Genomic DNA, 107,497 nt, shown 5'->3' on the forward strand with positions numbered 1-107,497 from the left:
TGGTTTGTATTCCAGACAGTAAAATGAAACACGAGGTGAAAGGGAGGGAGGAAAAGGGGAGGAAGTACTGGCTGATTGTTTGTTATGTAGATTTGTTGGAAACACTCAAAAACACTTCCACTTATTTCTCAGTGGTTAGAACCTAATAGCTTTGCCCCACTTGGATGTAAGGGAGGTTGAGAATGACAGCCTTTATTCCAGGCATCTCTGTGACAAGATACATACTGGCATTTCTGTGACTAATGGAATGAGGAGGGATGTGACAGAGTTATGATAGGCAGTGGCAGTCTCTGCTACAAGAGCCTACTATGTGCCAGGCACTGGTGAAAGGACCGCACATCAAAACAAAAATCTCTGCCAGAGCAGGGCTGATTGTCCAGGAGTGCAGATCTTTAAAAAAAGTGAGTAAATGAAGCAAAAGGGGATAAGTTGGGGTGGAAGAAATGCAGGATGTCATCAGAGCCTCTTTCTGTGCAAAATTCCACTACATAGAGACATTGAGGAGGGCATGCAGATGACGAAGGGGGATGATGGTGGCAGGAGTCTATACCAGTTCCTGCAGAGGCTCATGCTAAACAGAGGCTGAAAACCAAGCAGTGTGAGTAGAGCTTTGATACTGGGTAACACTGGGTACATGCAGGCAGTACATCAAGCACAGCCATGGAAGCCACATCTTAAATGCACATTTTATCTTTAAGGCAAAAGGAGCTCATTGAGCATTTTGATAACGGCTGTGATAGGATGACTTGTGCACTGCAGAATGACCTTTCCAACTATAGAGAGAGGGGTTATGCAGAAGAAAACAAACCCATGGAGAAACAGACAGCATAATTGGGAATGTCACCTATTTCTGGGGTTGACAACCAGGAAAGATGACTAATACCGATAATCCAGAGGGATGTCCAGCAATGGATGATGGGTACTGGTCCTTAGATTAGTAATATTTTCTGGTTTTGTTATTTCCCAGGATTTCCTGGATTGTCCTGGGCCCTTTAGATTTCACTATTAACTTTAGGATGCCACTTGTCACAAAAGACCAGACAGGGTTGCTGTGCATGAAATTATACTAAAGCTACAGATCATTTTATTTTTTTAAATTTTTTATTGGAGTTCAATTTTCCAACATATAGCATAACACCCAGTGTTCATCCCACCAAGTGCCCCCCTCAGTGCCCATCACCCAGTCCCCCCAACCCCCCGCCCACTTCCCTGTCCACTACCCCTTATTCATTTCCCAGAGTTAGGTGTCTCTCATGTTTACTACAGATCATTTTAGGAGGGATTATCATCTCTTCAATCTTTCAATCCATACAAGTCTGAAACCTAAATGTGTAATATTTTGCCATGTATTTAAATGTTCACTGATTTCCCTAAATAATATCATGCCATCCTTTATGTACAGAATGTGCCCGTATTTTGTTAGATTTGCATAAGATATATCTTCTAGTTATACCATCCCCAGGTAGGTCCTTAGATACATTACTTTCATTTTGTAAGTGGTATCATTCTTTAAATAATTTTATCACCATTGTTTGTTGCAGGTATTATAAAAATAAAGTTAACTTTTGTATATCAAATGTGTACTCGGTGATCTTGCAAAGTTCACATCTTAATTTTAATAGTTTTGGAGTATTTTAGATTATTTCTAGATTTAAAAATTTTGTGAATTTTTTTATAAAATCAATTTTCTTTTTTTCCTGTCTTACTACCTGGCTAGAACCTCCAGGATATTAGTGAGTAGCAAGTATCCTTTTCTTAGTACCAGTATTATGGGGAATATTTTTAATATCATACTGCTGAGAAAGAAAATTGCTATAATTTTTGTAGATATTCATTGTCTCCGTTATAAAATTCCTATGTGGGCAGCCCTCGTGGCGCAGCCGTTTAGCGCCGCCTGCAGCCCAGGGCGTGATCCTGGAGACCCTGGATCGAGTCCCACGGCGGGCTCTCTGCATGGAGCCTGCTTCTCCCTCTGCCTGTGTCTCTGCCTCTCTCTCTCTCTCTCTCTCTCTCTCTCTCTGTGTGTGTGTGTGTGTGTGTCTGTGTGTGTCTATGAATAAATAAATGAAATCTTTAAAAAAAATAAATTAAAAATAAATTTAAAAATAAAATTCCTTTGTATTCTTGTTCTGCTAAGCTTGTTTCCATTTACAAATGAGGAAGAATATATCTAGTGAGACCAGTTCAGAGGCTCCCATGTTATTCTAGATGATAGTTGATAATGGCTCAGGGAAAGTGGAGATCTTTCACATATTTTAGGCACAGAAGTCATACTTTCTTTTATTGTTTAGAAATGATGGCTAAAATTAAGGAAGCAGCCCAAATGTCCATCAACTGAGAATGGATTAAAAAAAAAAAAGATGTGGCGTATATACACAGTGGAATATTATTCAACCATCAGAAAGAATGAAATCTTGTCATTTGTAATGACATGGATGGAGCTAAAGTGTATTGTGCTAAGTGAAATATGTCAATCAGAGAAAGACTTTTCCAATTCTGAGTTAGGAATGAGAGCTCAAGCTTTAGAACATGGACAATCATGTGGGGAAACCTCCATCCCCTCTACTTTCACTGATCCATGACTCTGAAGACCAATTTTCTGCTTTGTCCCTCAGACTCAGGTGTCAACCCACTGGAAACTGGTTTCTCTCTCCCCACCCATACACACATCCACTGAAGCTGTTTTAGTGATAAACATTAATGGCTTCCTGGAACTCTCGTTGGATGCTTCTCACCCCATGTCTCACCTTTGTTCCTCTGTCGGTTGTATAACCACTTCCTTCTTGAAACAGTCACTTCACTGGCCTCCTCTGCTCATTTTCTGACTGTCCCTGAACCATCACATCTGCAGGCTTTCCATCATCAGAGTTTGTGGGTGCATGGTAGATCTGCCTTTCTCCAGACACAAATCTGGGTGGATCTCATTTAACTCCATGGTTCCTTTCTCTTTTTTTAAGATTTTATTTTTTAAAATTTATTCATGAGAAACACAGAGAGAGAAGCAGAGACATGGGCAGCAGGAGAAGCAGGCTCCCCACAAGCAGCCTGATGCAGGACTCAATGCCGGGACCCCGGGATCACAACTTGAGCCAAAGGCTGACACTCAACTACTGAGCCACCCAGGTGCCCCTAACACCATGGTTTCAATTTCTCTAAGATGCCCAAATCAAACCTGTCTCTCTGAACTCTAGTTTCATTTTGGAACTTTGGGTTATTTTACCAGGTTCTTCCAACCGACCTGGACTCATCATCTTCCTACCACCAAAGTTGTTCTTCTAATTTGGAAAAATCCCAACTCTGTTCACAGTTGCTTTGCTCTCTTTTCTATATCTATACTTGCGCTCTGATCACTACTGCAGGGAAGAAGTGCCACACAAATTAGCAGGTAATGATACATGTATAATTTGTGTGTTTCTGGGTAGATATCTATATTTTTATTATTTTCCCTAACAACTATCTTTTTGTCAATTCGCCTTTTGGAACTCTGATCAAGTAAAGATCTTATGTACAAATATTTTTAGGTGCATCTGGGTGGCTCAGTCAGTTAAGTGTCTGACTCTTTTTTGCCTTAAATTCAAGTTAGTTGGGGAGACTGAGTGGTTCAGTTGGTTGAGCCTTTGGCTTAGGTCATGCTCCTGGAGTCCCGGAATCGAGCCCCATGTCAGGCTTCCCACTCAGTGCGGGGTCTGTTTCTCTTTCTGCCCCTCCCTCTGTTCCTTCTCTCTCACTCATTCTCTCTCAAATAAATAAAATCTTTCTTAAAAATTCAAGTTAGTTAATATATAGTGTACTATTGATTTCAGGAGTAGAATTTAGTGATTCATCACTTACATATAACCCCCAGTGCTCATCCCAACAAGTACCTTCCTTAATGCCCATCACTATATCAGCTCAGGTCTTGATCTCACGGTGGTGAGTTCAATTCCTGTGTTGAGTTCCATGCTGGGCATGGAAGCTACATACATACACATACATAAATATTTTTAAAAGATTTTCTTATAAATTTTAAGAATGTATAATATATATGTTATATATTATATGTATAATTTCCTCAGTTACACTCATGTCACAGTGTTTTTCTGAAATACGGTATCAACTGCAACTCACACTTTATGTGTATTTTTGGTAAATGCTTTGACTTCAATATTCCTATATTCCATGTAAAAGGCTTCACAAACCCCAACACAAATGTCCTCTATCTTTCTGCCAAATGTCTTTGTCTTTAGATTAATTTCCTAGGGACACTTTTGGCTCAGGTTGTGATCCCAAGGTCCTGGTATTGAGTCCCACACCCAGCTCCTCACAGGGAGCCTGCTTCTCCCTCTGCCTATGTCTCTGCCTCTCTCAGTGTCTCTCATGAATAAAAAATAATAAAATATTTTTTTAAAAAGAGTAGCTATTTCCTTACATACATGCATATATCATATGGCCACGTTGTAATAGTTGTTTAACTTTCAATCAACTTAATGTAGCTGTTATGTACATCATGGTTAGTGTGAAGTACCAAGATGGTCACCCGCCTGCAAATCAGACACCCACTGGGACATCTCTTTGTGCATATGCATGTCTGAAACCCTCAAATACAGCATGTTCAGGAAGCCTCTCAACTTCTGCACACCTCTCCTCTGGGGCCAGATGATCCTGTACTGTGGCGGGATTGCCTATGTCAGCTCAGCTGCCATAACAAAATACCATAGACTGGATGGCTTAAGCAACAGAAATTTATTTTCTTGTAATCCTAAGACTCGAAAGTCCAAGCAGAGGTGCCAACCAATTCAGCTACTCAGTAAGGACTTCTTCCTGCCATGGAGATGGCCTTTCCTCAGTGCAGGTGCAGGTTCCAATAAGATCACCAACCCTATCAGGTTAGGAGCCCTCCACTATGGCCTTATGATCCCCTAAAGCCCTAGAACCAAATACAGTCCCAGTGAGGATTAGGGCTTCAATCTATGCATCTAGGGGAAATGGGGCACAATTCAGCCAGCAGTAGTGACTGCCCTCAGCATTATATGTTTAGCAGCATCCTTGGCCTCTATCCACTAAATGCCAGGCACACCCCCTTAACCATGACTCTGGATATGCCAAATGTCCCTTTAGAAACAAAATCCCCTCCATCCCTGGTTAAGAACCTCAGGCCTAGGATATAAACAGGGTAGTGGGCGGGACCTGTATGAGCTCTGGCCTGGAGACAGCTGGTGACCACGTGAGCCCCCACCCCAGGCAGAAGGAACAAGAGGAACAGCAGAAGGGGGAATGCCTGGGCAAAGAGCGGTTGCCCAATGTGGCTAGAGCAAGTGAGCTCTGGGAAGGTTGGTCATCAGGGCCAAATAGACATGAAACCTAATGCCAGTGCTCTAAAAAATAAAGATGTCTTACTCTAGGCTGAGTCTGGAGAATTGCCCTGGCATTGTAACCCTGCCTCTACTCCAGATTGAGTGACGGTTAGGTGGCTCTTATTTTCTGGCAGAAAGTCAACTGAGCCAGCATTTTCGACCTTAACACTACTGACGTTTGGGGTCAGATAACTCTGTGGTTGCAGCAGGGAGCACTCTCCTGTACATTGAAAGATGTTTAACAGCATCTTGGCCTCTACTCGCCAGATGCCAGGAGATCCCCTCCATCCAGTGTTGATAACCAAAAATGTCTCTGGACACTGAGGCGGTGGGAGAAGAATCACCCCAAGTTAAGAACCACCGGGTCTAGAGAGAGATCCAGGAGGCTAGCCTGGGCATCAGAGCAGGACCTCGGCAAGGGACAGAGATGTAGCATGGGATGTTGGGCAATGGATCTGCTGCAGAGAGCCCAGCCCAGCCCTGCCTCTGCACATTCCACTCACCCATCACCCATCATCATCGGCTCCCAGGTCCTGAGCTCTGTCTAGGGTCCTCTGCCTCTGCAGGAAGAAGGGTATTTCCCTAGTCTATCTGGAGTCCTCCCTGAGGTATGCATTGTGCCTATGCTCTGGACACTGCAGGTTTTTCTCTATCCGAACGTGAGGACTCCCCACTTGGTCTATCATGGAATGTTCCACTTCTGGTTCCCCCCTGGGTCTATGATGGAATGTTTCACTTCTGGCTTCCCCCCAGGACTATGATGGAATGTTCCACTTCTGGTTTCCCCCCAGGTCTTTCATGGAATATTCCGCTTCTGCCCCCCCCCACCCCCCCCACCCCCACCTATGATGGAATGTTCCATTTCTGGCTTCTGGCCTATAAGTCTGTCACGGATTGACCCAGACACGTGGCAGTCACAGACCACCTGTCTGCAATCATGGAATTGGGAAGAGCTGAAGGAGGTCTGGCAAGTGTATCTGAGAAATAGGATTAAATCCTGACTCTTCCTGGATTCAGCTCTCCAGGCCAACGTCTGTACTGAGAATTTTTATAGGAAAAGTGAGTTTATAACCTCACATCTGTCTTCTCCAGCCACCGTATGCTAACCAAGAAGAGGGTCAAGTAAGCATGCAGTTGGGTGTAGGACTGACCCTCCAGCATGAGGATCCTGGGCCAGGACACAGGGCTAGAAGAGAAGCCCAGGAGAGATCACTTCCACACCTGCAGGTTTTCTCTCCCATCCTGGGCATAGGATGGCCCGGCATCTTTTCTCTGGAAGTTCCACAGGATGGGAGAGTAGGAGGTGTGATGGTCAGCCCCCAGCCCCCATGCACCTGCAGAGCTAAGCTAGTAAGGGGCTGATGTTGGGGGTCTCATGGACACATAGGGTGGGGAGTGGGGCCCACCTGACACCACGAGGCTGAGGTCTCCAACACCTGCCCTCTGGAAGATAGAGAGTGGGAAATGTAGACTCCGTGTCCTGGGCATTTATTTACACAGCATACACAGCATGGTGCAGTGTCCTGAAGACACAGATGAGGCAGGAAGCCTATCTTTAACAGCTTTGGGGGTTTTCAACCTCAGAATGATGGAATAATTTTATTATTATTGAAGTCTAGTTAACAACGTTTTATTAGTTTCAGGTGTACAACATAGCAGTTCTATACACAATGCTTGCCGTAAGTGTAATCACCATGTTATTACGATATTATTGATTATATTCCCTAAGCTATACATTTTATCCCCATGACTTTCTTATAACTGGAAGTTTGTACCTCTTAACCCCCTTTATCTATTTTGATTACACCCCCCCCCCATCTCACCTCTGGCAACCACCAGTTTGTTTTCTGTATTTATGAGTCTGTTTCTGTTCTTTCATTTTTTGTGGGACTGTGGTGTGTGCTTGTACAATGGTCAGAAGCACCCTGGGTCCCTGCCCACTAGAAGCTAGTAACACAACCAGTTGGCAGCCAAAAAAAATCTCAAATTGTCAAATACAGAGGGATGGAAATCAGATTAGTGGGTATGGGGTTTCCTTTTGCAGTGATGAAACATTCTGAAACTAGATCCTAGGGACACTTGCACAGCATTCAGTATCCTAAGCACTGCTAAACTGTTAACTTTAAGATGACAACAATGGTAAATTTTATGTTATGTGTGTTTTTATCACATTGAAAAAGTCTCTAGACATTGCCAAGTATGCCCTGGTTGAGGACACTTATTCTGTAGTAATGAATGCAGAGACTGTAGAGTTTTTCAATTTTAGTGCTATTGAAATTTTGAGCCAGACCATTCTTTGCTGTGGGGGCCACCCTGTGCATTGTAGGATGTTTAGCAGCATCTCTGGGCTCTGCCCATTAGATGTCAGGAGCACCCCCTAGTTGTGACAAAGAAATATCTTCCAGCATTACCCAATGTCCCAAGGGTGGCAAGTCTCTCCTGCTGAGAACCACTAAGACTCTATACTGTTTTGCCCTCAAACCCGTAAGACCTTTTAATTTCTGCACAAGGAGAGTGAAACTTTACAATCTGATGAACACTGGTTTCAAGTCCATTTGCTTATTAGATGCTATGTCCTATCAAACCATTGAACCGGTTCACTGTGTTCCCTTATTTATAAATAGGTAAAATAATAGGACCTTTAGGGGCTGGGGGTACTGCTGCAAAGTTTCAACAAACATGTATTTTAAATACCCAATAATCAACATAGATTCTGACCCAGACGTTCTCAATCACAACCCATCACTATATTTGTATCTTAAAAAAAAAAAAAAAGCTTTGTATTCACGTGGAGACCTCAGCCTCACCTCCAATACCTTGATCACTTCCCCTAAACCATACTCCATTCCTCCACCACGCATCTCCCTGAAATCCTCGCCTGTCCACACCCTGGTAAACCCAGTCATCTGAAAGCCTAGTAAGCTGATATCCACTGAGTGGAACACCAAATACTACAGCAGCTATGAGGGCTTGAGCACATTTATCCTGATAAGATGGCAACACCAAATGGTGGAAGAAACCTGGTCCTTCCTGGTAACACCCAGTGGCTAAGTTAAGCCACAGGGCTTCCATCCTTGAGGTAAGAAGAACTCTATGTTAATTTGTGGCCTTTTTCTTTTTCTTTTTTTTTCCTCCTTCCACAATTTATTTATTTTTTTATAGGAGGCGCGGCAAGATGGTGGAGGAGTAGGGTCCCCAAGTCACCTGTCCCCACCAAATTACCTAGATAACCTTGAAATCATCCTGAAAATCTACGAATTCGGCCTGAGATTTAAAGAGAGAACAGCTGGAATACTACAGTGAGAAGAGTTCACGCTTCTATCAAGGTAGGAAGACGGGGAAAAAAGAAATAAAGAAACAAAAGGCCTCCAAGGGGGAGGGGCCCCGCAAGGAGCCGGGATAAGGCGGGGGCGAGTGTCCCCAGGACAGGAGAGTCCCGTCCCGGAGAAGCTTCACCAATCTTCCCGGGCAGAAAGGCTCTCGCTGGGAGTTAGAGCAGGACCTCAGGAGGGCGGGGATGCCCTCAAGCTCCCTGGGACACTGACAGACACCTGCGCCCCGGGGAGAGTGTGCCACACCCCGCGGCCGAGCTCCCTAAAGGGCTGCAGCGCGTGCAGGCTGGACCCGGGAGCAGCTCGGAGGGGATCAGGCGGAGGCTCGGCAGAGGGGGCTGCCTGGCCGGGAGTGCGAATCCAACAGCGCAGGCCCGGGAGCCCAGGGCGCCGGGGACACAGCCCAGGATCCGGCCTCCCCCCGGGACAGGCAGAGGCCAGGAGGGCCCAGGACAGCAAGGATGCTCCTGCCCCAAGCTGAGCAGATCAGCGGCCCCACCCCCAGAGCATCCAGGCCTCAGCAAGATGAGAGCTCCATAGCTACTGCGGGAGCTGAATCCAGGGCTCCAGAGCTGGCCACTGCCACTGTGGTTGTTCCTCCTGGGGCCTCACAGGGTAAACAACCCCCACTGAGCTTCATAGTGGCCTCACCGGATAAACAGCTTAAATATCTTTCACTGAGCCCTGCACCAGGCAGGGGACTGAGCAGCTCCCCCAAGTGCTAACACCTGAAAATCAGCACAAAAGACCCCTCCCCCAGAAGACCAGCTAGAGGGACAGGGGAAAAACAAATTATTGACCAAGCAGCACTGGAAAGTTCCAGGGGAAGTCAAGGGACTTACAGTATACAGAATCAGAGGATACTCCCCCTTGGTTTTTTTTTTCTTTTGTTTTTCTTTTTCGTTTCTCTTTTTCTTCTTTTTTCTATTTTCTCTTTTTTATTCCTTTTTTCTTTTTTCTTTTTTTCTTTTTCTTTTCTTCTTTCTTTTCTCTCTTTTTCCCCTTTTCCCAATACAACTTGTTTTTGGCCACTCTGCACTGAGCAAAATGACTAGAAGGAAAACCTCACCTCAAAAGAAAGAATCAGAAACAGTCCTCTCTCCCACAGAGTTACAAAATTTGGATTACAATTGAATGTCAGAAAGCCAATTCAGAAGCACTATTATAAAGCTACTGGTGGCTCTATAAAAAGCATAAAGGACTCAAGAGACTTCATGACTGCAGAATTTAGATCCAATCAGGCAGAAATTAAAAATCAATTGAATGAGGTACCAATCCAAACTAGAAGTCCTAACGACGAGGGTTAACGAGGTGGAAGAACGAGTGAGTAACATAGAAGACAGTTGATGGCAAAGAGGGAAACTGAAGAAAAAAGAGACAAACAATTAAAAGATCATGAGGATAGATTAAGGGAAATAAGTGACAGCCTGAGGAAGAAAAACCTACGTTTAATTGGGGTTCCCGAGGGCGCCAAAAGGGACAGAGGTCCAGAATATGTATTTAAACAAATCATAGCTGAAAACTTTCTTAATCTAGGAAGGGAAACAGGCATTCAGATCCAGGAAATAGAGATATGCCCCCCTAATATCAATAAAAACCGTTCAACATATCGACATTTAATAGTGAAGCTTGCCAATTCCAAAGATAAAAGGAAGATCCTTAAAGCAGCAAGAGACAAGAAATCCCTGACTTTTATGGGGAGGAGTATTAGGTTAACAGCAGACCTCTCCACGGAGACCTGGCAGGCCAGAAAGGCCTTTATCCATTCTCTTTGGATGGACACCGAGGCTCCTTCCACAGTTTGGCTATTGAAAAAGGCCACACTGGGTGTTATGCTATATGTTGGTAAATTGAACTCCCAATAAAAAGAAATTTAAAAAAAGAAGTCAAACTCTCCCTCTTTGCCAATGACATGATACTCTACATAGAAAACCCAAAAGACTCCACCCCAAGATTGCTAGAACTCATACAGCAATTTGGCAGTGTGGCAGGATACAAAATCAATGCCCAGAAGTCAGTGGCATTTCTATACACTAACAATGAGACTGAAGAAAGAGAAATTAAGGAGTCAATCCCATTTACAATTGCACCTAAAAGCATAAGATACTTAGGAATAAACCTAACCAAAGAGGTAAAGGATCTATACCCTAAAAACTATAGAACACTTCTGAAAGAAATTGAGGAAGACACAAAGAGATGGAAAAATATTCCATGCTCATGGATTGGCAGAATTAATATTGTGAAAATGTCAATGTTACCCAGGGCAATTCACACGTTTAATGCAATCCCTATCAAAATACCATGGACTTTCTACAGAGAGTTAGAACAAATCATTTTCAGATTTGTGTGGAATCAGAAAACACCCCAAATAGCCAGGGGAATTTTAAAAAAGAAAACCATAGCTGGGGGCATCACAATGCCAGATTTCAGGTTGTACTACAAAGCTGTGGTCATCAAGACAGTGTGGTACTGGCACAAAAAAAGACACATAGGGATCCCTGGGTGGCGCAGTGGTTTGGCGCTTGCCTTTGGCCCAGGGCGCGATCCTGGAGACCCGGGATCGAATCCCGCATCGGGCTCCCGGTGCATGGAGCCTGCTTCTCCCTCTGCCTGTGTCTCTGCCTCTCTCTCTCTCTGTGTGTGACTATCATACATAAATGAAAATTAAAAAAAAAAAAAACCATTTAGCATCTTTAAAAAAAAAAAAAAAAAGACACATAGATCAATGAACAGAATAGAGAATCCAGAAGTGGACCCTCAACTTTATGGTCAACTAATATTCGACAAAGGAGGAAAGACTATCCACTGGAAGAAAGACAGTATCTTCAATAAATGGTGCTGGGAAAATTGGACATCCACATGCAGAAGAATGAAACTAGACCACTCTCTTTCACCATACAGAAAGATAAACTCAAAATGGATGAGAGATCTAAATGTGAGACAAGAATCCATCAAAATATTAAAGGAGAACACAGGCAACACCCTTTTTGAACTTGGCCACAGTAACTTCTTGCAAGATACATCCACAAAGGCAAAAGAAACAAAAGCAAAAATGAACTATTGGGACTTCATCAAGATAAGAAGCTTTTCACAGCAAAAGAAACAGTCAACAAAATTAAAAGACAACCTACAGAATGGGAGAAGATATTTGCAAATGACCCATCGAAAGATGAATGGATAAAGAAGATGTGGTTTATGTATACAATGGAATATTACTCAGCCATTAGAAATGACAAATACCCACCATTTGCTTTGACATGGTTGGAACTGGAGGGTATTATGCTGAGTGAAATGAGTCAATCGGAGAAGGACAAACATTATATGTTCTCATTCATTTGGGGAATATAAATAATAGTGAAAGGGAATAGATGGGAAGGGAGAAGAAATGGGTAGGAAATGTCAGAAAGAGAGACAGAACATAAAGACTCCTAACTCTGGGAAACGAACTAGGGGTGGTGGAAGGGGAGGAGGGCGGGGGGTGGGGGTGACTGGGTGATGGGCACTGAGGGGGGCACTTGACGGGATGAGCACTGGGTGTTATTCTGTATGTTGGCAAATTGAACACCAATAAAAATAAATTTATTATTAAAAAAAGAAAAAAAAGAACTGAGGGTATTATGCTGAGTGAAGTAAGTCAATCAGAGAAGGAAAAACATTATATGGTTTTATTCATATGGGGAATGTAAAAAATAGTGAAAGGGATTATAGGAGAAAGGAGAGAAAATGAGAGAAATATCAGAGAAGGTGACAGAACATGAGAGACTCCTAACTCTGGGAAATGAACAAGGGGTAGTGGAAGGGGGGTGGGTAGGGGGATAGGGTGACTGGGTGATAGGCAATGAGGAGGGCATTGATGGGATGAACACTGGGTGTTATACTGTATGTTGGCAAATCAAACTCCAATAAAAAATATACAAAATAACTTTGTGGCCTTTTTTTTATATGTATATTTTAATTGGAGTTCGAATTGCCAACATATAGTATAATGTGCATTGCTCATCCCGTCAATGCCCCCTCAGATCCTGCTACCCTGTCACCTTTAACTTCCATGTTGACTAGTTCTCTTTTAACTAACTAATGTGATGCTTAATCCACAAAATAGCACAGAGAAAAGTGCACGAGAGATTAAGAGATAAGAAAGATGAAATGAGACTTTACAGAACATGGAAGAAGGACAGTACAGAAAGAAATAAAGGCTGCATATTTCCCCAAAATTATGAATACCTAGCAACATAAAAGAAATAAAAAATAGGAGAGTCAAGGGAAGGAAATGCATACCAGAAAACATCAGTGCACAGAGAGGAGATCGTCTCTACCCCACAGCTAGAGTGAAAGGAACGATCACCCATAAAGTGGTGATTAGACCCAGAGCAGACATCCCAGTGGCTACAGAGGACAGAGTGTGCAATGTATCTCCCAAACACCTGTCAGCTTTCAATTGTAATGCAGGCAATTATTCTTCAAGAGTAAGGTTTTTAAAAGACCTTTTCATCTCCCTTTAAAAAAATTGCATTTGGGGAACACCTGGGTGGCTCAGCAGTTGAGCATATGCCTTTGGCTCAGGGAGTGATCCCAGAGTCCCGGGATTGAGTCCCACATCAGGCTCCCTGCATGGAGCCTGCTTCTCCCTCTGCTTGTGTGTGTGTGTGTGTGTGTGTGTGTGTGTGTGTGTGTGTGTGTCCCATGAATAAATAAATAAAATCTTTTTTTAAAAAAAGTTTAAAAATAATTATGATGTGGCCAGATTTGTCCTTCATAAGTAACAGAACAGATTAGAACAGGGGTTGGCAAACTATGGCCCATGAGCCAAAGCTGGCCTATTGCCTATTTTTATAAATAAAGTTTTATTGGAACACAGCCATACCCATTCATTTGTGTATTGTCTATGGCTCTTTGTGCACTACAACAGCAAAGCAGAATTGTCGTAACAGTGACCATACAGCTTACAGACCTAAAATATTAGCTATCTGGCTCTTTACAGAAAAAGTTAACTACCTTCTGGAATAGAATATCCTAAAACTAGTTAAGGAGGCCACAGACCACACTGATTATGTAGACTCATCAGACAACTTTTAAATTTAGCCAAGTAATACCTGAGCTAGGGCAAAAAAAAAAAAAAGAAAGAAAGAAAGAAAACCAACACAACCATCTATGAACTTAGTAGTATTTTTTCCTAGACTAAGTATGCTAAGTATAAAGTTAACCCTTAAGTTAGGTCTTAGGTACATTAATAAGCACAGTTTCAAACAAAGTTCTTTGCTTTTATTATAGCTTGTGTCCTTGTGAAATAACAGACATTTTGACATAAAGTACGTATGTGACTTGTGCAGAATTTACCATAAACCAGAGAGAAAGCCAGCACTAAATGCTACATTTTGACCCAATAATTAACATATGACCCTCTGGTCTTCATTCATGGTGTGTCTAAGAGAAATAAGATCACCCCTTCAAGACACATAGTCACTAAAGATGGTCTCAGGGTGTTCAAGACAGGAAGTCACAACATGGAGACCTGCTTGCTCTGGTATCACTGTATTCAATGGTCAGATCTGGATTGTGGATCTTTCAGCAGCTTCTGGATTTCCACACTAGACTTGTCTATCTCCAACCTAAGTATCTTTAGGGGGCCATTATTGTTTTAAAGCCTCAAAGAGCACCATTATTCCACTCTTCCCTCAAGATATTCTGTCCCAGGTCCAGAGTTTCTAGCCACTGAATGCTGTTGAGAACAGGTGCAAGACCCTGAAAATAGGAGGGAGTGATGGAATAGTCAGAGCCTGTAGGGAAAGAGCACAGAAAACCCATCAGTTCTTCCTTAGAACCTACTGTGTTGCCAGGCACACCCTTGGCTTGCTGGGGACCTAGGGGTGTTAAAACGTGAAAACAAAATTATTTTCTTCAGGAGCTTATTTATGTGATATCAGATTCCATCTGAACATGGAAGATAGTGGACAATGATACTAGAACAAGATTAATAGATTAGGGTAAATTGGCCAGAGAAGGATTAGGTAGCCTTACGGTAGTCAGTGAATTCCTCATTGGGAAGGTGACAAGAGAAAAAAGTAAAAGGAGAGTGAGGCATTATGATAAGTGGGGAATGTAAGCCAGTGTAGCTGAAATGCCTAGCTGGGGGTAGGTCTTGTAGACTCCTGGAAAAAACTTCAGATTTTATCTGCAGTGGCATGGGCAGCTTCTGAGTCTTTTGAAATGAAAGTGTCATGGCCTAGCTTGCATCCTGAAACAAATCTGGAAATCAAGGATCAACTCTGAGACTACACAATATTCCAGGTGAGAGTTGGCGGCCCAAATGAGAACATTAACAGCAGGGGCGTAGATGGTCAGTCATCCGCTAAGTGTCTGGAAGGAAGTGCCTCAAAGTCATGTGAATTTGAGGTATGAAATGAAGGCAGGTAGAAGAGGACAGCAGCTTCGGAGTTGGTGAAGAGACATACTGTTTCCTCCTAGATCTACAGTGAGTTCATTATACTCAGTAATGCACCTTATGTTAGCATTGCCTCCACCCCTCGCCTCCTTGTCCCAGAGCTTTTCCTATGCAAAAAGATGCCTTTGCGGGTGGAAGACAGGAGCACAGGATCATTTAGGGTAGATATGTCTCATGCTAGTTTTTATAGAGTCCAGTATGCTGACCCATGCCCCCTCAGCCATAGGCCGTTGAGCACTGCACCACCTGCATGTCTATACATCATGTCATTAACCATCCTTCTGCTGTAATAGGCACTATACACTATAATAAGCACTGCAGACACAGGAAATGCATCTTATCGCCCTCAGAAATAAAACTTACAATGGGCAAATGAATTAATGAATTGTGGTATATCCCTACAATGGGATATTGTTCCACCATATAAAGGAATGAAGTATTTATACCTGCTACATCAATCTTGAAAATATTATACTCACTGAAAGAAGCCCAACACAAAAGCCACTTATTGTATATAGGACTCTGTTTATAGAAAATATACAGAATTGGTATGGATAGCAAGAAAGATATAGAATGGAGACAAAAAGCAGAGGGGTCTGGATTCCCCACTTGGGGTGATCAAACAGATTGTAAGTATTCCAAAGCCACCAAGTTGTATACTTTCAAATAGTAAGGAAAAGGAATAAAGGGAAAAGGAGAAAAAAGTAAGTCCATAAATACATTGAGTGCACCATTGTGAGGAGGAGTTCTACAGAAGAATCATGCATTCTGTGAGGGGAAAATGGAACATTAGAAATCACAGCTAATAAATATCAGATGGGATCTGAACCCCATTTTGATGTTAGAGCCCCTATTCAATATGTCTGCTATGATGGTGAGTCCTTGTTCCCCAATTGAAAAAGATAAACCCAATTCAACAATTAAAAAAGAAATAAAGAACTGTTTATATATTAAAAAAAAAAAGATAAACCCCTAACTGTGGACACTGTGGATTTGTTTGTTCAGCATCTTCCTCAACCTCTAATAAAAAGGAGCTCAAATTTAAGTGAATGTGCAGATCACCTAAGTATCTCTAAAGATTTGATGCCATGTTCTACTTCTCCTAAATTTAATCAATTTGGGGTGGGGAGGGGATCAAGAATTTTAAGAGTTCTCCAGGAATGGCCAAGACATAAAACAGAAACACCATGCATTTTGATGTTCTTTCTCATTTCTACAAGGCTAGGAAAGCATGTACATGACCCAGATTCAGTTTGCATTAGGGTTTTAGTTGTAAAGCATGTTGCATCAATAAGATGCATTTGATGGAGGCTTGTAAAGGAGAAGTGATGCACAGCCCACCATCCCATTGATGGAGCCACTGCATTTCAAAGGGGCAATATTCGCCCACAGTCCCCTGGGCACCAAGCTGGGGAAGTCCCTGTGTGCCCTGCTCACTAGATCCCAGTAGAAGCAGTGTTCTCCTGAAGTCTACTCTGCTGGAGGCCATCCCCATCTGTATCCCACTCCTCCAGGCCCTCAGAATAACCCTGAATACAAGTAACTGGGTTTTTACAAGTTCTGTAGGGATTTGCCTCATAAATTGGAGCAGGAAAGATACTACAATCTACAACCTAAAATATGTAAAGTATCTCAGATAAAATATCTCCAAAACACCTTTAAAATGAGCAAAAGTACCTACCCTAGACCTCTTAGGTTACAATTTGGCTTCTTCAAGGCCTTGCAGAGAAACCATGATCTGGTGCCTATAGGATTGAGACCCAGATCCAAGTTTGTTATGCTGGAATCTTCTTTTTTTTTTTTTTTTTAAATTTTTTATTTATTTGTGATAGTCACAGAGAGAGAGAGAGAGAGAGAGGCAGAGACACAGGCGGAGGGAGAAGCAGGCTCCATGCACCGGGAGCCTGACGTGGGATTCGATCCCGGGTCTCCAGGATCGCGCCCTGGGCCAAAGGCAGGCGCCAAACCGCTGCGCCACCCAGGGATCCCTGGAATCTTCTTTTAGAAGCTTTGAGATGTGTCTGTAGACACATCTGGTTATGTTGCAGTGTGATAATCTGCAAAGACAATCCCGTTCATCTGTGGCTTACACCCTGTAAGATGGTTACTTCCAACAACACACACCTTCTACTGTGAGCTGTATATGTTCAGATAGACCTGTATGTGAAAACATACAAGTATATTATTGATTATTACATTATTTCCACCCTGCCTAGGTGGCAGAGCATTAAACCAGCCTTCATCTGCCACCTTTTATTATGGAGAAGCAAACACACATCTCTGAAGACACAGGTTTTCTTTTTTTTAAGATTTTATTTATTTATTCATGAGAGACAGAGAGAGAGAGAGAGAGAGAGAGAGAGGCAGAGACACAGGCAGAGGGAGAAACAGGCTCCATGCAGGAAGCCCGATGTGGGACTTGATCCCAGGATCCCAGGATCACGCCCTGGGCCGAAGGCATGCGCCAAACTGCTGAGCCACCCAGGCATCCCCAGACACAGGTTTTCTAAGAACAGCAGCATATACTATAGGTCAAGAACGTTTTTTCTATATATTTTTTATTTATTTATTTATTAGAGACAGACGACAGAGAGAGAGAGAGAGAGAGAGAGAGAGAGAGAGAGAGAGAGAGAGAAAGGCAGAGACACAGGCAGAGGGAGAAGCAGGCTCCATGCACGAAGCCCGACGTGGGACTCGATCCCGGGTCTCCAGGATCAGGCCCTGGGCTGAAGGCGGCGCTAAACTGCTAAGCCACGGGGGCTGCCCTATATATATATATATTTTTTTAATTGAAGTTCAATAAAGACTCCTAACTCTGGGAAATGAACTAGGGGTGGTGGCAGGGGAGGAGGGCGGGGAGTGGGGGAGAATGGGTGACAGGCCCTGAGGGGGACACTTGACGGGATGAGCACTGGGTGTTTTTCAGTATGTTGGTAAATTGAACACCAATAAAAATTAATTTATTAAAAAAAATTGAAGTTCAATTTGCCAACATATAGTGTAACACACAGTGCTCATCCCATGAGGCACCCTCCTCAGTGCCCGTCACCCAGTCACCCCAGAACTTACACTCTCAGGTCAGACAGACCCAAGACTGAATCTGAAGCCCCTTTTATGTTTTGCATGGTTAGGTCCCTGGTATTCTACTGTCCCTGTAGAGAAAGGTGTTTTATGTTTTATTTCATGTCTTGTGTTTAATCATCCAAGCAGAATTGTGGTGCACCAAAAGCTCAACATTCCTGATATCTTATTGACTGGGCTTCTTATTTAAACTCTTCACACTCTCCTACAAGCTTAGGCTTCTAGGAGTCCTCCAGCTAGGAGGCCAGACCACAGAGAAGCATGGTCACGTGGAACATTAAGGCAGGTGGGTCTGCAGGGGACCCTCCCAGCCCTGTGCCCCATGCATGATACAATTGCAGTAGAGGCTGTGGATCTTGAAGCACACTGCTAAGAGTGATGCAGAATAACTAGACTACAAGACACCTTGATCATAGTATGTGAGTTCCTAAGTCATTGGTGAACCTGAAGAGTTTGGGAAGGGGGGAAAACAAATTATAAAATATACAATGGAATATTACTCAACCATTAGAAACGACAAATATCCACCATTTGCTTCAACGTGGATGAAACTGGAGGGTATTATGCTGAGTGAAATAAGTCATTCAGAGAAGGACAACATTATATGGTCTCATTCATTTGGGGAATATAAAAAATAGTGAAAGGGAATAAAGGGGAAAGGAGAAAAAATGAGTGGGAAATATCAGAAAGGGAGACAGAACATGAGAGACTCCTAACTCTGGGAAATGAACTAGGAGTGGTGGAAGGTGAGGTGGGAGGGGGGTGGGGGAGACTGGGTGATGGGCACTGAGGTGGGCACTTGATGGGATGAGCACTGGGTGTTATTCTATATGTTGGCAAATTGAACACCAATAAAAAATAAGTTTATTAAAAAAAAGATTTGTGTGGAATCAGAAAAGACCCCGAATAGCCAGGGGAATATTAAAAAAGAAAACCATAGCTGGGGGCATCACAATGCCAGATTTCAGATTGTACTACAAAGCTGTAGTCATCAAGACAGTGTGGTACTGGCACAAAAACAGACACAGATCAATGGAACAGAATAGAAAATCTAGAAATGGACCCTCAACTTTATGGTCAACTAATATTCGACAAAGGAGGAAAGACTATCCACTGGAAAAAAGACAGTCTCTTCAATAAATGGTGCTGGGAAAATTGGACATCCACATGCAGAAGAATGAAACTAGACCATTCTCTTTCACCATACACAAAGATAAACTCAGAATGGATGAAAGATCTTAACGTGAGACAAGATTCCATCAAAATCCTAGAGGAGAACACAGGCAACACCCTTTTTGAACTCGGCCACAGTAACTTCTTGCAAGATACATCCATGAAGGCAGAAGAAACAAAAGCAAAAATGAACTATTGGGACTTCATCAAGATAGGGAGCTTTTGCACAGCAAAAGAAACAGTCCACAAAACTAAAAGACAACCTACAGAATGGGAGAAGATATTTGCAAATGACATATCAGATAAAGGACTAGTATCCAAGATCTGTAAAGATCTTATTAAACTCAACACCAAAGAAACAAACAATCCAATCATGAAATGGGCAAAAGACATGAACAGAAGTTTCACAGAGGAAGACAGACATGGCCAACAAGCACGTGAGAAAATGCTCCGCATCACTGGCCATCAAGGGAACACAAATCAAAACCACAATGAGAAACCACCACACCAGTGAGAATGAGAAAATTAACAAGGCAGGAAACAACAAATATTGGAGAGGATGTAGAGGAAGGGGAACCCTCGTGCACTGTTAATGGGAATGTGAACTGGTGCAGCCACTCTGGAAAACTGTGTAGATGTTCCTCAAAGAGTTAAAAATAGATATGCCCTTCGACCCAGCAATTGCACTGCTGGGGATTTACCCCAAAGATACAGATGCAGTGAAACGCCGGGACACCTGCACCCCGATGTCTATAGCAGCAATGTCCACAATAGCCAAACTGTGGAAGGAGCCTCGGTGTCCATTGAAAGATGAATGGATAAAGAAGACGTGGTCTATGTATACAATGGAATATTCCTCAGCCATTAGAAACGACAAATACCCACCATTTGCTTCTACGTGAATGGAACTGGAGGGTATTATGCTGAGTGAAGTAAGTCAATCGGAGAAGGACAAACATTATATGTTCTCATTCATTTGGGGAATATAAATAATAGTGAAAGGGAAAAGAAGGGAAGGGAGAAGAAATGTGTGGGAAATATCAGAAAGGGAGACAGAACATAAAGACTCCTAACTCTGGGAAACGAACTAGGGGTGGTGGAAGGGGAGGAGGGCGGGGGGTGGGGGTGAGTGGGTGACGGGCACTGAGGGGGGCACTTGATGGGATGAGCACTGGGTGTTATTCTGTATGTTGGTAAATTGAACACCAATAAAAAATTTATTTATTTAAAAAAAAAGGAAATATCAGAAAGGGAGACAGAACATGAGAGACTCCTCACTCTGGGAAATGAACAAGGGTGGTAGAATGGGAGGTGGGCAGGGGGTGGGGTGACTGGGTGACTGGCACTGAGGGGGGAAGTTGATGGGATGAGCACTGGGTGTTATGCTATATGTTGGCAAATTGAACTCCAATAAAAAAATAAAAATAAAATAAAGTAAAATAAAATGAGACCCAAAATAAATAAATAAAATAAAATGAGACCCACATTGAAATTACCTGGTCCCTATTTCAGGGGTCCTAATTGAATTGGTCTGGGATGAGCTTTAGGAAACAGGGAGCTATGCACTCTCCCCAGGAAGTTCTAATGAGAGCAGTCTCTGTCCTAGACCATCTGGATCAGGGTTTCCAACTTCCAAACCATCAACATTTGGAGATGGATGATTCTTTGTCAAGCGGACCATCCCGCGTTACTACAGGATATATACCAGCAGCCTCATCCTCCTCTCTGTTGATGTCAATAGCATCCTCATGTTTTGACAACTGGAAATGTCTCCAAAAATTGTCAGATGTTCCCTAGGGGGTGAAATCACTCCTGGTTGAGAATCACTAATGTAACTATAATTAGCCACCTCCTGCCTTCATACCACATATATTAAAATCCATGAAAGACTCCTAACTCTGGGAAACGAACTAGGGGTGGTGGAAGGGGAGGTGGGCGGGGGGTGGGGGTGACTGGGTGACGGGCACTGAGGTGGGCACTTGATGGGATGAGCACTGGGTTGTTATCCTATATGTTGACAAATTGAACACCAATAAAAAATAAATTTATTATTAAAAAAATACCACCAACATTTTTCACAGAGCTGAACTGAAACAAACAAAAAATCCATGCACAGTCTATGTTAACTAAAATTCATCATAACACTCAAGTTCACTCATTCTGTGGTTGATGGTATTGATTTATGTTGACATTTAAATGTGTATTATTTTAACTTATTTTGGGGTTTTTTGTATATTTTTATTGGATTTTTATCTTCGATTTGCCAACATATAACACCCAGTGCTCAAGGGTTCCCCTTTCTCCACATCCTCTCCAACATTTGTTGTTTCCTGTCTTGTTAATGTTCACCATTCTCACTGGCGTGAGGTGGTATCTCATTGTGGGTTTGATTTGTGTTTCCCTGATGGCCAGTGATGCGGAGCATTTTCTCAGGTGCTTGTTGGCCATGTCTATGTCTTCCTCTGTGAGATTTCTGTTCATGTCTTTTGCCCATTTCATGATTGGATTGTTTGTTTATTTGATGTTGAGTTTAATAAGTTCTTTATAGATCTGGATACTAGCCCTTTATCTGATAGGTCATTTGCAAATATCTTCTCCCATTCTGTAGGTTGTCTTTTAATTTATTTTAACTCGTTTTGTATTAATTCTTATGTGTGTTAATTTTGAAGGAGGTATAATTAACATTTCAGTTTACTGATGTTAAAAACTAATATGCAGTTAGTTACAGGACTGTAACTGGCTGATCCAGGATTCACATCAAGATAGTATGGCATGATCGTCAATGCCTTGAACTACTAACTAAGCACAATAACTAGCTAGCTAACTAACCAAATGCATAAAGTGTATGGCTGTTTATTCACACACATACACACTTTAAGATTCAGAAAATCACTCATACAGGGAATATAAAAAATAGTGAAAGGGATTAAAGGGGAAAGGAGAGAAAATGAGTGGGAAAAATTAGAGTGGGTGACGGAACATGAGAGACTCCTAACTCTGAGAAATGAACAAGGGGTGGTGGAAGGGGAGGTGGGCAGGGAGATGAGGTGACTGGGTGTTGGGCACTGAGGGGGGCACTTGGCAGATGAGCACTGGGTGTTATACTATATGTTGGCAAATCAAACTCCAATAAAAAATATACATATAAAAGAATAAAAATAGCAATAAAATAAAATAAAATTTTATTAGTTCTACGAAAAAAATTCAGAAAATCAGCTAGAAAGACAAATAATCGCATATTTATCCCTGAAATATGCACCATGAGCTAGCCATTACATTTTTTTTCACTTAATCATCCTATAATTGGATAAAGTACATGTGCTCTTAACATTCTTATTTATGAATGAAGAAATTGAGACAGAAATGTAAAGTAACGTCCCCACGTCGATGGGGAGCAGGGAAGAAGTATGGATTTGAGCAGACTTCTGTTAGAATAAGTGAGTTGTTTGGGGGACGATGGTGCCTACAGAGCTGGTTGAGCATGTAAAAGTGGAACTATGTGTCCAGAACTGACCACTGATGAACTGATAAAAAAATCACTGATAAAAAATTATTCAAAAATAATTCAACAGAATGCCCAGTGTCATTGGGACCAGTCTAAGCCAGGCCATGAGTCTCTCCTGGACAAGGCAAGACTGTCATCCTGGGAGAAAGAAAGAAAGAAAACCCACCCTTTAAATTGCCTGCTTCTGAGTAGGCTCTCCAAACCCTGTCACTCGTCACAACATGGATGGAGCTTGGGGATATTTCTCCGAAATGAAGCAAGTCAGACAGACAAAGACAAACTTTATATGTGGAATCTAAAATAGCTGAACTTATAGAAACTAAGAGTAGAATGGTAGTGACCAGGGGCCAAGGGTAGGGGAAATGGGGAGATGTTGGCCAAAGGGTACAAATTTCCAGTCATAAGATGCATAAGTCCTGAGGATCTAATGTACGGCATGGTGATGATAGCTAACAGTATGGTGTTATGAGGGCAGTGCCTGGGTGGCTCAATGGGTTGAACTCCAACTCTTTTTTTTTTTTTAATTAATTTTTATTGGTGTTCAATTTACCAACACACAGAAAAACACCCAGTGCTCATCCCATCAAGTGTCCACCTCAGTGCCCGTCACCCATTCCCCCCCACCCCCCGCCCTCCTCCCCTTCCACCACCCCTAGTTCGTTTCCCAGAGTTAGGAGTCTTTATGTTCTGTCTCCCTTCCTGATATTTCCCAACATTTCTTTTCCCTTCCTTTATATTCCCTTTCACTATTATTCATATTCCCCAAATGAATGAGAACATACACTGTTTGTCCTTCTCCGATTGACTTATTTCACTCAGCATAATACCCTCCAGTTCCATCCACGTTGAAGCAAATGGTGGGTATTTGTCGTTTCTAATTGCTGAGTAATATTCCATTGTATACATAAACCACATCTTCTTTATCCATTCATCTTTCGATGGACACCGAGGCTCCTTCCACAGTTTGGCTATTGTGGACATTGCTGATAGAAACATCGGGGTGCAGGTGTCCCGACGTTTCATTGCATCTGAATCTTTGGGGTAAATCCCCAACAGTGCAATTGCTGGGTCGTAGGGCAGGTCTATTTTTAACTCTTTGAGGAACCTCCACACAGTTTTCCAGAGTGGCTGTACCAGTTCACATTCCCACCAACAGTGTAAGAGGGTTCCCTTTTCTCCGCATCCTCTCCAACATTTGTTGTTTCCTGCCTTGTTAATTTTCCCCATTCTCACTGGTGTGAGGTGGTATCTCATTGTGGTTTTGATTTGTATTTCCCTGATGGCAAGTGATGCAGAGCATTTTCTCATGTGTGTGTTGGCCATGTCCATGTCTTCCTCTGTGAGATTTCTGTTCATGTCTTTTGCCCATTTCATGATTGGATTGTTTGTTTCTTTGGTGTTGAGTTTAATAAGTTCTTTATAGATTTTGGAAACTAGCCCTTTATCTGATATGTCATTTGCAAATATCTTCTCCCATTCTGTAGGTTGTCTTTTAGTTTTGTTGACTGTATCCTTTGCTGTGCAAAAGCTTCTTATCTTGATGAAGTCCCAATAGTTCATTTTTGCTTTTGTTTCTTTTGCCTTTGTGGATGTATCTTGCAAGAAGTTACTGTGGCCGAGTTCAAAAAGGGTGTTGCCTGTGTTCTCTTCTATGATTTTGATGGACTCTTGTCTCACATTTAGATCTCTCATCTATTTTGAGTTTATCTTTGTGTATGGTGAAAGAGAGTGGTCCAGTTTCATTCTTCTGCATGTGGATGTCCAATTTTCCCAACACCATTTATTGAAGAGACTGTCTTTCTTCCAGTGGATAGTCTTTCCTCCTTTATCGAATATTAGATGACCATAAAGTTCAGGGTCCACTTCTGGATTCTCTATTCTGTTCCATTGATCTATGTGTCTTTTTTATTTTTTTTAATTTTTATTTATTTATGAGAGAGAGAGAGAGAGAGAGAGGCAGAGACACAGGCAGAGGGATAAGCAGGCTCCATGTACCGGGAGCCTGATGTGGGATTCGATCCTGGGTCTCCAGGATTGCGCACTGGGCCAAAGGCGGGTGCCAAACCGCTGCGCCACCCAGGGATCCCTATGTGTCTGTTTTTGTGCCAGTACCACACTGTCTTGATGACCACAGCTTTGTAGTACAACCTGAAATCTGGCATTGTGATGCCCCCAGCTATGGTTTTCTTTTTTAAAATTCCCCTGGCTATCCGGGGTCTTTTCTGATTCCACACAAATCTTAAAATAATTTGTTCTAACTCTCTGAAGAAAGTCCATGGTATTTTGATAGGGATTGCATTAAACGTGTGAATTGCCCTGGGTAACATTGACATTTTCACAATATTAATTCTGCCAATCCATGAGCATGGAATATTTTTCCATCTCTTTGTGTCTTCCTCAATTTCTTTCAGAAGTGTTCTATAGTTTTTAGGGTATAGATCTTTTACCTCTTTGGTTAGGTTTATTTCTAGGTATCTTATGCTTTTGGGTGCAGTTGTAAATGGGATTGACTCCTTAATTTCTCTTTCTTCAGTCTCATTGTTAGTGTATAGAAATGCCATTGATTTCTGGGCATTGATTTTGTATCCTGCCACGCTACCAAATTGCTGTATGAGTTCTAGCAATCTTGGGGTGGAGGCTTTTGGGTTTTCTATGTAGAGTATCATGTCATCGGCGAAGAGGGAGAGTTTGACTTCTTTGCCAATTTGAATGCCTTTAATGTCTTTTTGTTGTCTGATTGCTGAGGCAGAACTCCAACTCTTGATTTCAGGTTGTGTCTGGATCCTGGGATCATGAATTCAATCCCCATGTTGGGCTCCCCACTGGGCATGGACCCTACTTAAAAAAAGACACACACACAATATGCTATCATGTAACTGAAAGTCGCTAAGGAAATAGATATTAAATGTTTGCACCTGTGGCGCCTGGATGACTCAGTTGGTTGAGCATCCAATTCTTGTTTTTAACTCAGATCATGATCTCAGGGTTGTGAGATCAAGTCTTACATCAGGTTCTGAATTCTCACTCTCTCTCTAAAATAAATACATAAATCTTCAAAAACAAAATGAAAATGTACTCACCAAACACACACACACACATAAAGGTAATTATGTGATGTAATGGAGGTGTTAGCTAATGCTTTGCTGGTAATCATATTTTAGTATATAAATGTATCGGGTCAATGTAAATACAGAGAACAAATTGATGGTTGCCAGAGGGGATGGGATGGGAAATGGCCAAAATGGGTGAAGGGGAGCAGAAGGTGCAGGCTTCCAGTTATGGATGGATAAGTTACAGGAATAAAAGCACAGAATAAGGAATACAGTCAATGATACTGTAATAGCCATGTGATGGGACAGATGGCAGCCATACTTGTTGTGAGCACAGCATAACCTATAGTATGGGATCACCATGTTGTACACCTGAAGCTAAAGTAACATTGTGTGCCAACTACACTCAAATAAAAAAAATTAATGAACATTTTAAAAAATAAGTGTATCAGGTCAACAGATTAAAATGTAATATGTCTGGGCAGCCTGGGTGGCTCAGCGGCTTAGCACTGCCTTCAGCCCAGGGCCTGATCCTGGAGACCTAGGATTGAGTCCCACGTCAGGCTCCCTGCATGGAGCCTGCTTCTCCCTCTGCCTGTGTCTCTGCCTCTCTCTGTGTGTCTCTCATGAATAAATAAAATCTTAAATAAATAAATAAATAAATAAAATGTAATATGTCAATATAATATGTGTATCGGGCCAACAGGTTGCACACCTTAAACTTACACAATGTAATGTCAATTACATCCCAATTAATCAATCAACAAAAAATAGATTAAAAGGAATGAGATACTGGCACACACTACAACATGGGTAAACTTTGAAAATTTTCCGCCAAGGGAAAGGAGCCAGGTGCAAGATATCTCCTATCATGCAATTCATTTGTAAGGAACTTCCAAGAAGCTCAAACCTACAGAGACACAAGGTGAATTTCCTGGGGCTGAAGATAGAAAATGGGACAAACTTAGGTGGGTTGGGGAGGGGTCAAATAGATAACAGGGAGTAAGAGTGCACTTATCATGATGGGCACTGAGTAATGTGTAGAATTGTTGAGTCACTATATTGTACAATTGAAACTAATATAATACCGCATGTTAATTATACTGGGATTAAATTAAATGAATTAATTAATTAATTAATTAATTAATTAAATTTTTATAAATAAATAAATTTTTGATGGGATAAACCATGAAGAGGAATTTGAGATCTTATTAGAACTTTGAGGTACAGTGAATAGAAAAACTACATGGACATCTCACACACACACACACGCATCCACACAAGCTCATCCTCTCCTTGCTTATGACACCAGCCTCCACTCAGTAACTCAAGTAAAATCTGGGGATCATCTATCTTTACTTTCCTCTCTTATGAGCTCTAGAACCAACAACTCATTAAACCTGTGAGGTTTGGATGATATCAGTGGAAGCTATCACTATTTTTCTTATTTTCTTATTGAAGTATAATTCACACACAGTGTTATATTAGTTTCAGGTGTACAATATAGTAACTCAACAATTTTGTACATTTCTCAGTGCTCATCATGGTAAGTGTACTCTTATCCCCTTCACCTATTTCACCCATCCCCGCCCCCCGCCCCGGCAACCACAAGATTGCTCTCTGTATTAAAGAGTTTGTGGGGTTTTTGCTTGCTTTTTTTTTCTTTATTTGTTCATTTGTTTTGTTTCTTAAATTCTACATATGAGTGAAATCATATGGTATTTGTCTTTCTCTGTCTGACTCATTTCACTTAGCATAATACATTCTAGCTCCATCCAGGTCATTGCAAATGACAAGATCTCATTCTTTTTTGAGACTGGGTGATGTTTTCACTGGATAAATATACTACATCTTTTGTACCCATCTGTCTTAGTTGACACTTGGGCTGTTTCCATAACTTGGCTTTTGTAAATAATGCCACAGTAAACATAGAATTGAATATATCTTTTTGAATTAGTGTTCTTGTATTCTTTGGGTAAATATCCAGCAGTGGAATTACAGGATCACATGGTAATTCTATTTTTAATTATTTGAGGAAACTCCATACTGTTTTCCAGAGTGGCTGCACCATTTGCATTCCCACCAATAGTGCAAGAGCGTTCCCCTTTCTCCGCTTCCTCACCAACATCTATTGTTTCCTGTGCTTTTTAATCTTAGCCATTCTCACAGGTGTGAGGTGGTATCTCATTGTGGTTTTGATTTGCATTTCCCTGATGATTAGTGCTTATGAGCATCTCTTCATGTGTCTGTTGGCCATCTGGATATCTTCTTTGGGAAAATGTCTATTCACTCCTTCTGCACATTTTTTAAAATTAGGGTTGTGTTTTGAGTTTAGGTTGTGTAAGTTCTTTAAATCTTTTGGATACTAACTCTTTACCAAACAAATCATTACCAAATATCTTCTCTTATTCACTAGGTTGCCTTTTTGTTTTTTTGACTGTTTCCTTCACTGTGCAGAAGATTTTATCTTGATGAAGTCCCAATAGTTTATTTTTGCTTTTACTTCCCCTGCCTTAAGAGACATATCTGGAAAGATGTTGCTATGGCTGATGTCAGAAAAATTACTGCCTGTTTTCTTCTAGGAGTTTTATGGTTTCATGTCTCACATTTAGGTATTTAATCCATTTTGAGTTCATTTTTGTGTATAGTGGTCCAGTTTCTTTCTCTTGCATGTTGCTGTCCATTTTTCCCAACACCATTTGTTGAAGAGACTGTCTTTTTCTCATTGAATATTCTTTCCTGCTTTGTCAAAGATTAGTTGATCATAAAAGCATGGGTTTACCTTTGGGCTCTCTATTTGTTCCCCTGATCTAGGTATCTATTTCTGTGTCAGTACCAAACTGTTTTGATTCTTATAGCTTTGTAGTATATCTTGAAATCTAGGATACAATATCTCCATTTTTGTTCTTTTTCAAGATTGCTTTGGCTATTTGGGGTCTTTTGTGGTTCCATACAAATTTTAGGATTATTTTTCTTAGTTCTATGAAAAACGTTGTTGGTATTTTTTTAAGATTTTATTTCTTTATTTGAGAGACAGACAAAAAGCATGAGAGAGAGAGTTCAAGCAGGGGGAGGTGGGCAAAGGGAGAGGAAGAAGCAGAATCCCTGCTGAACAGGGAGCCTGACATGGGGCTTGATCCCAGAACCCTGAGATTATGACTGAGTCACCTAGGCACCTCTGTTGTTGGTATTTTGATAGGGATTTCATTGAATCTATAGATTGCTTTGGGTAGTGTGGACATTTTAATAATAATTCTTCCAATTTGTGAGCATGGACTATCTTTCCATTCATTTGTGTCATGGAATCTATCATTTACAGCTCATTTAAAATGAGTATTAGGTAACAGTGTGAAACTTCAGAGTGATTTGGAGGGCTGGTGAATGAGCCACAAGCCTTATTCCCTAAATTCTCCATGCGTCAAGTCAGATATGGGCACTATTGTTTCTACCACAGACCACAACATGCCTCAGCTTCCACTCTTCCACTACTGTGATATCAACAACAGGAGCCTTGTCTCACTGCAATTACTCATGTATAGCAATGCCAGCATCCCCACCCTGCAGCCACAAGGAGCATGGGTGCTCTATGCTCTATGTCACAGCTGGCTTATCCATCCATGTCCAGAGCAATGGATCTCATGGGACAGAGGCTGGGGGAGGACCACCTAGCATTTACTGTTCCTGTGGGGTAAGAAGTCACCACCATGCCCCAGGAAGAAAGCTAAAGTGAGACTTGCCTGAACATGACATGGGTGTCAGATGCTGGTAAGTGTAAACAGAGATGTTGAAGATCACCATGAAGGTGCATGTGTCTTCCATGTATCAATTGCTTTGCTCCTGCATTATCTCCATCTCCGTGACCCCTACCCTTCCTTCTTAAAAAAAAAAAAAAAAGAGAGAGAGAGAGAGAGACTTGACCAGGGTTCCTGGGTAGCTCAGATGGTTAAACGTCTGACTCTTGGTTTCAGTTCAAGTCATGATCTCAGAATCCTGGGATCCAGCCCTGTGTCAGGCTCTGTACTCAGTGGGGAGTCTTGAGATTCTCCCTCTCTCTGACCTTCCCCCTGCTCTCTCTTGCTCTCAAATAAATAAATAAATCTTTTAAAAAAGAGTGAGAGGGAGACTTGACTAAATTTCCATTTAACTCTTAAGTCAAGGCTTACTAGCCATTTAATGTCATATCGGTGATTTACCTGACAGGTTGTCAAAGGAAGAGCATAATTCAGCTAGGAAAGGAATGAACATCAGTGGATGTATAAAAGGCCTCTGTATCCTCTACCTGAGAGGAGATCACATGTATATGAAGTTGTATGAAGAGTACTAGCATCATGTCAAGTGAAAACATGATCTTCCTATTTCCATATTTGGAAAGGAGGTATGGTTTAAAAGTGTGTGTTTAGAAACCAAGGTGACGAGGAGCAGACTGGTGGCTTTGCACTATGTCAATTTAGCTAAGCATGAACTATGTTTCCTAGAATTTTCTTCCCTCTGTGGTTCTGGGTCAGGGATGACAACAGAAATTGGCACAAGATGTAGAAGGTGGAAGCAAAGCCACAGGTATGCTGGCCCTCAGGTGTTGCATGCGGGAAGTATGGTGTCTGTTGTGTTGTAGCCCACACACATTTTACAGGACCTGCTGCCCTCCCCCCCCCCCCCAATGAGTGTGAGCCCACTGCCATACCCACTGGCATCTGTACCAGCACTCTGGAAGGTGTGTAGTGAAGAACATCATGCATTATTGAGGTTGGAGATGGTGATAGACAGACTGACGCTGATTTCTATTGAAGGTTATATAGCATGCCCTTGATCTGCCCCACACCACATCCAGCTTTTCCTCTCAACACCCAGTCTGGCTGGCCTTCAGTGGCATCAGGGTGACTACCAGATGTGTCTGCAACCAAAACCTCATCCATTCTAATCCCTGTTAAAAAAAAAAAAAAAAAAACCTGTGTTCCACATCACTCACAGTGGTCCTGATGTTCTGATGGAATCCTAACTGGAAAAGGCCTAGATCCACAGTATGATTACATGGATGACTATATAATTGGGGAAAATATAGCTACCAATCTTTTTGTGAAGACTAAATGCAAACCTGCTCTATGTGATCTACCTGTGTGGAATAAAATGAAAATTCATAAAAGATTGGTTATGCATCATTTTAGGTTTTTTGCAATGGGAATATTATAGGAGAAGATTTTAAATCCCCACTACATGTTCATTCAAGAGAAAAGATGGCCTAGCTATTCAGGGAAGTTCAGCCAATGAGACCACTCCAAGAAGAAATATGTGACTTAACCTAATGTAGGTATCTTTAGGTTCACCATTGACACCCATGGACAGAATCAGTACTGACATTATGTTGGAAGTAGAGACAGAAGCAGAGTGTTAAAAGGGATAATGATTACACTACTGCCTCTAACAAGGTCTATTTGGGACAGCCTACATACTGTGTGACTGTAGCTTTTCAGGAACTCACTATCATTTCCTGGATCTTATATATAAAGAAGGGAATACAGAGTTAAAAAGCAAGAACCATTAGTTCACAGTATTTCAGAGCAGGGCTAGGACTGGAAATTATTTATTTCCTGTTCTTTATCTTGTGACTCTCTTACCCTTTGCATTATAGAAAGATTGAAATGTTGATATGGGATTTGGGAACAGGAAATAGGAATCAGATTAGACTGAGCATAGTTTGAAGCATAGTTTAAAGTCAGATAATTAACATCTTCATGATGTCAGGTGATTCTGCAAGACTCCTCCCCACCAAGAAAGGATTGCCTTTGCTCCCTGTTCAGAATGGGGTCATTCTCACACTTCCTGGGGGGTGGAGGTCTGTGTCACTTGCCAGAGAAGTCTGTTCCTCATACAAGCAGCATTGCTGAGGCCACGGGGTCTCTGGGATGTAGGAGCTTGTCCGTGGTTCTTCCCATCCTGCTATTTCATGGTAAATCTGGGAGAAAAGGGTCAGGGTAAAAATGGAAGTCTTCAGAAGTGAAAGAAAATAGACTTGGGCAGCCCCGGTGGCCCAGTGGTTTAGCGCCGCCTTCAGCCCAGGACATGATCCTGGAGACCTGGGATCAAGTCCCACGTAGGGTTCTCTGCATGGAGCCTGCTTCTCCCTCTGCCTCTCTCTCTCCCTCTTTCTCTCTCTCTCTTTCTCTGTGTGTGTGTCTCATGAATAAATAGGTAAAATCTTAAAAAAAAAAAAAAAGAAAATAGACTTACACCCCTTATGTTTTCTGTCAAGGGGATGTTTGTCAACATCTCATTTCATCTGAGGAATGTGAGGAAAATACTCCTATGAGGCAGGTGCTGTTGTTATCCCCATCTAACAAATAAGGAAATTGAGGCAGAGAGTTAGGAAACCTCCTCCTACCTCTTTACCGCCTCTTACTAAAAGACTCTTGACAGATAGGTCAAGAGTCCTGGAGAAATAAACTCATACCAGGAAACGAACCCTTTTGATCTCTTGACCCTCCTTCTCTCTAAAACCAGAGGTCATTTTCCTGTCCTTGGGTCTAGACCTAACCCATATGGTAGCCACTAGCCACATGTGGCTACTGAATAACAGAAATGTAGGTCATCTAAACTGAAATGTGCTATGAGTGTGAAGTACAGACCAGATTTTGAAGCCTTAGTATGAAAGGTTGAATGTAAGATATCCTAATTACTTTTACATTGACTACATGTAGAAATATTATGTTGAATATATTGGATGTAAAGTATTGTAAAAAATAATTTTACCTGATTCCTTTTCCATTTTTAAAAAATTTTTATTTATTTATTCATGAGAGACACAGAGAGAGAGAGAGGCAGAGACATAGGCAGAGGGAGAAGCAGGGTCCATGCAGGAAGCGCAGTGTGGGACTCGGTCCTGGGACTTTGTGATCACGCCCTGATCCAAAAGCAGATGCTCAACCACTGAGCCATCCAGGTGTCCCTCTTTTTCCTTTTTTAATGTGTCAAAAAATTTAAAGTTACACATGTGGCTTATATTGCATGCATATTGTATTACTTTATTGTATTCCATTTATTGTATAGTATATTATATTGGCCTAGAGAATGAATTTAAGCAGATGAAAGATGTATACTTGTTCTAAAACACAAAAACTTCAAGCTCCAAAATTTTAAACTCTTATTTATATATCTACAAAAATTAATATTGTCAGTATAAAACTGGTGAACTTGGCTGTTGATGTATCTTTTGTATTTACATGTCACTTATATTTAACATGAAATGTTGGTGGACTTTTAGATCTGGTATGACGGAAGGGGGTGGCTATTCACAGCTGAACTCCCTGAGCAGTGATTCTCAAGATTGGCTGCAATTAAAATCATCTGGAGATCTTTAAAGAACTTCAGTGACTGGGCAGCCCCCATCTGATTCACAAATCAGAATATCTGGGAACCGACACTTTCAAATGATGCCCCAGGGAGGTGGGTTCTACATGTGGACAAGGTTAAGAACCTCTGGTCTAGGAGAAGGTGAGGCTCACACTAAGGAAATGGTCTCCACCTATCAGTAACCATGCTGGATGCAGGAAGTTCTTTGCAATGGGTCCCAAGGGCCAATCACAGAGCTTGAGGCAGAACAAGAGACTCCTTTATCCGAGGCTTTTTACACCTGCAGCACTCACAACCAGAGAGGAGCCCTGGTGCTGGAGAGGTAAGTAACATCCCTGCTTCTTTACTTCATTTCTCCATTTCCTTATTCAACTGTTAAATCCACAGTAAAAATTCTTCCTCCCTTTCTTTGAATATTTGGGCATCACACCTTTGAAGAGTTACTGAGATCTCAAATGAAACTCCTCTTTTGTGCAGAGGTTTCTCTCTCTTTTTTGTATATTTTTTTATTGGAGTTTGACCTGCCAACATATAACACCCAGTGCTCATCCCATCAAGTGCCCCCCTCAGTGCCCATCACCCAGTCACCCCATCCCCGTCCACCCCCTCTCCCGCGCACTTCCCCTCCCACTACCCCTTGTTCGTTTCCCAGTTGGAGTCTCTCATGTTTTGTCACCCTCTTTGATTTTTCCCACTCCTTTTCTCTCCTTTCCCCTATGATCCCTTTCACTATTTTTTATATTCCCCGTATGAGTGAAACCATATGATGATTGTCCTTTTCTGATTGGCTTACTTCCTCTCTCTCAAGTTGAGTCTCTAGAAGTAGCATTCTATAGTCATATCCCAAGAATTTTGTGTGTGTCTTTGTTCATTGCAATCTAGCTGCTCATCCTACTGTTCTCCTGAAATTGTTCTTCTTAAGATCTTGTCTGCTAAATGCAAAGAACATTTTTTTAGTCCTTCTCTGGCAAGTCTCCAAAATGTAGCTGAATCATTTTCTTATTAAATATGTCCTCCTGGGCAGCCCGGGTGGCTCAGCGGTTTAGCGCCACCTTCAGCCCAGGGCCTGATCCTGGAGACCCAGGATCGAGTCCCACATGGGGCTACCTGCATGGAGCCTGCTTCTCCCCCTGCCTGTGTCTCTACCTCTGTGTGTGTGTGTGTGTGTGTGTGTGTGTGTGTGTGTGTGTGTGTGTGTGTGTCTCATGAATAAATAAAATCTTTTAATAAATAAATAAATATATCCTCCTACAAATAAAATGCATGCTAATTAAAGACAGGGAGGCCAAGGCTGGCAATGAGAATCCCCCATTGCATTGCAATGTAAATACAACTGCAAAATGTTTAGGTATATATATACTATTTCTATATAAGATCTTTGTTGCTGCAATTGTAAGCAACATTGCAAGTATAACTTTTCTATTTGCACTCTATACAGTGAGTATTGTGTAATGGTCACTAGCCTTGAAAAATCTATAAAGTCTTGACACTGCTTAATCTGTCTGCTGGCTTAACAGTATACTTTATTCTGTGTTTAACCAGGTGAATTTACTCTTCTGAATTGCCTTTATGTTTTCTATATAATTACTGGAGACTTTAGAGTGGCATCTATTTGAATCAATTAGAGGAATCAAGATCACAGGTTCAGGGTAGAATTTTTTTTTAATAAATTCATTTTTATTGGTGTTCAATTTACCAACATACAGAAAAACACCCAGTGCGCATCCTGTCAAGTGTCCCCCTCAGTGCCCACCACCCATTCCCCCCCCCGACCCCCCCGCCCTCCTCCCCTTCCACCACCCCTAGTTCGTTTTCAGGGTAGAATATTGACTCAACACTTAACAGCTGGGGTGAAAACTGGCACTCACTCAACCTTTAAATTTCCCTTCACATTTTAAAGGATCACCTTTACATAATGATGTAATTCTTTCAACAGGACTAATTCTTTCAACAGGGCTAAATATATGCTGAACACCTGACCTGATTGGCATATAAATGGCATTTGGGAGGAGGATAATGCCATCATCGCTTTAAAAAAAATAAAAAAAAAAAAAGACCAGTGAAAGACCTGTTGGTAAATGTGAATGTGACCTAAAGTCAAATTTGAGGAGACCATAGGGCCAGGAAGGACTCTGCAAACTACTAGGGAGAGTCAAGGTTTTGAGGATCTTCAGCAGTGGCTCTCTACCTTTAGAGGAAGGAAGGGAGTTGGAGAGGGAGGATCATAGTTGCCTATTAATATGAGAAGAAATGCAAAAAAAAAAATTTTTTTTCAAAAAAAAAGTATTTTTTCTTAAGCTGGCATAGGACTTCAGGTAGCTGATAAATACCTTGAAATGTTGGGTGATTTTTTTTTCCCCTTATGTTTAAGTCTTTAATCCATTATGAGTTAGTTTTTGCATACAATGTGTGACTACTTATGGGAACCTCCTAGAACAGGCAAATTCATGGAGATAGGAAGCAGACTGGTGGTGGCCAGGAGCTATAGGAAGGAAGAGAATGAGGAAAAACTGCTTAATCGTTAGGGGTTTCCTTTAAGGGAGATGACAGTGTCTAGAACTAATCCAAGGCTGTGGTTGCACAACAGTGTGGATGTACTAAATGCCACTGACTGTTCATTTAAAATGGTTAATGATTACTTTTATGGTATGGCGGGGGGATGGGGTGACTGGATGATAGGCAGTGAGGGGGGCACTTGATGGGATGTGCACTGGGTGCTATATTATATGTTGGCAAATCGAACTCCAATAAAATATATATAAAAATGTATGGTATGTGAATTTTACCTTAAGCAAAGTGAAATACAGAAATTTACATGGAAAAAGAATTTGAGTGATCTACAGGATTTGTTTCAAACCCAACACAAGGGATCCCTGGGTGGCGCAGTGGTTTGGCGCCTGCCTTTGGCCCAGGGCGCGATCCTGGAGACCCGGGATCGAATCCCACATCGGGCTCCCGGTGCATGGAGCCTGCTTCTCCCTCTGCCTGTGTCTCTGCCTCTCTCTCTCTCTCTCACTGTGTGCCTATCATAAATAAATAAAAATTAAAAAAAAAAAAAAAACCCAACACAAATAGAATTATTAGCTGTGTATTCAAGCAGGCTTGGTGCCTGTGGAAGCTGGGATGAGTCTCCTATTTTTAGAATAGGATGTTGACACCTGGGATGTTTCAGATGACTACTTCTCTCACACCAAGGTCTGGAGTAGATGCAGGTGCTACAAGCTAACCACATAGGGCCCAGCATCACTCTTGTAGCTCTACTGTAACTTCCTGCTACTTCCCAATTGGCCGTACCCTCTCTACATGCCTGGCAGGGTACAGGGACAAAGGTCAAAGGCCATCCAGCTGTTTCTGCCCCCTTTTTATCAGGACAGAAATAACATTCTCAAGAGCCCCACCAAAAAGACTTAAGTTAATCTCTTCGGCCAGCAATGTTCCATGACCACCCTTGGCTGAAACATGGTTTTGTGAATGGAGTTGGTTACAAATAAAGAAGCGAGTAGAATGAATGTGCACCTCAGGAACACAGTGGAGGGCCTGTTCTTGACCTTTACCCTAGACTCAACCGTTTCCTCACTGGGAAAGGTCATATGGAAATCCATGTGGCCCTAGCCTGGGGAGCTGTCAGGTCCTCATACCCTCTTCCTCTCCTTCCCTCTGTGTCCAGAAACCATTGATTCCTCTCAAAAGATGTAATTCAATTAGTTCTCCACAACTGCACCTGAATCATACATCCTGATAGAGCGATTAAAACCTGGACTCTGGAGCTATTTGTTATACCTGGTTCAGAGTCCAGTTCTGCCACTTGGTGGTCCTGTGACCTTAAATGGTCTATCTGACCTCTCTGGTGCTTCAGTATCAATATCTGAAATAGGGGGATGCCTGGGTGACTCAGCAGTTGAGCACCTGCCTTTGGCCCAGGAGGGCATGATCCTAGAGTCCCAGAATTGAGTCCCACATTGGGCTCCCTGCATGGAGCCTGCTTTTCTCTCTGCCTATGTCTCTGCTTCTCTCTGTGTGTCTCTCATGAATAAATAAATAAAGTCTTTTTTTAATAATTTATTTTTTATTGGTGTTCAATTTGCCAACATACAGCATAACACCCAGTGCTCATCCCATCAAGTGCCCCCTCAGTGCCCACCACCCAGTCACCCGCACCCCCCGCCCTCCTCCCCTTCCACCACCCCTAGTTCGTTTCCCAGAGTTAGGAGTCTTCCATGTTCTAAAATCTTTTTTTTTAAATCTGAAATAGAGAGTATATAATACTTGGGGATATTGTAAGGATTAAGTGAGTCAAGTCTAAAGGGCTGACTGCAGTGCCTAGCACCTTGCAGAGGTTACCAAGGTGTGACTTGACCCCACCATCCTCAAGATGAATTCAAAATCTTTGTCAGGCACTGACAAAGGCTCTCTCCTTGACTGGAGTCACCGTCTTGGGTGTTCTTTTACACTAGCTCTAGTCCTTGGGCTCTGTCCCTTGGCCCGCTTAGTCTAGCTTGAGCCAGAATCCTGCTGAGTCAGCTTAGCAAAAATTCCCTCACCTCTGGTATCTGATCACACCCCTCCTCTACCAGGTGACATCTGCTCACCCTGGTCTGCTCTCAGCATGAATCTTGTTGAATGGATCTACCTCTTGGTGACTGTCCACACACTGACCTCCTTGAATCTACCCCACTTGTCCTGACTGCTCAGAACTGAGTTTCATGTCTCTCCCCTACCTCTGAACCCCAGCTGTAGTCCCTCTCTCCAGTAATGCCTTCCTTACCATATTCAATGGTCATGAAAAAGTTTTCCAGCTCCTTGGTGTAGATCTCCATTCTCCCCTTGCAGCATAAGAAAGTGCCTCTGAGTTTTGGTCAGATTGTGGGGCATCCCCACTAGAAACCTCAGAACTACTTCCTGCTGTACCTGAAGTCAAATTTTGAAAATCCTAGTATAACCTACCACTGCCTTCATAATCAGAGGTCTGATCCTAGGCTTTGAGTCACATCCTGTGTTCCTCTGCTTCAGCGAGTGCACATGTTGAATTCCACTCAGTCCCAAGCTTTAGCACTTGTTCACTCTGCTTAGACTTTACCCCCACAGCTATCAGCTCCTTGTCTTCATGTTCTCAATGACCTATTTCCTCTGAGAAAATGTCCATACTCACATGATGCAAAATCCCCCACACTCTACTTCTCTGTCATCCTGTCTTCATATTTTTGTCACTTGTTTTTGTTTGAATTTATCTGTGAAATGTCTGCTCCCACACCCTATATGCATACCCAAATTGAGTATAAGCCCCAAGTGGACAGAGTTCTTACCCATTTTATAGCTGTCCCTTCAGTTCTAAAATTGTTCCTGGTACTCAGTGGGAATTTTTATTTGAATAAAGGACTGCCCATGGCCACCTAATGAGTGAGTGATGACCTATTTGTTTTACAACTGGAAATCTGGTCATTTGACCTTTGGCTCAAATGCTCAACTGTTCAATGAATAGAATTTCAAATCCAGGTGTGTTGAGGTCAGGAAATGACTCTTTGTAAACAATGGTAAATTGAGAGGGTGTACCACTCAACTTCTTAGTGAGTTTCTGTTGAGATGTTTTCAACTCAAGATGGTTCTTTAGTCAAGGTCCATAAACATTAAGATAATGACATGTCAGGTGGTTCTGGAGAGCTAAAGTGGGTAGTTCTCATTAGCTCATTTGTATACCAAATTTACTAAAAGCTGACAGATGATCTGCTAGGTCCAGGAGATGTATCTGCATGGACTTCCTACACTCAGGAATTTTTACGTTCTCTAAAGGATCCCAGACTCCCAAAATGGGAACCACTGTGTCAAGACAAAAACTAAGGGAGTTCTATGTGAATTTTTTCTCTTTTTGGGAGTTGGTTCCTAAAGCAGCAGTGATAATTGCCCAGTTCTTGGCACAGAGGCAACTGTCATTTGAGGTAGGAATACTGATTCGCTCTCTTTCATTTCTTCCCTTCTTCTTTAATGCCCAAAGCTCAGATCTCTCATGTAGAACAAGATGGAACCTTCTGCACAGCTGGGTTTCAACCTGCAGCCCCTTCTAGAACAGTTTGCCCAGGATGAGCTGAGCCAGTTCAAGTCTCTGTTGAGGCCCCTTTCCCTACAAGATGAATTACAGCACATCCCTGCGACAGAGGTAGAGAAGGCCAATGGGAAGCAGCTGGCAGAAATTCTTATCAACCACTGCCCCAGCCACTGGGTAGAGATGGTGACCATCCAGATTTTTGACAAGATGAACCGAACCGATCTGTCTGAGAGAGCAAAGGATGAGCTCAGGGGTAAGTAGAAACAAGCCCACATGGTGTCCTAGGAGGAAGGAGGAGTAGCCTCCAGGGTTTTTTATATGTAGGAATAGCATTGAACCTTGGAGAGGCCACCTGTCCTGAACCCAAATGCTAGACTTTTTTTTTTTTGGTACTTATCTATCAGGTGTATTTATGTCCTCTCTTTGGGGTCTCACAACTGCCCTGGGGAGGTGGGTTATTATTTCCATTTCAGAGATGGGGACAAAAGACTCTGTGGTATTAACAACACACCTGACATCACAAGAGCAGCTAAGCTAAGAGCCAAGTACCAAAGTCCATGTCTTCTGACGCCAAAACCTCTGTTCTTTTCATTTCATGGGATGGGGCTGCAGTCTCAGCAGGGGCGAAGATGCAGGTGGGGAATGAGCTCAGAAGGTGAGCAGTCCCCAAATGCCTAAATTAGGAGATGGTGAGGGACTCTACCCTCGTCACCCTGTGCCACCCTGAGGCACCCTCAAAACTAGAGGAGGCACATCCTCATTTCTCTGGTCCAATTCTTTCCCTGACCCTGGGCCATTAGTGGAGTGTATTGTAAACCTCTCCGTGTGAGATAAATACCCCTATTTATCTGGCAATCTGGTATAATGAGGCTGTAAAAGCATTTGCAGGTAAGGGTTCTAAATAAGGCCAGCTAAAGGGAGAGGAAAGCAAATGGGTGGCCCACTTCATAAAGTCTAGTGGTGTCTTCCATTCTAGCTATTTCTACTCTGTCCTGGTATTGTGTACCTCCCCTGGCCTCCTCACTCTATATCCCTCCTCCTGTCCAAGACTGCTCCCGGAGGATATTCAGGATCCCATTCTCTCATACATCCAAGATGTTAAATTATTACACACCCTCTGTTTGGTTTTTAGCTCCCACTCATGTTTCCTCATGCACACTCACAAATGAAACCCTTACCTTCCCTTCAACCAGCACTAATAGCATTTGGAGCTGGATGAAGAGCTGTCTTTTGCATTGCAGGATATTTAGCAACATCTCTTGGACCCTGGTGCTAGCATCCCAGCACCTCCACTCGTTAGAAGCTAACAGCACATTCTCTTCACTTGCAACAACCAAAAATGTCTCTAGACACTGGCAAATGTCACTTGAGTGGAGAACCATGTTTTAAGTCAGTGGTTGTCAACTTTCACTGTTCTGGGCAATCTCCTCAGGAACTTCTATATACTAATGGCCAGAACCTATCGCCAGAGATACTGATTTAGCTAAATGATCTGTGTCTCCCCTAGGTATGGGGTTCTTGAAAGCTCCTTGTGACACCTGTGTGCACCCAAGGTTTTTTAAAATCCAGGGCTCTGTTGCCTAACAGAGTGGCCACATGTGGTTAGCACATATTTGAAACATGGCTGATTCAATTCAGACATGCTACAAGACTAGAATACACACAGACTTCTAACTGCATGGTTTTATGTACTATCTCATGAGCAACTCTTAAAATGACAATAAATCGAAGTGCCAGCATTTTAGATAGATACATAAAAATTATGAAAACCAGGGTTGCAGAGATATGCTAGTCTTATAGCTGCCCAAGACACACTTCTGTCCCCTTAATAAACCATTTCTTGTCAAGCTGGACTGGGTCAGCCTTTTTCTCAGTCTTAGGGTTCCTTGGGGATTTGGAGATTATTCTGCATAAAACTCCTTGACATGGAACACTCACTGTGTGTTCTCAACTACACAGGAAGCAACCATAGGAAGCCAGAAGAGACATGTAAGCCTGAGATAGTAACTTGACACATTTTAATTTTATCTCTAGGATCAGGTTAATGTCCTTTTTATGTAACTGGGGGTTTAAGTATGAGACCCAGTTGTCAACATGAGCATTCTTGAAGTCCTCTCTCCTAGGCAGAAGTTTAAGTACTAATATAGTTACAAGACTATAATGCCGCCTCTTTTCTCAGGGATCACCAGGACTACAGAACCAAAATGTGCAAACCTGGAAGAACCCCCAGAGCATGTAGAAGAAAAAGATTCAGGTTGGTCTTAGAACACCCAGAGTTGGAACAAGCCAAGCGACACATACCCCACCGTGTTGTGTTCTCTCCACCCCCTTTCCTTTCTGGGAGCTCCATTTCCCCAACCTCATTTTCTCCACTACTAATAGTTATCAGTTGTCTCACAGGAAATGCCTTCCTCCCTCACTTAACAACAAAGTGAGGAATGACCACTGAAAAGAACTGGAATTCTTTCAGTTCACAGAAAATTGGTGTACTGTATGCAGTTTCTCTTCAATTTTTCAATTTCAGATGCCCAGACTTTAGTAATCTCAACTCCCAGATGAGAACATTGAGATATGCTGTCAGTAGGTGACTTGCCTCACTAGCACTGTGGTCAGTTTAATGTAAATGAATTGCTCAAGTCAGCCTGATAGTATTTTTGTCAATAGCCCTAGTGAAATACAACTTACCGATCCATAAATCTCACTCATTTTATGTGTACTACTAATTTTTAGTAAATGTACAGAGTTTTGCAGCCATCAGCACTACCCAATTTTACAATGTTTACATGGCCCCAAAAAGTTCCCTCATGTCCACATGTGGTCACTCCCTGGTCTCTGTCCTCCAATTTCAGGTGACCATTACTTTACTTTTTGCATCTCTACACTTGACTTTTCTGGATGTATGTGATCTTTTGTGTCTGTCTTTCATCACTTAGCATATGTTTTGGAAGTTTGTACGTATTTTTGTGTGTATCCCTGATCCGCCCTTTTTAAAAAAATATATATATATATATCCATGAGAGACAGGCAGAGGGAGAATCAGGCTCCATGCAGGGAGCCTGACGTGGGACTCGATCCCAGGTTTCCAGGATCGCACCCTGGGCCTAAGGTGGCGCTAAACCGCTGAGCCACCCGAGCTGCCCTGATCTTCCCTTTTTATTTACAGAATCATATTCCATTGTATGGATATGCCACAGCTGATTGCCCATCATCAATGAATGGATGTTTGAAATTTTTTTCTGCTTTTTGACTACGTTACACAACACTACCATGAACCTTCATGTGCTAGTCTTGGCATACACACATTTCCATTTACCTTGAGCAGATGCTCAGGAATTGTCTGGCATTCCACACAAGCATGACATCACTTGTTTACTGAGATACTTGAGCAGCCATAATGGTTTGAAGCTCTATCTCCTAATATCCTGGTGCATATCTAGTCAAGCGGGGAAGATAGACAAGTAGTTTTGATAGATCACATTGATTTTTTTAATTTATTTTTTAATTGGTGTTCAATTTGCCAACATATAGAATAACACCCAGTGCTCATCCCATCAAGTGCCTCCCTCAGTGCCCGTCACCCAGTCACCTCCCCCTACTCACCTCCCTTTCTACCACCCCTTGTTCGTTTCCCAGAACTAGGAGTCTCTCATGTTCTGTCTCCCTTTCTGATATTTCCCACTCATTTTTCTCCTTTCCCCTTTATTCTCTTTCACTATTTTTTATATTCCCCAAATGAATGAGACCATATAATGTTTGTCCTTCTCCGATTGACTTATTTCACTCAGCATAATACCCTCCAATTCCATCTACATTGAAGCAAATGGTGGGTATTTGTCATTTCTAATGGCTGAGTAATATTCCTCATATTGATTTTTTGATAGAGCAATTAGAACAAATGTTTATTGTTATAGGTCCACAGAGGAGAGGCATGTAACTTGGTTTAGAATGTCATTTGCTCTGTTCATCTCTATAAACCTATCTGTCGCACCTGCCACATGTGATATGGACAAAGAGATTAGATTCTGCACTTCATGGAACCAGCTTTAACACTGTATCTCTGATAAAAGAAATTCACATTTTTGTGTCATGCTCACTTTAATTTGTATTTTGCAGCACTTACACAAGTACAGGAAGAAGATGTCACAAATCCAGAAGAAGCAAAGGAAGGTTTGAAAGGAGAAAAGACAGGTCTGTATCCTATCTTCCTGGATGAGCTTAGTGTCAGGTAGTTCTCGATAACTTCTCTATTATCATGTTCTTACTTGACACAGGTATTTTTTTCCTAATGAATAACCAGCTATATCCTTCCTATTTCCAACCTCTTATCACTGAAGGTAAACAAGATAAGTATATAAGTATATTGAAAGAGAAGGTCCAGCAAATGTGGAAGAAGAACTTTGGGCCTGGAGCCAGTGAAAACATTCACACTGTCACCCAGAGATATGAGACACTGATCCCATTCTGTAATCCTAAAATGCTTGCAGGACCATTTCCACACACGGTGGTGCTGCATGGTCCCGCGGGTGTTGGGAAGACCACTCTGGCCAAGAAGTGCATGCTGGACTGGACAGAGGACAGCCTTGCACAGACCTGCCCCACTGCCTTCTATCTCAGCTGCAAGGTGCTCAGCCGCAAGGGGATGTGCTCCTTCATAGAACTCCTGGCCCAGAGTGCCCCAGACCTGCAGGATGCCCTTGCACAGGTCCTGACCCAGGCACAGAAACTCCTGTTTGTCATTGATGCTTTTGAGGAGCTGCGCGTGCCCTCAGGGGTGGGGGCGCTGGTGCACGACCTGTGTGTGGACTGGAAGACACAGAGGCCTGCGTCCACCCTCCTGGGAAGCTTACTGAAGAGAAAGCTCTTACCCACAGCCACTCTACTGGTCACCACACGGCCCGAGGCCCTAAGGGAGCTGCGGCTCATGGTGGAGCAGCCACTCTTCGTGGAGATCGAGGGGCTCTCAGAGTGTGACAGGAAGGCGTATTTCCTGAGACACTTTGGAGAGGAGGCTCAGGCGCTGCGTGCTTTCCACCTGATGAAGAGCAATGCAACACTGTTCCAAATGGCCGCGGCACCCACTGTGTGCTGGATGGTGTGCACCTGCCTGAAGCTGCAGATGGACGAGGGTGAGGACCCTGGCCCCACCTGCCAGACCACCACATCGTTGTTGCTGCGTTTCCTCTGCAGCCAGTTTGCGCCCGCGCGGGGCAGCTGTCTAGGGCTGCATCTCAGGTCTACTCTGCATGCTCTGTGCCTGCTGGCCACCGAGGGCGTGTGGACACAGACCTCAGTGTTTGATGGACATGACCTGCTCAGGCTGGGTGTGCATGAGTCTGACCTGCACCCTTTCCTGAATAGGAATATCCTCCAGAAAAGCAGAGACTGTGAGGGCTGCTACTGCTTCCTCCACCTAAGTGTCCAGCAGTTCCTGGCCGCTGCCCTCTACATTCTGGGGAGCCAGGACCACCAAGACCTTCCAGCGGGAAGCCCTGGCTGGGACATTGGGAATGTGCAGAGGCTCCTCTCCAAGGAAGAAGGACTCAAGAACCCCTACCTGGCCCCCGTGGGGCACTTCCTATTTGGCCTCACCAATGAAAAGAGGGCCAGGGAGCTGGGGATGACTTTTGGCTGCCTGGTGTCCACCAAGGTCAAGCAGGAGCTGCTGGAATGCAGGGTAGGGTCTCCTGAGAACAAACCCTTCTCCTCAGTGACAGACACGAAGGAGACTTTGCACTGTCTCTATGAATCCCAGGAGGAGCAGCTTGTGAAGGAAGCCATGGTCCAGGTGACAGAAGTGTCCCTGCTTTTCAAAGATACCTCCGACATCATGCATGCATCCTTCTGCCTCAAGCATTGTGAAAGCTTGCAGAAAATGTGGCTGCAGATAGAAAAGGGGATGTTTCTGGAGAATGATGCTGTGTCAGAATCAGAGGATCAGGCTGACCGGTAAGAATCCTCACGGTTCATTCTGTTAGCTTGCTTTTTCAGCCTCATCCCCTGCTGCATTAGAAACAGGGCAGAGTGTCCCCCCTCTCCCTTGGCATAGGGTCAGAATTTTCTTCTCGCCAGAATTTCTTCTGCTAGCTTGCTCTTCAAGGTAGGGAACACAATGTTCAGATTAGGGATGGGATCTTTCTTTGGAACCAGACCTTGTTTTGAGACCTGCCTCCTTTTTTTTCTTTAGCTGAGCAATTTTTGCAAATGGCTTGACCTTATTTCAGTCCACATGTTGGTTGTCCAGGTTGCCTGTTTGTATGGGATTGTTCCATTTGGCACAACAGATGAAAAAGCATTAAATATGTAAAGTCAGAGATTGATTCAACAAGGTTTCAAAAAGCTTCACCCCATCGTGATCATGGCGAGTCCTATCATGGGCACCTCACCCAATACCAGTTACATCATGAGATGACCCCAGTCAGTCATGAGGCTTTGTTATTCTTGATGTAGGCTCAAGTAACATTAACTGAGCTCATACAGTTTCCAAATACTGTTTCTCACCTGGTGGCTACTGGAAACGTACAGTCTTTCATGTTAGGCATGAAGATCCTGGTTTCAGAAAAGGGTGCTTGTGTGGGATTAGAACTCATCTACTGGTTTATGACGTTCTCTCTGGGTCACAATCCAAGATCACTGCTCACAGTCCTATGTAGGGCACACACACATATACTGCTGTTTATCTTATCAGCTCACCTCTTTCTCAACCCTAGGTCACCATCCAAAATCAGTATCTGAAATACTCATGTATATTCATGGGGCCAGAATAAAACACCCTCTTTGCTTTCCTGGTGGTTATGTCTGTTTTACATATTCCCTTAATTTTTCCTTCACATTCCTTCCCCACTTAACATAGAGCCATGAACTTGAGTTACCCCAGGAAGCATTATGACCATGACAGCTAGACATGAACACTTCACCACTTCAAAGATCACCAGCAGTCCACAGACGTTATCCCTTCATCAGTATCCTGATTTTGTTTCTTCTCTCATCCAAGTGTTTACACAGGCCCACATGCTAGTTTATCTAAATCTTTCTTCTACAGGAGGGTTGTCAAAGAGCTCCTTTGAATGAAAATGAAATTGCATAAATAGCATCCTCTTTCTATCCCATCCAAGATCCCCAAGTCAAATAGTCTCTATTTTTCTTTTTAATCTTGGTTTGGTTCTATGCAATGGCTTGATTATCTCATCTTGATAAGACACTTGCACTAACCCTACACAGATTTCTTTCCCCAGGGTATATAGACCAGACTCTTTGAAAGTCACAACTAGGTTTATCACAACTTGTCTTCCTCCTATTGCTTCAAGTTTTACAATAAGGTCACTTATTTTATTTTTCCCCCTTTTTAAAATTTAAGTTCAATTAGCCAACGTATAGTACAGCATTAGTTTCAGATGTAGTGTTCAATAATTCATCAGCTCCATATAACATCCAGTGCTCATCACATCACGTGCCCACCTTCATGTCTATCACTCAGTCGCCCCATCCCTCCACTCCCCTCCCCTCCAGCAACCTTGAGTTTTTTTTCCCCCCCGGAGTTAAGAGTGTCTTGTGGTTTGTCTTCCTTTGATTTTTTTTTTTTCCCCATTCAGTTATCAATGATCTGCTTAGAGCACTGGGTGTTATACTATATGTTGGCAAATCGAACTCCAATTTAAAAATATACAAAAAAAAGGGATCCCTGGGTGGCGCAGCGGTTTGACGCCTGCCTTTGGCCCAGGGCGCGATCCTGCAGACCCGGGATCGAATCCCACATCGGGCTCCCGGCGCATGGAGCCTGCTTCTCCCTCTGCCTGTGTCTCTGCCTCTCTCTCTTTCTCTCTGTATGACTATCATAAATAAAAATAAATAAATAAATAAATAAATAAATAAATAAATAAATAAATAAATAAATAAATAAAAATATACAAAAAAAAGAATTTTGGCTTATTCTAACCCTCTGTAAGATTGTTGTGCAAGAAATTTGAGTTCTTTTTCCAGTGACATGTCTTGGGTGATGAATTGTCTGATAGTGACGCTAAGTCATTAAATCATCTGACTTTTAGAGTTCTATTTACTAGGGGTGTGTGCCCAGAGCAACCCTAAATATCTTCATGATGTTGGACAAATGTTATATTTTCTCTCCAGAAATGTTTGGTAAATTCCTTCCTTTGCCTTTTCCCAACAGGTCCCAGAATGATCAACACGTGCTTCCTTTCTGGATAGACTTCTGTTCCATGTTTGACTCAAATAAAAACCTGATATTTCTAGACATCAGTCAGAGCTTCCTTAGTGCCTCATCTGTGAGGATTCTCTGTGAAAAAATAGCCTCCGCTACCCATAATCTTCAGAAAGTGGTGTAAGTAGAAGCTAACCCCTGGATGAAAACCCCTACGGCATAACCAAGCTCCTTACATTTTTAAGGCTCCATTTTTATTGGAGCAATATTTGAATTCCTTTTCCAGAACCCAACTGGGCATTCAAGACATAAGAAGTTGAGATGGTCCATACCATACATTTGTCCACTGAAGCATATGAAGTAATTTTTTCCAATGTCTTATTGTGGTATAACATAAAACTTATCTTAACCATTCTTTTTTTCTTGAAATTTTATTTATCATGAGAGACACACAGAGAGGCAGAGATATAGGGAGAGAAGCAGGCTCTGTACAGGGAGCCCCACGTGGGACTCAATTCTGGGACTCTAGGATCACATCCTGGGCTGAAGGCAGGCACTCAATTGCTGAGCCCCCAGACATCCCATCTTAACCATTCTTAAGTGCACAGTTATGCACTTTAAATGTATAAGTATGCAACCACCACCACCATCCATCTCCAGGACTCTTCAAAACTGAAACTCTGTCCCCAGTAAACAGTAATTCCCCATGATCCCTTCTCCACAGCCCTTGGCAAGCACTATTCCACTTTTTCTGATAAAGTAATTTTAATACAGTGTGAAATATGATTGGGATGACTACAAAACACTATGAGGAACATCCAGATCCTGGGGGCAGCTTTAATCCCTTTAAGACAACCATAGGACTATGTGTAAAGCAGGATTTCTCAGCCTCTGCTAACACTGGGGTTGGGCTCCTGCACATCATAGGATTTTTTAGCAGCAGTCCCAGCCTCTACCTCCAAATGCCAGTGGCACCCACACCCTAGTTGCGACAACCTAAAATGTCTCCAGACATTGTCAGGTGTCCTGGGGGGGAGGAGGTTACAAAATCACTCCTAACTAGGAGCACCATTGGAGAGATGGTATCAGTGTGTTGTGTCCCAGGCCTGGGGCCTGGGTTGGGTGGGAATATGATCCAAAAATCTATGTAGTTGAATGAAGTTGGGAAGAAATGATGGGGTTCAGAAGCTCCAGAAAAAGGTAAGCACATAAGTTAAATACTTGTAATCAAGAGTAGAGTGTGCCCCTATCCACCTATGACAGAGTCCTCCTGTGGAGCTCCTCTGTGCAGCTCATGTACTAGGGAAGTCCTGCAACCTTACACGTGGGCAGGCTGCTGGAGATGTTTAGAGAAGGAGAAAAAACATGATTTAGTCAACAAAGTAGGCTTCGGGACCAGGGAGACCTCCTCCAGACACAGATGTCCTCTTTCATAGGTTTCTTTCTCAATGCAGAGAAAGAAGGAGATGTTTATGCTCACTTGTGTTTCACCAGCTATGCAATCCTGATTCTAAATGCAAGATATTGAGCAGGACATAGCACTCCTGAAATGTGCCCATTGGTAATACTTCAGGGGAAAAAAAACTACCACCGTTCCTTATTTATTTCAAAAAGCCATAGAACAGCTTTTGTCTGAAACAATGTTCATGACCAACTTCTCTTTTCCAAAAGTTTGAGATCATGAAAGTATGGAACTTCCAATAGTTTCTAAAATTAGATCTCAGTCAAGCAGCACCAAGTTTCAGTTAAAGCAAAATGAGTGAGTTCTGGAGACCTAACTGTGCACTAGTGAGACAACAGGTTAACAATCCTGCACTGTATACTTGAAATTTGCTAAAAGACTTGATCTCAAGTGTTTTTGCCACACAGACACAAAAAGGAAAATGGTGATTATGTGAATTGATAGGTATGTTCACTAGCTTGATTACGGGGATGATTTCACAAGGTGGTAATATATCAAAACATTAAATTACACACTTTAATATATATAGTTTGTGGGATCCCTGGGTGGCGCAGCGGTTTGGCGCCTGCCTTTGGCCCAGGGCACGATCCTGGAGACCCAGGATCGAATCCCACGTCAGGCTCCCAGTGCATGGAGCCTGCTTCTCCCTCTGCCTGTGTCTCTGCCTGCCTCTCTCTGTCTCTGTGTGTGTGTGTGTGACTATCATAAATAAATAAAAATTAAAAAAAAAATATATATATATATATACAGTTTGTGACCACACCTCAATGGAGGTGAAAAATATGAACAAAGTTTCCAGTGTTTAAACCTGTTGCAGCCCTTTGTTCTCACGTATATATAAATGCAAGATTTCACCTTTCTTATCCTTTCCCTAGCCTCAAAAATATTTTCCCAGCAGACGCTTATAGAAACTTCTGCATTGCTTTTGGTGGTCATGAGACTCTCACGCATCTGACTCTCCAAGGAAATGACCAGAATGATATGCTTCCCATTTTGTGTGAAATCTTGAGACACCCAAAATGTAATCTGCAATACCTCAGGTATATCTCACCATCACTGAAAACTTCCAGGATGTGAACAGAGTTCCTACAAGCCTATATAGCAATTTTTAATAAAGTAGGAGGGGTGGGGGAAATCCCTTATTCTGATTAGAAACTGTACTCCTCCAGGCACATGCCACAGAACAGAAAATGGACTAGACTTTAGTTTCCCCTTGTACTGATCATTGAGCAACCTGGGCAACCATCCACAACAGACCTGAGTCCAAAAAAAATGGTCTGAGACTGGATACCATCCTCTATCAGAGAGAATTGGTTTATGGTTTGTTTCTCCTGCCATGATTCAGAATACCAGATTCTGTCCAGTATCCTCTGTCCAGGCAAAGATACTTTGGGAGCAACAGATTTTCCTTCTCTTGGTAGTCCTCTGGGTTGAAAGATCTCCCCTTGGGATATTCTCTGCATGATTGCTCTGGTGAGGATTGTCATCACTCATCATGGGGTTCCATTGATCCTCGCTTGACCACATTTGATAATAGGAACACAGTTTAAGGTGATCTGTTGGTCTCAGATGGTGGTTCTGCCTATGCTGGTATGGTCTTGGACTATTTAATTAGGTCTTATCCCCATCAGTAGGATGGAGTATTGCACATATCCCGAGGGTTTGAGGACTGAATGAAACAAAGTCTAAGCGCACATGTATTCATTGTTGCGTTATTGATAGTAGCCACTGTCATAATTGACTATTACTAATGGCCTTCATTTCTTTTTCCTGTGAAGAATAATCAGGAAAAGAAAGTGTGCAATTTGAAGATTTTGGTCATTATCTTGTTTCTTAAGGAGTAATGGACACCCAAAATGGAAGGAGGAGACTCTATATAAATTTGGCTTATTTTATTGGAAACCATTAGATATTCTATTGTGTTCCAATGCCTAGGTTAACTTTGGTTCCTCTATTATTTTTTAATAATTTTTTAAATATTTTGTTCATTCATGAGAAACAGAGAGAGGCAGAGACATAGGTAGAGGAAGAAGCAGGCTCCCTGCAGGGAGTCCTGATGTGGGACTTGATCCTGGGAACCCGAGATCATGACCTGAGCCAAATGCTCAACCACTGAGCCACCCAGGCATCCCTGGTTCCTCTATCGTAGCTTAGACTCTGAGAGAAGAAAGTGTTTTGTTGAATTTTATTTAAGTTTAGCTTTCTGGTACATAGTCCACTTAGCACCTCATGTGAATATCAACTTTAATAAATACTCAACATGAGGGTATGACTTGTTTCCAATTTAAAGATGGAAATATAATGTTTGTCATTCTCTGATTGACTTACTTCACTCAGCATAATACCCTCCAGTTCCATTCACATTGAAGCAAATAGTGGATATTCGTCACTTCTAATGGCTGAGTAATATTCCATTGTATACATAGACCATGTCTTCTTTTGTTATGTTTTATTCCAACTTTATAAATTTTTAATTTATACCTTTATTTATAAATTTAAAAATGTTATACCTTTTGATTTATACTTTTCTCTTTTTTTTCAGCTTTTTTTTTTTATTGGAGTTCAATTTGCCAACATATAGCATAACACCCAGCGCTCATCCCATCAAGTGCCCCCCTCAGTGCCCATCACCCAGTCACCCCAACACCCCGCCCACCTCCCCTTCCACTATCCCTTGTTCATTTCCCAGAGTTAGGTCTCTCATGTTTTGTCACCTCACTGATGTTTCCCACTCATTTTCTCTCCTTTTCTTTTATTCCCTTTCACTAATTTTTATATCCCCCCAAATGAACGAGACCATATAATGTTTGTCCTTTTCCGATTGACTTATTTCACTCAGCATAATACCCTCCAGGTCCATCCACATCAAAGCAAATGGTGGGTATTTGTTGTTTCTAATGGCTGAGGAACATTCCATTGTATACATCGACCACATCTTCTTTATCCATTCATCTTGCGATGGACAAGTTTGGCTATTGTGGACATTGCTGCTATAAACATTGGGGTGCAGGTGTTCTGGCATTTCACCACATCTGTATCTTTGGGGTAAATCCCAAGCAGTGCAATTGCTGGGCCATAGGGAAGATCTATTTTTAACTCTTTGAGGAACCTCCACACAGTTTTCCAGAGTGGCTGTACCAGTTCACATTCCCACCAACAGTGCAAGAGGGTTCCCCTTTCTCCATACCCTCTCCAACATTTCTGATTTCCTGTCAATCATTCTATGGTTTCACTCATACAGGGAATATTAAAAATAGTAAAAAGGGATTATGGGGAAAAGGAGAGAAAATGAGTGGGAAAAATTAGGGTGACAAAACATGAAACACTAAGTCTGGGAAACAAACCAAGGGGTAGTGGAGGGGAGGTGGGCAAGGGGATGGGGCGACTGGGTGATGGGCACTTAGGGGGGCACTTGATGGGCTGAGCACTGGGTGTTATATGTTGGCAAATTGAACTCCAATTTTTAAAAAAATTCTTTTATAAAGGCCTAGTGATACCTCTAGGTCCTTGGAATTTTGTTATTAATACAACCATACCAAATAATGAAAAAAATAAAGATGGAAATAAATTTTGATAAAGTTAAGTAATTTGGCCACATGTTCATATACAGTAAATGGCAGAATCAGCATTTTTAAAAAAAAAAAAAAACCACTCGAAAGGCCATGATACACATAATGTCCCAATGAAATTCCTTTCATCCATGGTAAGAAAATTCTCTCCAGTAATAGAGTATGGGCACCTTGTTGCCTGATAGGCTTGATTGAGTGGTTTTCTAATTAAGTAGTTCTCAACATGCAGTCTCCAGATCAGCAGCAGCTGCATCACCTGGGAACTTGTTAAAACACAAATTCTTGGGCCTCACCCAGATCTTCTGAATCAACTTTTGACTATGTGGCCCAGGAATCATTGAGGTGGTGTAGGACACCCTAAAACAGAAATCAGTGGATTCTGCATCTGGAGTTTCTGAGGATTTGTGTTTCTAACTGTTTGCCAGATGATGCTGATGCAGCTGGTCCGGGGACCACACTTTGCCACTGCTCTACGTAATTTATTCTAGGACATGACATAATGTGGTAGAATGAGGGGTAAACCTGGAGACTGTTAAGCGTTTGGTTCTCACGAATGATGTGTTCCCATTCTTCTGGCAGGTTGGTATCTTGTTCTGCCACCACTCAGCAATGGGCCCATCTCTCCTCCTCCCTCAAAATCAACCAGTCCCTGACATGCCTGAACCTCACAGCCAATGAGCTCCCAGATGAGAGTGCCAAGTTGCTGTGCACAACTCTGAGACACCCAAAATGCTTCCTGCAGAGACTGTCGTAAGTACTGCCTCTCTCCCTGGGAGCATCTCTTTTCCTATGTTTGGGGCCACATAGGGAAGAGCAGTGGGTAAAATCTGGATTTTCTGGACAACCCATATGGGACCTCCTACTGATGTGGACACCTGGTTCCCATTTCTGGTCCCAGGTATGTGGCTCATGCATCTTATAATTCCCTCATCCTTGTCCTTCATGATTGAGTGTTAAGCACATGATGAGAGTTATAGAGCTATAGATGCTATAGATGAGCTATAGATGTTAAGCACAAGATGAGCTATAGATGGGGCCTCTGGCCTTTAGGGACAGCCAAGAAAATTGGGTTTTGGAAGTGTTCTCACCCTCTTACCATTTGTGTGGTGCTTTGGCAGGTTGGAAAACTGTCAACTTACAGAAGCCTGTTGCAAAGAGCTCTCTTCAGCTTTGATTGTCAACCAGAGGCTGACACACCTGAGTTTGGCAAAGAACACTCTGGGAGATGATGGGGTAAAGCTTCTGTGTGAAGGCTTGAGTTACCCTGACTGTCAACTACAGATGCTGGTGTAAGTCCATGCTAGCTATTTGTGTGCATGTGCATACTGGATTCAAGTAGGACAGATGCAAGCATTTAATAGCTTCTCTGAATACCCCAAGTATGATACTGACAGATCTGATGAGACCTGGCAAGAGGATGTTAAAAAAAAATGCAAGACATAGTGTCAATATTCCATAGGAATTTTGGGGATGTAGCTGATTTCCAGGGTTTTTATGCATGTTTTTAGTGCCACATAACAGCTCTACCTGCAACTGGCTATAGATGGAAGGGTTTTTTATAAATTTATTTTTTATTGGTGTTCAATTTTCCAACATATAGAATAATACCCAAAGCTCATCTCATCAAGTGGCCACCTCAGTGCCCGACACCCAGTCACCCCCGCCCCCGTCATTCTCCCCTTCCACCACCCCTAGTTCGTTTCCCAGAGTTAGGAGTCTTTCATGTTCTGTCTCCCTTTCTGATATTTCCCACTCATTTTTTCTCCTTTCCCCTTTATTCCCTTTCACTATTTTTTATATTCCCCAAATGAATGAGACCATATAATGTTTGTCCTTCTCAGATTGACTTATTTCACTCAGCATAATACCCCCCAGTTCCATCCACGTTGAAGCAAATGGTGGGTATTTGTCATTTCTAATGGCTGAGTAATATTCCACTGTATACATAAACCACATCTTCTTTATCCATTCATCTTTCGATGGTCACCAAGGCTCCTTCCACAGTTTGGCTATTGTGGACATTGCTGCTACAAACATCACGGTGTAGGTGTCCCGGTGTTTCATTGCATCTGTATCTTTGGGGAAAATCCCCAGCAGTGCAATTGCTGAGTCATAGTTTTTAGTGCCACATAACATAGGCTCTACCTGCAACTGGCTGTAGATGGAGTTATGCCAACAAGCTCATTAAAAACACTAAAATCATAGGACAAATTTTGAGAAAAGAATAGAGCTGCATTAACTATTTCTACTCAGATTCTATTCAGTGTTAACATCTCCAGTGTTCTTGCCATCTACAAAATCACCTTTGACGGTAACTGCATTTCCTATAAACTAGTTTTAACCTAGAATATGCCTTAAGATACACAGTATCCAAAAACTCACTCACTTAAAATTTCACAAAGCATTCAGTCGTGGTTGGAGAAAGGTGGAAGAAAGAATTTTACCCCACTATCTCAGCCCCCAAGCACTAAAATAGTATGAAGTTCCACCCACTCACCAGCCTTCCCCTAATAGAAGTTGCAAGCCAGGGCAAGATGGATATTCTCTGCCCCATAGTTAGGGTAGAAAGAATATGTACCACTTGTATTGATTCCCTACTGTTTTTATAATAGTTTGTAACAAATTGTCACAAATTAAAAAGCTTAAAACAACACCAACTCATTGTCTTAAAGTTCTGGATGCCAAAAGTCCAAAATGGGTTTCACTAGGCTAAAATCAAGGTGTCTACCAGGCTGTGTTTCTTCTGAGGTCTTCAGGGAAGAATCCATTTCATGGCCTTCTACAGTTCTAGCCAGCATCCCTTGGCTCATGGCCCCTTCCTTCATGGCCAAAGCCAGCAGCATAGTGTCTTCAAATGTCCTTCTGTCTGTCTCATCACCTTTCCCCCATGCGGGCTTTGATTCTCATTCTCCTTCTTATAAGGGTCCTTGTAATTACCTTGGCTCACCTGGATAATCTCCCCACCTCCTAGATCCTTTATTCAACCACACCTGGAAAGTCCCCTTTGTATGTAACATAACATATTCACAGGGACCAGGGATTACAATATAGACATCTTTGCATGTATGGAGTGGGATTGGGTGAGTGTGGATCAGCATGTAGACACCTACATCTGGAGGGGATGGGATGGCCTATATAATTGCTTATATAGTGATTATAACTTTGCCATGATTTCATTTCCATGTCTCGTTGTCTGAAAGCTTGTCTAAATCCTGCAGCTTGAGGTCAACAACATTGGTTTTGGTGTATCTCCTCAGGGAAGACTCGGAGTTTACTTTCTTCATGTGATTGATTTCTAGGCTTTGGTATTGCAGCATAACCAGTGGTGGCTGCAATCATCTGTCAACACTTCTCCAGCAAAATTCAAACCTTACCCACTTGGATCTGGGGCTGAATCACATAGGGATTACTGGACTGAAGTTTCTATGTGAGGCTTTGAAGAACCCAATGTGTAACCTCAAATGCCTATGGTAAGTTATGTTTTTTGAATTTTAATCTGTATATGAAATAAAATATTATATAGCAAATCCCCCCAGCTCTAATACAAGAGATTGGAACAAATTTGTTTTATAAATTTATTTTTTATTGGTGTTCAATTTGCCAACATATAGAATAACACCCAGTGCTCATCCCATCAAGTGCCCACCTCAGTGCCCGTCACCCAGTCACCCCCCACCCACCTGCCCTTCCACCACCCCTAGTTCGTTTCCCAGAGTTAGGAGTCTTTCATGTTCTGTCTCCCTTTCTGATATTTCCCACTCATTTTTTCTCCTTTCCCCTTTATTCCCTTTCACTATTTTTTATATTCCCCAAATGAATGAGACCATATAATGTTTGTCCTTCTCAGATTGACTTATTTCACTCAGCATAATACCCTCCAGTTCCATCCATATCGAAGCAAATGTGGGTATTTGTCGTTTCTAATGGCTGAGTAATATTCCATTGTATAATTGTACTTCTGAATTGGCTTTCCAATTGATTGAATTGTAATCCAAATTTTGTAACTCTGTGGGAGAGAGGACTGTTTCTGATTCTTTTGAGGTGAATTTTTCCTTCTAGTCATTTTGCTTAGTGCAGAGTGGCCAAAAACAAGTTGTTTTGGGAAAAGGAGAAAAAGAGAGAAGAGAAAAAAGAAAGAAGAAGAAGAGGAAGAGAAAAAAGGGGGAAGCAAATAGAAAACAAAATACAAGGGGGAGTATCCTCTGATTCTATATACTGTAAATCCCTCGACTTCCCCTGGAACTTTCCAGTGCTGCTTGGTCAATAACTTGCTTTTCCCCTGTCTGTCTAGCTGGTCTTCTGGGGGAGGGGCCTGCTATGCTGAGTTTCAGGTGTGAGCACCTGGGGGAGCTGCTCAGCCCCCTGCCTGGTGCCCGACTCAGTGAAAATTGTTTAACCTGTTTATCCCGTGAGGCCACTGTGAAGCTCAGTGGGGTTGTTTATCCTGTGAGGCCCCAGGAGGAACAACAACAGTGGAGGCGGCCAGCTCTCCAGCCCTAGAGTCAGCTCCTGCAGTAACTACCAGAGCTCACAGTCTGCAAGGGCCTGGATGCTCCCGGGGTGGGGGCAGCTGATCTGCACAGCTCCGGGCACCCGGTGGCAGGAATGTCTTTGCTGTCCTGTGCCCTCCTGGCTTCTGCCTGTCCCAGGGGGCGGGGGGGTTGGGAAGTGCCTGATCTTGGGCTGTGTCCCTGGCACCCTGGGCTCCTGGGCCTGCGCTGCTGGAATCACGCCTCCGCATGGAGGCTCTGCCCGAGCCCCTCCGAACTGCTCCTGGGTCCAGCCAAGCATGCGCTGCAGCCCTTTAGGGAGCTCGGCCGTGGTGTGTGGTGCCCAGTGGTGCCCAGTGGCAGGAGAGTTCTTGCTGTCTTGTGCCCTCCCCGCTTCCACCTGTCCCTGGGGGAACACAGGATCATGGGTTTTGTCGGCTTTGTGCCATGGGGTCAGGGCCTGTGCTGCTGGAATCCCGCTCCCGGGGTGCGTGGCTCCCGAAGGCAGCAGGGCACAGACACCTCCGTCTGGAGCCCCCGCCTAACCAAGTGGCTTCTCCCAAATGTCCGGTGGGCTGTGCTCTCCAGATCTTTGCCGAGATCGTTCCACATTTTGTGGTGCACTTTCCCTGGGCGCAGTGCTACTAGTGGCTCTGGGAAACTGAAGGCTTCACTGTTCGTTCCTCCTGTGATTCTGCCCAATTTCCCTGCTAAACACTTTTCTGCCTGGAAAGAATCCAGTGCAGATTTTTAAAATTTTTGCTTCTCTGGGACTGGGCTTTCCTGTCCTGGAGGCTTTGGTTGCCCAGGTTTACTTTAGCCTGGCTCTTCATGGTGCCCCTCCTCCACTTGATATTTAGTTATCTATCTATCTATCTATCTATCTATCTATTATTTATTTATTTATTTATTTATTTATTTATTTATTTATTGCTAGAAGTGAAAACCCTTCTCTCTGTAGCATTCAGGCTGTTCTCTCTTTAAATCTCAGGTAGAATTTGTAGGTGTTCAGGATGTTTTGAAAGTTATCTAGGTAAGTTGGTGGGACCAGGTGAGTTGAGGACCCCTATTCTTCTGCCATCTTGCCACACACCCCCAGAAACTTCTATTTTTAAACAACAAACAAATCTCTCAGCAAATAGTATTCTCACATTTTTTTAAAAGGAATTATGTGAGTTGACAGATGTGTTAATTAACTTGATTGTGGTGATCACAGTGTATACCTATATTAAATCATCCTTGTATGCCTTAAATACATACAACTTTTATTTGTCAATTATAGGTCAGTAAAGCTGGGGGAGAAAATTCACTAGAATAGTTAAAGGAATAGCTTCTAGTCTAGGTCATCTCAAGGTAACCTACGGACCATGTTAAAGATGCAACACTTATGGTATCAAGAAGGAATGGCTGCCTCAGATCCCAGCCTCTAGAGTGGTAAGAATTCAACACTGCAGAAAATGTCACCTCCACAAGCAGATAAATGGCCTCAACTCAGTTCTGCCTCACGATCCTGCATGAGTTAGGTACCATCATTCAGACACACTTGAATCTGGAACTTTACCTGTAAAGAAGCTTGCTTTCTGGCCTCTACATCACAAGAAGGTAAGGCAGAGTCATGGCGTTTAACCTCTACCACGTACTAGAAATGCTTGCAGCTTTGAGAATCCTGACACCCAGGCTGTACCTTAGACCTCTGAAATTGAGAGCTCCACAAGTAAGACCCAAACAATAGTATTTGTAAAGTTCCCATCACGAATACAGTTTGCATTGGTGAGGATGCCAACTGAATAAATCCTAGAGCTCACAGGTGGGAAAATTCTGGTTGTTACCATTCATGGCAGGTGCCTGTTTGCAAGAGGGTGGTGATGTTAATGATGGCAGGGAGGATGCTCTCTCAACCACACATGCATACTGGCATGGGGAAGTATCTAGTGAGCTGTGACTTCCCGATGGCATAAGCTGCTTTGCATTTTAGGAAATGGAGTTGGTTGTATCCATCAGAAATGTTGGTTATGATAATAAAATATGTTTGTGTGTTATTCGGGGTGCCAGGAAGTATGCTAAATGTTTGATGTTACGTTTAGCCTCTTCTAAATCCTAGGGAATTCTTTTTTTTATGATAGTCACAGAGGGAGAGAGAGAGAGAGAGAGAGAGAGAGAGAGAGAGAGAGGCAGAGACATAGGCAGAGGGAGAAGCAGGCTCCATGCACCGGGAGCCCAATGTGGGATTCGATTCCGGGTCTCCAGGATCGCGCCCTGGGCCAAAGGCAGGCATTAAACTGCTGCGCCACCCAGGGATCCCGGGAATTCTTTTTCTTTTTTTTTTAATAATAAATTTATTTTTTATGGGTGTTCAATTTGCCAACATACAGCATAACACCCAGTGCTCATCCCGTCAAGTGCCCCCCTCAGTGCCCGTCACCCATTCACCCCCACCCCCCGGCCTCCTCCCCTTCCACCACCCCTAGTTCGTTTCCCAGAGTTAGGAGTCTTCATGTTCTGTCTCCCTTTCTGATATTTCCTACCCATTTCTTCTCCCTTCCCTTCCAGAATGAAATCCTTAATTCCTTCTTTCAGATGTCAAATCCAAGCCTTTTTAAAATCTGGCTACCACACTTGACGGGATGAGCACTGGGTGTTTTTCTGTATGTTGGTAAATTGAACACCAATAAAAATTAATTTTAAAAAATGTAAAAAAAAATAAAATAAAATAAAATCTGGCTACCATCTTCCTGATATCTAGAATCTGTTTTCGTACCCTTACATCTCCTGGTAACTTCTGGGTTGTTGTATAGCCCACAGCCTGGTCTGTATCTGCCATCTCTACTCCCCTACAGTTTTTCAACTAAGCACTAAGAATAACTCCTAAGGTGCAACTCTTGTCATGCTTCTGGTCAAAATCTCCAGTGGTTCCCCATCTCGTCCCAAGGAAAATCTGAAGTTTACAGGCCTAAGGGCCTTTTGTGAGATGGCTCCCTCTTATCTGTGACCTCATCTCTTACAATCCTCCCTGGTTCACTCTCAAGCTGGCTGCCTTGATATTGTTTTACATGATAATCCTCCATGACCTCAGGACCTTTGCATAAGCTATTTCTCTGCCTGAGGAGCTCCTACTCCAGATCTCTCTATGGTTCATTCTCTTCACCCCTGAGGTCTTCCTATTGACCTATAGGTCAACTATTGTAGTGAGCATCCCCCAATTCTCCTTTTGCCTTTCATGACCCTTATTGGATATGGCACACCACATATATCTGTTTCCTATTAGCACATGAGCTCAGAGGTAAGAGACTTCTGTTGTTCCCTGTTGGATCCCCAACACCCAGGCATATGTCTGGCATATAGGATGGTATCAGTAAACATTGGTTGAATGACCTAATTTTGTGTCTCCCCTATAGGTTGTGGGGATGTGCCATCACTCCTTTCAGCTCTGAAATACTCTCATCTGCCCTTGGCAGAAATCAGAGCCTGGTCACACTGGACCTGGGCCAGAATTCCTTGGGGTATAGTGGAATAAAGATGCTGTGTGATACCTTGAAACTTCACTGTTCCTCCCTCCGAACACTCAGGTATGATCCTCCTGCTGTTCAGTGTTTTTCCTCCATGATGGTAGGTTTGCAAGGGGAGCACAAACCACAGGAATTGTTGTAGGCAACTACTGATAATATTCAGCCTTCATCCATTAATGTTTGGTCACCCGATAATTCTCCCATTGGTCTCTTCTGTTGCTTTAGCCGGTAAGATGAGCCAAAGGAGGGATGCCTGGGTGGCTCAGCGGTTGAGCACCTGCCTTCAGCCCAGGGTGTGATCCTGAAGTCCTGGGATCAAGTGACACATCGGACTCCCTGCATGGAGTCTGCTTCTCTGCCTATGTCTCTGCCTCTCTCTCATTATGTCTCTCATGAAAAAATAAATAAAATCTTAAAAAAAAAAAAAGATGAGACAAAGGATGAGACCCAAACCTAGTCTGAACTCAAGAATCTGGACTAGGACTTCTCTCAGAGAATGGAGAGTTATGGTGGCCAGCCATTGTCATGTTAGGAAAATCAGACTGCAGCTCTCCTGCAGTATTCTGAAAAAGAGTTTGTGTTGGGGTTGTATTAGTTACAGAGGTCTAGCAATTGGTCCACCTTAAAGGCATGTTCTGTGGAGTGAGTCCACTGTTGAATGAAAGGAGTCTGTTCTCTGTTGTTCATCAAAGCAAGTTGCTATTGACCTGTGTTGTCTACTTGCTACCATGGCAACAAAGAACAGTACAACTTTTCTTGGTCTAACCCAAGCTTGCTTAAATACTCAGATGCAAAAAAAACAAACAAACAAAATACTCAGATGCAATGTAGACAACCAATGGCTTGAAATGATAATTATGTAGAAGGAACAGATTATATATGTACTCAACAGATAGCTTGCTAGTCAAAAGAAGGGATTTATAGACTCTGACGTTTGTTTCTGTGTTTAGCCCCTTTTTGGTGAGCTAGTTCTCTCACTTTATGTAATGTCAGTGACTTTTAATCTAGGTGTAAAGCCCTAGAGACAATATTGTAGCTGTTTCTTTAGATGTTCTTTCCTGAGTCTTTGAATCTCAAAATGAGCCATTCAAGGGCAGCGGCGGGGGCAGGGGGGGGGGCTTCCTGAATCACAGATCCTTTACAGGCATGAAAATCCTAGATTCAGAATTTGATTTTTAGTTCTTTGACTTTTTCATCTACCCCGTATCCTTCTAAGATATTCTTTTAAGTTAACTGGAGTCTTTTCCTCTTGCTTGGAATCAAAGAGCCCTACCATCATACCTCATTCTTAGTCCTGGTGTGGTTCACACCCTGTTTCTTATTCCTTTATCACTTGACCAGACACAAATTGACTATAGGAACTAATCCTGTGCTTCTACAGCAGACCATGACCAACCTCCAACAATCACAAATAGACGCAATTGCATCTGACCTTGGAGGGTCATGTTGAAAATATTTTGAAGCTCGTTGGTCCTTACTTTAAGTGAAGTTATTTTTATTGTGATTTTGGTATATGTAAACATTGTAACATTATCACCATAATCAAGCTAATTAATCATCCATCACTTCATATGTTACCTTTTGTGCATACATGTGTGTGGTGAGAACACTTAAGATCTATCCTAGCAAGTTTCAGGTATACTTGTCAGTATTATTGTCACTGTGCTATACATTAGACCTCTGGAACTTATAACTGAAGGTTTATTGTGTGGATATTTTATGAATCTTAAACAGCAAAACAAAAATTCATTAATATTCTAGCAAAACCAGGACACCTGGCTGGCTCAGTCAGTAGAGCATGTGCTCTTGATCTCAAGGCCATAAGTTCAAGCCCCACATTGGGTGTAGAGATTACTTTAGAAAAAAAATATGTATATATACCCTAGCAAAACCAGAACTATAATGCCATCAAGAAACATCACAGCTAATATCTTCAATCTCTTACTTTTATACATATTTTGCTTTAATTATTCCCTCTTGCTTTGTCCTCATCCTGTTCCCCATCTCCATATCACAGAGATGAATACCAAAAGGTGAATTCCACAAATGAGGCTGCTATTATCACAAGTCAAATAAAAGGTATTGGTCAGCTATATCATGTAGCCAAGGGGGGACAAAATCTGGTCTGACTTCCTTGGTTCACGTGTGTGTGTCTTGTCCTGGGTCCATGAAATAGAAGTTACCAAAGGGAGCTGTGTAGTAGGCAGGTATTAGAATTAAATCCTGGATGTATCAATCAATTCCATCTCTCCAAACATGATACGAGATCACCCAAGATCATCCAACCATGCAAAAGCATTACAACATTAACCTGGTATTCTCTCTTTCCCTACCAAATCAATATGGGACCCTGCTTTGCAGCATACAGTAATCAGTAAATATTGCCCCTGCCCCTGCTGTAAAGTATGAGACTTGCAGGCACTTGGGCATTTGGAATGAATCTCCTTGAAGCAACAAGAAACCTTCCTTTTGTCCCATTGTAACTCCAGGTTGAAGATAGATGAATCTGATCCTCGAATCCAGAAGCTGCTAAAAGAAATCAAAGAATATGACCCACAACTGACCATCGAGAGTGATGACCAATATCCAACCAATAACCGGCCTTCTTCACATGACTTCATTTTCTGAATCCCCTGGACTTATTTCTTCCCAAGTAAAATCCGAGATCATCAACATGATGGTGAACTTCCTCTGAGCCCTCTCAGTGATGTTATGTGCTGGGCCAGATGTTACTGTATCCCTGGTTGTGCCTTCAGCTTCTATGAAACATGCACAGGTGGTTTACTTACCCCTATTATGGACAGAATGCCTATATCTTGAGTCTAACAAGAGCAATAAAGGTGTGAATGCATTCATGAAGGAGGTTCTTTATTAATGGATTCTAACCAAACATAGACAGAAAAATACTTTATTTGGGGAGAACCTAACACAAAAGGCAAAACAGGGACAGAAATGTTTGTGATCACATTGGTCTGTTCACCTTGCCAGTCACTGCCCAGTTCTGGCATTCCTTGATCTGTGTGGGTAGCTGCCTGATGGTCTTCCTCAGTATTTCTCCTACCAATCCTACAACAGTTTGTAGCATTCTTAAGTATTTCAGTGAAGCCCATATATGATCATTTCTTTGCTCTGATCAACTTTTTAGTAATTCCAACCTCAGGGTATTGGGTGGCTCAGTTGGTTAAGCATCTGCCTTCCGGTCAGGTCATATCTCAGAGTCCTGGAACTGAGTCCCACATTGGGCTCCCTGCTCAGCAGGGAGTCTGTTTCTCCCTACCCTCTGCCACTCTCCCTATTTGTGTGTTCTCTCTCTCTCTGTCTGTCTGTCTCTCTCTGTCTCTCTCCCTCTCTCCCTCTCCCCCTCCAAATACAATCTTTTAAAAAGGTACTTTAAAAAAAATAATCCCAACCTTATAAAAAGCATAGCTCCATGGCATGCACAGCTCTCCCCCCGCCCCTAACCACTTACTTCCTTATGGTATACAGAATCCCAAAAGTCTGTACAACAACTGTAAGAATCACTTTGTTAGGCACTAATTTTTACATTTTTCTCTCAGTCATCCTACTTCCCCTTCTTCTTCACTGGGATCCATTGGTTCATCGTTCTCACCAAATACACCACATTCCCAGACCTCCCCTTCAAACCTCCCTTTAACAGGCTCACGTGCCATCATCTCCCCGATGTCCCTGTGTACAGTATGGGCTCCCAGGTTTTCCTACAAGTTTCCTATTTCTCGAGACCTCTTGTTCAGCTGAATATAGGTCTTTCCTAGAGATATTCTCATTCTCATGGTCTGAGGGGTGGTGGGTGCCTTCAGTGGGAGTGGGTAAGGTTGTTAAAAGAAGAAATAGAGGCACATAATTTTTTGAAGGCTAAGAAGGAATTTCAAGGTCTTCTAAGAGTTTCTCAAGTCTCTGCTATTGACACTTGGGGCCAGATAATTTTTTGTTATCTTAAGCATATCAAAAGAATATACTCTTGAGAGAATGCCCTGTGCATTCATAAAATGTTACCCTCTACCTACTAAATCCCAGCACCTCCCTCCCCCAAAAATATCTCCAGGTGCTGGCAAATATCCCTTGAATGCAAATATCCCAATGTTGCCCCTTTTAAGGGAAAAGAAATCGAGTAGCCTCCATGCATCAATTTAGGAATGGATACTCTGCCCATTTTACCTGTGACTTAGAGATTCTGTGAGGGTGGTTATTAACTATAGAGCAAGACAGGAGGAGGATGTGGCCATAAATTGATGAAACCAGAGCCCATGTCTAAGGAAATGGCATTTGGGATCAAAGGGTAAGAGAAAGGTATACTCAGGGTGGGGAGATATGATAGAGCAAGGCCTCAGAACTCACACATGTCACCAAATGTTTCTGGTTAGGAGAGAGGCTGGGCTGATAGGCTCAAGAAATGAATACTAGTCTGAATTAACCAGCTAAGCTATGGGTTAGGTTCGTGGATACACAGAAAAAAAACAAAATACAGGAGCCTACAGGGAACCATGGGAGTGTTTTGTGCAGAGGATAGAACAGGGTCAGCTATGAGGCTTGGGGATACAGAGGTCAATCCATAACATGTATTAGGAAAGGCTGAAGGGGTCAGTATGATGGTCCAGTTAGGTTGCCATAATATCCGTGATGTGCAAGCTATGAGTGAAAGGATGCTGGCATCCATTAGATACTCCCTATCCCAGATGAACAGAGTCCTTGGACAGAAAACCAAATAGACACCAACAACTCCTTTATGGGGCATCATGGAGAAGACCCGTGACCCTCCTTCTCTACAGTCATAACCCCTATCTTCCTGCTCTTATATTCCACACACTCCAAGCATGGTCTTTACACTCCCTACCTCATAAATACAACCAAGCCTTGAAGTTCTAATGGTGGGACCCATGGTTATGACCATCTGGTCGACCCCCATCCTGACGACTGTGTGGTTTCTGGGTCTGTGGGAGGGGTGGGAGTGGCCTGTGGACAGCTCTGACCCGGAGCAACAGGGGTTTCTTTCTGCTGTGCCAATCTTCTGCCAGAATTCCCACCAGGAGTATTAGAATCACAGCTCCAAGGCATATCCGGACCAGATTGCCCTTAGTGTAGTGCTGGTGAGCAAGACCTGGAAGAAAGAAGAAAGACAGGAGCAGGTGACAAAGGCCTATCTCCAGGACCCACTTCAAGGTGCATCTTGAGCTTCTCATAGCCATATCTCTCATTTGAGGTCCTATTATTCTCTGCTATCTAGAATGCCAGTCTCCTTCCTAGAGGGTTCCTCCCCTCCTCACCAAGTATCAGGGCTAGATAAGCCAAATTCTCTAAATATCACTTCCACACACCCTCATGGGCCTCTGATGCAACCCCTCCACACACACACAGACACTACCTGGTTATTTGTCTAATTGCATTAAAAAAACTGTCATAAGGGGCAGATAAAGAGATGGAATTTCTCTTTCCCTGATCCTTTAGAAATTTTCAACCTTCCCACCTGATCTTATTGCCCAATTCTGAGTTACAAGTGCTTATATTTACCCTCCCCTTAATATTTTATATACCAGGACCCAAAATCAGAGCTATAGCCTCTGCACAGGGGTGAGAATGAAGAGGGTCCAGAGAGGACCACTTACTCACCAGTTGGAGAGTCTGATCCCTTTGGAGAGACAGTGATAGTCCTAGAAGGCACTGGGAATCAAAAAGGAAAATATAAAGGAGTAAGACCATTTCCCGTAACCCCGTTTCTGCCCCATCCCGAACACGTGCCCTTGTGAGGCAGAATCCCATGACTATAAGAGGAGTATAAACTACAGAGTTGGGCATCTAGATTTCAACCCCAGATCTATCCCTAATTAGATGTGGGGCCTCTCAGAACATAAAGACTCCTAACTCTGGGAAATGAACTAGGGGTGGTGGAAGGGGAGGAGGGCGGGGGGTGGGGGTGAATGGGTGACGGGCACTGAGGGGGACACTTGACGGGATGAGCACTGGGTGTTATTCTGTATGTTGGTAAATTGAACACCAATAAAAAATTAATTTATTAAAAAAAAAAGATGTGGGGCCTCTACCAAATGACTTAACATCTATGAGCCAGTTTTCCCATCTGTAAATGAAAATAATTATAATACATCACAGGTTAATGTGAAATTTAAATCAATAGCAATAATAACAGCACAAGGCACAGTTCTTGACATATGATAAGCATCCCACACGTGGCAGCTTGCATCTCATTCCATAAGTACCTCCAGAGACTTACCAGGTGCTCAGCCATATGCATCAGACAAGTGCATATTTTAATATACTGTGAAATTTGCCATAACAGGCAGTCCATAGGACAGAGGAAGCTATACAACCCAGTGTCATAAAAGGCTTTCCTGAGAGACTGAGGCCATGAGGAAATGGAAGGAAAAACAGAGCAAGTGGCTTGGATGCAGAATCAGGAGAAGATGCCAAGGATCCAGGAGAGCTTCATCTGACTCTGTGTGGCTAAGATTTGCATGAGGAATGAAGACAAGAGGATCAACGGTGTCTGGGATGAGCAGTGGCTGATCTAAGGGCATTGGGCCTAAAAGCATTGAATATCAAGCTAAGAAACCCTGGCTACTCTGACCCAGCAATTGCACTGCTGGGGATTTACCCCAAAGATACAGATGCAATGAAATGCCAGGACACCTGCACCCCAATGTTTATAGCAGCAATGTCCACAATAGCCAAACTGTGGAAGGAGCCTCGATGTCCATCCAAAGATGAATGGATAAAGAAGATGTGGTCTATGTATAAAATGGAATATTAGCCATTAGAAATGACAAATACCCACCATTTGCTTCAACATGGATGGAACTGGAGGGTATTATGCTGAGTGAAGTAAGTCAATCAGAGAAGGACAAACATTATATGTTCTCATTCATTTGGGGAATATAAATAATAGTGAAAGGGAATAGAAGGGAAGGGAGAAGAAATGTGTGGGAAATATCAGAAAGGGAGACAGAACATAAAGACTCCTAACTCTGGGAAATGAACTAGGGGTGGTGGAAGGGGAGGAGGGCGGGAAGTGGGGGTGAATGGGTGATGGGCACTGAGGGGGGCACTTGACGGGATGAGCACTGGGTGGTATTCTGTATGTTGGTAAATTTAACACCAATAAAAAATAAATTTATTATTAAAAGAAAGAAGATGTGGTATATGTATACAATGGAATATTACTCAGCCATTAGAAACGACAAATACCCACCATTTGCTTTGACATGGATGGAACGGGAGGGTATTATGCTGAGTGAAATGAGTCAATCGGAAAAGGACAAACATTATATGGTCTCATTCATTTGGGGAATATAAAAAATAGTGAAAGAGAATAAAGGGGAAAGGAGAAAAATGAGTGGTAAATATCAGAAAGGGAGACAGAACATGAGACTCCTAACTCTGGGAAACGAACTAGGGGTGGTGGAAGGGGAGGTGGGCGGGGGGTGGGGGTGACTGGGTGGCGGGCACTGAGGGGGGCATGTGATGGGATGAGTACTGGGTGTTATTCTATATGTTGGCAAGTTGAACACCAATAAAAAATAAATTTATAAAAAAAAAATAGAAACCCTGGCTATATCCTAAGGTTGACTGGCAACCCAGAAGTATTTTGAACAGAGGATGGCAAAGAATCTCATCAGGGTTTTAGAATTTGCTGGCATTAGGAATCTAGCAGAAAGCTAGAGTCAGGTGGACCCAGTGGAGATATCAGAACTATCCTCAGGGGACCTGTCAAGGTTTTCTGTCTTGAGGAAAATTGATACTTTTCTAAGAAAAGGAAGGGGAAAGAGAGCTACAGCATGAAGGAAGTATGTTGCACAGAACTGCAGGAGTAAGAGGAGGCAGTGAGCAATAGGGGACAAAGCTTACACACATGCATCAGAGCAAAGTCAGAATAGCAGCGTGTAGGAATGAGCAATGGTCTTTCCCATCAGCCCCTTGGCTCCACCATCTTTGAAATGGCACATTATCCAGAAACCTTATCTGTCTGCACACTCAGAGCCCACCTCCATCCCATCCTTGATCCTCAAACCAAGGACTTTATTTGGAAGAGTCAAGTTATCTCCTGAAGCAGACTTAAAGCCTATGGCCTTAGATGATGAGAAAGAAATCTATCTACATACTCCTTTCTACTGGGTTCCGAGTGCCTGATTACTCACCAATTGTGGAGCTCTTGTTGAGGTGCAAGTTGCTCTGTTTTCTGGAGGCTTCTGGGAATTCTAAGCAAGAGGGTAACAAGAACATGGATAACATCAGATCTTCCCAATGAGTCCCTACTCTGCATATCCTTTCTGAGCTGTCTGGGCTTCCCAGAACCCCTTTCTCTGGCACACACTGCATGAACACTAAGGAGAGACAAACGCAGAGGGCTATAAGACATGTTCTCTTCTATCTCTCAGTGGGTGCATAAGAAATGGATCCATTCATCCACTGATGGACATTACATTATTTCCTTTTTGGGGCTACTATGAATAATGTTGCCATGAACATTTATGTACACATTTTTATGAACATGCATTTTTAATTTCTTAATTTGGGGGGAGCATATAGCTACAAGTGGAATAGCTGAGTCCTGTGACAATTTTATGATATGGTCATAGGATATTCTTTTGAGGAAATGCTGAACTGTTTTCCACAGCAGCAACATGATGTTTCATTCCCATCAACAATGTGTGAGGGTTCCAATTTCCCCACATCCTCAACAATACCTGTTGTTGTGCTTAATTATTATTATTATTATTATTATTATTATTATTATTATTGCCATTCTGGTGGGTGTGATGAATTTCATGGTTTGTGACATATCTAAATTTAAAAAATAAGTAGAGGTGCCTTGGTGGTTCAGTTGGTTAAGCATCTACCTTCAGCTCAGATGACGATCCCATGGTAATGGATTGAGCCCTGAATCCAAGCCCCTGCTCAGTGGGGACTCTATCTCCCTCTCCATCTCCCTCTGTGATCTCTCTGGCTCTCATTCTCAAAGTGAATCAGTATATCTGTACAAGCTCAGTGGTTTATGCCATCTTCTGAGTGTAAGAGGCTCACCTCCTTACCAAGGCCATTTTCTTAACCAGGGACTGCCCTGGTTACATGGACACCAAAACATTTCCTAAAAACCTTCAACCTATAAATATGTAGCTCCTATCAAGAGTGGGGACTATCTTAGTGGGCCTTTTTATGGTAAAACCAACTCATCAAAGCCTACCTATCTGTGGTATAATAAGAGCTTGCATATTATTTGTTCTCTGTTATTTCTCTTCCTGTAAGTCTCATTTATAAATTTTGTTTGAGGGGCACCTGGATGTCTCAGTCCATTAAGTGTTCACCTCTTGGTTTCCATCAGGTGATGATCTCAGGGTTATGATATCGAGCCCTGTGTGGATCCACACTGACCAGGAAGCCTGCTTAAGATTCTCTCTCTCCCTCTGCCCCTACCCACATCACATGCATGCATTTCTCTTCTCTCACTCTCTCAAAAATAATAATAATAAATAAATAAATTTTTGTTTTGAATTTAGATTAAACATGAGATGATACATGTAAACCATGGAATACCACTCAGCCAAAAAAGGAATACATTATCGATACACACAATAACTTGGATGGATCTCAAGGGCATTGCGCTGAATGAGAAAACCCATCTCAAAAAACACGCTAGGTGAATCTTTCCACTGATATATATAACACTGTGAAAATGACAAAATTAAATAAAGAACAATTAATACTTGTCAGGAGGTAGGAACTGTAGGAGAGGAGAGGGTAGATGTAACTATAAAGGGGTATCCTGAGGGTAATGCTGTGGGGATGGAGTAGTGGAGGAAAGTAGTGGTTACATGGATCTACACATGTGATAAATTGCCATGGAACTAAATACAGAAGATAGCGGAAGAGTAGAGGTCCTCAACTCACCTGGTCCCACCAACTTACCTAGATAACTTTCAAAACATCCTAAACACCTACAAATTCTACCTGAGATTTAAAGAGAGAACAGCTCGAATGCTACAGAGAGAAGGGTTTTCACTTCTAGCAAGGTAGGAAGGCGGAAAAATACATAATACATAAATACATAAATAAATAAGAATCAAGTGGGGGAGGGGCACCATGAAGAGCCAGGCTAAAGTAAACCTGGGCAGCCAAAGCTTCCAGGACAGGAGGACAGGAAAGCACAGCCCTGGAGAAGCGGATATTTTAAAAATCTGCACTGGATTCTTCCCAGACAGAAACGTGTTTAGCAGGAAAATCGGGCAGAATTACAATAGAAGCAGTGAAGCCTTCAGTTTCCCAGAGCCACTAATAGCACTGTGCCCAGGGAAAGTGCACCACAAAATATGGACTGATCTCGGTAAAGACCTGGAGCGCACAGCCCACCCGACGTTTGGGAGAAGCCACTTGGTTAGGTGGGCGGCTCCAGACGGAGGTGTCTGTGCCCTGCTGCCTTCGGGAGCCACGCACCCCGGGAGCGGGAGCGGGATTCCAGCAGCACAGGCCCTGACCCCAGGGCACAAAGCCGACAAAGCCCATGACCTTGTGTTCCCCCAGGGACAGGTGGAAGCGAGGAGGGCACAGGACATCGAGAACTCTCCTGCCACTGGGTGCCCTGCAAGCTGTGCCAAGATCAGAGGACCCGCTCCGGCCCCTGGAGCATCTAGGCCAGTGTGGACTGGGAGGTGGTCCTCATTAGTTACTAGTGAGGAGCTGACTCCAGAGCTGGAAATCTGGCCGCTGCCGTTGTTGTTTTTTCCTCCTTGTTTCACCATGTGCCTGGGAGAGATGGGGTCACCAGGGAACAAAGACCTCAAGGATAAACATCTCCCACTGAGCCAGGCATCTCCAGGCACACACGCCTAAGAATCAGCACAGCAGACCCCTCCCCCAGAAGACCAGCTGGAAGAACAGGGGAAGAGCAAGTTCTTCACCAAGCAGCTCTGGAAAGCTCCAGGGGAAGTTGAGGGATTTATAGTATATAGAACTAGAGTACCCTTCCTTTTTCCTCCTTTTCCAGTACAACTCATTTTTATATCAGTCTAAATATTTCCAATATTTTTTCTCTTTTCCCTCCTTAACTACAATATTTTACCACCTCTTCATTTTTAAGTTTCTTCCTTTTTGACTTTCATATTTCTACAATTACATGTCTTAAATATCTTTTCCACTTCTAGATTCCGTTCAACATACTCAATTTAATTTTGGGAAATATATGAGATATGGCTTTTTGTTTTGTGTTTTTGTTTTCTCTGCCTCATTTGGTTCTACAATGCTGGAAGTTAATACCTTCTAAAACATGACCACATGCACCCAGAAACAAGTGGTATACCATGATGGTTCATTCTGCGAGATTATATTCTCTCTTCATTCCCATTCTGCCCCCCTCTTTTATCTCCTATATGTTTTGGTGGTCAATGTTGGGGCTTCCTAAAAGTATTGCTGGTTTATACACATTTGGGACTGAGCATCTTCTAACAAATAGAACTTAATACACTCAGAACCAAGAGGATCACCCTCTAGGACCCGTCAGGTAGACTACATTCTCCCTCCACTACAACTTCTCCACCACCACCATCTCCCAGTCTCCTTTTTTTTTCTTTTTTTTTTTTCCTCTTTACTTTGGTCTTTTTTTTTCTCTTCTTTTTTTCTTTTTTCTTTTTTTACGACTTCTTTGGGATTCTTGTCCTTTTTTTTTTTTTTTAACTACTGTGTTTTAAAATTTCTTTTTCACCTTAGTGGTCCTGTTGCTTTATTTTGTCCTGATCTTCGTTTTCATTTTCTGGTCTTTGACCTTGTCAGAATCATCTAGGGTGAAATTTAGTTAGCTTGTGCTTGATATTCTTGACTCAGCCGGCTCATACAGTCACTCTGCACTGAGCAAAATGACTTGTGGTGAATTCTTCCTTCTAAAGAAAGAAGCAGAAACAGTATTCTCTGCCACAGAGTAACAGAATTTGGATTACAATTTGATGTCAGAAAGCCAATTCAGAAGCACAACTATAGCTACTGATGGCTCTGGAAAAAAAGCATAAAGGATTCTAGAGACTTCATGACTGCAGAAGTTTGATCTAATCAGGCCAAAATTAAAAATCAATTAAATGCAAACCAAACTGGAGGTCCTAATGATGAGGGTTAATGAGGTGGAGGAAAGTGTGAGCAACATAGAAGACAAGTTGATGGCAAGGAGGGAAGCTGAAGAAAAAAGAGAGAACCAAGTAAGAGACCAAGAGGAAAGGTTAAGGGAAATAAATGACAGCCTCAGAAGAAAGAATCTACTTATAATTGGGGTTCCAGGAAACGCCAAGAGGGCCACAGGGCCAGAAAGCGTATTTGAACAAATCATAGCTGAGAAATTCCCTAATTTGGGGTGGGAAACAGGCATGCAGATCCAGGAGATAGGTTCCCCCCACACACAAATCAATAAAAACCATTCAACACATCGACATTTAATAGTAAAACTTGCAAATTCCAAAGATAAAGAGAAAATCTTTAAAGCAGTGAGAGATAAGAGATTCTTAACTTATATGGGAGAAATATCAGATTAACATCAGACCTCTCCACAGAGACCTGGCAGTTCAGAAAGGGCTGGCAGGATATATTCAAGGTACTAAATGAGAAAAACATGCAACCAAGAATACTATATCCACCAAGGCTCTCATTCAAAATAGAAGGAGAGATAAAGATATTCCAGGATAGGCAGAAACTGAAAGGATATGTGACCACCAAACCAGCTCTGCAAGAACTATTAAGGGGGACCCTGTAAAAGAAAGAGGAAGCCCAAAGAAATAATCCACAAAAACAGGGACTGAATAGGTATTACGAAGACATTAAATTCATATCTTTCAATAGTTACTCTGAATGTGAGGGCTAAATGACCCCATCAAAAGATGCAGGGCTTCAGACTGGATAAAAAAGCAAGACCCATCTATTTGCTGTCTACAGGAGACTCAATTAGACCTAAGTATACCTCCAGCCTGAAAATGAAAGGTTGGAGAACCATTTACCATTCAAATGGTCCTCACAAGAAAGCTGGGGTAGCAATCCTCATATCAGATGAATTAAAGTTTATCCAAAAGACTATAGTGGGAGATGAAGAGGGACACTATATCATACTTAAAGGGTCTATCCAACAAGAAGATCTAACAATCATGAGTATTTATGCCCCTAATGTGGGAGCTGCCAAGTATAGCAATCAACTAATAACCAAAATAAAGGCATACTTAGATAATAATACACTAATAGTAGGAGACTTCAACATGGCACTTTCTGCAAATGACAGATATTCTAGTACAACATCACCAAAGAAACAAAGGCTTTAAATGATACACTGAAGCAGATGATTTCACAGCTATATACAGAACTTTGCATCTGAACGCAACTGAATACACATTGTTCTCAACTGCACATGGAACATTCTCTAGAATAGACAGGGTCACAAGTCAGGTCTCAACTGATACCAAAAGATTGGGATTGTCCCCGGCATATTTCAGACCACAATGCTTTGAAACTAGAACTCAATAACAAGAGGAAATTTGGAAGAAACTCAAGCACTTGAAAGTTAAAGAGCATCTTACTAAAAGATGAATGAGTCAACCAAGAAATTAGAGAAGGATTAAAAAGATTCATGGAAACTAATGAAAATGTAGATACAGCCATTCAAAATATTTGGGATATGGCTAAATCATTCCTAAGAGGGAAATACATCGCAATACAAGCATCCCTCAAAAATTGGAAAAAACTCAAATACACAAGCTGACCTCGTAGCTCTAGCTCTAAAGGAACTAGAGAAAGAACAGCAAATAAAATTTATGCCAAGCAGAAGAACAGAGATAATAAAGATTCAAGCAGAACTCAATGAAAATGAGACAGGAAGAACTGTAGAACAGATCAACCAAACCAAGAGTTGGTCTTCGAAAGAATTAGAAAGATAGATAAGCCATTAACCAGCTTTATTTAAAAGAAAAAAGACTCGAATTAATAAAATCATGAATGAAAGAGGAGAGATCACAACCAATACCAAGAAAATACAAACTATTTTAAAACGTATTATGAGCAGCTATATGCCAATATATTACGCAATCTAGAAGAAATGGAAACATTTCTGGAAAACTACAAACTACCAAACTGGAACAACAAAAAATAGAAAACACGAACAGGCCAATAACCAGGGGGGAAATTGAAGCAGTCATCAAAAACCTCCCAAGACACAAAAGTCAGAGCCAGATGGCTTCCCAGAGAATTCTTTCAAACATTTAAAGAAGAAACCATACCTATTCTACTAAAGCTGTTTGGAAAGATAGAAAGGGATGAAATACTTCCAAACTCGTTCTATGAGGCCAGCATCACCTTAATCCCAAAACCAGACAAAGACCCACCAAAAAGCAGAATTATAGGCCAATATCCCTGATGAACACAGCTGCAAAAAATTCTCAACAAGATACTAGCCAGTAGGATCCAACAGTACATTAAGAAGATTATTCACCATCACCAAGTGGGATTTATCCCTGGGATGCAAGGCTGGTTCAACACTCGTAAAGCAATCAATGTGATAGATCACAACAGATCATATCAACAAGAGAAAAAAAACAAGAACCATATGATCCTCTCAATAGATGCAGAGACAGCAGTTGACAAAATATAGCATCCTTTCCTGATCAAAACTCTTCAGAGTGTAGGGATAGAGGGAACATTCCTCAGAATCTTAAAATCAAAGGCATTCAAATTGACAAAGAAGAAGTCAAACTCTCTCTCTTCGCAGATAACCTAATACTCTACCTAGAAAACCCAAAAGACTCCACCCCAAGATTGCTAGAACTCATACAGCAATTCAGCAGTGTGGCAGGATATAAAATCAATGCCCAGAAATCAGTGGCATTTCTATACACTAACAATGAGACTGAAGAAAGAGAAATTAAGGAGTCAAACCCATTTACAATTGCACCGAAAAGCATACCTAGGAATAAACCTAACTAAAGAGGTAAAGGATCTATACCCTAAAAACTACAGAACACTTCTGAAAGAGATTGAAGAAGACACAAAGAGATGGAAAAATATTCCATGCTTATGGATTGGAAGAATTAACATTGTGAAAATATCAATGTTACCCAGGGCAATTGACACATTTAATGCAATCCCTATCAAAATACCATTGGCTTTCTTCAGAGTGTTGGAATAAATCATCTTCAGATTTGTGTGGAATCAGAGAATACTCTGAATAGCCAGGGCAATATTAAAAAAGAAAACCAGGGATCCCTGGGTGGCGCAGCGGTTTGGCGCCTTCCTTTGGCCCAGGGCGCAATCCTGGAGACCCGGGACCAAATCCCACGTCGGGCTCCCGGTGCATGGAGCCTGCTTCTCCTCCCTCTGCCTGTGTCTCTGCCTCTCTCTCTCTCTCTCTCTCTCTCTCTCTGTGTGTGTGTGTGACTATCATAAATAAAATAAAATAAAATAAAATTCTTTAAAAAAAAAGAAAAGAAAAAGAAAACCAGAGCCAGGGGCATCAAAATGGCAGATTTCAGGTTGTACAACAAAGCTGTGGTCACCAAGACTGTGGTACTGGCACAGAAACAGACACATAGATCAATGGAACAGAATAGAGAATCCAGAAGTCGACCCTCAACTCTATGGTCAACTAATATTCGACAAAGCAGGAAAGACTATCCACTGGAAAAAGGATAGTCTCTTCAATAAATGGTGCTGGGAAAATTGGACAGCCACATGCAGAAGAATGAAACTAGACCATTCTCTTACACCATACACAATGATAAACTCAAAATGGATGAAATATCTTAATGTGAGACAAGAATCCATCAAAATATTAAAGGAGAACACAGGCAACACCCTTTTTGAATTGGGTCACAGCAACTTCTTGCAAGAACATCTATGAAGGCAAGGAAACCAACAGTGAACTATTGAGACTTAATCAAGATAAAAAGCTTCTGCACAGCAAAAGAAACAGGCAACAAAACTAAAAGACAACCTACAGAATGGGAGAAGATATTTGCAAATGACCTATTAGATAAAGGGCTAGTATCCAAGATCTATAAAGAACTCATTAAACTCAACAGCAAAGAAACAAACAATACAATCATGAAATGGGCAAAAGAGATGATCTGAAATCTCACAGAGGAAGACATAGACATGGCCAACAAGCACAAAAGAAAATGCTCTGCATCACGGGCCATCAGGGAAATACAAATAAAACCACAATGAGATACCACCTCACACCAGTGAGAATGGGGAAAATTAACAAGGCAGGAAACAACAAATGTTGGAGAATATATGGAGAAAGGGGAGCCCTCTTGCACTGTTGATGGGAATGTGAACTGGTGCAGCCACTCTGGAGAACTGCGTGGAGGTTCCTCAAAGAGTTAAAAATAGATCTGCCCTATGGCCCAGCAATTGCACTGCTGGGGATTTACCCCAAAGATACAGATGCAGTCAAACGCCAGAACACCTGCACCCTGGTGTTTATAGCAGCAATGTCCACAGTAGCCAAACTGTCGAAGGAGCCTCAGTGTCCATCGAAAGATGAATGGATAAAGAAGATGTGGTCTATGTATACAGTGGAATATTACTCAGCCATTAGAAATGACAAATACCCACCATTGCTTCGACGTGGATGGAACTGGCGGGTATTACGCTGAGTGAAATAAGTCAGAGGACAAACACTATATGGTCTCATTCATTTGGGGAATATAAAAAATAGCGAAAGGGAATAAAGGGGAAAGGAGAGAAAATGAGTGGGAAATATCAGTGAGGATGACAGAACATGAGAGACTCCTAGCTCTGGGAAGCGAACAAGGCTGGTGGAATTGGAGGTGGGTGGGGATTTGGGGTGACTGGGTGATGGGCACTGGAGGGGCACTTGACAGAATGATCACTGGGTGATATGCTATATGTTGGCAAATTGAACTCCAATAAAAATGGGGTGGTGGAAAGGGATTTGGTGGGGGATTGGGGTGACTGCATGATGGGCACTGAGGGGGTCCCTGAGGGGAGCACTTGATGGGATGAGCACTGGGTGTTATGCTATATGTTGGCAAATCGAACTCCAATAAAAAATGTGCAACGAAATAAATAAAATAAACTGGGTAAAGTCTTCAAAAAATAAATAAAATAAAATTCCAAAGAGAATTACATGCACACACATGTGGGTGCGTGCATACACATACACACATATAGTGTGCCTCGTTTGGCATGACAGCCCCCATACTGCCTTCAGCCACACATGTCTGCACATTCTTGTCCAACTTGGCTCTTTTCAACATGCTTCTGTTCCTGTGTTAGAGATGCCACAGACCAATGCCCAATTTCTTAAGGCACAGGCTGGTATCCAACACATGAAATCAACTGAGATGCCTTGAAGATGGGAGAAAATGATGGCTCACACAAAATTTTGTGCAGTCCTTCTCAAAGTGACATCCCCAGATCAGCAGCATCAGTGTCACCTGGAAACTTGTTAAAAATAAACATCACTGGACCCCACCACAGACCTTCTGAATCAGGAATTATTGGGATCCAGAGCCTCAGCCCCCCCTCCAATGTTTTTAGAGCCACTGGCCAATGGAATCAGAGACTCAAAAATAAGAGTCCAGGAATCTACAATCTTATAAGTGACTCAGATTATTCTTTTCCACATTAGACATTATAAACCATGACCCTAAGGCTGAATAGAAATGGGGATGTAGGGATCCCTGGGTGGCGCAGCGGTTTGGCGCCTGCCTTTGGCCCAGGACGCGATCCTCGAGACCCGGGATTGAATCCCACGTCGGGCTTCCGGTGCATGGAGCCTGCTTCTCCCTCTGCCTGTGTCTCTGTCTCTCTCTCTCTCTCTCTCTCTCTCTCTCTCTGTCTCTGTGTGTGTGTGTGTGTGTGTGTGTGTATGTGTGACTATCATAAATAAATAAAAATTTTAAAAAAAGAAATTGGGATGTAGAGCAGCATAGTAATGTCTAATATTATACCCACCTTATTTACAGGCATAAATCGGTGATTTTTTAAATAAATCAAATTTGTGAAAGAGACAAGTGAATTAAATTGAGAAGTCTAGATAAAGGGGGGAAAGAAAAAAAGGGTCTATGGGTCTATATCCCAGACACCAGGATGAACCCTCCAGAATTTACCTGTCACAGAGGAAGGTGGTTCTCTGGATAACAAACCGGGGGTCACAGAAGTCCCTGGGAAATCAGAAAAAAAGAGAATTCTGTGCTCTCTGGGCTTTGGGTCCTGGGAAAATAATAAAGCATTTCTGCGACCCACTTTCCTCACCTAGAAAATGAATCCAAAGAAGCTCACATTGCTAGACTGTCATGGGTGTTAAATAGCACACCTAGCACATTCTGGAACTAATTAATAATGATGGGCTTTGTAGCTGCCTCCCTGCTTTTCGAACCTCAGCTCTGCCCTTTTCTAGATCTCTGTGACCTGCACCTTACATTGCCCCTAGTAGCAAAACCGGCTCTTAAATCCTAGAAAGCAGATAGGGGGCAGAAGCTGGGAGATACATGCATTCGTGTAAGAAAACACAGCCCTTTTCTGCCCCCACCACCCTACCAACCTCATTTCACCCCAGGACATTTGCTCATACAGTTCTGAACACCTGCAACTCATCCCACTACTCCACCCAACTGGTTACCTCTTATTCTGCCCTAAGATATAGGTCAAACATTGACTGCTCAGAGAAGTCTCCCCAGATTGTCTCCCCTTCTCAGTTCTAACAGCACTATGTACTTCCAATTCGTAATGCATATCAGAGCAACAACTATATAGGTGTTGGATATGTCCTTAAGACTGTTTGCTCTAATTACTATATGTATGCATTATGTGTATATACGTGTGTATGTGTGCATAAAGGAAAAGATACCACAGAGAGAGAGAGAGAGAGTTTCAAGCAGTTGGCAGCAAAGCACAGCCACAACATAGGCATGTTTTAAATATACTCAGTGAAAGAAGCAATAAGTGAGCAGGGACCAAAAAAAAAAAAAAGACAAATCTATAGAGCAGGAGAATTAGTGGTGTTCTTGGGCTGGAGGGAGTGGGAGGGAGTGGCTGTATATGGACAATGGAGTATATTATAGGGTGGTAGAAATGTTCCATAAGCGGATTGTGGTGGGGACCACACAACTCTGTAAATGTACTAAAAACTGACTTGTACACTTAAAACAGGTGACTATATGTTAAGCTCCTACTATATGTGAGGAATTATTGTTGGTTTGAGGGATACAGCAGAAAAGAAAATCAACACAAATGTCTGTCCTTCTGGAACTTACATTCCAGGGTGCAGGGGGCAGACAGATGATAAACACCATAAATCAGTACAATGTATGCATAGCCCTTAGGTGCTTTGGAGAAAAATTAGGCAAACAAGGTGGCAGAGAGCATCAGAGACACAAGAATGTGACCTTTGATTGAAGACCTGATGGAAGCAATGGATTGAGCCATAAGAAGATCTGGAGAAAGCATCCCAGCAAATGCAAGGTCTCTGAGGACCTAGTGAGACTGCATATTCAAGGAAAAGCAAGATGGGATGCAGTCAATAATATCGGAACCACTTTGTATGGTCACAGATGGTAACTGAACTTATTGTGGTAACCATTTCATAAATGTATATAAATATCAAATCAGGGTGCCTGGGTGGCTCAGTCACTTGGGCATCCACCCTCAGCTCAGGTCATGATCCCAGGGTCCTGGGATCCGGTCCTGCATCATGCTCGCTGCTCAGTGGGGTGTCTGCTTCTCCCTCTGCCCCTCACCCTGCTTGTGCTCTCTCTTGCTCCCTCTCTGTGTCTCTCAAATAAATAGATAAAATCTTTGATATATATATATCATATTGATATATATATATAATCACTATGCTGTACACCTGAAACTAATACAACATTGTATGTCAATTAGTCTTCAACTCAAAAAGGAGGGAAAGCAAGATACTGACGTATCTGAGGCAGACTGGGTGAGGGTGGAGCATCGGGTCAAGTGATGATGGGTGAAGGAGGGGTTTGATGAGGAGTGAGGAGGGAGTGCTATGGGCTTTGAGCAAGGGTATGAAATTATCTGATTTTAACCTTTTCTTTTTTAAGATTTTATTTATTTATTCATAAGAGACACAGAGAGAGAGGCAGAGACATAGGCAGAGGGAGAAGCAGGCTCCCCATGGGGAGCCCGATATAGGACTCAATCCTGGGACTGGGGGATCATGACCTGAACCAAAGGCAGACTCAACCTCTGAGCCACCCAGGTGCCCTGATTTTAACCTTTTTTAAAAGGATTTCTCTTGCCGTAGTTTTGCAAACATTCTAAAGGGGGGCAAAGGTATCAAGTCTTATAAACTTCCAACCAGTAGATAATTGAGTCCTGAAGATTAATGCACAACACTATATTACAGACTCGAAAGAAAATATTGGGATCCCTGGGTGCCGAAGCGGTTTGGCACCTGCCTTTGGCCGAGGGCGTGATCCTGGAGACCCAGGATCAATTCCCACGTCAGGCTCCCGGTGCATGGAGCCTGCTTCTCCTCCCTCTGCCTGTGTCTCTGCCTCTCTCTCTCTCTCTCTCTCTCTCTCTCTCTCTCTCTCTCTCTGTGTGTGTGTGTGTGTGTGTGTGTGACTATCATAAATAAATAAAAAATTTTAAAAAAAGAAGAAAATATCAGTGAGGATGACAGAACATGATAGACTCCTAACTGGGAAATGAACAAGGGGTAGTGGAATAGGGGGTGGGTGGGGGTGAGGGATTGGGGTGACAAGGTAAGGGGCACTGAGGGGGGCACTTGGCGGGATGAGCACTGGCATATAGTGCTCTATATCTATATAGCACTAGCTATATCTATATATATCTATATCTATCTATATCTATCTATATCTATCTATATCTATATGCACTAGCATATAGATATGCTATATGTTGGCAAATTGAACTCCAATTTTAAAAAAATGGCAAGGGTGGATACAGAGAGACCAGTATGGAGTAACCCAGTTCTATGTGATAGATGGTAGAGCCATAGAAAGAAGTTGTCAGATTGGGGACAGTTTTCAAAGATGTAGGAAGCATGAGGTAGGCAAAGATACCAAGGTTTATGAGAAAATGCCCCTGAGTATTATAGCAGAAAAATGTGTCTTTTTTTAATTTTCGTGTTATTTTTAAGTGTACGTTAAATGTACCATCTCAAACATTTAAGCATACAGTTCAGTAGTACAAAGTACATTCACATTGTTGTGCAAGAAATCTCAAAACTTTTTCATCTGCAAAACTGAAATTCTGTGCCTATTAAAAGCTAGTTTCCCTTCTCCCCTTCCCCAGCCATTAGCAACCCCCTCTCTACTCTCTGCCTCTATAATTTTGACTCCTTTCAAATGCCTCATATGAGTGGAATCAGACAGTAGATGTCCTTTTGTGACCAGCTTATTTTATATATTGTAACGTCCTACAGGTTCATACATACTGTAGGACACAACAGGATTGCCTTCCTTTTAGGGCTGCATAAAATTCCATTGTGTATATGCACTACATTTTCTCTATGAACTGTGCTGTCCTCTTTTGAAAGACATATGCTTTAAGAATGAAAGATTGATACCACTTCCATTTGAACAAACCTCAAAAACATTAGCTAAGTGAAAAAAAGCTGGTCACAAAAGACTCCATATATGTGAAATTCCCCAAAGAGGCAATTTTTTTAAGATTTATTTATTTATTCATAAGAGACACAGAGAGAGAGGCAGAGACACAGGCAGAGAGAGAAGCAGGCTCCCCGCAGGGAGCCCAATGCAGGACTCGATCCCAAATCCTGGGACCATCCCCTGAGCCAAAGGCAGATGCTCAATTACCAAGCCACCCAGGTATTCCCCCCAAAGAGGCAAGTTTATAGAAATAGAAGGTAGTTTGTGGTTAAATGGAAAATGGCTGCAAACAGGCACTAGACCCTTCGGAGGTGATGGAAGTGGGCTGAGTTGTGGTGAAGGTTGCACAATTCTTTGAATTCACTAAAAACCATGAACACTTAAAGTGGGTAACCTTGTAGGTATAGAAACCTTTATACCTGAATAAAAGTTGCTTTGAAAACAAAGAATGGATGGGGCATCTGGGTGTCTCAGTGGTTGAGCATCTGCCTTTGGCTCAGGTCGTGATCCCGGGGTCCTGGGATCAAGTCTCGCATCAGGTTCCCCACAGGGAATCTGCTTCTCCCTTTGCCTATGTCTCTGTCTCTCTCTATATATGTCTCTCATGAACAAATAAATAAAATCTTAACAAAAATAAAAAAGAAAAACAAAGAATGGAAGGCAATCTCTAGTGAATAATGACCTCACTAGCTAGATTTCAATGAAAAAAGTCTGAATACAAGTACATTTTCATTTTACCCTGTACTGTATTAATCCACTGAAGACCAAAAGGATAAAAATTTTCCATTTGCTAGTGGTCAGAGTTGTTAGTTTTTTGTATATTGAGGCATTTCGTTTTTTTAAATATTTTATTTAAAAGGGGAAAAGTGGGAGGGAGAGGAAGAGGGAAAGAAGCCTGAGCAGCCTCCATGCTGAGCATAGAGCCCCACGCAGGGCTCCATCTCATGACCCTGAGATCATGACCTGAGCCAAAACCAAGAGTCCAATGGTTAACCTGGTGCCTCTGTTAAGGCATTTTAAATAATTCTGTTGTGGGGGTACCTGGGTGGCTCAGTCAGAAGAGCATGCAACTCTTGATCTCAGGGTCATGAGTTCAAGCCCCACAATGGGTGTAGAGATTATAAAAAATAAATAAATAAACTGTGCAGCCCCAGTGTGATGCAGTGGGTTGAGCATCCAACTCTTAGTTTCACCTCAGGTCATGATCAGATCAGGCTCCACATGAGGGGTTCCATGCTCAGCGCAGAGTCTGCTAAAGTTTCTCCCTTCCTCTCCCTCTGCCCTTCCCTCTTCTCTCTCTTATAAATAAATAAATATTAAAAAAAAATAAAATACACTGAGGGGGGCACTTGATGGGATGAGCACTGGGTGTTATACTATATGTTGGCAAATCGAACTCCAACAAAAATATATTTTAAAAAAAAGAAATTGGGGAAGAAAACTAAAAAATAATCAATCAAAATAAAATAAAATAATCTTTAATTCAGTTGCTCCAGTACTTGTGAAAGCACATAACAGTAAAAAAACAGTTAACAGAAAACATCAACAATGATTTTTAAATTACGTCAGTTGATATAAAGGATTTAGCAGCAAGCTTTGTTGTAGAGATACTTTGTACTTAGACTACTACAAATAAGAAAGACTGAATGTATGTTGGTGGTATAAAGAGAGTCAAAGTTTCCTTCCTATTATGGCATTTTTAAAGTAATTTCCATAAATTTTTTGCTGCTTTTTGTTTGTTTGAAAACCTAGACAAGACACAAAACATTATCCCTGGTATTAAGAATTATTTTTTCTAAGAACACCTGAGTGGCTCAGTGGTTGAGCATCTGCCTTCGGCCCAGGGCATGATCCCGGAGTGCCGGGATCGAGTCCCACATCGGGCTCCCTGCATGGAGCCTGCTTTTCCTTCTGCCTGTGTTTCTGCCTCTCTCTGTGTCTCTCATGAATAAATAATTAAATATTTTTAAAAGAATTATTTTTTCTAGTGTATATACTCTGTAGTAGACAGAATAAGAGCCTCCCAAATATGCTCATGTCCTAATCTGCAGGCCTGTGAATATGGCATCTTACATGGTAAATGGGACTTTACAGTTGTGCTTAAGGATGTGGAGGTGGAAAAAGTATCCAGAATTATCCAGGTGGCCCCAGTGTGATCACAGGGTCCTTAAATGTGGAAGCATGAGGCAGGGCAGCAGAAGAGTCTGAGACAGAGACCAAGATGCCACACTGCTGGCTTTCATGATAAAGGAAGGGACCATGGGAGCCAAGGGATGCAGGCACCTCTAAAAACTGAAAAAGGCACGGGACAGATTCTCCCCTGGAGCCTCTAGAAAGAACATAACCCAGCTGACACCTTTGTTTTGTCCCAGTGAGACCCATTTGTCACCTGACCTCCAGAAATGTAAGATAATAATACATTTATGGTTTTTTAAACCAGTGCATTAGTGGTGATTTGTGACAGCAGCACTAAGAAATGAATAAATACACCCTCCAAAGCCTCAGGCTTCTCCTCGCCTCCCACCCCCTTCACACCTGTTGACTCCTCCCCTGGAACTTCCACCAGAGTATGCAAGAGCTGAAGAAGAAAGGCTTGGACTGCATCTCCCTCACCTGTTACCACAAGCTCCAGGGGGTCGCTGGGGGCTGACCACAGGTACGGGAACTTGCTGGAAAAGCTATAGCATCGGTAGATCCCACTGTGGGCAACAGTCACTGCGGTGATGGGGAAATTGGCCCAGTACTGTTCTGCAGGTCGCTTGTGGGGCTCAGTGTCCCCCTCCTTGTACAGAGCGAATTGGTCAAAACTGTATTGACTCTGACATCGTAGAGTGACATCCCCTCCTTGGGACACAGCCAGGCTGGGCTGGGCTGAGAGCGAGGGCTTAGCATAAACTCCTGGGTGAAAAGAGAGCTCTGGTGTTAAAGACGATGGCAAGTGTGTTGACCATGGGGGTAGGAAGATTCCCCCCACCTCCTAAGAGCTAGGAAACTCTTCAGGTATATCCATTCTAGAGAACCCACTCACCCTGCTACCAACTCACAAAAGGGTTAAAGGGAGCATGACCAAGATCATATCACAGTTCCCAGGCTCAAATCGCTTAGGGGCTGTGTGATCTGGAGATAAACCCATCCCTCTATCTGTGTGCCTCAGTGTTCTTTACTGAATGAAGCAACTAACAGAGTTGCCTAATGCATAGGGAGCTCCCAAACTGTGATGGTAGTAACAAAATAGCTTAATATTTTAATGCAATTTTTAAACCAAAATTAATGCAAATAATTCATAGTGAACAAAATATGAAGTTTTTAAAGATTTTATTTATTTGAGAGCGAGTATTTATTTATTATTTGAGAACTCATATGAGTTGGGGTGGCAGAAGAGAGAGAAGCAGACTCCCCACTGAGCAGGGAGCCCCCCTCAACTGGGTTCAAACCCAGGACCCCTATCCCAGGACCCTAGGATCATGACCTGAACTGAAGGCAGAAGCTTAACCAACTGAGCCACCCAGGTGCCCTAAAACATCAAGATTTTAAACAAAAAGAGACTCCAACTGTGCCTAGCAGAGATGCAGAAGGCTCAAAACACTTTAATGTATTTTTATGGTTAATTTTTTCCACACTATTGATTCAAATTCAGGACTTGTGACTCTGAGTTACTTACTGCACATTGCTGTAAGTAGTGTGAGCTGTGTACATAATCACGCGGAGGCCAGTGCAGTTTGAGCCTGGACTTCACATTTGACAATGGATGTACTATCAAATAAAGTTTTGGTGTACTAAAAGAATTTTCCAGGCTATTAACAGTTGAAAAAATTGAAAAACTTTAATGTAGGCTATTAAAACTCACAAATTATTTTAAGTTTAAATATTTTATTTATACAAAAAAATACTTTTTAAAGAATTTATTATCCTTTTAATACTCCTGACTTTAGGGAAACAAATTCATCAGTGATATTTTCAAAATCTGTTCGGAAAATAACCATTTAAAAATGCTTTAGAGGGACACCTGGGTGGCTCAGCGGTTGGGCGTCTGTCTTTGTCTCAGGGTGTGATCCCAGTCCAGGGATCAAGTCCCACATTGGGCTCTCTGTGAGCCCCTGTCTACTTCTCCCTCTGTCTATGTCTCTGCTTCTCTCTGTGTTTCTCAGGAATAAATAAACAAAATTCTTTAAAAAATAAAATAAAATAAATAAAAATGCATTATAAATAAAAGCATAAGCTAAGAACACTTTATTCCCCCAAAAAAATAAAAATAAAAAATAATGCATTAGAACGTGGATAGAGGGTATACATGTTGCCTTTTGCATAAGGCTTAAGTATGGCTTGAAAGGACACTGCCAGGGATCCCTGGGTGGCGCAGCGGTTTAGCGCCTGTCTTTGGCCCAGGGCGCGATCCTAGAGACCCAGCATTGAATCCCACGTCGTCGGGCTCCCGGTGCATGGAGCCTGCTTCTCCCTCTGCCTGTGTCTCTGCCTCTCTCTCTCTCTCTCTCTCTCTCTCTCTCTCTCTCTCTGACTATCATAAACAAATAAAAAAAATTTTAAATTCTTAAAAAAAAAAAAGAAAGAAAGAAAGAAAGAAAGGACACTGCCTTTCTTTTTTTGTGGTGAAAGGTTCTGTCTTTACTTAAAATGTTTTGCGGGACCTGGGTGGCTCAGTTGGTTAAGCAACTGCTTTCAGTTCAGGTCATGATCCTGGGGTCCTGAATCAGCTCGGGTTCCAGCTTCCTGCTCAGAGGGGAGTCTGCTTCTCCCTCTCTTCTCTCTCTCAAATAAATAAATAAAATCTTCTTTTAAAAAAAAAAGTATGATGCTTTGTTCAGTGTGGATGTTTTCGCATTGATTTTGATTGTTTTGGAAAGGTATTGCATTGACGTATTCCTTATGTGAATCACTGTGGATTTTGCTACATCCCCTAAACATAGCTCCCCACCCTAACCCCAGCCTCCCGGGACTCGGGGTTCGCTGTCATCATCATCCCCCTCTTCACCCTCCTGGAGCCCCGAGGCCACAGGTGGCCCCCTCCCATGCCCCTCCAGGTACCAGTGGCCACCAGCTCCAGCTGGTCGCTGGGGGGAGACCAGAGGGTCCCGTTCTGGTAGGAGCAGCGGTAACACCCAGCGAAACTTTCCTCCATGGTCTTGATGAAGAGGACAGGCCGATCCTGGTACTTCCGGGACCTCAGCTTCTCCAGGCGGTACAAGTCCACGTCTGGAGGCCCCTGGCAGTGGATGGTCACCTGCGTCTTCAGGGGTGCTAGGGAGCTAGGCAGAGCCTGGAGGGAGGGCTTGGGCAGGGTACCTGGAAGGGAAGCAGAATTTCCAAACAGACCTCCTCCTGGGTGCTCCCCTCCTCCCACCCTCCTGGCCCTTGTGCAGGTACCCAGATCCAGAGGATTCCAGGGGAAGGACTCACCAAGCTGTGCTTGCACCACCTGCCCCAGACACAGCCCTGAGCAGAGAAGAAAAGCACCACCTGCTAGCATCTCCTGGAGGCCACGCTTCTGCACGCAGAGCAGGTAATGCCACATCTTCAGGCAGTCACTTTCTTCTGTCCTCATTCGCTTAAGGACACACACTCACATAATTTGAGTGCCAGAAGAAGCCAGCCACAGAAGGCCACATATTGTATGATTCCATTTATCTGAAACATGCTCACTAGGTAAATCTGCTCAGACATGGAGAGATTAGTGGTTGCCAGAAGCTGGGGGGTGGATGGCAGGGGCATTGAGGAGTGATTTTCATGGGCATGATTTCCTTTTAGACTGATGACAGTGCCTTAGAATGAGATAGAAGTGATGGTTGTATGCATTGTGAATGTACTAAATGTTATTAATGATAAAGTTTATGTTGAGTTTGTTATTTTATTACAATTTTTAAAAAAACAGTCACGAATTCCTTGCCCCTCCTCCCCATGCACACACTGGTTGACAACTGTAAAGGGAATTATCTCCTCTCTGGAAAGGGGGCTGTGTGCAGGATGTGGTCTTTATTTTTTTTTTCTCAGCTTTATCAAGATATAATTGATATACGATACACAACATTGTGTAAATTTAAGGTGTAGGTGTTGATTTAATACATTTATATATCACAAAATGATTACCACCACAACATTAGCTAGTACTTCCATCCTTCTGTCACATAATTACCATTTCTTTTTTGTGGTGAGAACATTTTGAATGTTCAGCAACAAGGTATTCTTGGCTATAATCACCATGCTGTGCAGTAAGTTCAGATAGGCTCTCTTGCATTGTATCATGTCTAGAGATCACTGGCTGTCTTAATCATGAATTTCCCATTGTTTTCATTTTTTGTTTAAATCAATATCCTGCAATTATTATGATTGTGCAAACATTATTCACACCTCAGGAGTGTAGTATTGCACCAGTATATTTTTCCTAATTATTTTCCCTAGAACCAATATTTGTCCAGTTTAGTGCCTCTGCATAGTTTTTCCTCGACCCTGTGTCTAATTCTTTCCACAGTTCTAAATAGCCTCCCCATGTGTGCAAAACACCTATCAAACCACATAATCTATAGATTCCATTTTCTGCCTTGCAGGTAACTTTGCTGCATTTTGCCTTCTACCTACTCTACATTGACCAAAGCTTTTCTTCTTTGAAGCTGAACTTTTTTTTGTTCACCTTTTTTGTTGTGTTGGTAGCATTCCCCATTTTAGCCTTGCTAGGATTGCCAGATTTAGCAAATAAAAACATAGGACTCCCACTTAAATATGAATTTCCGATAAACAATGAATTTTTTTGTATAGTATGACCCATGAAATATAATGGTATATACTTAGACTTTAAAAATTATTTGTTGTTTATCTGAAATTAAATTTCACTGAGCATGCTGTACTTTACCTGGTATGCGTATGCACGCTCATGTGTGCACACCTGCTGGAAGGAGAGGCAGTTATTGTTTCCATGATAAACGTAAGGAAACTGGGCAGAGAGGCTAAGCAGTTTCTTTTAGCTCGCACAGCCAGGAATTGTCTGAATCTGGATCGTCCCTGACTTCAGAGCCCCGGGGGTGACACACTTGTCTCCAGCCCCCTCTGAGCCTCTGTCCACACCAGGTTCTGCTCCCTGTACCCAAGCTCTACCCACATCTTTGTCCACTGCCCAACACAACCCCACCTTGGTCCTTTTGTGGGTTTCTACTCCAAACTTCTAACAGGACCAGAAATACTCCCAGCACCCTTCTGAGCACTTCTATATGGACTCTGAATCACCACAGTACTACTGGTTAGGGACCATAATTAGTCCCATTTCATAATCGGGCCATGGAGACGAGACAGTATCCTGTCCACCATCCTACAGCTGGGAAGAGGTAGACTCAGACACCAGCCACATATTTTAGTTACCAACAATGTGAACTTGGCACTAAACTCAAATAAACTTAGTTTATTTGATCCCTAGATGTGTGACCTAAACAAGTTTCTAAACTGCCTCTGAGCCTCAGCCTTCTCCTCTGTAAAATGGGGGTATTGAGAGGGCCTACCTTGTCAGTATCTAGCCCACAGTAAGTGCCACATGAGTGTGTGTTAATGACTGACTGACAGGCGGTTTGTGCTCGTGGTTTGTTTTCTTATCCACATAATACAGCTGTTCCTTCCTGCTTGGCCTTGGAGCTTCTGTCCTTTTAGCAATAAGGCTCTCCTGAATAAGGAAACTGTGCACAAGACCTGCAGGAGCAGGCAATAAAAAAACACAAAACCCTACCACCAATCTCATTCTGAGAGACTCTTACTCCAGCCTTATGGAAGTATAAGTGGCAAAGAAAAACTGTCTATCTAGGGTATCTGACATGATGATTTGATAGATGTACACACTGTCAAATGATCACCACAATCAACCTAATTAACCCATCTTCCACCTGGGATAGATTGGTTTGGTTTGGTTTGGTTTGGTTTGATGAAAATGCTTAAGATCTACTCTCTCAGTAAATTTCAAGTATATTCTGTAGTATTATTGCCTATAGTCACTGTGCTGTGCATTAGATCCCCAGAGTTTATTCATCTTATAACTAGAAGCTTGTACTCTGTCCACCTATCTCCCTGTTTTTCCCCTCCCCTAGCCCCTGGCAACCACCAGTCTACTCTCTGCCTTAGTGAGTTTGACTTTTTTAGATTCCACATATAAGTGAGATCATGCAGCATTTTCTTTCCATGCCTGGCTTATTTCACTTAGCATAATGCCCTCAAGGAACATTCGTGTTGTTGCAAATGGCAGGATTATTTTCTCCAGGGCCATCAGGTTTGCTGACAAATCTATAATCTACTCCTGATGTCACCAAGTCCACATAAAAAAAAAACTTAAATAGGGATGCATGGTGGCTCAGCGGTTGAGCACCTGCCTTTGACTCAGGGTGCAATCCCATAGTCCCGGGATTGAGTCCCACATAGACTCCCTGCATGGAGCCTGCTTCTCCCTCTGCCTATTTCTCTGCCTCTCTCTGTGTGTCTTGTGAATAAATAAATAACATCTTTTTTAAAAATTAAATGAATAAATAAATAATTTTTTAAAAACACAGTGTATAGAGACAAAGTTGTAGCCAAAACTGGAAGACCTGTTTATTTCCTGGCCTAACCAAGAAGGGAATAGAACAGAATAACAGACAAACACCACCTCCCAGGTCCCAGTTTTCCCAACCAAGAAATGAAGGGGCCCTCAGAGGTCACCAATTGCCCTGAAATTCATTTCTGATGCAATTTTTTTTAACATTCTTAGTCTCATAGCCTACTGCTTGTCCCTCAGCATTTCCCAGATCAATCCTCAGTACTCACCAAGACACAGAAGGGCAGGCAGGGATGGGGCCATGGTTCTTCAGCCCATCCAAAGCTCTGTAACCCAGGAGGGAAGCTGCAGGGGCTGGAGCAGAGACACCGGACGTGATGAAGATGCAGAGCCCTCTCCTCCCTTCCTGGATCTGCCTGGCTTTTCCTAAGTGAGGATCATCAAGCTGGAGCCATGCCCTCAGTAGAGTGACTTGCACACAAGCTCACAGAAGCTCATTTATCTTCTGTCACCAGCCTAGAGCCACACCATGTCTGCATCTTCAGGCATGGAGTAGGAATATTATCTGATGGATCTCATTAACAGGAACAGTTTCATGGAGCTTCCCTTGGGAGGGGTGACATTTGAGATTATACCTGGTGATGAGAAATATTCCTCTAGGATTTTGATGGAATCTTGTCTCACACTTAGATCTCTCATCCATTTTGAGTTTATCTTTGTGTATGGTGAAAGAGAGTGGTCCAGTTTCATTCTTCTGCATGTGGATGTCCAATTTTCCCAGCACCATTTATTGAAGAGACTGTCTTTCTTCCAATGGATAGTCCTTCCTCCTTTATCGAATATTAGTTGACCATACAGTTCAGGGTCCACTTCTGGATTCTCTATTCTGTTCCATTCATCTGTGTGTCTGTTTTTGTGCCAGTACCACACTGTCTTGATGACCACAGCTTTGTAGTACAACCTGAAATCTGGCATTGTGATGCCCCCAGGTAAGGTTTTCTTTTTTAAAATTCCCCTGGCTATTCGGGGTCTTTTCTGATTCCACACAAATCTTAAAATAATTTGTTCTAACTCTTTGTAGAAAGTCCATGGTAGGGATCCCTGGGTGGCACAGCGCTTTGGCGCCTGCCTTAGGCTCAGGGCGCGATCCTGGGGACCCGGGATCGAGTCCCACGTCAGGCTCCCGGTGCATGGAGCCTGCTTCTCCCTCTGCCTGTGTCTCTGCCTCTCTCTCTGTGACTATCGTAAATAAATAAAAATTTTAAAAAAATTCTTTAAAAAAAAAAGAAAGAAAGAAAGTCCATGGTATTTTGATAGGGATTGCATTAAACGTGTAAATTGCCCTGGGTAACATTGACATTTTCACAATATTAATTCTGCCAATCCATGAGCATGGAATATTTTTCCATCTCTTTGTGTCTTCCTCAATTTCTTTCAGAAGTGTTCTGGAGTTTTTAGGGTATAGATCCTTTACCTCTTTGGTTAGGTTTATTCCTAGGTCTCTTATGCTTTTGGATGCAATTGTAAATGGGATTGACTCCCTAATTTCTCTTTCTTCAGTCTCATTGTTAGTGTATAGAAATGCCACTGATTTCTGGGCATTGATTTTGTATCCTGCCACGCTGACAAATTGCTGTATGAGTTCTAGCAATCTTGGGGTGGAGGCTTTTGGGTTTTCTATGTAGAGTATCATGTCATCGGCGAAGAGGGAGAGTTTGACTTCTTCTTTGCCAATTTGAATGCCTTTAATGTCTTTTTGTTGTCTGATTGCTGAGGCGAGGACTTCCAGAACTATGTTGAATAGCAGTGGTGAGGTAAGATTCCATCAAAATCCTAGAGGAGAACACAGGCAACACCCTTTTTGAACTTGGCCACAGTAACTTCTTGCAAGATACATCCATGAAGGCAGAAGAAACAAAAGCAAAAATGAACTATTGGGACTTCATCAAGATAAGAAGCTTTTGCACAGCAAACGATACAGTCAACAAAACTAAAAGACAACCTACAGAATGGGAGAAGATATTTGCAAATGACATATCAGATAAAGGGCTAGTTTCCAAAATCTATAAAGAACTTCTTAAACTCAACACCAAAGAAACAAGCAATCCAATCATGAAATGGGCAAAAGACATGAAGAGAAATCTCACAGAGGAAGACATGGACATGGCCAACATGCACATGAGAAAATGCTCTGCATCACTTGCCATCAGGGAAATACAAGTCAAAACCACAATGAGATACCACCTCACACCAGTGAGAATGGGGAAAATTAACAAGGCAGGAAACAACAAATGTTGGAGAGGATGCGGAGAAAAGGGAACCCTCTTACACTGTTGGTGGGAATGTGAACTGGTACAGCCACTCTGGAAAACTGTGTGGAGGTTCCTCAAAGAGTTAAAAATAGACCTGCCCTATGACCCAGCAATTGCACTGTTGGGGATTTACCCCAAAGATTCAGATGCAATGAAATGCCGGGACACCTGCACCCCGCTGTTTTTAGCAGCAATGTCCACAATAGCCAAACTGTGGAAGGAGCCTCGGTGACCATCGAAAGATGAATGGATAAAGAAGATGTGGTTTATGTATACAATGGAATATTACTCAGCCATTAGAAACGACAAATACCCACCATTTGCTTCAACGTGGATGGAACTGGAGGGTATTATGCTGAGTGCAGTAAGTCAATCGGAGAAGGACAAACTGTATATTCTCATTCATTTGGGGAATATAAATAATAGTGAAAGGGAATATAAGGGAAGGGAGAAGAAATGTGTGGGAAATATCAGAAAGGGAGACAGAACATAAAGACTCCTAACTCTGGGAAACGAACTAGAGGTGATGGAAGGGGAGGAGGGCGGGGGGTGGGGGGGAATGGGTGACGGGCACTGAGGCGGACACTTGACGGGATGAGCCCTGGGTATTTTTCTGTATGTTGGTAAATTGAACACCAATAAAAATTAATTTATTTAAAAAAAATAAAGTGGATTCTGACTTCAAAAAAAATAATAAAATAAAATAGTAACAGTGATAAACTGAAAAAAAAAGAGAAATATTCATGAATGAAGAACAATACGTTCAGCATTGCCCCAAAGCCTTGATGAGGCAAAGAGCCTGGCATTTTCAAGTAAGTGGGAAGTGATTAATGTGGCTAGAATCAAGAAGCATAAAGCTGAGACTGAAGAGATTATAGGGGTCAGATCAGGGTATCCCAACATTGGCAGTGTTTACATTTGGAACCGGGTGCCTGTTGGAGTGGGGGTGGGCTGTCTTGTGCTTCTGCGAGGCTCAGCAGTATCTCTGGCCTCCATCCACTAGAAATCACTAGCACAACTCCCCCTCCAGTTGTGATGACCAACAAGTCTCTGGACATCTTCAGATGTCCCCTGGGGGACAAAACCACGGCCAGTCAAGAACCACTGGGTTAGATCACTGAAGGACTCTGAGGACAAGATAAACTTGGGTGCACAAATATCTCTGTAAACCTACTCACTTTTCAGTCACTACTTCGTTGACCCTCACACAAGACTGAGAAACAGGTGGACCTTTAGTCCCATTCAAACAGGGAAACCTGAACTTAGAAGAAAATGTATTTTGGGGGTAGCCCGGGTCGCTCAGCGGTTTAGCGCCGCCTTCAGCCCAGGGCGTGATCCTGGAGACCTGGGATAGAGTCCCATGTCAGGCTCCCTGAATGGAGCCTGCTTCTCCCTCTGCCTGTGTCTCTGCCTCTGTGTATGTGTGTGTGTGTGTGTGTGTGTGTGTGTGTGTGTGTGTGTGTGTCATGAATAAATAAATAAAATCTTTTAAAAAGAAAGAAAATGTATTTTTCTAGTTAGAGCTTGGGTTCTGGGAGCTGAATAATCGATTTCCTTTGGTTTAGCACAGGCACACATGCATCTAAGTAATCACTCTCTTCTGTAATTCATCTCTGCCCTATGGTTCTCATTTTGATTCTCCATCTCCAAGGAGCAGCTCTGAAATAGTCCATGTGAATTCATTCATCCCTGCAAAGCTTTATTTTGTATCTTTTAAATTGTATTGTGTAGTAAGTTGTGTAATGCTGTGGAAGTCATTGTCTTTCCATTGCACACTCAGCATTTTCAGACCATTCATAAGTCTGCAGAACAGGTACTTGCTTCAACACATTGGTCCTCTCACTGTCCCAATGATGGACAGCCACATTATGTCCAAATATCTCTGCTGCAAACAATGCTGAGATAAATATCATTCCTCATGTACCCCTCTGGACATATGTGAGAATATCTTTAAAATATGTATCCAACAGGAAATTGTCAAATCTTGAGTTAGGTGCATCTTCAATTTACTCACTGCCAAATGGCCATCCAGATTCTCTGTACTGGTTCCTTCTCCCACAGCAGTTCAAGAGGGTCCCCATACCTCCACACACACCCAAAACCTGCAGTTGCCAGCCTCCTAATCTTTGGCAGTCTGATAACGTGTTAGTTTTCCAAAACTGCCAAAGTATCACTAACTGAGCCACTTACATACACAACAGAAATGTATTGTCTCATAGTTCTGAGATGAAAGTGTCTGTATGGATGGCTCCTTCTGAGAACCAAGAGATAGAACCTAATCCAAGCCTCCGTTCTTGCTTCCAGTGGCTGCTGGCAAGCTTTGGTGCTTGTTGGCTTGTAGATGCATCAAGTCCAGTCTCTGCCTCCAGGTTCATGTGGCACTCTCCCTGTGTGCATGTCTCTGCCCAAATTTCCCTTTTTTTTATTAGGACACAAGTTATATTGGATTAGGAGTCTATCCTATTCCAGTATGACCTTACCTTCTCTTAACTAACTACTTCTGCAGTGACCCTATTTCCAAATAAAGTCCCACTATGAGGTAATGGTGGTTAGACTTCAGTGTATGAATTTGGAGGGGACACAGTTCAGCCCACAGCAGGTGGGTATGGAGTAATATCACATCATTGTTGTCATCTTCTTTTCTCTAATTTCTCGTGAGGTTGAACATCTCATCACATGCTTTCCTGAGCTTGGAGTTTTCTCTCTGTAAAATACTAACGTCTTTCTGACTTAGAGAATCATTTTTTAAGATTTTATTTATTTATTCATGAAAGACACAACGAGAGAGAGAGAGAGAGAGAGAGAGGCAGAGACGCAGGCAGAGGGAGAAGCAGGCTCCATGCAGGGAGCCCAAGGGACTCGATCCCGGGTCTCCAGGATCACACCCTGGGCTGAAGGTGGTACTAAACCGCTGAGCCACCCAGGCTGCCCTAGAGAATCACTTTTAAATGTGTACATGATCATGCAGCCAGTGGCTGCAGAAGGAGAATTTGAACTCAGGTTAGCTCATCTACTCCAGAGTCTATACTCTTACCTGATAGACTGTTCCACCAAAGGTTAGCCATCTCTCACTCCCTACTGTCTTCCATATTATTTCCTCCCCTCAGTTATTTCTATTCACCAACATACATACTGAATTCTCCTCTACTACTTCTACCCCTCACTCCAAACCACCTCTCCAATTCTCACTATACGTGCCATTAGCTTTCTACTCTATTTCCTTTTGTCAAAATTTATTGAAAAAGTTACTGTTAATACCAACCTCAGGGTCTCTCTTCTCATCCATATCTTTTTTAAATTATGTTCTATTTATTTTAATTGCATAATTGAAAAGAGGAAACTCATCAAAACCAGGGGGAAACCATATATCTCTCTCCACACACTCTCTACACCACTCCCCTCCTCTGGGTAACCCTTCCTGTGGCCAAATTGTTTTGTTTTGCAATTTGGTTCTCTCACAAAGAAGCTTCTTTATTCATTTTCAGTACTTTGAAGGCTTTGGCTCTCAGCAACACCTAGAACATTGGGCCGAAATGCCATTGAGAACTTCCTCCCTGCCCAAATTGACTTTCACTTCATGACTTTCCTTTGTATTTGGTACCAATGAGGGCTCTTTAAACATGCCTAGACATTATGTCTGCTCAGTGACCCAAAGCATCTTTACACCTGCTCCTGTGGGTCACTCCACTTTGCTTTCTTTTTTTAATATATTTTTAATTGAAGTTCGATTTGCCAACATATAGTATGACACCCAATGCTCATCCCGTCGAGTGCCCTCCTCAGTCCCTGTCACCCAGTCACCCCATCCCCCTACCTGTCTCCCCTTCTACTACTCCTTGTTCATTTCCCAGTTAGAGACTCTCATGTTTTGTCACCCTCTCTAATTTTTCCCACTCATTTTCCCTCCTTTTCCCTGTAACCCCTTTCACTATTTTTTATATTCCCCATATGAGTGAAACCATATAATGATTGTCCTTCTCCAATTGACTTACTTCATTCAGCATAATACCCTCCAGTTCCACCCATGTCGAAGCAAATGATAGGTATTCATCCTTTCCGATGGCTGAGTAACCCCTTTGCTTTCTAAGGGCCAGATCACATGGCTTGCCTTGCTCAGTAGACCAGTAGTTTCAGGAGTCCTTGAAACTAGAAGCCTATCTCACTACTATGTATATCCCCAGCACAGATCCAAGGAAAGTGTTAACTTCTGTAAATATTTGTTGAATATACAAGTGGATGGGTAACTGTACAAGGAACCAGCAATCTGTTGAGAGATATTTGATCGGTCCTGGAATTTCTTTACAGTTGACAAGTTGACTCTAGTCTTGAGTCTTTGGGGAGCTACAAGCTGATAGCTTGTGTTGAGGGACATAAGTAGGACACCCCATTGAGCTGCACCTTTGTTAAGGCTCACTTGAATACTGGAGTCTACATGAGCAGTCCTGGCTCTGCACTCAGGACAAGGTGAGGGTGGCATACACACAGGGCTGGCCAGAGAAGTCCTCATTAGTTCAGGAGAAAAATGTTTCCACACTCCTCTGGTGTAGCTGAACATAGGTCACCTCTTGAGTGTCTTCCTCTATAGGGTCCTGTCAGCACAGAAATACAAAGTAAAAAAGACACACAGGGCTCGCCAGAGAAGTCCTCATTAGTTCAGGAGAAAAATGTTTCCACACTCCTCTGGTGTAGCTGAACATAGGTCACCTCTTGAGTGTCTTCCTCTATAGGGTCCTGTCAGCACAGAAATACAAAGTAAAAAAGAGAATCTGTGGAAGGTGATTAGAGCAGGAGAAGAGGTAGCTGAGGAGAGACTCACATGCATGTCCATCTGTCTGTCCTCAAGTTGGATGTCCTCCAAGACATCATCTGCAAGGAGAAATGTGGGGTTAAGCCTCCAGAGAGACCCTGAAAATTATCCAATCCTGTAATCAGTATTTCAGGGATGGCTGACTGAAATATGCAAGGCAATGACACCACATCCAGAAGGGTGGTTCCCCCCCCCCCGAACACTTCTCTGCTCCCTCCAGGATGTCTTCTATCTTCCCTGAACATATTCTTTCCCCCAATCTAGCTGCCCCTCATTCTCACTCCCCTTTACATTGATTTCTTCCCGGAAGTCCATAACTGGGGTGTCGCTGAGTAAAAGGATATAAAAGTATTAAGGCAGGTCTGAGAAATAAGATATAACATTTTCTATGAGGGAGAGTCCAAATTCTCCTCCCTCTTACACTTCACCTGGTTCTTGGTCTCATTGTCAATGTTTCCTGTGGAAAGCCAGCAATTGGTGTTGGTAGGGGACCCACCAAAGCCCTCCCTGGTTAACCCTCCCATCTTAAGACATACCATGTTTGACCCAATGACAACATCAGCAGAGGAGGAAGAGGAGAATTAAGACAACAATGGCCAAGACCCCAATCACAATGGGAAGGTATCCATTTTCAGGGGCAAGTGGGTCTAGGAATTAATAAACAGTAAAGATCTGTTATTGAGTTCTTGTTGGATTAATTTATCCATTCAATAAACATTTATTGTGTGCCTTCCCTATATGAGGCAAGTTTTTGGACATTTGGGAAACCGTAGTAAGCATACCCAACAACAAAATCTATGCCTGTGAACCAATGCATAGAAGTATTTTTACACATAGAGATAAATTCTAGGATGAGACCATTTACACTGCATTATAAGAAAAGATTTCTTTAAGTCAATTGGAAAAGGACAAACATTGTATGGTCTCATTCATTTGGGGAATATAAAAAATAGTGAAAGGTAATAAAGGGGAAAGGAGAGAAAATGAGTAGGAAATACCAGAGAGGGTGACAGAATATAAGAGACTCCTACCTCTGGGAAACTAACAAGGGGTAATGGAAAGGGAAGTGGGCAGGGGGCTGGGGTGACTGGGTGACGGCCACTGAGGGGGGGCACTTGATGGGATGAGCACTGGGTGATATGCTATATGTTGGCAAATTGAACTCCAATAAAAAAATTTTAAAAAAGAAAAAAAATATATTTCTTTGGAGGATGAGCCCTGAAGATAAGAAACACCCAGATCTCTGAAGTGCAAGGAGAATTGCACTTCAACATAACCAAACTCAGAGGTAAGAAAGAGGTGACCCACATGCAGAAAAGACAAATGGTGCATGAAGGGAAGAGTAGCTCCTGATAGAGGTGGAAAGGTCAGGAGAGATCAGCAAAAATCCAAAACTATAGAGCAGAGTCTAGATTTAAGTTTAAATGCAATAATGAACCACAAAGGGGCTGACAAAAATACTGGATTTTCTGTGTGACATATGGACTTAAGGGACCAAGTGGAAAGGGCTGCAGGGTGCGGTTGTGTCCTAACAGTGTGGTAGTGGTGGAAGAAAGAAGGAAATGGACTTGACTTTTTGAGGATAGAAATAATGAGATTTGAGATTTGGTGATGGAATATGTGGGCATTGGGAGCAGAAGAGGAGCATCAAATATCACTCTCAGTGATGTGATCATTGGAGAGAATGGATGGCACCTACTGAGATGGGAGGATCAGTATAAGGAGGAGGTTTTAAGATTTGTCCATTAAGATCCCTGCTGAGATGCTTATTAGGTGTCTGAGTAGATATCCAATAATCCATGAATATGATATCCATAGGAGCGTTTTTTACTGGAGTGATAAGTTGGCAGCCATCAGCAGATACTGAACAACTAAATCAGGTTATCTTTATTCCACCCAGCACCCCTGCCTTCAGGCTGGTCATGCACAAACTTCTCCAGGCACCACTACCCTTTTCAACTCTATCCCTGCCATTTTCTCCTCAGGTCCCTGCCTCTATTCCTAAGCCATGCACCCCCCCATAATTAACCTGTAGTTCCCAGAATGCACCAGGCAAGCCCATCTCATACCTGTGCTTCCATCGCCTCTGCTCCCCTGATTGGACATGGTTCCCTCCCTTGAAACCATGAAAACTCTCAGCCAACTAGGAAAGTTATGGCTTACAGAACTCCACCCCCATCCACCAGGATGGCCAAACTGCCCCTGCCTACATAACTCTGTAGGATCTTGACCATAAAGCCATCTTGTACATTGTTCTGTAAACTTTCTGCATTCTCTGTTGTCTTGGTGACTAATGAGAGACAGCACTATGGTATCAGAATCACCCACAAAATTTTGTGGCTGATAGAGAGCTCATGAAAATAGTCTTGAATGAAGAAACTAGTATGGCCACTCCTTTCACTTTTTCTGTCGCTATCAGCTACTTTTTTTTTTTAAGATTTCATTTTTTTATTCATGAGAGACACAGAAACATAGGCAGAGGGAGAAGCAGGCTCACTGCAAGGAGCCCAATGTGGAACTCCATCCCAGACCCCGGGATCACACCCTGAGTCAAAGGCAGACACTCAACCACTGAGCTACCCAGGCATCCCTGTCACTATCAGCTACTGATGACACTCAGTCACCTACCCATTTGCAGAAGGCACCACCTAAGGAGAGGACTAAGAAGGGTATGAAGGATGATGACATACCCACACATTGCATGGTGCACCCACCTCTCACTCTGCTTCTCAAGAATCGCCACAGAGCACTTCTGTGTACATGGTTAAAGACATTTCTTCCCAAGGAAAATATTCTTATATGTATGCCAATTTGTCCTAATCAATATACTAAACTTCAGGGTCTCTAAATTGAATGGAGTGATTGTAGCAGGGGTCCTCTTATATGCCAGACAGCCTACATATCATACAACATGGAACAGATTCCTCACATCACACATCACGCAGGACATCCTTGAGCAGAGAGCAGAAAGGTAACAGTCGGCATCTTTCCTCACTTGTGACCAAAAGCTTAACAGGGTTGCTAGGTAGGGACCATCTGTGGGAGGAGATTTTAGAAGAACCACAGCATTTATAGGTACCCCCATGGGCAAGAGTCATGGGGGATATAAGGTAGGTCTTATGGTTCTGAAGTAAAAATTCCTGGGTAGAGGCATTTCTTCCATCTTTAGACAGATTAAAGATGTGGTAGTATTGAGATGCTTGACAAAGGAGGGCCACATTCTCTCCTAAGGTCACATTGGGGCCTGGAGAAGCAGTTAGGGAGGGTGTGTCCTTGTATACACCTCAAAGGGAAGAGAATCTCTTATCATTAACCACACACAAAACCACCATTCTCTTGTTTGGCCCTAAAAGAAAGAAGAAAGAAAGTAGGTGAAAGTCAACTATTGCTGCTATACGGTGATCACAAGAACAAGACAAACAAACCAACACTTTTCTTTAAGATTTTATTTATTTATTCATGAGAGACACAGAGAGAGAGAGGCAGAGACACAGGCAGAGGCAGAAGCAGACTCCACGCAGGAAGCCCAATGCGGGACTTGGTCTGGGGTCTCCATGGATCACACTCTGGGCCAAAGGTGGCACTAAACCACTGAGCCACCCAGGCTGCCAGGAAACCAACACTTTTCAATTTGCCCACAACCCAGGACCAGAGAGTGGCCATATGCATGGAGGGGGAGCTGAGTGTCTATCCCCATGAGATGTGGTCCCTTTTGGGACTCCAGCAGCCTCCCTGAAGGGATATGGGACCAGAGTCAGGACACAGAGAGTGAGACCCCAATGGATAAGGTGTAAGGACAAGGATCTATGATAGACGCACTGCTGGTCCAATGTGTGGAGCAGCAGAGATGGAAGCTGGGCTGTGCCCTTGGGGGAGTCCCTTACCTGACATCACCAGATCCATTGAGTCACTGGGTCCTGACCAGCCTCCTCGCTTCTGGTACACAGAATAGTAGATCCCTGCATTGCTGTATGTCACAGGCTGGATGAAAAACATGGGAAGTCCCTGAGTTCCCTGTGAGATTCTGTTGTACCATGTGACAAGAAGTCCTTCTCTTAAGTAGCTGCCATCTGAGCACTCTGGGAGGCCTCTTGCAGTAGATGGTCACAGAACTGTCCTGGGGAATCACAGCCCCTGGGGATGTCCAGATGGAGGGCCGTGGTAATAATAATCATGGAAGACAAATTGGACATGAAGCCCAAACATCCTGATGTCAGGAAACCCCTTTTCCTCAACCCCAGGATGTGAGAGACAACTTCTACCACCTCCACTTTAACCTCTGTCTGCACTTTCTAATCCCAGGACCCCAGGATCACAACCTGAGCCAAAGGCAGATGCTCGACCACTGAACCACCTGGGTGCCCCTCAAGTGCCCTCCTTGATGCTCATCACCCAGTTACCCCATCCCCCCACCCTCATCTCCTCCAGTAACCCTCAGTTTGTTCTCTAGAGTTAAGACTATCTTATGGTTTGTCTTCCTCTCTGATTTTCTTATTTTATGTTTCCTTCCCTTCCCTTTTCCTATGATCCTCTGTTTTGTTTCTTAAATTCCATGTATGAGTGCGATCATATGATATTTTCTTTCTCTGACTGACTTATTTAACTTAGTATAATGCCCTCTAGTTCCAACCACATCATTACAAATGGCAAGATTTCATTCTTTTTGATGGCTGAGTAATATTCCATTATATATATATATACACCATATCTTCTTTATCCATTCATCTGTCGATGGACATCTCAGCCCTTTCCATAGTTTGGCTAATGTGAACATTTCTGCTATAAACATTGGGGTGCAGGTGCCCCTTAAAATCACTATATCTGTATCCTTTGGGTAAATACCTAGTAGTAGTATGATTGCTGGGTCATAGGCTAGTTCTGTTTTTAGCTTTCTGAAGAACTTTCATATTGTTCTCCAGAGTGGCTGTACCAGTTTACCACCAACAGTGCAAAAGGGCTCCCCTTTCTCCACCTCCTCACCAATATCTGTCATTTACTGACTTATTAATGTTAGTCATTCTGACTGGTGTGATGTGATATTTTGTTGTGGTTTTGATCTGTATTTCCCTGATGCTGAGCAATATTGAGCATTTTCCTGTGTCTGTTGGCCATTTGTATGTCTTCTTTGGAGTAATGTCTGCTCATGTCTTCCACCCATTTCTTGACTGGATTTTTTTATTTTCTGGGTATTGAGTTTGGTAAGTTCTTTATAGGTTTTGGATACTATCCCTTTATCTGGTAAGCCATTTCTCAACTCTTTAGTTTTGTTGACTCTTGCTCTGCAAAAGCTTTTTATCCTGATGAAGTCCTAATAGTTAATTTTTGCTTTTGTTTCCCTTGACTTTGAAGACATGTCTAGCAACAAGTTGGGGTAACCAAGGTCAAAGAGGTTGCTGCCTACATTTTCTGATGTAGGATTCTGATGGATTTCTGTCTCACATTTAGGTCTTTCATCCATTTTGAGTTTATTTTTGTGTATAAAAATGTAAGAGAGTGGTTCAGTTTCATTCTTCTGCATGTGGCTGTTCAATTTTCCCAACACCATTTGTTGAAGAGACTATCTTTTTTCCAGTAGATATTCTTTCCTGCTTTGTGGAAGACTAGTTGGCATAAAATTGAGGGTCTATTTCTGGGTTCTCTATTCTGTTCCACTAATCTATGTGTCTGTTTTCATGCCAGTACCATACTATCTTGATGATCACAGCTTTATAATACAGCTTGAAGTCCAGAATTGTGATGCCTCCAGCTTTGGTTTTCTTTTTCAACATTACTTTCGTTATTTAGGGTCTTTTCTTTTTTTATATAATAAATTTATTTTTTATTGGTGTTCAATTTACCAACATACAGAATAACACTCAGTGCTCATCCTGTCGAGTGCCCCCCTCAGTGCCCGTCACCCACTCACCCCCACCCCCCGCCCTCCTCCCCTTCCACTACCCCTAGTTCGTTTCCCAGAGTTAGGAGTCTTTATGTTCTGTTTCCCTTTCTGATATTTCCCACACATTTCTTCTCCCTTCCTTTATATTCCCTTTCACTATTATTTATATTCCCCAAATGAATGAGAACATACACTGTCCTTCTCCGATTGACATATTTCACTCAGCATAATACCCTCCAGTTCCATCCACGTTGAAGCAAATGGTGGGTATTTGTCGTTTCTAATGGCTGAGTAATATTCCATTGTATACATAGACCACATCTTCTTTATCCATCATCTGTCGATGGACACCGAGGCTCCTTCCACAGTTTGGCTATTGTGGACATTGCTGCTAGAAACATCGGGGTGCAGGTGTCCTGGCGTTTCATTGCATCTGAATCTTTGGGATAAATCCCCAACAGTGCAATTGCTGGGTCGTAGGGCAGGTCTATTTTTAACTTCACAAGGATTTTTCAAATGCAGAAGAGGGAGTCAAAACAAATAAACAAACAAATAAAAAAGTGTCAGTGAGGTAGTGGGAGAAGGAATCAATCGGCCACTGGTGGCTTTGAAGACGGAGAAGGGGTTCACGAGCGGAGGGACTCAGGTACCTCCAGAAGCTAGAAAGAGCAAGGAAAACAGATTCTCCCCTGAGAGCCTGCAGAATGAATGCAGTCTGCCACCACCTTGATTTTACCTGGTGAGGCCCAGTTTGCACTTCTAACCTCTAGAACCATGAGACACCTGTGTTGTTTTAAGCCACTAGTGTGTAGCAATTTTACAGCAGCCATTAGGAAACTGATGCAGTGATCTTCAAATGTGGGGTGATATCCTGGTGTGACACTGGGCCACGGTCTCTGTGTCTCCATCCTCAGCATCTGCCCCCTGGGATTACAATGCGCAGAGCGCCTTTGGGTTGGCTCTGGCTGCAACGTTTCCTGGAGTCTGGAAATCTTCCTAGTCAATGCCTGGCTCAGCAGAAAGGCTTCTGGGAGGAAGCCAGGAGCTTGCTGTTCTCAGCCAACCCAGGCAACTTCAGGAACAACACCCCAAGACTCCCCTCTGCCCAGTGCTCCAGCATGGAGACCCTAATAGCCTTTGTTCACATTCATGTTGGGAGATGCCAGCCTGGAATCCAGAGTCGGTGATGGAGAGTGGGACAGAGGGATGCATCAGTCTTTGGCCTAATGCACAGCCGTTCCTCATCCTTCAGCTCCCTGTGCTTCTCTGCAGAGGCTGACGCTTACTGGACAAAATGGGCTTTCTCCCCTTCCTCATCCTCACCCTCTTTCCTTCCTCCCTGTTCTGTGCTATCAGATCCACCGGAGTTGGCCCTCAACCTACCCACCTCTTGCCCACCCTCTCCTTCCCCTGGAAAGCTCATCTCCTCTAAGGACAGCACCCTTCTCCTGAGTTTCCAGTCCCAAAGGACTACTTAGATGGACTCTCATTTTCAAGCCATCTCTTGGACACGTGTGTTAATGGTGGTTCCCTGGCCACTCAGGGAAGACATTGCCTACTGGTAAGGGGGTCCAGGCACATAGGTCCCACCCACCCACATGTCACTGGGGTGTTTTATGTCCCCATTAAACACCTCCTCCAATGAGCTAAAAAACATCACCACCAAAAATGGCTTTCGTGCTAACAGTTGCAAGATGTTCCTTTCCTTGGAGGTACCATAACTTGCTTAAGATAACTCCTGTTTCTGGCTTTTAGGTTGCTCCTAACCTTTCCATATAAAAAGAAATACAACCAACATGCTTTTACCAATGCAGCCAGCTTTCTTTTACAAACCCTGTTGCACATGTGCATGTATATTCCCAGGCTCCATTCAGAGAGGGGGTGGTTCTGGATCTGCATCTGCATATTGAGGACATAGCACCAGGGACATTCTGCCCTGGAATGGTGTAAGGGATGGTGACGATGAATGCAAAGACTGCTCCTAACCATGTCACAGCTCTGTGCCTCCCCCCCCCCCATTAGGGATGCGAGTGTGAAGATTGATATGGAGCTCCGCTCTGGCACAAAAATTGAGGACAGTTTTATAATCCAACAGATGTTCAAGCCAGAATGTGATGTGCATTTGAACAAGATCTGCCAAAGAGACAGCAAAGACGGAAAACAGTGTTGCCCTGTCATGGAGTCCAGCAGAGGAAGCTCATCAAATCCAGTGTTTTGAGATAAATAATAATTAGTCCTCTAGCAGGAGGACTTGACAGCACCACGTGTCACACAGAGATCATCCGGCTTTATGTCAGGAGGCAGCTGTGCAACACTCAGTTGAGCTCCTGCCCTCCTTCAGGAGCTGGGACATGGGAATGCCACCACCTTGATTTTACCTGGTCCTTCACACTCACACTTCACACTCACACTCCTGGTCCTCCAGAAACATAGGCCTGGGCTGCAGAACTGGCAAGAGGCTTACTTACTTTCTAAAAATGTTGACAAAGGAAGAACTTATATGTTCTCTAAAGAAAGGCCCTAAAGACTCCTAACTCTGGGAAACGAACTAGGGGTGGTAGAAGGGGAGGTGGGCAGGGGGAGGGGGTGACTGGGTGGCGGGCACTGAGGTGGGCACTTGACGGGATGAGCACTGGGTGTTATTCTGTATGTTGGCAAATTGAACACCAATAAAAAATAAATTTATTATTTTTTTAAAAAGGCCCTAAGCAACAGGAAAGATGTTTCTTCCTGTGTCTTCAACAGGGAGAAGTAAGCCCTTGATCATCATTAGCTCTAATTGCCTTCATGTATTCAGATCTCCCCAGGCATCCCGAGGTAACGCTGCCAATTCAGTGGCTGGACCAGCAACCTCCACTCCTGAGTTCTACCTGGAGAGACTAATGCCTACTGCTTCAGTCCCAGCACTCCAACTCCCAGACCATCCCCCCGCTGCCCCTGGTAAGCACCATGCTAATTTTCTACTTCTATGAACCTGGCTTCTTTAGAAACATCGTATCAGTGAAACCACATGGTATTTGTCTTTGCAACTGGCTTGTTTCACTTAGCCTAGTGTTTTCAAGGTTCATCCATGTGGTAATAGGTGTCTTTCCTGCTTAAGGCTGAATAACATTCCACATTTCCTTTATTCATTCATCTCTGATGGACACTGAGCTGCTTCCACCTGTGGGCTGTTGTAAATACTGCATGTGAACATAGGTGGAACACAGTCTGGTAGTTCTCCAAAATGTCATACGTAGGGTTACCATGTGACCTACCAGTGCCGTTCTTCGGTGTGTATCAACTGAGTTTTGCGGACCTCATTTTCTGGTTTATTTGGGTGGCAGTGTTTGATAAGTGATGTTTGCACCTGTGTACTTCTGTAAACAGGGTTGTGACTGGGAGGATTTGTGCGGTTCCTGTTGACGTGTGTTCCTAGATAATGCACTTGGTTGCTCTTGTAAAGATTTTTTTAATTAAAGATTTCTGTTTATTTGAGAGACAGCACAAGCAAGGGGAGTGGCAGAGGGAGAGGGAGAAGCAGACTCCCCACTGAGCAGGGAGCCCGATGTGGGGTTCAATTCCAGGACCCTGAGATCATGACCTAATGGGCAGACTAAGCCACCCAGGAGCCCCTGTAAAGATTTTTTTAGTGCAAGTGTGCCCTCTGCTTATAGCATAGAAAAGTACAACTTTTCACTAGCTACTTCTTGCAGGGAGGTAAAGAATAAGGAGAAATGTCATGGCCTTGATTTTTTTTTCCTTTCTTCTTGAAAAACCCTAATTTCCCCATTTCTCCCTTTTCTTTTCACCATGCAGTATCCAAAAGGTGCATCTCCCTGTTTGTGAGTCTCTCACAGACTGGTCTGTGCCCTGCAGTCTGTGCCCTGATCTGAACGCTCTTTTGACTATTTGC

The 107,497-nt window shown here is 42.7% G+C and overlaps 2 protein-coding genes across 2 annotated transcripts; one reads left to right on the forward strand and one right to left on the reverse strand.

Moving 5' to 3' along the window:
• The first annotated feature begins 39,273 nt into the window (after positions 1 to 39,273).
• NLRP2 (NLR family pyrin domain containing 2) lies at positions 39,274 to 63,110 on the forward strand. The gene is made up of 9 exons (XM_041733905.1): positions 39,274 to 39,553; positions 43,635 to 45,246; positions 47,465 to 47,635; positions 49,793 to 49,957; positions 53,066 to 53,236; positions 53,605 to 53,775; positions 55,786 to 55,956; positions 60,372 to 60,542; positions 62,972 to 63,110. Exons 1-9 carry the CDS (start codon positions 39,274 to 39,276, stop codon positions 63,108 to 63,110), a joined length of 3,051 nt encoding a protein of 1,016 aa, XP_041589839.1.
• Positions 63,111 to 65,362: 2,252 nt separating this feature from the next.
• On the reverse strand, positions 65,363 to 101,720 carry GP6 (glycoprotein VI platelet). The gene is made up of 12 exons (XM_041733918.1): positions 101,609 to 101,720; positions 100,720 to 100,968; positions 98,146 to 98,181; positions 97,734 to 97,783; positions 88,950 to 89,030; positions 87,503 to 87,650; positions 87,131 to 87,388; positions 84,701 to 84,985; positions 78,599 to 78,652; positions 68,648 to 68,707; positions 66,108 to 66,158; positions 65,363 to 65,598 (listed from the first exon to the last, which is right to left on the reverse strand). Exons 1-12 carry the CDS (start codon positions 101,718 to 101,720, stop codon positions 65,363 to 65,365), a joined length of 1,620 nt encoding a protein of 539 aa, XP_041589852.1.
• Positions 101,721 to 107,497: the final 5,777 nt, after the last annotated feature.

This window comes from Vulpes lagopus, chromosome 2, assembly GCF_018345385.1.
Source record: "Vulpes lagopus strain Blue_001 chromosome 2, ASM1834538v1, whole genome shotgun sequence".
Classification (NCBI taxonomy): Eukaryota; Metazoa; Chordata; class Mammalia; order Carnivora; family Canidae; genus Vulpes; species Vulpes lagopus.

What these genes read in the sequence shown, in the direction of transcription:
- NLRP2 (XM_041733905.1), top strand. Translation starts at nt 39,274, where the DNA reads ATGGAACCTTCTGCACAGCTGGGTTTCAACCTGCAGCCCCTTCTAGAA. An exon ending in TCAGAGGATCAGGCTGACCG is followed by an intron (nt 45,247 to 47,464) that starts GTAAGAATCCTC and finishes TTTTCCCAACAG; the next exon opens with GTCCCAGAATGATCAACACG. An exon ending in TGTAACCTCAAATGCCTATG is followed by an intron (nt 55,957 to 60,371) that starts GTAAGTTATGTT and finishes TCTCCCCTATAG; the next exon opens with GTTGTGGGGATGTGCCATCA.
- GP6 (XM_041733918.1), bottom strand. Translation starts at nt 101,720, where the DNA reads ATGTTTTTCATCCAGCCTGTGACATACAGCAATGCAGGGATCTACTAT. An exon ending in GACCAAGAACCAGGTGAAGT is followed by an intron (nt 97,784 to 98,145) that starts GTAAGAGGGAGG and finishes TTCTCCTTGCAG; the next exon opens with ATGATGTCTTGGAGGACATC. An exon ending in CAACAAGAGCTCCACAATTG is followed by an intron (nt 66,159 to 68,647) that starts GTGAGTAATCAG and finishes TTTGATTCCCAG; the next exon opens with TGCCTTCTAGGACTATCACT.